Source organism: Lepisma saccharinum, chromosome 21, assembly GCF_977018435.1.
Source record: "Lepisma saccharinum chromosome 21, izLepSacc3.1, whole genome shotgun sequence".
Lineage (NCBI taxonomy): Eukaryota > Metazoa > Arthropoda > Insecta > Zygentoma > Lepismatidae > Lepisma > Lepisma saccharinum.
The window spans coordinates 46,439,687-46,558,257 of NC_139249.1; the positions used below are offsets into that span (position 1 = coordinate 46,439,687).

The 118,571-nt window shown below is 36.3% G+C and overlaps 1 protein-coding gene across 3 annotated transcripts; it reads left to right on the forward strand.

Moving 5' to 3' along the window:
• Positions 1-2,691: 2,691 nt before the first annotated feature.
• On the forward strand, positions 2,692-113,437 carry Esyt2 (extended synaptotagmin-like protein 2). 3 transcript variants are annotated; one of them, XM_083142537.1, is made up of 20 exons: positions 2,692-3,133; positions 3,385-3,426; positions 8,124-8,264; positions 11,494-11,570; positions 12,877-12,943; positions 15,162-15,307; positions 18,093-18,213; positions 24,973-25,143; positions 33,759-33,847; positions 52,783-52,831; positions 55,860-55,949; positions 58,385-58,471; positions 72,239-72,397; positions 74,700-74,852; positions 76,714-76,843; positions 80,668-80,833; positions 82,529-82,621; positions 91,123-91,219; positions 91,704-91,847; positions 108,438-113,437. In XM_083142537.1, the coding sequence occupies exons 1-20, from the start codon at positions 2,852-2,854 to the stop codon at positions 108,522-108,524; spliced, it is 2,391 nt and encodes a 796-aa protein (XP_082998663.1). In that variant the 5' UTR covers positions 2,692-2,851; the 3' UTR covers positions 108,525-113,437. The 3 variants fall into 3 exon arrangements, with proteins under 3 accessions (XP_082998663.1, XP_082998662.1, XP_082998664.1); XM_083142536.1 differs by lacking the exon at positions 33,759-33,847 and adding an exon at positions 38,579-38,676; XM_083142538.1 differs by lacking the exon at positions 33,759-33,847 and adding an exon at positions 45,289-45,368.
• The last annotated feature ends 5,134 nt before the right edge of the window (positions 113,438-118,571 follow it).

Genomic DNA, 118,571 nt, shown 5'->3' on the forward strand with positions numbered 1-118,571 from the left:
TGTAAATGTGGTAAAATATACGTAGAAGTGATTACTGAAAAAGGAGACACAATCGCCTTTACGATCCCTCCAAAGGTTATTTTACACACTGCGCACACTGACACCTGTCGGCCGACACGAAAAGGATCGAGGAACCCTTCCCACAGCAGTTAGAATGCAGGTCAGCAGTTCAGCTCGTCTTGCCGACCTTGAGGAGCGCCCGTTTCTTCAAGTGAAGTCTCTTCACTTGTTTCCAAAGAGAATAGGCTTGTTTCTTGCCTTGCTGCCATTGCGATTAAAGAGGAACAGTTTCCCATCCTGACATAAGAGAAAAAAACAAGTCGGCCACGCGCCAGATAGGAACAGTGGCGACCCCCCCCCCCCAGAAAACAAGATAAATTAGATAAAGAAACGTTCTTGTAGCGAAAATATGTAATTTTGTATGCAATTTAGGCGTACACTAGATGTGACTTTCCCCTCAAGAAAATATTCCCTCTCTCTCTCTGTCTCCCTACTTATTTCTCTGGTGTCGTCAATGACGCAAGTATTTGGAAATCTGAATCAATTTAAATTTTGAGTTCCATACACTTTTCGATCTTTCTCTATGGATGGTCTAAAATAAATTTGGCGTGCTTTTCTTGATTATTCAGGATTTCAAGAATCCTGTACCGAAATATCCATGGCCTACAGCAACCTTCTAGATTGAGATATGACTCGACCTTGAATCGTAATTACACATCAAGTTTCAAAGAAAAGGAATTCCTTCTTTATCTGCTTGGCCGACCTCCGTGGCGGAGTGATTAGCGCAGCGCGTCAAGGGTGCCGGATTCGAATCCCGGACTGGGCATGGGTGTTCTTTATAAGTGTCACTTCATTAATTTCATCATATCATAACATCCTCATCTCGCGATTAGCAAAGAGTGGCAGAAAAGCGGAGTAAAACAAACCATAACAATCAATAAATTATTTATCTGTGTAATTGAACATTTCTTTTTTGCGAGCTGTTCATTAAAGTAGCATTGTAAATATATGAAGTATCAAAATAACCTACATCGATACTTTCATGCATGCAAAGTCTGGGCCTTCCCCACAGACAATCTAGAGTTTCAGTTCCGATTCCCTATTCGGTGAGACAAAAATCCGGGCTTAGCTTAACTGTGCATAAATTTATGAAACGATCAACCAAATCGATAAAGGAAACGGGGAAAAATAAAAAAAATGTCTAATCTGTCAGTGTCGCATGTGTGAATCAACACAGCAATGAAAACGCACCTTGGCAACATCGGAAGGCCGAATTGTAGATGACGTAATTCGGGGTTGCCTGATATGTACTTGTTATTGTGCGGGAGCTGCCATCTGGTGGTACTTTCACTACTAGCAGTCAATGATGCCAACTCAAGTGTTATTACCTGAAAATGGTGTCTGATGATAAATGATAATATTCGCTTACCGAAGAGGAGGTGTTGTGAGGGGTCACATACACCCATTTGCAATTTATACTTTATTTTCTTGATGAAAAAGATGAGACCTTCCTTTGATTCTGTTTTCTAAGAGGCCTGTGAATCGAACCAGCAACGGCTTCAGAAGGAGGGCCCAGGGCGTAGTTCCCCGGTCAACTTGTCCGTTCTCAGCAAACATGACATTATGTAAATAAGTGGCCGCGGTGGCTCAGTCGGTAACGCGTCTGACTACCATGCTAAAGGTCCCGTGTTCGATCCCAAGCCGGTTCAAATCCGGGAACTTTTCTAACGTTGGAAGCGGCCCCGGAGCTCACCCAGCGTCGAATAACATGGGTACCTGGAGGGTAAAGGCGGTCAGGGGCGTGATGCTGATCACATCGCCCCCACTCACGACCGGATCAAGAAAGTGTGGAGCGTTACCCCCACACCCCCTATACGCCTTCATGGCGTGGTGCTAAGCACAGGGGAACACTTTACCTTTTTTTAAAAAGTTTTTTTGATATTTATGTTTACGTTAAATGTTACTGCCCACAGAAGGGTCCCGGGTTCGAATCCCGGTCGGGCTTGGTTGTTTGTGAATGTCCATTCATCAATTTCATCATTTCATCACTCATCCCCATTTTCGCAAATTAGCCAAGAGGCACAAAACGCGAAAACTAAAATCAATCAATCAATCAATGACTGCCCACAGAAATTTTCCCGAGCCTTGTGCCTCCGTAATCATATTTTCTGGCGAGGTAATGTTACTGAATCGAACACCGTGTCATCTAGAATTCGGCCTTGGAGTTTTTGTATTTCGTTTTTAACCACGTTTTAAGTGCTTAGGCACCTTAGGCTAAACGCGACTATGAGACGAAATGGATGTCACCTCAAAGGCAAAAATAAAATACAGATGTCTTGCACGGATCACGAACCCAGGAACCAGAGGCGATATTGTGAATCGGACATTCAACGCGTTTGACTACTGACGTCAAATATATGTTCTGGGGTCTTTCATTTAGGTTATGCTTACTTTATTTTTGTTTCGCTTTCGAATATTGTTTACGGTGGATAATTGTTACAAGTAGCTCTGTAACTTTAATACATACTTTCTCACTCTGCGGAACAATGCGCCCTGGATTCATATCCTATGTTTGTTCTATCACCATTAGTTAATTATTCATTCTTTTGATTTTTGATAAACGCAGAAGAGCTAATTAATAAAACATGTCAGAGTAATTGTAATCTACGAGTTGGCAACATTTGACAAATAGCAGACAAGACAGACCAAGAGAAGTGTGAGTGTGCGAGAAAAGTGTGTGAGTTTGTCGGTGTCTTAATTTGTCTAAGAAGTGAGTGTCAAGTTACTTAGTCGACCAGAGAAAGTTTTGTATGACTAAATAACGATAGATCAACCTCTAGAATAATTCAAAATGAAGGAGGGGAAGGAGCCAGTTATTCAAAGACGGGTCGGTGGGACGAACATTAGCAATGTACTTTATGCATTTGCCAAGAAGGTTGGAACAGTGGTTGTTGTTTACATGTGCGGATACTTTGAATTAAGTGTTGCGTGGTTAATAGGACCAGTTATTTTGTCAGTTATTCGTGACGAGTGGAAGAAAGAAAACGAGTACAGAAGAAATCTCGCCAAGGCAACAGCGACAACCAGCGAAAAGGAAGTTATTCTTGCCCGTGTAGATGATCTGCCTTCTTGGGTAAGATAATTTTGTTGTCCACTTTATGTAAGGCCATGCCATTCAATTCCCACTTAATGGGAGTTTTTCATTTCTTCTGATGCAATATTCTATGCTACGATTGACGCAGAAAACATGTCTTCATTGAAATATCATCTTTGATAAATGTAAATATGAGGAACTACAAAAATTCATTTTGTAGAAAATAGAAATATGGCTATGATAATGAACATATTTTTTATGGTAACTCACAAATGTTTACATTTTTTCAGGTCTTCTTCCCAGATGTTGAAAGGGTGGAATGGCTGAACAAGGTAAATATTCCCCCAATACAAATGTAAAACTTTTAGATAAGGACAACGGGTCCGATTGTTTTATGATATTTTTCAAATTCTCCTAGCAGGAAGACTAATTATCGTAGAATTTTGGCAATCATTGTTACACGAAATTTGAAACTTCCTTAAAGTAATGAGCACTGTTTTGATTTGGAAAAAATGTTATTTATGTTGAAAAAAAGAACTTAAAAAATACCTTATGCAAGCATGCATGCCCCCTATGGACAATATATTTTGAATTGACAAGTAACTGTAAGTATTATAGACTAGTGGGAATTAATGTAGAAGTAAATAGGAACCTTAATAGTAAAATACTTTTAGGGACTTTATTTTAAGGTAAAAATCTGATATTCCCCGGATAACTTCTTCGTTTTGTCAATTTTTGACATTTGTACTTACCTATCTGCTTCGCGGAACATTCTTTAAGGTGTATTCACATTTTTCGTCCCGGAATCGGTGGGAAATTTAAACTAAAAATTTATTTTTGTTTGAAATTTTTGAGTCCAAATTTCCCACCGATCCCAGGCTCCGCCCCTGGGGTAATTGACCTACCGCCCCCAACCGCTAATGTGACCCCGCCTCCGCTCCGGCTCCCCGGCGTTATCTATAGAGTCCCTGTTAAAGGCATGTTAGAATTGGCCGGAGTCACCTGCCCCCAAAAGAGCCCCAAACTTTTAAATTTGAAGAAATCCGTTACATCACACAAAACACCTTCCAGATGTTAGACAATGCTACAGGAACTTATTACCGTAAGTAGTTTCTTCTGTAAAAATGAAGAAATCTGTCCGGGGAATATCAGATTAGTACCTATTTTAATGCTAAGAGAACCAAACTTGGCCTGCCTAACCTAACTACAAAAGCATATATTGAACAAGATCTTAAGTAACCAAAATTGCATTCATAGCATGATGAAATCGCAATAAAACAAAGGAACTTGGGCCTAGATAAGTAGGTAATACAAAAATTCTAAAGAACCAACACACTGACACTTCCATTTTGCATATGTACTGTAGGTAGATAGGTTTAGAATTTAAGTAAACTTATGTCCGAGAGTGCACAGTAATCTATTTACGATGTTGCTACTGGAAGTTCTATGTTAAAATGGTGGAGTGGGCATGAGTGTTCCTTCATCTGGTCGTTATTCCTCTGTCACCAGTGCTCAAACTGTGGGATGTCATCCCAGTGATTTATCCACATACCCCCCCCCCCACCCTAGAATTTTCCACAAAGACCCAATTTATTGTCATTTTGGCTCTAATTTTACCATTACACCCCCACCCTAAATAATGAACTTTCACCCTCCCAGATGGAAATATTTAGATAAACCACTGGGTCATCCCCAAGCTGGGAAAATTCATGCAAGTATCCCCCCTTTCGTTGTCACATAGGAGTATTCCCAAGGCTAAGCAAACATCCTCCTCCCCTGCCTTCAAATGCTGATTGTCATAAGGAAGTTAAAGAACTAGGAAAGCGATGTAAAAATAATACAAATTTTGGTAACGATTGTATAAGTCTGAGATGGATTTCTTCAAATTTACAGGAGAAAAGATGAGAAAGTACTTACGGAATTGCATTCTTGAGGACTTTCTGAAGCTGGGGAAATTGTTTTTTCGAATCGTACAACTTATTTGGCCTGTAAGTAAGGTATTTTTCGTCATTCATGCATCTCCGTTGTACGATAGCTCGTGCCGCCATTACCATCGACTACGTGAATCAAATGTTCCATGGGTTCGATTATGTAACCCCCTGTCAGTGTAGCAACCACGCGGTAGTTTTACAAGATGACGTGTGAGCGTTTTTTTTTCCAATTTAAGGTAAGACTCTAGTTTACGTCCTTTTCCTAAGTAATACGTGTCATATATCGTTGGAAAGCTTATTTTATAAGGAATTCAACAACGTAAATCCCAAGGCGAGGAAAAATTTCCTGAAGGAGTAAATCGAGAAAAACCGATGTTGTCCGGATATGCGTAATTGAACGTACTGAGGAATTTTTTAGATGATGAATCACATATTTAGGGGTGAAATGAGTGCTAATGGAACCTAACCTACCAGGCCTAACCTAACCTCATAGGCATACCTCGACCCCGTGAATCTAGCCTCTAGTAGAGTCTAGCCTCAATTTTCGCTTAAAAACCTTTTGTGAATAGTTTGTGCGGCATTTATCGGTTCATAAGTTTGGAAACACTGCACATCAGCTGACGATACTGCATATCAGCTGACGATAGACAACATGAGTCAAGATTTGCCCGCCGAATTAGCAACGACCAATAAATTATTATAATGCTAAAAATAACACTTTCTTCGTGGAAAAAAAAGTGATCCCCAGCTTGAAAAATGTTCCGGTATGCATATGAGGTAAGTAGAAATGATTTTATTTGAAAATAAACGAGTTTAATGTGTCTCCGGCTTATACAACTGGTACCCAAATTTTAAATTTTTATGTCAGCTCTGAATGTTATAGATTTCATTCTTAAATTTTTGAATTTCAGTTTCTTTTCATTGCAGAATAGACTTGTAATGTTACAGTAATGTAAATAAGTTCTTTATTACATTACAAAATTTGGCCCAAGTTTGGATTGTTAAATTCCTAATATATCATGGTGGACAGACATTTTCTAATTATGTCTGTTAACACATGCTCCAGTGTCTTAGTGATTACTTACTGCGAGTTTTCTGGAGAACAATTTTCCCTTCAGTATACTGCTGTATGATTCTTTGTTTGCAAACAACCATTCGTTTACTGTCATCTTGGATACGGACTGCTACTACCATCTACTTTATTTTGTCACTAATGCTTTCATTCTTAGGTTCAGTGGGTCAGGTTTAGGAGTCTTAACATTAATAAAATATCCCTAAATCCTTTCGTCATTAGGTGAGTCAGGTTTAGGGTTTATGACATTAAAATAACGCCCTTAAATGCTTCAAATACCTCATCACGTAATTTCTGGTCTCGAGTACAAAACCCCGGTAACAGTTTCATACATTGGAGACACATTTCTTCAATTTTACACAAGAAACTACTTACGGAAATGAGTTTCTCCAAGGTTTACAACATTTCGTCGAGGTATTTTCTTTCATCATGGAATATATTTGACCGGGAAATCATTTATTTTTCAAGAGAAATATCTCACCGACGCACAATTGCCATTACTTTCATTTGCTTGCCCTATGACAACCAGATGCTGCGTACATTTGATGACGCAAGCCCCTGTCAGTGTTTCAACCCCCCTTTTTTTTACTATCTTTGCCTAACGTAACGAAACCTAACCTAACCTAACCTTATCAGAAATGGTTTGTGGGGCTATCCGTGAATGGTTCGTGTGTCTATCGGTCAGCTACCGTGCATAATGGTTTGTGGGGCTATCCGTCAGCTACCCGTGCATAATGTATAATTTCCACCGGTGACTAACACGATAGTAGGTATTTTTCGGTGAAGAATGTTGAAACACTGCATACTCACAACATGAGTCAAGATGTGCCCGCCATATTGTGTGTTCCGGAAGCGAAAAAAGGAATAAAAAAAACCACTCAGAATGTGAAAAATTGCATTTGTTTTCTTGTAAAAATACACAATTGGTAAGTATGAACCATTGAAACACAAAATATGCTATTTTAATGTGTCTCCGATCTATGAAACTGGTACCCAAAACCCCTTCAAGCCTCGCATGAAAATCTGCAAATACTTGTGTCCTGAGTTCACTAGAATCCAATAACGCCTGCTCGTGCAAGCCACATTTCAAATCATAATTTCTCTGGTAACTAATACTTAGTGAAGCTTTTAACTGTGCTAATTATTTTCTTCGAGCTTTGAACTTATTCCCACAATCGTTACCTCGTATTCTAAATCACTTCCTAATACTCCTGCAAAGCTTTTGAAAAATCATTAAACATTCGGAACTGTTACCTAAAATTTTTGTTAATGTGTTTATGATATACTTATTATATAGGCCTCTGGTGTTAAACGAATTTTATATTAGAGATAGTTTAGAATGTGCATGTACATGTGCAGGGTGGTTTTTGAAGGAAGGATTCTCTGGTTGCTGAGAGAAGTTACTAAGATGATTATCCCCATTGGAAATTTTTCAGATGCCACTCTGCACATAATTATGAATGATTAACACTAGTATGTCGAAGGATATGATACCCCTAGACCAGTGGAAAAGGGTCATTTTGACCCCTCATTAAGAAATGCATTTAGAAATTCTAATTATTTTAGAATGGGAACATATTTTTAATTTATATTATTTTATTTGCTTTATGTGTTATAATCAAAGTGTTTAGGTTGTTTCTGATACCTAATGCTGATATTGCAACATGCATGAATTAAACTTTACAGGGGTCAAGTTGACCCCTCCCACTGTTCTAGGGGTACAACATGAAATTTCACAGAAAGAAATTATATTTTGTAGATACCAATATATCATCTTTAAGGACAAAAAATTATGAAAAGTCACAAAATTTGAAGAAAAGAAAAACTGGATTGTTATTAAAGAAATGGTAAAGGTAGGGGCCATTTTGACCCCTCCCGCTGTTCTAGTGTTAAGTTAGATGTTTACCTTGATTTTTTTAACCTGTTGAATAACTTCAGTGTATGTTCCTGGATTTATGCCCATATATAATTTGTGCCATTTAAAAGAAAATTATTTTGTCATTATGATATTTCTAATCTCTTTCAGATTATAAAACAAGTCTGGCCTAATGTAAATCATTATGCTCGAGGCATTCTGAAAGACTCTATAGAACCCAGCATAAGAGATAGTTTGGCAGCATACAAATTCAGTGGTTTCAAGTTTGAAAAAATGAACCTTGGAAGCATAGTAAGTAAATTCTGTTTTCTTTCAATCATAATTCTCTGGGCAAATTATTACAAATCAAGGTATAGTGCTGAAATATTGCATAGTTGTTAGTTTTAGTTTTGAAAACCAATTAAGCTCTATTTTTATAATCGCACAATTGGTGGTTTGTGCCACACAGTGCTCGAATTGGGGGATGGCATCCCCCCCAACTAAAATAAAGTACTAAATACATCCCTAATTCACTTTCTGTTGTCCCTGTATGCTTTATATGTAACATTCTTCAAATAAAATTTTGAGAGTGCATTTCTCTCTTGCAAACACCTCATAGTAAATTTGTAAGTGTGGGAGAATGCTCACCCACTGTAGAATTGGTACAACTAACAAGTGTAGAACTGCGTGCCTCTTTTTTTTTCTTTAACAAGTTAGAATTAATATCATAGAGGCATTTAAGAAGATTCCAACAATAGATCCCTCTGTCATATCATTAGCATCCACAACAACCAAATTGGGCCTCCCCGATGGTTCAGAGGTAGTGTCATTGCCTTGTAATCAAGGGGTCCCGGTTTTGATGCTCGGTGGAGGCACACAATGGTTTGGATCCCACTTTAAACCCATCGTTCTTTTGCAGGGGTAGTTTTCCACGACAGCGCTGCTACCGACAGTGTGTTTTTCACACACACCGACACAATCGGGGTTCTCACCATGGTCTTTAAGGGAAGGTACGAAAGCCTGATGGCTCCTGCCCTGTGTTACCAACCTCCCGATTAGAAAAAGCTGTTTAATCTGTGAAATTATGCTAAATGCTGATGAATTGTGCTAGGATCTAAATAATAATAACAATGAATGATTATTATTGATAATTAGTAACAGTAATTTATTATTATGATTATTTTTAGTATTAATGTAGTTTTAAGTTATGCATCTATTTTTCGAGATGAGTTCAACATTGAACCTGGAGAAAGTTTAAGATGATTCATTCGTCTACTACAAATTTTAACATTTGTTTTATTTGTGCCCCACAACTGTCTGACAAATCTTTCTTAAGATGTTCCTCGCGAGGTAAACGAGAGAATGAAGAAAAGATGAAGAGGAGAGGATGGGGTTGGAACGGCATGTACCTACTCCGGAAATAAGATCTATTTGTCATTTAATTTTTAATTTCTCAAAATATCGTTCTTTGAAGCTAATTTCTCCCTCCCAGAGAAGCAAGTTTTATTTATTTACTTAAATTTGGGAGACCAACAGGCATTTAGCTGCCCAATTATATTTAAAAGTTTCAGCTACAAATGTACATGTCACACACATACAAGTAAATTTGTGGTTGAATACATTATCAGAATTTGACATGTTAATCTAGAATATACTTAGTCGAAAAAATCACATTATATAAAAGTAGAGCAGAGAATTATTGGTATGTACAAAGAAAAGGAAAGAAACAGAAGTTTACAAATTATGTTAGATTTTCCCATTATGCAATCACAGACTGCTAGGTTTAGCATCATTATGCTAGGGTTGGCATCGCTGCTTCAATACAACTTCCAGCTAAATTTAAGGCTTGGGTTGGTGTCCTCTTTTTCAATGCCCGAGGCGAAGGGGGCTGGGTCCGACTCTCCATGTGTCGAGGGGAGCTCCGGATGCAGACCCACCATTGGAAGGTCCTTCCAGGAAATTTGTCGTGCAGGTCTACGTGTGCGCCTGTCCTATTTACACCTATTGTTTCTTGATGCACACGATATCCGCCCTGTGGCCGAGTGGTTAGCACATCGCGCTGCGACGCCAAGGGTCCCGGGTTCGAATCCCGGTCGGGCTTGGTTGTTTGTGAATGTCCATTCATCAATTTCATCACTCATCCCCATCTTCGCAAATTAGCCAAGAGGCACAAAACGCGAAGTAAAATAAACTAAATCAATCAATCAAATCAATAAATCAATCAACGATATCGAGGTAGGGGTTGCAGCCGATGTTATCAGGGTGTGTGTGTGCAAACGTGCTAAGAGTGTGTAGTGCCTTTCAGTCGAGAAGGGGAGATTTGGATTCCGACTGCGGAACGACATGGGTTCCAGTCTCTGGGTTTTCGGCCTGTGTATAGGACTGGTGGCATCATGAGTAAATTCGGGAACTACGAGTGAGTAGCATAACCCAGTGATAAAAATCTCCTATAACGGCTGGGGGTTCGACGTAATATATAATTATTATGTCCATGCACTTACCTTTTTAGTATTTTCTGTACATTTTTTGATGGATGTACTCATTTATTACTAATTTTTAATTGACAGTGATGTTGTGCAAACAGATTGTTGTGTTGTTTTACACAATTAACATCCAATTGGATAATTAGAATACAGAGGTGGCCAGCAAAATGTGTGGAAATGTTGCTGGCTACCTCTCCCCCCTCACTCACATGCAGGCAAGACAAGCAATAGTGTGTGTGTGAAGGGACAGGGGTGATCATGTTATAATAACCTAAGTTTTCGGGAAAAAATATTACCTACATGAAGGGACTAAAGCATAGGATTATTACACTGAAATGAAAGTCATACCCTACCCAACCCATTTACAAAAGAGCTTGATGCTGAACTGTGATCATGAATCCCTTACCATGGTCCAGCATTCCAAAAAGTTGAGAATTTAGCAACTCACCCCTCAGTTGGGTGCCACTGGACCTAAAAACACCCCACACGAAGTTTGGGACCCGAGCGATATTTTCCAGCAGTGTCCCGTAAGTTTTTACTTTTCCCATAAGGGTAACGCATAGAATGTAGACATCCCCACCAAACATGCTCTACGACTCTCAAAGAATCTGATTGTGTTAAAAATAAAAACAAAAAAAAAGTGTTTACAGAAATGTCTTAAAACAAGTAAATGTCACAACTCAAAATGTACAAAAGAAACTAAGGCAAAAAGTACATAAATAAATATTACCCTACCATATTTATATTTTGGGGCTGGTGTCATGTTTGAGTGTGGTTCGTAATCATAAATGCGTGGGTGTGAATAGTAATTACATGGACAATATAAATGTAATCTGGGAACCTCAAAAGGTGTCCACATGCATGGGGAACAATGTGTAGTAGACTACATATTTACATGTAATTCATAAATCTAAATTTTTATTTTAAAATTAAATTAATATTTTGTTATCACTCAGAACAATACAGTATTCTTGTTGGCCCTGATGAACTTTTATGTTTTCTACAAGTAAGGAAATTATTCATTTTAAGTGACTCGTGCGTTTTTCATTTTTTCTTAGCCTCCAAGAATAGGAGGGATTAAAGTGTACGACAAGAATGTGTCACGAAGTGAAATTATATTGGACATGGATATTTTGTAAGTATTTCATTTTAAATTTATTTTATCACATTACAAAATGATTTACACAAATTTTCAATTGCATGCAGTGAAGAATAAAGATTTATTAGTGTTTATGTTGGTTGGTTGAAGGAAGTCCTCACAATCTTTATTTTGTCAGCTTTGCTCTAAAATAACCATTACAGTGTAATGGGAAGTATAAAATCAAACTAGTGGTCATAATATAATGAAATTTGCTACAGACATACCTTGATGTATGAGAAGCATGGTGACAGCATTGGAGATGGCGCCACAGCGTGTCTAGTCCTTGGGTGGACATGCACTTGTATCTGTCATTAAATGCCAATCGTACGGATATGTGCTTTCAGTCTTAAGTTCTTGGCCCTGCTGTTGTAAGTTCTTGGCCCTGCTGTTGTGACTCACCTGATAGTGACCCATGTTTGTTTGGGTTCAGTTGAAAGTTCATGCTTACAATCAGTGGTTCGTGATTACAGTACAGTTTGAGCCGGTACAAGCTTGTCTGTATGATACACACGTACTGGAAAATGGAGTCCATAAAAGTATGCCACAGACAATTTATTTCACAGTTTAGGGTCCAGAAACTACCTGCAGTTCTTTCAGTCAGAAACTCGAAACTAAGGGAAAATTGTTGGATATGCATGAAGGAGGGTGTCCAAAACTTCCAGAAGCCGAACCCAAACAAACAGGAACCACTTATCAAATGCATCACAACAGCAGGGCCAAGAACTCAGACTGAAAGCACATGTCCATATGATTTGCATTTAACGGCAGATTTGCCCAGATGCAGGTGCATGCCCACGCAAGGACGAGAGAGACTACTGTGGTGTCATCTCCAATGACGTCACAATGCTTCTCATACACTAAGGAGTTATGTCCGTAGCAAATTTCATTACATTATGACCAATAGTTTGATTTTTGTAAGCGAAAATCAGGAGCCAAGAGTGAATGAAACACCATGTACAGCCACATACACTGCTGGGTTGTAATGATACCATTGAAAGTGTATGGGTTTGTTACAACACAGAAGTGTCCGTGACTGTACAATTTGCACTAGAAAAGAGGAATTAGTCTGTTGGAACTTTCCTCTAATTAAGCAAAAATTATTTTTGGACTGGCAGTACATGATTCTGTGATGCTTTATATTCTGCACATTAAAGGATATACTGGATGTTGACATTTATCTGCCATATAATATCAAAATAGGAAAGCAATGCATTCCAATTTTAGCCGTGAAATTGAGAAATTTCACCTTGAAAACCTGAACACTTGATCTTAGATATTAACATTGCACATTTTCTTTCAGTTATGCTGGCGACTGTGATATTTCATTTACGATTGGTGGCATAAAAGGCGGCATTAAAGATTTTCAGGTTTGTATATCTTGCCTGTTGTGTTGAATGTCAGTGAATTCAATGGTATTTTAAATATGGTTATATTGTGTATTCTTCCTTCATTTAATCACCGTGTGTGGTTACCTTTATAATTTTGACCAGATTGTATTTTTTTAAACTGCTGTGGTAAACAACCTGATGTATTTATAAAATGGCACTGCACATGGACTGCAGAGCGAGCAGTGATACTGTAGCATTGTAAAAGGGATGCAAAGGAGAAAGTGAGAGAAGCAGGAAGCTTCGTCAGCCACAGTCGTGCATTGAAATTGACTTCAAATTTTAGGTGAACAGAAAAAGAGAATATCAAAATTACAGGAAATTTTGAAGATATTTTATCCATATTTAGATTCAAGCTGTTTGAAGTGTAAAATATTTTATTTTATTGGCTAACATATTCACTACAAATACATCATATTTAATTGTTTCGACTCGTCTCAGGAATAATCTATAGTTTATAGGATTCTTGATAAGAAACCTGATGGTAAGAGACCAGGGGGAAGGCCAAGACGAAGATGGAGGGATGACATTGAGATGGACCTAAAGGAAATCGGTAAGGATTGAAATGATTGGATTGACCTTTCTCAGGATAGGGACAGATGGAAGGCCTGTGTTGCTGTAGCCATAAACCTTCAGGTTTAAGAATGCTAGTGAATGAGTGACTGGATTACGCTTCACATCATCAACAGACAATTGTATTTGGGTTTAAGGAAATTAGATAGTTTCCATTATCTACCTGTTAAAGTTATTGCAATAACACAGCTAATGTTATCTGTTGTGGAATTTTTCACATTTCGTATTGCTTTTGTGAAGTGTACAATTTGATATCATTATTTTTTTGTTATTCCTGCCCTGATTTCTCTTGTGCAGTCAGTCCTCACTTTTTTTTTGTAAATTTATTTTTTCAGTGGGGACATTGGAAGTTCAATAATAATTTATGAGTTTTTTAGCATGTTTTCTATTTTACTGAAGTGAACGGGAATATTTTATCTACTTAGGAAATGGAAATTGTTCTCGCTGGTTGTGGCAACACTGTGGGGAACTCATCATATTCATGGGTAAACAGTGCAGAGATGCAATGTATGTGCATGCACAGAGCACTCACTGGCCCTTTCTGAAGCCTGTTTTAAAATATTTTTTCTCGTATGTACGCGTTGTTTGCATTGTAGAATTATTTCTCTTGTAGTCTACGGTTATTACAAGCATAAAAACACAGTTTTTCGTTGTGACGTTTCAGAACACACGCTCCCTTCATGAGACATTTATTTTTAGTTTGATTAAATATACAGTTATAACAATTAAAAAATTTAACTGTTAAAAAATTTTAACCATTGTTTGATGGGGCATCTTTAATCAAATTAAAAATAAATGTCTGATGAAGGGAGCGTGTGTTCTGAAACATCACAACGAAAAACTGTGTTTTTATGCTTGTAATAACCGTAGACTACAACTGTTTTAAAATATTGTCTCCTTTATATTATCATGATCTGTGACCTACATGAAGTTTTGACAATACCAGTGATGTGTATTTATGTGTACACAACAATGGTCTGTGTTCTATGTGTAGAGAATCAGTGGCATGCCAGGGTGTTTTGGTGAGGATTATATCCCTCCTTTTGGTCCAGTATTATTAAAAAAAAAAAAAGTAATGACCAAGGAGAGGCAGGAAAAGATAGGAAAAAAACTGACTACACAAAAAAAGGGAAACATAAACGTCCTTCCCCTCAGGTCTTTCAAAAATCCTGGGCAGGCTGCTGTAGAAATGTATATCTAACACATGTAGATAATTCAATTTATATAAACAAGAAGAAGACCAATGTACATGGTGATGCACCACCCTTTTAATTTGAAAATGACTTGACGGAGGGCGATGAAATTTCGGATATGGGTAATTGGGGTGAGGGCACACCAGATGGGGCTAGTGTGTATCATGGTGGCCATTTTGAAAGCTGCCATCTTGGAATTACATCCAGATTTTCAAATGGAGAGGAGGGAGGAGCATATCATTTTATATGTGCATTTTCTCAGAAATAACAATATGCAGTTATTTTTCCCCTTGAAAATTGAAATTCAATCCATATCAGTCCATCCGTAATGATAATATGACATAATTTTCCTTAAATTATAAATGTGTAAGTAGATACAAGCAACACATTTTGTTAAGAATGGTCCCAATGTTAATGCTGTTCTCTTTCAACAGATCCATGGCATGATGCGGGTCGTAATGAAACCCCTGATCAACCAGATACCCCTTGTCGGTGGCTTGCAAGTTTTCTTCCTCAACAACCCAAGGATTGACTTCAACCTTGTAGGAGTCGCAGATCTTCTCGATATGCCGGGCCTCAGGTACAAGACTTGTTTCTCTTACAAAAACAAAATCTATAAGGAGTGAGATCAAGAAAAGTTAAGTCAGGCTATGGTTTCAACCAAACCATGAATATAGTTTCTTTGTATGCTAGAAGGTATGGTTTGTTAGGTTGTCCTCATGTGTTTTAGCACATAAACAATTTAAATAGCAATAATTTTGGAAATCGTAATGAATTACAACTACAGTAGACTCGCGATTAACCGAGGCTCCAGGATAACCGAGGGAGTGGTTGGAAAACATAGCACGTCATAATGCACCCCCCTGTGTGTTTATGGAGTCAAGTCACCGTCCGCACTGCAAGTGTTCGTTACATTGTCGGTGTATCCGATTGTTACCGATGGTGTTTAAGTCTGTGTAGGCCTATTCTAAGCGGAAAAAGTAATCTTATCATTTATGTTGTACTAGTAATAAATAATTACTATACAGTTTTAAGTGTTGTTTCGTCATTTATGACCTATTAGCACATAATCTCCGTATTATCAGAGTTTTTCCGTATCCGAGGTAATCTCGGTCCCAATTAGCTCGGATAATCGCAAGTCTACTGTATAAGATCAGGCAGTCATGTAGTTCACTGCAACTTATAGTAGGAATTGCATTTCACATATTCTCACCCCATTGGTAGTCAGGATATGAACAAGTTTCTTGATATGTCGGTTTCTTATAATGAAATTATATAATTTCTGTTGTAAGGCTTAATACCACATTTTATTGTGGTTTATGATGTTTTGGGGGTTGATCATGTTGAGTTGTTGACTATCAATCTCAATACCGAGGATTGTAGGATAAAGTCGTAATTTGGGCATGCATGCTCCATTTTCAGTGCCCCTTCTTCAGTTTTATGTAAATACAATTTCATCCTTGTCATGGTTAGCCAAATATGAAACAAGGGTAGGGTTGCTATACGTCCTGGATTTTCTGGAACAGTTCCAGAATGTTACCATTAGTCCCGGTGTCCCAAAAAGTTGGAATCAGGTTGGAAAGCAGAAATTAAGATTATACTTTCATGAACATTATATCTATTTAAATGTGTGGATGTAATTTTAAAAGCGTTATTTTATAAAGCAATATAATAGTATATCGATCCCTCTCAATAATGCAAGAGTTGTTGAGTTACAAGAATGTGCTGCAATCATCTTTGACATGCTCAATACTGCTAGTTTTGTTTCCTTCTGTAAGTAGTAAGAATTGGAGTTGAATCTCTCCCATTGCATAGTAAGCTGCCTACTGTAAGTGTTCACTGCTCGGGTGCCTATCTGTTCAGTCGGCAGTTTATTCATATACAGTTTCGACATTGTGAGATAGCAGGTTAGTTAATTTATGAAGTGCAAGTTTGATAAAATTCAAAGTGAATTTCTGTTTATTAAGAAGTGTATAAATAATACGATGATGGGACTGTCCATAATAATTATAGTGTAAATACATATTATTTGGTACGGTCAATAAATAACTGGATTAATGCCGTGAAAATGCTAAATAAAGTGACAGAGGGATGAAACTTACGGGATATGTAGGCCAGGCTGGGGTATGCCACATTTCTGCGAGACTAGTTCCAGACTGCATCGCTAGGTAGCAGCACTGTCAGTGAAGGGAGGTTGTGTATGTGCAATGTGCCTCCAAGGCGCCAGTCAGTCATTCAGTGAGGTGAGTCATGGCATTCACAGTGTCAGGTGCCACAACGGAGGCTCAGCGATCCGGTTTTCTTCTGCCGGAGGATGCAACCGAGAAGTGGACCACAATGATCAAAGAAAAACATGAACATCACCTTGCAAACAAAGTCGACTTGTCTGCCTTACTTGGGTCGCGGGGATGAAGGGTGTTTCCACTCCTTGCTGTTGTGTTTACTCTGGTGTATACTGACTGAGCAAGATCTTGTCCATTGCACCAAGGCATTCCAGAAAACTCTCACCCTCTGTCAAGTACCGCAGGAGATGCGTGAGACTCTTCCCCATCTGTGCAGCCTTTTGCTCCTCTGTGAGTGTCTTTGGCACCCAGGCTGCACACACCTTCCGGTATTGAAGGTGTTCATGAACAATAGTGTATGCTGTACCATGTGTCACCTGACACTGTGAACGCCATGACTCACCTCACTGAATGACTGACTGGCACATTGCACATACACAACCTCCCTTCCCTGCCAGTGCTGCCACCTGGTGACGCAGTCTGGAACTCGTCTCGCAGACATGTGGCGTACCCCAGCCTGGCCTACATATCCCGTACGTTTCATCCCTCTGTCACTTTATTTCACTTTTTCACTGCATTAATCTGGTTATTTATTAACCGTACCAAATACTTTGTTGGGTGCAGCATGGGCATCAGTGTCAGTTCAAAGTTCTGGTTCAGTGGATGTGCACATAAATGGTTGACTTTCAGACTCCACCTATGTTCCTGGGTGTTATTTTGTGAGTGTCCCTCATCAACTTCATCTAGTCATCATTGTCGTGATAGCCAAAATGGTAGAAGCAGAATGCTAAATAATACAAATGCAAATTGGTACAATTCAGTCCTATTTTATACATAAAATCTCATTTGTTTGAAAGAGTCTCTGAGAGTCTTCAGACCCTTCTTGTTACTCACCTGAAAAGATTGAAACAGTTAAACAAGAAAACAAATGTAATGTATTGGAAAATGCCAATAAAATGTAGGAAGTTTTGATATAATTATTATTTTAAAATAAAAGTTAGTATTTATTTATTGTACTGGAAACTTATGCAAATTATGTGTAATATTATAAATTACCTTAGTTTTATGCCATTTTTATAATAGTGACATGCTTCGTCGCATCATAGTGGAGATAATTGCAGGCATGATGGTCCTTCCAAACAAATTCCCTATTCAGCTGAGTGAAGATGTTCCTGCACAGATATTGAAGACTCCTGAACCAGAGGTAGTGTATTGTTGAACTCCATATAAATCTTGTAAATAGAGATTATGATTTTAGCTGCACATAAATATAGAGAATGTATATCATCCCTGTTGTTGAGGTAATGTATCATTTGTTGCAACACAGAAAAGCACTTTATGTTAACACACTTTTAAAATTATGTTAAGAGAGAAATACACTGTGCGGTCCATAAGTTCCCGGACTAAGGCAATAACGAAGTATGAGGTTTGACTGTTTAGTTACTCAAAATAGGATCCATTTGATGCGATACATTGTTCAGCATGAGTTTTGAATTTCTTCATGGCCTCAGAAAAGTCTTCTTCCGGAAGTGTCTTGAGTTTGTCTGTCACAGCCTTCTGGATCTCCTCAATTGAGTCGAATCTTGAACCCTTCAGCTGCATTTTCAGTTTTGTGAAGAGGAAATAGTCTGGAGGTGACAAATCTTGTGAATAAGTTGGGTGGTGCAACGTGGAGACTTGCTTTTCAGTTAGAAATTGGCGATTTATTGCTGCCGAATGTGCCGGGGTGTTGTCGTGCAGCAGGAAAATATCACGAGAGGTGAAGAGGTCCAGGCGAACTCATTGGATTCGAGCTAGCAAGCATTTTAACACTTCCTGATAGAATTCCTTATTTACTCTGGTTTATTTGGACTTTTAACCACTGTTATTTAAAAGAGATATGATTTACCAACGTTTCGGAGGCTGCATCTGCCTCCGTCTTCAGGGTAGCGTGTCTAAATGGTTGCCTTGGAGGATTAATCTAGGTGGCCTAGGCTCCACCGCGTCCGTCGGTTTACTGTTCTACCTGGAGGCACGAATTCTTTGTGAACGATGCCACTGCTATCGAAAAACACTATGAACATCATCTTCACCCTTGATTTTTGGAAACGCAGTTTTATCGCTCTTGGGGATGTTTTACTGACCCATTTGGAACTCTGACACCTTGTTTCAGGATTGTAGGCAATGCACCAAGTCTCGTTACCAGTAATAATCTTGTCTAAAAAGTTCTCGTCATGGTCAATCATGGATAATAAGTCTTGATAAGACTCAACTCGATCGTCCATTTGCTCCCGTGTCAGAGCATGTGGGACAAACCTTAAACACAGCTTTCGCTTGTTCAAATCTTCATGCAAAATTCGCAAAACCACCGGTTTGGGGATGTTTAGTGTTTCTTCTATCATCCGAGATGTCACTTTCCGATCCTCTTTAATCAAGTTAGCGACAGCTGCAATGTTCTCGTTGGTCCGAGTTGTTGTCTGCCGACCACTGCGTCCGTCGTCCTTCACTGTCTCCTGGCCCTCACGTAAACGTTTGTGCCACTCAAAAATGGTTGTCCGACTCAGTACTGACTCACCGTACGCCTTCTGAATCAGTTCCAATGTCTTTGTCGCTGAAAATTCCGCTTTGCAGCAAAATTTAATTGCTAGCTGCTCTTCCTTTTTCTCGTCCATCTCCCGAGTCTGACACACACACAACACCAGATTATATCAGACGTCTGCACTCTTCAACAACATCGGCTAAACTGATGCCTCTCAGCATACTGTTCGGAAGGGTTCAAACTACAGTCAACTCTCGATTCAACGACCTTTCACAGTTCCCGGGAAAAGGGTCTGTATTTCGAAGGGGTCGTTATTGGAATTTGCACCAATTTTCAGCTTAAAGGGAGCTCAAACGGACACAAAGATGCCTAGGAGATGATAACACCATTTATCCTGGTAGTTATACAACCTGTTATGCACAGGATGCGTGTTGTGAGAAGGAAAATAGAACATGAAAAAGTTTTCACAAACGAGAATTTAAAACAATGTTACCTTGTTTCAATTGTGCACAGTCGTTGCTTTTCCAGGAAATTCTTACGATTCTAGTTCATGAGAAACCCGTTTGCACTGAGACCAATGGAAAGGAAAACAATCTCTCGCTTATTGCAAGCGAAACTTGAAGAATCTTGACACCAGTCAGACTGGTGCCAGCAAAAGTCGGGAGATAATCGGGAAGAATGAATGTTTGATTTTATACAGGTTTACTGGAGCATTTTCTGTTACAAGATTAACTGGTAAGATTAGATCTCTCGGGAGAAACAACACAACCTCTCTAGGTACCAGACAAAAGAAATAAAGGCAGGGCTGTAATTTTCGTTCTGGTTCGGCTGTGTAAAATACATCGTAAAAAAAAGTCACTTTTCTTTGCTTCAACCAACTTCATTCACCCTCCTTCCCCATTCAAGGGAGCAGTCCAAACTCCTTCCATGACTTGCATTGTAATCCAGCGTGAAAAAGGAAACGTGCAACTTGCAATCTGTTTTCACCCAATGCGTATTCTAGGACAGGTCATTAAACAGCATGGCAGTCGATAATCATTCGGGTTTGGAATTGAATTTCACTTTAAACTGTATATTTAGTCCCGATTAGCCCATCAGCATAAAATGAACTGAAAACAAGCTTTATGAAACTGCGCATTTTCACATATCAAAATGGTAGATCATTATTTACTCTCACGTTAATCGACGATTTAATGTTGGATTTAGGAGTATTCTCGATGTCAAACACCCACCCCTCCAAACGTTTTCCCCAGCTGCATCGTAAAAACAAGGAGACCGGCTGGAAGTTCGAGCAACAGGTGGCGGAAAAGAAAAATCCCAGTATTTTAAAGGTAACGCAACTGTCGAAGATTGAACTTTTAACAGCAGTGTAAAGAAAGAAATGACCCTTGCTTTACGTTTTACCATGCAACAGACAATAATACAGGCAATATTTCCTATGCAGTCAACAGCATTAAAAAAAAACAACAAAAAAACTGAATTCTGCAATTATCTACATTGCCATGCACACCAGTGGCGGAGAATGAGCTGGGGAAAGGGAGTTGTCACTTTTTTTTTTTACTTGTTCTATGGTTTTTGTTCGTTTCAAGAATATATCCAGAACTTGTTGCCCCATTTTAGACGTCAAAGGAAAGGAAGAGGGGTGGGTCCTTTTCCACCCTCGCCTGTAATCAGCCCGCATCAGCAAGAAAATCGTGGCTGAAACAATCTGCATCGCACCCCCCCCCCCCCCCCCTATGTTTGCTGACAGGAAAAGAGGGAGAAGTCAGTCAGCCAACGGAACACTTTTTTGGCAGATATTACGACATCGACACAATTAGGAAAACGTATGAAGTGGGAAACGGGAGTTATGATGCACATAAGATCGAAGTAAACTTTTGTGGAAACCTGGATGATAACGCATTAAGCGGGTTGACGATCTTTAGTTCACCTATGTGGTTTTGATTATCTCTAAAAGTTTCGCTTTTTTATGAAGTGTTGCAGGGAACAAAGAACACGTTTTGAATGAAAGCGGTTACCGGAAGTTGTCGTCTACAAGGCCGAGAGTTGTTCACTCACGGGAACCTGCTGAACTCTAGGTCAGAGCTGGACAGATGGGCCAGACTTCCAGACGCCACTCATCTGTATTTTCCAACATTCCTGCGATCTTATCTCTCAAGGTGGTGTATTTATCGATGAAAGAGCTTGACCTGCCATATACATTGGCAAAGACTGCAAGTCCAGCAGTCATTTTGGGCTGCTCCCCCCCTCCCCTGCGAGTTTTCAGCAGCTCTTAGGACAAGGAAACAAGTCAAGTCGAATTAAAATAACATCCAAGCACATTCGATCTTCTTTTCTCGCGTATCCAAGAGCAAGCGTGGCAAAACAAGCCTGGCGCGTTGGGAAGCGACCGTCGGGTGGGGGGTAACATTGGTGCGCTTGAGGGAGGGGAGAGCAGAGGTCAAGTGCTATTGGATATCACTCAAGCATGGTGTGGTGGTGTCTATATTTAGTTCAGACCCAATTGTGAGCAGTAGAGTGCTCGTAAAGGGAATGAGTGAAGGAAAAAAACAACGCATTTTTCGGCCGATTTCCTTCAATTTTTCAACTTTTTTTTCCAAATTTTTCTAATTTTTTCTAAATTTTTCACGGTTCCCGGGAAAAGGGTCGTTACTTCGAGAGGGTCGTTATACCCGGGGTCGTAGAATCGAGAGTTAACTGTATGTAGTTCAACAGTCGACCGCTAGATGGGGTTAATGGGAAGGCTGCAAAAAAATCAATACGGGAACTTATGGACCATACTGTGTACATGTTTTTATTCAAGATGGTTTTGAGTTTAGATTTTCCTGTGTTATTTATGATCATTACAGACCGAATTTTAAAGAAAATTCCTATTTTATTTTTCAATAATAATTAACAACAGTGTTGATAATTATCTTCCACCAAGATTACATGATTTTGACTTCAATTTTTTTCCTTTTTCAGCCCACATTCCCTTTTTTCCCCTTTTTAAAAAACATTTTCTTTTCTGGTCCCTTTATTGACTAGTTTTTCAAATGTTTTGTATGACTGTATTTTCCATAAACAAAACATTCAAATATTGTCTATTTGGTACATCTTAGAGAGAAATAAAGAACAAGCACCATTCCCTCCATGAGTTGGGAGTGTTTTGCAACAATGTGATCTGGGCTTAAGCAGTAACAAACACATTGTAAGCGGCACACCTGTTGAGTTGAAAGCAGGGTGAATAAATATCATGATTTTTATTAAAAAAATCAACAAAAATTACATTGTTATTTTTTTAAAAAATTAATCCTTAATATTGCTTGCATGGTTTTTGGCACCATGCACATAGATATATATATTTTATAGGGAGGCTTTTCTTGTAAATGGCCCTGTAAGTATTTGAACAGTTTGATTAAAGCAAATAAAAAATATATACTGTTTCTAATATTGTAACTACTATGGAAATGTTTGTCGAGTTTGTTAATGAAACTAATAATAATTTCAGTAACTTTTTTTCCAGTGAAACTAAAACAGTCTGGATATACTCTATAATTGTAACTTAAAATATTAACTTAACCTTTAGGAGCCCAAGGCCATTTTCACCTTGCTGCACGAGCCGATTTGGAGCAAAATGCAGAGTTTCAATTAAATGAGAGTAGATCGGAGGCTAATTGCCCTAGAGAGATGAATGATATACCGTTGTACGCGGAATGAACCGGAGATTCAGACTACATAAAATTTATGCAAATTCGGCATATATGTGCTGGGCGGGGGAGAGGAGAACCCCCAAAATTTCAGAAAAAAGGGGGATTTTCCCCCCTCGCCCAAGGAAAAAGTACATGACAGTGTTGACATGCACATGGAAATTATCGCTGGCATGTAAGGAACACAAAAATATTTGCATTATTATCGTATGACCAATGTAACGCGAGTTGTACCCCCAAAAGGAATGGTCAGCACACCTCTGATTCAAGCTTCAAAATGCAGCATTACCTTGAAATGACTGTAATTCAGAGGCTAATTGGCCTAGAGAGATGAATGATATACCTTTGTACGCGGAATGAATCACAGATTCAGAGGATATAAAATTTATGCACGTTCGGCATATATATGGAGGGGGGAGGGGGAATCCCCCCCAAATATTTTTTTTTAAAAAAATTGTGGTTTCATTTCTGTTAAATACATGTGTTAACAACAATATGGAAAAAGAAAGTCTGAATTCTAGCCAAAATTAGCGAAGTTATAACGTAAAAAGTACGACCTTGGCATAGCGTCTCGATCGAGACGATTGGGCACCCAAGGGTTACGTAAGAGCATCTCGATCGAGACGATCGGGCACCTAAAGTTTAAATATAGTCTTTGTACCTGAATTTTGGAGATTTTTTTAATGATGTTTCGAAAAATATCAGCTGCCATGTTTATTTACAGTTTAATGATATTGACACTATTTATGGTTTAACACGATTAGTATTTTGTATATTTTTATACATATATACATAAAATAAAATTATTGAATTTTAAATCAAGAGAAATCGTGTGTTTACATTTCCTTTCGTATGATATTCACACCATCAGTACATTTTATTTCCTTTATTTTCCTACCTTAGAACGTAATAATGACCAATGTACTTTCACCAAAATATGTTTCTGATATCTACAAAATCCTTATGTACATTATTCTATAAATTATTTATTCATTGATTTAAATTGATGATGATGTAAAAAAAATCTCCTGATTTAAATCAAGTGTACTTATCTGCTAGATTTAGACTTTTATTGTGAAGTTTTTTAGAAAAGTTTTAACTTTACTGTGTGACAGTGATGACAGTATTTAGTGTCAGTGAAATCGCAAAGCCAGGTACAAGTGGCAGCAAGTCATAGAATGCGGTAAGCTGTTTCAAGGAAGATTTCATTGAAATGGATGGTAAGATTATTCGCTGTACTTTACCTTCAAGAAAGGAAACTGGAAAAGGACACTCCACTAAAAATATTACTTTAAATGAAAGCACAATATATACCATTCACATATAAAAAAGGATACATTAAATTTCCTGCATTTACTTCGTACAAAATTTAATGAATCCCTTTTTATATATGAATGGTATATATTGTGCTTTCATTTGTAATAATATTTTAATGGAGTGCAAAAATAAACTATAGTTTTCATTTCCTTTTTTGGCAATAATTTTTCCTTTTTTTTTGTTCTTTTCAGAGTAAAATTGTTCCTTTTAGAATTCGGTCTCTAATGATCATCCTTGTTTCCGTAGAACAAAATGCAATTATTTCCTGAATTTTTCATTCTCCCCATTAATTTTAAGCTATTTAGATGCAGATCCCTTAATAATATATAACCATGGCACCACTGTACTGTTTTGAGGGTATTAAAACTTTTTATATAAACTAATGATTTTTTAAAAATATTTTTGTTTTTTTAAATTGTATCATTTGTTTCTTTGTCAGGGTGTACTTCGTGTTCATGTTGTTGAGGCAAAGGATTTAATGAGGAAAGATATTGGAGTTCTCGGAAAGGGTAAATCGGATCCTTATGCAGTTATTAATGTTGGAGCACAAGAATTCAGAACGTCGATCATAGACAACACAGTTAATCCAAAGTGGGACTTTTGGTGTGAGGTAAGGTTCTCATATATTTTGAGTTAGTTTGTAAATAAATTATGTTTCCTTCAATATTGCAGGTTCAAGTTTTTGATTTACACTCTTGGTTCTATGTTTCCATAAGTTGTATATTTTTAGATTTTTCAAATGATTAGCATAAAGTTTTTTTGTTTTTTTAAATTTTTAAATAAAACACTTTCAGAAATTGTGTAATATATATGTGCAGATTGAATGTATTTCAAAATCTACATATACCACATGCGAATACTATTAATTTCATTCCATAAATACAAGAAGTTTCTTTTCTGGAAAGGGTTAGAAACTGACAGCGGTTCTTCTCTTTATGACTCTTACAAGGTAGAGACAGTGAAATGTAGACTGGGTTATATTTTCAGCTTTGTAGTACTTTTTTGGCCAAATCACAAGTCATTTGTGAATTTACAAGAGTTGGCAACATTGGTGACAACTTACTTTACAGGAGCTGCCGTTTTCATTTTAAATAAATTTTGGAAATAATTTTCACTTGTACTGTGTGATGCATAAATACTACCATGCAAATTGTCCATTACCATTTTCATTCATTTTTCTCTTATGTTATATGTGCTTTTAAAGAATCAAATTGTACTGATGCTGGTGTAAAGGTTGTCAACTCATATTTTCTTTGAATTCATAAATTTTGAATTGGCTAAAACAAAGTGAATAAATCATTATGGACAATTTGCTTGCTAACACTACTTTCTGTTTGTGTTAGTAGTGAGCTTTTAGGAGAAATTAAACATTGTAAGTTGGTACGTAGATGTACGTTCCTGGTTGTAGCTTCATTTATTTGTAAATCCCCAATTTCTGTCTTCCAAGACAGGAACTTTGCATTTATGAAAATACAAATAATTGCGAGATCATGCATTCAAAAGTTTTTTTTTTCCCATGACAAAATAAGTTAGGGAATGCCACTGTGTATGGTTCAATTTGGGTCCAGCAGTATCATGAAGTTTTCTGGAGTTAACATTTGCTATTTTTTGAGGCATGGTATAAAAATATTGTTGGTATTCATTATCTGCCTTTTAAGGGAGAATAAATGAATTTTGAGACCATGGATCACCAAACCATTGTTCAGCAACTACTGGTAGCTCATGGGGATGTTTTCAGGTGCTGGCAGTGATCTTGATGGAAAATTTTGCAACTTTACTGCTTCATGCTACATAGGAGGTGGACAGCCTGGTCAATATTTTGAGAAGCAATAATTCTCCAATACATTAGATCCATTCTTAGCCTCATGCATACTAAACTTTGACATTGACTATCACTCACATATTAATAAAAATGATGAATTTTAGTGTACTAATTAGTAAAGTTAAAATTAAAAGAACCCTCATGTGCCATTCTTGTGCTTCTGTATCTCGGTATCTACCAGAGCTTTAGAGATCAATTTTGGTTGACTAATGTAACTACCAAATATGAGGTGTCTGGAAAGTAAAAATGTAGGTCAAAGGGAAATTTTTTTATGCATATGTGGCTACACTGACTTTGACCTCGTTATGCTTTCTCCTCATGAATTGACAAAATGTGATGAAGTGGTGCCTTGAATTCTCGCGAGGAAGAAAGGGGTGGTTGACCATATTTCATCTCTGACAACCTGCTTCAAAAAATTAAAGAAGAAATTTGATGATAAAGAGAATTGCATGCCCTCATCATAAAAGTTGCTGAGTACTTTGTCTTTGATGATGATTTTGTACAGAAAATTGGGCATTTACTGGATGCCCAAAATGTTAACAGACAAATGCAAACTGAACTAGGGGTCCCATGTTCGAATTCTGGCCTGGGCATGTTTGTTCTTTGTGAATGTTCTTTCATCATTTCATCACTCATCCTCATCTTTACGATTAGCCACAAGTTGCGGAGTGTAGTAAAATAAACTAAATTAATCAAGCAAGCAAACCAAACTTTCTCATGTACTATGCAGAGGAAGGGGAACAGTTTCTGGACTCTATTGTACCTGGAGATGAAATGTGGGTTTGGAACAGGAGCAATTACTATATTATTAACAGATCAAAATTTAAATACATCCTTCTTTGACACCGTTTGGCACTATACACATTCCCCCAAAACCAAAACATTCAAAACTTCAGTTTCAGCCAAAAAAAATCATGGCTTCAATTTTCTGAGACAGACATACATGTATTCTCTTGGCACTTCAATTAATACCACTGCATATAGTGTGACCCTGGAATAGTGTCAATGGGCCATTCAGAACAAATTAGAGGAATATTGACATTTGGAATCTGCCTGCTTCACATTATTTGGGTCCACACATGCTACCATTGTGTTTCTAGGAAAATTCAAGTTTTTTTTTTTTTTTGACCATCCACTGTATAGTTTGGACCTTGCACCCAGTGACGTTCACTTGTTTCTCCACCTAGAAACTGGTTCCCAGGCTTATTGAGTGTTTGAATAAGGGTGGCAGCTATGTTGAAAAGTAAATTCTGCACAGGTAAATCATTGGCAGTGGAAGTTTTCTAATATAAAAATTATTTGAATGCATATTGGTCTTGTATCATACTTTCTGGACACACCTCGTAGTAGCTCAAGGTAACATAAATGAAGTCAATCGCTCTGTCTGCCCATGAGATACAATAATCAATGTAAAGTTATTTGATATCTCAGAGAAAGTATATCTAAAATTTTCGTGCAAATGAAAGATTAACACGACATGATTTTTCCTCTGCTTGTCTATTAGAAATAGTAATTTCACTACATCTTGAAGTTTTACAAGAAATTATCATAAGAATATGAATTAACCCTTGGAGCTCGCCATCTAGTTTCAAATGTGGAAAGATTGCTAATTTTTGTAATTTTGTTATAATTTATTTGAAAATTTATTAAAAATTTAGTTTGGTGCTCCATAGCTTGGGGAGTTTGGCAATCTTCGATTTAGACTGACGACAGTTTTCAGCCCACGATTGGAACCCAAAACACGAAAAAAAACAAAAAAAAACAACACTTCACTTTTTGGCACTGATGGTTCAAAAATACATTTTGAGAAAATTTAAGGAGTTGCTTCTGCTTAATATGAAATGAGAATCCAATTTGGAAAATAAAGTTGCTCTTTCATGACATAAAGGAAACTGTATTTTTTGTCAAAATAGTAAAATAGTGCGAGATTACAGAGAAGATAGGAATAAAATACTTCAAAGTTTTTCTAGATTTTTACACTTTTTTTCTGTTTTAGGCCCCTCTAGCTGTGATTGTATTTGTGAGTGTCTGTGTGTGTGTGAATATATTTAGTGGGTAGATCTAAAGGAAACAAATTATAAATTTATAATTTCCTTTCTTGTCTCAACAGCCACTTTTATTAGCATATTGGATCAAGTGTATTATTTATTTGGATGCATGTAGTAATGTATGTATATAACTCTCTAAATCTCAGTTCATTTTACTAACCCCTTAATAATTTAGGTCTGAGGTTCATGTACATTTAGAATGTGCATTCAGTATACAAATGGAACTGTGCAACTGCCATCTTTGAAAACATGTGCAGGTCATTTTTATTGCTTTCTATCCGTTCCTTATTTCCAAAATTGTTATAAACACATATTGGTAAGAGCAATGTATTTAATCTTACATGTATGCTTGATTCGATTCAATTCATACATATCAAATCAGACTGCAAACAAGTCAATTCCTCTGCACTTCTTTAGCGTGTATATAACAACAGTAATGATTTTTCATTATTTTATCATGAAGTGTTAACATTTTTACATTGATGCATAACGTTATATACCAACCTCCAAACTAGAGTTCGTAATAATAAAGAAAAATCAGTCAGATCTGTTGTGTATCAAATGAGAAGTACAAACAGATTTCCAGCATTGAGTTATTCCATTATGATGCAATTCTTTCATCAAGATTAACAAGTTATATTCATATTACATATTTGAGTAAACATTGAATTCTACATACTTAAATATAATCTTAAAAGTGTCATACATCAGTTCTGCTTTTTGTCTGACTATTGAATGCACCATAAGAGAGCCTAATTGGTTTAGAAAAATCCTTGGGTGTAATATTCCTCTCCACTTATAACTGATCTTTTTGCATTCCATGCAATGCTCTGGTCCTCTAACTACCTTATTGTTGAAGTCAAGCTCTTATGGTCCAGTACAGCTATTGATCTGCGTCTATATATTTTCCGTCATTTCCTTACAGAGCCATTTGGAATAAGATGAAACATGCTTTTACTGATTATTAAAATAACTGACAGTCTTGATGGATAGTCTACATAGTCAACCATAATAGAGGTTATCAAAACTAATTGTAACTGAAATTTTTAACTGTGCAACATTTCAATACAATTCACATGTGTTTTTCTCAGAAGTGCAGTTACAGTATATTAATAAACAGTAACAATTTATTAAACTATTAGTCAAAGTTTGTTTTAAGTCCACTTTATGCACAGATAGGCTAATCGGGACTGGACCTAAAGTTCAAAGTGGTATCTGAATCACTATGTGCCTCCACCAGAGAACAAACCTGGAACCCTATGTTTTCTAGGTAATGCCATTACCATTACAACCCTATAATAAGTGGACTGATAGTCCACAAATGTTTCGCAAAGACACTAATTCATGTAACCAGTGACTACAAAAAGTTTTGCCTTAGAAAATGATTGTGTATTTAAAAATGTACTTCACAACACCGTAGCATGTGAAGTCTTACCTTTGTATTCATAACAACAACAAAATAGCAGAATTTTACACAAAGTTAGAAATATCAGATTGATAATCACCTGATATCAATAGAGTACTGATTAGGCCATCCCATCCATACTCAAACAACCCTTAACAGTCCCTACATTTTTTCCAACACCATTCTAAAATGTTTTCACAAATGTCCAATTTTTGAGCATTTTGGCACTGAATTTACATTTACATCCTCTCCCCCTAAAAGTGACCTTTCATCCTCAAGGTGGAAAAATCTGGGTAATCCTTTGCCTCTAAGCATCTGTATATTACTCTTTGAACCCAGTGGTAGGAATAGGCAATATTCATTAGGGAATTGACTATGGTTTAAGAACCAAACAATTTCCAAATATCCGAGACCACTTGCTCTGGTAACTCCAAACTGTATAAACGGCAGTATTATCAAATTTAGTGAAGTGCATGTCCAAGGCTTCAGCAGTCCAGAAGTACTTGTCTAATCTGTTCAATGTTCAATACTCAACTGCCAGATCTCAAACGTTTTTGCATGAATAAGATTCATTCATTGTTCTCGGTCCAGTGAGCAGCTTTTTCACTGTAACCTCCAGGCTTTGCGATCTTATTCTTCATGTCCACTCAATCCAATATCATCTATCCGCTGATATTGTATTCTTCTTCGGAGCCTTTCCCTGCTAACCAATTCTTCCAGTGCATCTTTTAGCAGGCACTTCCTTTTTACCCAGTGTCCGTCATTTTTTTAAATTTTAATTTCTTTGTCACTTCTCGCATTGCTCTTTTCACCAAAATATTACAACATTGTAGGTTCTAATCAAACTTCATAGTGACATTATATATTGGCATTGACTTAATTGCACCACACAATTATTTGAAAGGTACTTTTAGTGGATTAATAGAAGTGTTAAGGTTTTTTTTTTATTTATTTCAACAGTCATAGTACATTGCCTGTTGCTTCATGTGGCCTACTGTCCGTGACAAAAATATTGAGCCCTCTGTTTACGTGCTTGTATAATTGTATTCCGTAGGTGGAAAAAAGTCAAATATGCCTCATTGGAAAGCTGCAAGTGTCTATTTTTTAGTAAGCGTCATCTGAAAATTATTCTTCATTGCATTTTCTTTTTATAATGAAAATTTTACTAAAAAGTGTAGTTTTTTCTTCCATTTTGCAAGAACGGGGAACTTAACAGCATACAGTTCAATATCAACTATTGATATAAAATTGAGATTTTTTGTACTTAAAGACGGATTATTTTGGCACCTCTGTGAAAAAAGTCAAATGAAGATCTTCACTGGATTCTTCAAAAATTGAAATTTTAGGCAAACGTGCAATCTGGAAATGCATAATTGCAAATTCAATGAAAGTGTAAAAAGCCATTCATATGACATATGTGATCCAAATCCAGAAGTTTAACGTGTGTATCTCAAGTATGACCACAGATATAAATTATTATCGACTACTCCTAATATGGAAAACGCGCGGATGACATATGGCAAGATGCGGCCAATCTCAGACTCTGTGGGCTGCAGGTGAATTGCACAGCGTTGCCGCCTCGCTACACTGCCTGCGGGAATATTGGAAGTGCATTCCGTTCGTCCGATCCAAAGCATTGTAGCATTGTTAAATAATTAATAAACAATTTGTCATATTATGAATGAAAGACACTTTCTTTGTATACTTTAGTTTTTGTTACATTTTGTAGCTTTTTTCCAATCTTTATATGAACGTCATTTTTTTCCGTATCTGTATCATTTTATGTTGCTCATTTCAACAGAGTAAGTGCAAAGAAGAGCACGATTTGATGAAGGCGATAAAAGATCTTAACAAATATTCGAACCCGTGACTTCTGGCTTGGCAGTTTCCTCTGTATAAAAAAAAATGAAAAATAACGTGCCAGCTATGTATAGCAACTTCATAACAAAGGAAAACAGTAAAGAAAAAGTGCATGTAAAGGATGTTATGTATGTGTGCGAGTTCAGGCAATAATTAATGGTTAGAACACAAGAGTGATAAAAGAAAATTTGCATTTGTCAATTTCAGTATCTGAACAATGCTTCCCTGTGCACAACAATTCGCTTTGTAACCAAAACTTTCGGCTTACTTTCCGTGTCAAATCTGTTGGCTGAACCCAGAGTTTAAAGGGCTGCTGGCGGCGTGTGGCAAGAAAGTGCACTTTGTCGTAGCAACGAGAAGGAAAACGCGCGAGCCGGTTGCCAAGAAAAACAATTCTGTCTTGTTGTTTTCAGTTCGCAGCATATGAAAAGATGAGGCATGGAAATTTGATTTTTATTCCATGCTCATCATTTGGATATGCTTTGCATCGCCATTGGGCTAACCGTTACCGAGATTGTAACACTGTTATTAAACATTAATTGTGGCTGTTCCACAAATGATAGCAACATTATATATGACTGAGATATTTTCACGTACACAAGCTTCAATCACAAGGAATGTCATATTTTTACGACTGGTTTACAAGAAGCTACACACAATTGAATTCGACTTACATAAAAAAAACACGAAAAAAACTACACTTTTATGAACATTTTTGTTTGAATAGAGAACAGACAGAGCTAAAATCAATTTTTCTTTCTTTTGTCTAAAAGTACACACTTCTATCTTTCCAATGAGGTATATTTGACTTTATTCCTCTCACGGAGTGCAATTTTACAAGAACGTAAACAGAGGGCTCAATATTTTTGTCACGGATGATAGTCCCATAACTCCTTTGGTCATTATTCTTCCTTCTAATGATAAATAAAAAAAGAACATCACTTATCAAATAGAGCATTTATTTTAATTGCAAGAATATCTGTAAGTTTTTAGACTATCTGTAAGATAACTAACTAAAATTGTAGCCTGACCAGGATTTAAACCTGGCACTGTGGCAGATATTAACTTGTAATAGTTATTTTGGTTTGTGGCTTAGTTTTCTCACTAGTGTTCACATGTCTACTGATAGCCAATGACAACAGGAAGATATTCATGGTTTGAATATTATATGTGCAAAGTATCAAAACAACTGGAATTGTGATAATTAGAGGCATGCATATTTCGTTTTTGAAGAAAACGCGAAATGTGAAATTACACATGGTAATGTTAATTTTTCATGTTTCTGAAAGGTGTGAGGTGCATTTTCCCACCCTGTTTTGTCACAAAATAGCGTGTTCGAAATGCAAAGTAGACTCTAACACACGAAATTAAGTGTTTATTTACAAACGCGACACTTTCTGAAGTTTGAATTATCCTGTGAGTTATGCAATTCACGGAAAATTGATTAATTTTTGCTGTAAATATTTGAGAAGCAAAAATGGACCCTTTTACACAGGGATAAACTTAATACTCTGGTAGCTACATAAATGTGCTATTAGAAGGTATATGTTTATTTTGTGCCATAAGTGAAGTTTTTAAATCAAATTTATCAATAGTCGCAATTTTAAAACAAAATTGTCATTTTATACACTGCTTTTGATCTGATTTATTCACCGCTATAACACCGAAATTTCATTTTATTTACTGTTGACTGTTTTTGTACCGAAATATTGCTTTTTTACTTACCAAAAATATGTACCTCTAGTGATAATGTAAGAGTCTGGTTTGGTAAATCAGTTGGTTAGAGTAGTCACACAGAAACCAAAGGTTCCAGGTTCAATCCTGGTCAAGCTACAATTCTCCATAAACGTGTCATTTTTTTTATTTTTTTTCAAATCTTGGTGTGCCTTCTTTCTAATACGTGAGTTTGTTTTATCCGTAAGATTTTGGTACATGTTGTTCATGCATTTTTGTACATAATTATTTTAATTTATTTTAATGTCCATTAGGAATGAGAAACAACATAGCATGCACCATACTAAATTGATATTAATTAAGCTGTTGTGTGTCCCAACAATTTGTTGTACTGTTATTTTTTTAATTTCCTCAAGACAATTGTGAATGCATCTCACGGACAAACTTTGGATGTAGTGATGTTTGATGCAGACGATGCATACAAGAACGATGATACTCTTGGAAGGTGAGGGAAAACAAAGGACCGGTACTCATCTTCAAAGATATAATATTGATACAGCACCTAACACTTGTCTTGTAACAGCTTGTATAGTGGGTGTATAACATATCTTATTTGTTGTAACTATGGTGTCGGGTCTTCTAACAACAGGAGCATGCAAGTTGCTCCAGCATTGCCATGGTGTGCTTGAAGCATGCTTAGGTGTAAACTTTCTTTCAGAATGAAGTGATCTCCTTGTATTTTCCTTAAGCTTGTAATATATGCACATGTGGAATGATTAAGTTTCTATTTAGGTGCTCTACAGTTGATAATTTCTTTTTTTGGTGTTCTATTTAATTTGTGTGTCCCAGAAGTGTGTTTACAATGGTGTCGTAGGGATTTAAAGTAATATTTATAGTAAAGAGTGTGCAGACTATGCACTGATAATGCATCATATAAGTCTAGAGATGGATCATATAGGAAATTAGTTATCGCGATATATCGTCACAGACAATAAGATATGATATTTTTTCCATATGATATCGGCAATATATCGTGGCCACAATAAGTATCGTTCCGGTGATATGTATCATCCCCTTTTCCCATGCTGTATTTTCCCGTCACAAACAGAAGAGTATTTCATGTAATAACAACCAAGTTCGGTACGTCACATTCAGATGGTAACAAAAACATGTACTTCGTACATACCTTATCGAAGCGAGCAAAGTTTGACAAGAATTTGACAAAAATGTTCTTTCCATTGTCACAATATTATTTGATATAAAGTTTGTAAAATGTGTTGATTAGTGGCCTGCGTGGAAAATCTGAAATTTGTCGTTCTGCGTAACTATGTACAATAGACATATGCACTAAAACTGCAAACGCAAAAAGTGAGTTATGGTGACTTGCACGGAAAATCAGCTATTCGTCATTTTGGCTGGCTATGTACGAGAGGCAGAAATAAATGTTCCACATTATGCTTTTCCCTTGCCTGAACTATGGCTTTGACTGGCACTCAAGTCAAACTATATATTTCGTCGACATGATATATATCCTGGAGATGATACACATCAGCAATACAATATATATCGCCAAAATATCATGATAATTATCGTCAAAACATTGTGATGATATATAGTCAGTCTCTTTGATATTGCCTGTACGATATTTTTTCCAATATCGCGGTATATTATGTAGACTGTATATCATCCAACACCAATAAGCACTGAGCATTTAGTCATCTTTCAACTTTTTAGAACATGTATGTCATTATGTATGAATAAAATACATATAGTAGAAAAACAACATAAAATAACCATAATAGGAATGTAAACAAATCATGCAAGGAAGGACTTTACTCATATGAAAATAGAGCACATACCCACTTGTTGAAGACCTAAGCTATCATCAGGGCACATACTCATGACCAACTGCTCATTTTTATTAATGCTTCCCATGTGAACCAGTAAAAAGTTATATGGCATGCCCTGGCCTTCAAAGGGCTGTTGCACTACTGAGTTAGTTTACAGCTTACATTAATCTCTCAAAATATTCAAGCTACTTCTTATTATTATTCTTGTTCTATCTTCGACGTATTGCAAACTTTCCTACAATGAGCATCGTTAAAGAATTACTCATCGCTTGTGCCTCTCATGGTTTGTAACAGAAGCTTATAATGTTATCCAAAGGCTTGAATCCTACCATGCTGTTGTAAATGTACTTTTGGGTCATCCTGTATTCCAAGTATTGGTGTTGTTTTGGCAGTGTTCATGGCAGGGTGAAGCAGAGTGGCCAGTGTTTATGCATCTTAGTTACTTTATTTATATTAAGAGAAAGATTTGAACTCCTCAACACAGGACAGTAACGACATACATAGTTGTGTCGCAAGATTTTTCTGTAGTGTTTCATAACCTTGCATATCATCCATGCAGTGTGGGTGTGTGAGACTGTGATAGTAGTTATACAAATTATTATTTATGAGGTTTGTAATGTTAGGTAAATGTTTAAACTAATTCCCTGATAACCAGACCTGAGTTGTTGACATGGCGGTGTAAACATTTGCATTCCAGAAAAAAAGTGAAGCATCAATCCAAATTTAAAATAATTGTGTAAAAAATGCCTTTCAGTAAACAAGTAATACAACGATGGTTTTTATTTTCTTGATCTTTTCATCCCAGGCAAATTTTACTTTTGAGGAATCTTTTCTTTCTCCAGTTCACTTGAAAATTCATTCAGTGCAGGTTGTCAGAAACATTCAATTGTTATTGGATCGCAAGCCAGTCCCTGAAGTTCCCTCAGCCATGAACACAGCTTTAGATTTTAATAGCAAACAATTGGTGTAGTTAAAGTCTGCACTGTTTGGGTGGTATTACCGACAGTAACTGGTGTTGTGGTGTAATTGTAATGCTGTGGTGTGGTGGGAATTATTATTTTTTGAGAAACTGGTATTTATTTTGACATTTCTATAATGTCTCAATTTTTTAAGAACTTGTGCTCTACAGCGTCCATGAAGAAAACTTGGTAAGTCTCTCAATACTTTGAACAGCCCTGTAAGTTACATTAGGTCCTGTTCTTGTGTATATATATATATATTGGGAAGTAATTGTGTATACTTGTGTATGAATAATATGGTTCTTAATACAATTTTCTCAACAGATGATGTGTGTTCTGCAATTGACGGACTTGTTATTTGTAGTTCAGGATAGTTAATTTCTTATTTAAATTATTTACAATGTGCTTGTAAGGTGCAGAATCTTTCCTTAAACTTATCATTCACCAGTATATGATATATCCTGCTGGACATTTGAAGTAATTTTGGTCCACCTGTAACAGAACTTGATTGAAATCGATGTACAAGAATATCTTTCTTGCAAAGCATTGCAATACCTTTTTCTTTCATGCATATGAGTTATTAGTAATAACACCTGTCTGACTTGGACATGAGTAAAACATTTACCATTGTCGTTACTTCTTATTATATTAATATTATTCTTTAATAAGAGGGTTCCTGCTTGCTTCCACATTTGTTCAAGTGATCGCAGGTTTGGTTCCTGATGGTAACCCCCAAAATTTCGGTGAGTGTCCATTGTGTAAGGAATGAAGAAGTTGGGTGCTTGTTCTGTGATTTGTTTCATCAATTTCCCATTCATCTGCATCATTGAGTTTTACCTTTTTTTATAAGGGCAATGTAAAATAACAAAAAATACAAAGTTTCAGTATTGGATACTTCTCTGTATGTTAGTGACAATGTCTCTTCAGTAGCATTCAGTGTTAATTGACATTATCCACTGTTTAGTGCTTTCAATTTTTTTCATTGTAGCACTGCTTTCTTCGAATGTATCTTAAGTGAAAACAAAAGTGCCAGATTATGGATAATGTCAATTAACAGTTCATCCTATTTGAGTATTTATCAACATTGTGAGAGTGAGTGGGAAACTACTTTGAAAGAAGTAGTAGTGAGCTCTGATAAAAAGTGCATTGCACAGACCATGTGTCGTGCAGTGAAAAGCACTCTTGTAGGCTTTAATTTTGCCAATTATTACAGGAAGGATGTACAGTCAATGCATATTGCCGTCATTATGGAATCGTCAAAACAGCCTAAAATCCCTATAATTTATATTTCTTTTTTTTTGGCGGACTAGGTAATTGTAAAAATCAAGATGCACTATACAGTGCAAGGTCGTTTTTCAGGATAGGGTGTACGTTGTAGGAATTTCAGCATGTTTTCCAATATGTCTGACAATGGCAAATTTCTCCTGACTGTTAAAAAGTAAATGTTTTCTCTTTTACTATTAAATTAACGTTCCGAAAGTCGCACAAGTTCATAGCATGAAGATTGTGAAGTTCATTATAATGTTTTTCAGTCGATTTTCATGTGATGTGCGAGTTTTGTTCTCAATCAAACACACTCACCGGGACCTTGGTTTGTTCAGTTATCTGCCATTTGCAGACAATGCATGTGCGCGATGGCTTCATTACACTGTTTTGGAAAATATTATATAATTTGAACAGTGTGTGATATGAAGCAACATACACAAGGCAAGTGTGGATTAATGTGTATTAAAAATGACTGAAATGAACACACATGTCTTTAATAGAGCTTATTTCTCCCAGAATGCCATTTCTTCCTCTGGATGTGGAAAACTTCTACAAGAAAACACTGCAACTGGTGCATTTTACCTAGTGCATTCATATAATCGGTAAAATAATTGGTTTTCTCAGGTTCAATAAACCAGTTATTTTCGTTCAATTTGTGTGTTTTGTTACAACTCCAGGAACAAGCCCTATATTGCAGTGAAACTAAACTGAATGGCCCAACAGTCCTACGAGGGCCAGGGCCTGCTGGGCCCAATGTCTGTTCTGTGGGTCATGCGTGACCAGTGCATTGAGTCCCATCTCCAATTGTCTTCTTTCCAATTGTCCTCACAACCTGAGTTAACTCCAGAATTTTGGGGGCATCTACTGGGAATCGAACCCAGGACCACTTTCACCAAAGGCGAGAGCACTAACTATTTTTTTGTGCAGGGCTCCTTTTGTAATGAACCTCAATGTAAAAAGAAAATGTCTAGTTAGTAAAGGATGTAAATCTTAAATAACGAAGCATCTGATAAAAAAAAGTACAGAACCAACTTTCAGGGTGGATGTCCTAGCTTAGAGGTACATAATGGCAGTAGGTATGTGGTAATAATTAGTGCTTATAAACCTGTTAGCAGGAAGTGTACTGTTTTCTTCAGCATGTTCTGTTTATCTCTATTCAAGGTAGAAATATTCTCTCGTAAAGGCCAAGAACTCCTCATAGAGGTTTGGGATTATGACCCTGGGTTTCCAGGTGTTCAGAATGACGATTACCTAGGAAGGTAGTTGTAGAATCGATTGAGAAATTCTATCCCCACTCCTGCATGAAGCAGACTACTAAAAGTGCCCTAATTTCCTTGTTTTCCTCCTGCATGGTCGGTGAAATTTGTTGTTAGATACCCAGTTTAGTTCCAGTAATAGTGCACAAACATTAAAAGATTGTGTGTATTTTAGTTTGAAGTCCAGGAATAGTTTGTTTTTTTATTGTTGCATATTATTGTGTTGATTTGCGTTGATTTTTACTTAGATAATTAGGTGAGTGTTGTGTAAATAGTGTAAATAGATGAGTGTTGTGTAAATAACTTATACCTGCATGGACATTGATAGAATTTTGGAACTTTCATTGTAAATTTTAACATATTTTAGTCTCCATAACATGTAGGGCTGAGTTGAACTCTACACTGATATGATAACTGAGTGGTTCTTAACCTATGGTCTCTAGCCCTTCTAACTCTCAGGCCCTTTTTGCAAAGGCTTGAAGAAATGTTGCAAGCTTTTTATACTTGGCGTGGAGGTTCATGTCAATAGTTAAATGAACCAATTTAGAATGCAAATAAGTTTGTCGTCTTTCTAGAGGTATTTTGATTTTTATTAACGTTAGAGATTGTTTATAATGCAAAAATGTTGCAATATAAAATCCACCATTTTAAAATAAAGGGTAATTTTACTGATAAAACAATTCACTGAGGTGCCTACATTGGCTAATACCAATAGTCTTGTCACATCCTTAAAAGTAAGTATAACATTATAAAAAATAAATTTTGACTTGCAAAACATGTTGAATCCCTGAAAAGTAAAATATTGCACTATCCACACTTGTGCTCAATGTTAGTCGTCAGCAATCTATATAACTCTGAACTCCTCTTCCCTCTTATCAAAATTATGTTACCTAAACCTCAGGATTAAATTACTGTTGTTGTGGAATCATTGGAACAGTCCCTAAAATCCGTATCATTTATATTCCTTTTTTTTTTTTTTGTTTTGAAATGTAGGTAATGGTAAAAATTACGATGCATGGTTGTCTTTCAACAAGCCAAGGAAGTAACAAAAGTATGACATGCATGTAGTGTGTTGGGTTCTGTCCCATGTTAAAATTGTGATATACATAGTATGCATTATGGAGGTGAAGAAGAAGGGGAAAGTCTGAGTTTTATTCTGAGTTCACCTCCCTATTTCATTATTTGTAATAGGTAATAAGTAACCATGTCCCCATGAGAAACAGCATTGGAGTTTCCACAGAGTTGACTGGAGAAGAGGGAATTTTTATGCAAAATCATTCAAGAACCTGGAAATACCGGGGAAATGTTCTTTTCTTGCTAGAACTGGAAACTGAAAACTTTTTCCTCTCAACTCTTTCTAGGAAATGTTTCATCTAAAGTGTTTTTATTATTTGCTATTTATTTTCAGGACTGTTGAATAAACAGTGTTGAATATAATTGAATTAACATGTGTTTAAATAAATAAAAATAAATTATCTTCACATGTTAATAAATTAATTATCATGTGAAGTTGAGTAAATAACTTTTATTTTTAGTATGTTAATTCATTAGAGAGAGGCTTGAAAAGCTATGTTAAAGTATCTGGAAAGCCAGGGAAAGTCAGGGAATTCAGTTTTGTGAAATGAGTGAAAATCCAGATCATAAGTTAACCTCTCAAGATAAAGACATTGTCTATTGTGAAGTGGTGGATGTTAGTATGTATGGAAATGTTTCTTTCCACAAGAAAAGTGAAAAAAGGGGTCAGTGATTGCTATAATGAAAGGGATTGGTTGGGAAGGGCTTCTGGCATTTTTTGCTTTAATATAGAGCCAAGCCTAACATGGTAATATGCTAACCTAACTGTCATTGCCTTCATAATGGCTTAAGAATGGAAGAATTAACAAAGGACTGTTCAATTAGGAAAAGTTTGTTGATCATTGAGTTGTATCCCCTGTTTAACCTTAACGTTAATATATATCCTGATTGATAACTCAAGTATAAATATCAATTTTAGCTAAAGAATAATACAAGGCACATGCCAAAAAAAAAAGGGCCGATAATTTTTTACTTGGAACTGGCAACACTGACGAAGCTGCACGTGCGTGGAAGCATGCTTTAGTATTCTGTGCCTGCAACAGAGGTGCAAGTAGCATAAAGTTGAAATGGCTGCTGTAATAGAAAATCCCGCGAAATGTGAGGTGAGGTCGGTGATCAGATTTCTCAATGCATTACTGATCTAGGCAAGGAGTTTCCTGAAGTGTCTGATAAAACATTGCATCGAATTGTAATGGACAATCTGGGTTATCGCAAACTGTGTGCTAGGTGTGTGCCAAAAATGTTGACAAACACTCACAAAGATGAAAGAATGAAATCAACACGTGATTTTTTGACCCACTGGGAGAAGGATGGGGATTACTTGTTTTCTCACATAGTGATTGGAGACGAAACCTTGATATCGTACGTCACTGGTAAGTCGAAGCAGCAATCCATGCAATGGTGTAAGTCTGGTTCACCGAAACCGAAGAAATTCAAGAAAACACCATCACATCACAAAATCATGGCAACCGTGTTTTGGGACCAAAAAGGTGTAATCCTCGTGGAATTCCTGGAACCGGGACGAACCATCACAGCAGATGTGTATTGCCAAACACTGTCTAATCTGTGACATGCCATCCAAAACTGGCGAAAAGGAATGTTACGGTCTGGAATTCTGCTTATTCATGACAATGCTCGCCTACACACAGTTGACCATACCGTTGCAGCAATTCAAAAATTCCGATGAGAACATTTTAATCACCCACCATACAGTCCCGATCTTGCCCCAAGTGATTACTTTCTGTTCCTTCACCTCAAAAAGCGGCTTGCTTCGCAATGTTTCGATGATAGTGAAGTTGTCAATACATCAGTTCTTGACTGGCTGAGATTCCAGGTGGCAGATTTCTATGCAGAGGATCTACGCAAACTTGTTCCATGGTACCACAAATGCTTGGAGCTTCATGGTGACTATGTAAAAAAAAATATATTTTCATTTTCATATATCGCTATGTAACTACATAAACTAAATTTGAACATGGAGATTATGACTATGTTCACTTAAGTTTCAATTTCACTGCATCTTTCACTCCACTATCCATATTTGAGGGCCCACTATCACAGACATATTACTGTTATATGTGAACTCCTGGGTTTTGGGCATATACGATTGTTGTTCCTGTTAAAGCGAAGAAGCTGTCAGTGCTGTACGCTAGTGTCATCCGTGTGAACTGTTAGATGCTTGAGCAAGAAACCCTCAATGCCGCACTCTATAGGCTAATGCATACATATGTTCGCAAGACAAAAATATGTAAGCAAATAGGAACAGAGCTGTGTAGTATAATGGAAAAGCAGAAAATGTTACGTGTTTGATATATGAAAATTTACATTAACATTTTTTGATACACTCTTCTAGTCTATTCTATGTAGATTTTTTTTCCATGCTTGATGGTATCAGGAATCTAGTGGTAGTGACATTTTTGTCTCTTCTAGTTATGCTGCTTTGAACGTTTGAACTACTTCCTTCTTTCTTGATATTTTCAAATACGTCCTGGCTACTAAAAATATAAACCAAAATTGAAATATAATTCTGTTCCATTACTTTGGCAGTTCATAAAATGTCAGTGTACATATGTACATTATACTTACATTCTATTTTGTTAAATGCTGCTGTATTTTTTTTTTTTTTTTAGAATTGTATCTGGAAGTAGTGAACTGCTTTCTTGTTTAATATACAATATATTTATTAGGGCTGCCACTGATACTTTTCCCAATTCTCTCACTGATACCAATATCAATTGAAAATAGTAAAAGTTAAAATCTTCAAAATATTGATTAATATTGAAATCTGAGTATTCCACTGCAGAAATATGCATTAATTTACCAATTTTTTTCTTCAGAATATTGAAGAATTATATTGGGATATTAAAATGACTGTAATTTAATCACAAGATCCATTTTTTCATGTAACACTGATGCAAAATAAATGAAAACATAAAATTTTGCATAATTTTCAGGATACTCTGACTTCGTGAAAGTGTTGTACAGATGGTATTTTGTGTACTCGTGAAAATACTATAATTTCAGAAAAGTATCTGTGAATAAAGTCAAACCAATATATTCTGATAACGATACCATTGGTATCGGCTGATACTTATATATATTGGCACCAGTATTGGCGCAGCCCTAAAATTAATATAATTTTTAAGCAAATTAAATCTTTCCCTGGCAGCCAGATTTATATCAACATTACGGCTATTCGCATAGCATGTTTTTTTGTCAGTTCAGAAAGATGTTAATTTTGCACATATACAATACAAGAAGTTGACCACATTCTTTATTTTAGAGTTTAAACTACACTGAACATAATCTCATGAGATTGGAAGTTGAGGGAAATCTCACAGTACATTTGGAACTTAATACATTTGCTTTCATATGTATTGCTTAAATTGTTTAAATGATAACATTGCTGAAATTTGGCATTTAAGAAAAGGGCACATGCTGCATATAAAATGCAATGTACTTGTGCCTTCGAAAACAACACTTCATTATTTATTTTCTTTTGTTTACTGTAAAGTGTACAATTTTGTGATCTTTCAACCCATAGTTTCATAGTTTATAGTATTCTAAAGGTTTTTTTGACATTATCACAATTGTAAAAATGTTCACCTAATGTAAGAATTAAATACAATAGGCAGAGAGATTCCGTGCAATCACAAAGTTACTAAACATATGCTTTATCTTTAAATAGATTGAACAGGGATAGAATTAATAAGTGCAAGCTTTCAAGTGTGTAGCTTCTATTCATATTTAACAATGATTTTTCTTAGCTGTTAACTAACAATAGCTTGTTAATTTATAATTTAACAATATCACTAGTCACTACAATTATTATGCAGAAGTAATAATACAGCATGCTAGTGTTAGCATATAACAATGTACAGAACTATATTAGAAAACTGTTTAGACTGGTAAAAGCTTGTTGAGTGAAGCCGAAATGTTACTACAAAAAACTTGTATTCTTGTTTATTTGTATTGAAATAGAAATAAAAGAGAAGCTGGCCTGAGGTGATAAAACTTTCACTGACATTTGATACTAATACTTGGAAATTGAAACCATTTTAAAGTAGTTGAGAATATAAATTTTAAAATATTCATAATTTCACATAAAATTATTTAATCACAAACTCCATTTCTCCTCACAATACTGTTGCCAAAATAATTTCCAGGATATACAGTGACCCATGGAACGGCAGGTAGCACACCGGCTAATGAGAGCATGTTTGTCGGCAAACTGGATGCAACATGAACTGCTAGCTATGTAAATTAACTCGTACAATTACATTGACAGTTAAAATGAGCAAGTACCTTGTTACAAGAGGTGTTGGAAATGTCCTCCTTCATGTACACATTCATGAACACATATCAGTTCCTCTTCTGAAAAGGTTTCAATTTCTCTCCTGATGTTTTCTTTCAATTCTTCTAATGCATGGCTTCAGATTTAAAAGCTTGGTAGCTTACCATGCGGATGTCATGGAATTGTCTGTTTCTTGTGCAATGCACCGGAAGGGGTTTTTGAGGAGTGTGTTCCAATTGTGCTCCAACATCATCTACTTTCTCTTCACCCTTCGCTTCTTATGAAGAACAAATCCTGTTTTCGAACACTGTTTCTGTGTGAAACAGGAACATCTAGGAATTCTGCTGCAAATCGTATTTCTATAAAATGCCTACAATAATTCGTAATGATGTGAGAGTCGTACTTAAAAATTCATTGTTTTAAATTGTACTTATAGCGTGGCATTATTAGACTACAGAAAAGCACCAGTAGTACGTAAAGTAAAACAAAACAATCTAAAATTCTTGTTAACACCATAACATGTCACAAAGATGTGCAAACTGGACACCACCTACCTGGATACTGATGCACCCAGCGCCAAGGTCAGCATACACATATGGGTATAATAAATGCCAACAGATGTGCTCTCACTGCCCAGCAAGCTAGCTGCCGCTTCACGGGCGACTTGACTGTGAAAAACACTGTACATGAACTCCATGAAAGCATTTTTTGCAAACTGCGAAATTCCTTTATACTGGAAAAGTATTTCAGTATCCAAAATGATGAATATGATTAACTTCCAGGTGATGCTTAGTAACAAGCAGTGCACTCTAGACAGAGCAGTAGTGTAGAGATATACCATGAAAGGTACGTCTTTTTCAGATATCTTGTTTTGTGTCTGTAATCTCTTATAATTAAAAAGTCGCCCATTTAGTAGAATGTACTGAATGAAAGAGCCAAAATAACATTCTGTATATTGAGCGAAATAAATAAAATACTATAACAAATAAGATTACTAATGTACCGTACATGCGTGGACTTGCCTATTATTTGCAATTTTGAAAAAGAAATGCCAGCAAATATGTTCAATTAAAATAAGACTGTAAGTTGCTTCTACTAGGTAATTGTAGTGACACTACCATTTTTCCTTAGTAATTATTTTTTCCTGCACAGCTCTTTCTTGTAGTCGGCAGGCTGCTGTGTAAATTGCTAATGAGAGACGTAATGCTTTAAGCTTATGGCTACTAACTTTTGCGTATTCTTCTCAGTTTGTAATTGAGGAAAAGGGCCAAGAGTTGAATGCGACATTGTTTGACAAAGATCCTGGAGACGATGACTTCCTGGGCAGGTACAGATATGAAGTAGAATAAACATAAGGTTTCCATTTTACATTTTTGTTGGCTTCTTTTGTACCCTTTTGGTGACAGAACGTTTGCTTTTTGGCCCCTTATCAAAAGCTAGCTTTAGAAATGGGAACATTTTGAGATTAGTAAAGAGAAGCATGACATGGTAACTGTATGCATTGATTTTTCATTTATTTTGAAAGCATTATTCGATGGAGCTTTGTGTTCTTCCTCTTTGTCTTAAATGTTCTCTATTTTTCTTTCAAGAGTAAATTTGTTAAGATGTCTTCGTTACTATTGTTGTTACGCTAAAATATGTTACCTACAGGCCATGAACTGATTTAACACCTCAAAAGTTCTGGATTGAAGTCCCAGCCAAGCCTTGGGTGTCCCATTGTGTATTCTTTAATCTATTTTTAATTTATTCACACTTCTTTCTTACTAGTGGTAAATAACTACAAAGTAAGATTAATAGAAAAATACAAAGTGGAAAATATGAACTTATTTATAAAAGAAAGAAGAAAAAATTCATGTCAAGCAATGGGCTGCACTGTTAGGTGTGCAATTGTTTGTTGAAATGACGTTTCACAGAGTGACATCTGTTGTTCGAAAGGTGAACTTTGAAGAGATCAGATAACCACTTTTGCATATAATTCACGGGGTATGATTTCTCACAGATTAAAATAAATGATTTTCTTAGGAAATTCCATCAACATGTTTAAGTAAAAGAAAATCTGTCGTCATATTTATATTCAAATGATTAATGGTTCCCATTTTTAATCATTAGTTTATTTTAGGCTATCCAGTTCCTCTCACTCCCCTGTTATTAGTATTAGTGTTTGTTTTCACGTACTTCAATAATTTTAGTTGCACATATCAAAGGATTTGAGTTAAGTACCATTTGGACATTTCAGTTCTTTCAGTGACACTAAATCTAATTTTTAATTTTATTTCTAACAAAACTAGTTGCAGTTATTTGACAAGTAGTGTAGAAAAACTGAAGTTATTGATACTTGTATCAAAAATGTATTCCCAGTTTCTTTTCAGTGAATCCAAGAGTTACATGGAAGGAATATTTTGCATAAAATCATATTTTGTCTAGAATAACTCAAGTTCTGTGTGGTGAGATTTTATATTTAGTATATAAAAAGTATTGTGAAACACATGTGCAGTGCTTTGTTTGTTCTTAACAGTGTGCTTTCAGAACAATTTTGTTTTCCTTTTGAATTTTGGCCTTGTGGCAAGGAAAGAAAGGTTGTTTATGCTTTGCAAATTATTCGATATTTTGCAAACGGGAAGTTATTTTGTATTCTTTCCTGAAGCTAAAAAACCTTAAATATTATTGTACAGAAAGAGGCAAGGGCTGATTGAACGCACAGGATTAATAAGTACTTAACAAAATTATGATCTTTGAGCTTTTGTTCATGGATAAACTTGCCTCCTTATTAAGAATTTTCAACTTTAGAGTACGAAATAAGATAGAATAAATTTCCTTCTGTTAGTTTCAATGTATTTTTGCTCATAGGCATTCTTTACCTTTGAAATATTTTTTCATGGATTATGGAAGGATGCGTCTCTCCCTATTTCAATGCCTGTGCTTTTGGATTGTTGCATGATGGGATTGGATTAAAATAATTTATTCATTTGAAAAAAAATCTTGAAACCAAAAACTTCCATCTCTTCAGATTTGTGTTGATTCGCCAATAATACAACTTTGCATCTTCAAGATATTAGTTTTGTTAAAAACTTCAATAAAAATGGGTCTTTCGTATTTGGTTCACCAGGTACTTGCAACCATTGTTCGAAATTACCAATTTCAAGCAGCATGTTGAAATAAGAAATGCAAGTGCTTTGAATTCTCTTGAATGCAGGAAGAAGCATTTAGTGTTTTTATCCATCAGTTAACTTAGAGTGTATTTTGAATATTGCAATTGGTCCTGCATGTCATTTCTGAGATCGATCTTTTGCATAACACAAAGTATTTGATCAGTATAAGAGTGAATTTTGCAATATATTTGAACCTGTTTGTTTCTGAATGTTCAATAAAGATCTTTATTTTTTTTAGTAAGAATGATTAGATTAAGAAATTAATTCATATATAATAATCAGTAATATTAAAGCAAGGGATGCTATTCTAATGATATTTGTAAGTACATAATGGAGCTGACAGATTTCAACATGCTAGCCAATTGTCTGCTTTACTGAGCTACCACACCTATTAAAAAGTTGCACACTCCCATGGCATTGTAAGCATTGAGAATGGGGAAGGGGGAGCTATTGGGCTTGAACAACCATTTCTGCTCCTGAATTGTCTTGACTGAAAAAGATATTGTTTGTTGACCAAATAATTTTATAAAACTTGTGAATTGTTCACATAAGCTCATTATAAAAAAGTAGTTGTGCTTCCATGGTGTTTATGGAACTTCTTTGTAATATAATTGTGCCCAGTATATGAATATGCAAGTGAGTTCATCCATATTCATTCATACATTCAAGAATTTCTACTTAGCTTACCAGTTGCAGTCTATAATAATAATTTTGTAGGAAATATTTGTACATCTGTGTTTTGTAAACTGATACTTTTTAACAATCTGTTGTGAACAATATAGGCACATGATTGTGCAGAATACAATGGTGAAATATAGGTCTGACTCATACAGTCGTGATGATTAGTGTTTGTTTTTCAAGCTTTACATCCATGTAGTCTGCGTCCAACACATTATCAGCTCTACTACCACATTAGCATGTGATATTTACCTGAAAAAATATCATAGAAAAAAATGTAGTTAGTGTAGATTAATGGCACAAGTACTGCTCTACCAAGAAGATAAGACTGTCTGGCACTGTCATCTAATTTTCAACCCTAAGTGAGCAATGCAATCAGCTGCTTACCATTTAATTATACTCCTCTATTACCACCAGTATTCTTCTACACATCTTTGTCATCTTTATTCAGTGCCAAGTGAAAGGAAAACCATACCCAGTGAAAGCAGATGTACCAGGTGATCCATTTGGGATGTCATAAAAGTAAAGTGTTATACACCAGAAACCATTCAAATTTATTGCCTGTTAATGGTACGTACATGTGTAGGAGAGCCACAGTTTTTGTATCCCAGCACATTAACACTCAACAGGTCCGCCATTGCGGACATGGCACAGTCTATACTGCGCAGACATGCACCACATATTGTGCATCATTTCTGGAGTGATCTGTTGAAAAGCTGCTCTCATCTGCAAACACAGGTCGGTTTCAGTCTGTGTTTTTGTGCATACACCAGTGACTTAACTTACTCCCACACACAAAAAAATCTGAAAAAAATCTGCAGGCGTTAAGTCCAGGCTATTCGCAGGCCATGGGATGGGTCCACCATGGCCACACCAGCGATCGTTGAATATCCCATTAAGATGATCCCGCACTATGAGAGCCCAATGTGGCAGAGCACCATCTTGTTGAAAGATAGTAGTGTCCAGTATCCCAATTTTGTATACCATACGATGCACTGAGTACGCTGTTGTGGCGTGACCACCATCTTGTGTCTCATGCACGCATGCTAGCACGGTCACGTGGTTGAAGTCTGCAAACTTCGCTCACTCGAAACTTACGACCTTACTGCTTAGAGTACGGGAAACTGTTCAGACATATGTACATTAACCTTGTGTGTATAATACTTTACTTTTATGAGATCCCAGACGGATCACCCGGTATTTTTTGACAACAAAGCAACGAAGGCAAGTTGTAAATTTGGCAACACAGGGGCACTTGGGCACAAGTGAAAGGAAACATTTCCATCATCAGTGACCTCAAGAGATGTAAACGAATGGCAGTCCACTTTAGTTTGCGAGGTGGCCATATTCGTTCTCTTCTTGGTATGACAGTATAACACATCCATGAAAATTGTTTGAATAGTGCACAAGTAGGAAGGCTTGACTTCTGTATTAAATATCAATGATTAATACACTTTATTTTTGCATACGGATATAAGTCGCGAACTGTGTACTATTGTTTGTGGCCAACAGTACTTGAAAATGTATTTTTGTTTTGTCAGTTTACTTCAAGTTTACTATACTCAATCTTCATTCATCGTTGGCCTTGTTAACAAAAATCCCTGTTCATTAAAGTGGTGGTTTGAATTCAGTTTTGTTCAGCTGTCATAGTTACCTTAATTGCCTCATTCGGAAATAAGTGACTTTATTGTTCAAATGCCCTTGGATAATCATTCGCAAACTTTTCTCACTTAAAACCTGTGTAAAGCCACGTGTTGACCTGTTGAGTAATGGCATCCAATCACAAAATTCAAAAGTCACAGTATTTCCATTTTTTTTTTAGTTAATGTTCCTATTTTTCTTGGTAATATGGATTTTCCCCTTAACTGTCTAAATTTATTATTCTGTACTATTTCTCAAATTTTTAAATATGTCCAATTGAAAAATGGATTTTCTTCAATGTCTTTACTTTTCTCCAGTACAATCATCTGTTTCATACCACTTCCTAGTGCTAGTTTCGTGTACTGCTATCTTTTGTGGCAATACATAATTGTAATCCACTACAAGTCCACATACAATCTGTATAGAATATACAGTGTGTCCGAAAAGTCACGCAACCCGGTGTTTACGACCGTATAACGGAATAGCGAAACGGAATGAGAAGAAACGCTTTCTGCCAAGAGAATGCCCTGTATATTGGGAAAATTTAGAGAGACAAACATATGTAAGAACATGCATGTTTTAATAGTAAATAAGCAAAGTGTTGCCAAAGGCGGAAAAAAAATATTTGCAAATCGTGTGTATTGATGCACAGAACTTACTGAGGTAAATTATTGCAACATTTCACAATACCAACGAACAATTTGGATGGCCATCTATTGAATTTGACAGAAAGAGAACTTTGACAAAGTTTCAAAAACATTGCACAAGGGAATAAATGGGCTGTTCCAAAAATCGATGTTTTCACAATATTACGAGGGACACTGGCAACACTGTTGGTGTCACATGTCACTAACAGACGTGTTTCACCTCAGGCTATCACACTAAGGCACTTTTAACGACAAAGGAGAAAGTTGGCACATTTCAGGGTTGCAAGGTGTATGTAATTTATTGCATATGTTCGAGAATAACCAACACGTCTGTTAGTGACACGTGACACCAACAGTGTTGCCAGTGTCCCTCGTAATATTGTGAAAACATCGATTTTTGGAACAGCCCATTTATTCCCTTGTGCAATGTTTTTGAAACTTCGTCAAAGTTCTTTTTCTGTCAAATTCAATAGATGGCCATCCAAATTGTTCGTTGGTATTGTGAAATGTTGCAATAATTTACCTCAGTAAGTTCTGTGCATCAATACACACGATTTGCAAATATTTTTTTTCCGCCTTTGGCAACACTTTGCTTATTTACTATTAAAACATGCATGTTCTTACATATGTTTGTCTCTCTAAATTTTCCCAATATACAGGGCATTCTCTTGGCAGAAAGCGTTTCTTCTCATTCCGTTTCGCTATTCCGTTATACGGTCGTAAACACCGGGTTGCGTGACTTTCCGGACACTCTGTATTATTGTAGACAATTGTGACGTATTAATACCTAGAGAATAACAACATGCATCACTATTTAGTTTAACAAGTTTAATAGTGTTTTGAATATATCAGTAAGAGTAAAGATTTTTTTTTATTTTTGAGTATTTTAGTAAAACATAAACATTGCAGAGTCGTGTTGAAATTACCTGGAAAGCCTGGGAAAAACACAAATAATAATTCAATACTCACAATATTCAAGTTCACTGTAACGTAGTAAGTAATACCACCTTACACATTTGCTGAAGTTTGTATTCCATTATATGCTATGCAACTGAATAAAATATATAGGAGTGTCTTTGTGTATGCGTGTGTGTGCATGTATCACATGTGTTTGTCCTCTCTTCAGCATTCTTTTGCTTCCAACAAGCATATTGTTAAAAGTGCATTTTTCATGTTGAAAATAATTAAATAATTTTAAAATAATGATGTTTTTTTGGTATTAAATAATTTTATAATAAAAATATGTTATTTTTTGGTATTGGGACAGATTTTTTTTTTAGTAATGTTTGTGTTTATATCTCTTCTGCTCCGTGGTGGAGTGGATAGCACAGCATGCAACAACAGCAGAGGTCCTGGGTTTGAATCCCAGCATGGGTATGGGTGCTCTTTTTGAGTGTCCCTTCATCAGTTTCATCATATCATCACTCATCCTCATTGTCATGATTAGCCAAAAGTGACAGAAAAACAACACTCCCAGTTGGAAATGTTTATTGGTTTGAATTGGTTTCTACTGGAATAAATTGGATTCAATTGGTATCTGTGCTGAATCCAGTTGGAAATACAGGACAATTTCCAGTTGGTGAATTGTGTCCAATTTAAGTTTGATTGTATTGGAATCAATTATTTTCAATTGCAAAATCAGTTTAAAATTCCATTACTGTTTACAATGTGCAACTATCAACCATCTTCTGCTGTGAACTGAAATGTACTGGAACCTAATTGTAGGCCTACTGCAGAGTTACTGTACTCCAACAGCAGGGCCACTGTATGGAAAAATAATGTTTGCTACAATATAGTAACAAAAAAAGTCAATATCTCTCTTCTGTTAGACAAGGACAGAAAATCTATGTTTTCTAACTCTGTTTGATTATTTGGCAAGGACAGAAAACGAAGATAAACAGTTTTTTGTGCCTAAGAAAAACATAATTAAGTAGAAGAATAATCATCTCACATGATATTCACATTTCATTGATACCCTTGCTTTAAAAAAAGTTTGTATATTATTTGACATAAAGCATGATCCTGAAAGCTGGACTGAAATTAATGAGAACTATAAAAACTGATTTTGTAAGCCTAGATTATCATGTTTTATTACAGAATATAAAATTTGTAGCAATCGTTTTAGTTAATAAGTTTAATTATATATTATTTTTTAATAATAATATGTGCTAATTTGTCATATTTCTATAAATGTCAATTGTGATGCTGAATTGCATGCCATTTCTAAGATGGTGTTGGTGTGGTGCTAGTCATTGAGAGGAATGTTAAATGTTGATGTATGCTTTTGAAATATATGTGGTGCATGATACTATTCCTTGCATGTGTGGCACATGCATTGATGTTCACTCTTGCTATGTATTCTGTCATGCGCATGCTATGTATTACTCGTAAATGGTACAAATAAAGAAAGATATTGTTCTATACATTGTGCATATTTTTATGTGTAGACTTGCTCTTTTCTTGATAAAGTATCAATTTAAAGGATTTAAAGATAAAGTGTCATATTTTGTTATACGTGTTTACAAACAGAATTGTCGCTTTTATTTGTAGTATAAAATATTTGCTGTGGTATTGTTTGTTTCCGAGTTGGAATTATAGAAATTAATATTTTTTTCTGTGATTACAGAGCTACAGTTGATATTCACAGTGTTACAAAGAAAGGACAAGTTGATATGGTAAGTGAGAAAAATAATAAGTTTTGTACTGCTTTCCAGATATCAAATTTATTTTTCTACCGTACTCATGTTTTGGGGACATAAAATACATGGTAGCAAATTAATACACTTATAGGAACTGCTCAACTTGTACTATTGCTTTGTGAGCTTTTGTTGTGTGTAGTTTTGTGGACCACCACTAGGTTCGCTGCTGTCACCTGCTTGTTGGTGCCATCTGCTGCACTCTAGGGATCCAGTGTGGTGTGACTGACTGCTATTGGTGTTTAATTCATGCAGGAAGTGCATAATGACATGCGTGTTTCTTGGATTTTTGTGTCTCTTAAGAGTGTGTTTGTTTGATTTATTGTTTTAAGTCCACTTTATGCACAGAGAGGCTAATCGGGACTGGGCCTACAGTTTAAACTGGAATTCGAATCACAAACCCAGGTAACAAACCCATGACCCCTTGATTACAAGACAGCAACATTACCACTATGCCATTGGGGAGGCCCAGTCTTGAGAGAGTGAGTTGTTTGTCTGGAACATACTTTTCTAATTTTGTAGTTATTATATTTTGATGTGTTTGGTAAATAAAGTGGTGGGATGGGTTTTATTTGCATCTGCTAAGTGCTGCTCTGTTCTGTTACTTACAGATCTGATGGATCTGCTGACGTAATGTACCTTGCACTCACACTGTACATTGTATACACCTCCTCCCCCCTCCTCTTGATGATTCGGGTGTTATTGCCAAGCCATAGCACAAGTGCCACCAAAATGAATAGAAAACACACACACACACAAACAAACAAACCAATGTTGGGCAGATTAGTACTTCTTTTTAGAGTATTAATATTGTACAATCATTTATTTCTAGAATTAGTTGCATTTCAATACACTCATGTTATTTTCATCAAACAAAGTATCTCAAATTTTCTACAAGTAGTGATTTTTGTTTCAACTATTGTTACTAAGATGTATTATTAGCTTGTGTAAAAGATAAACATTATGACTATAATATGAGATATATGGCTTAATAAAAATACTTTGAATATATTGAAATATTGGCAATTTAAGAAACATAAGCTTGTTTATGTAACATGTATGATTTTGGCAGTAAAAAACTTCTTACGTCACGTGCTGGCAACATATTTGTTAAAAACAATCAGCATGATAAAAAACATTTTAGGAGTTCTTTCAGGTTTTTGATTCCATCACGGAATCCTCATCAGGGTTGGTCAAGAGATGACAAAATGGACACGGTTGAAGTTCCACTGGCGCTACTCGCTGTGTCTACGAGAAGATGTCGTTGCAGTCGTGCAGTGTTGGTAAGTTCTTGTATGTTCGGATTGTTGGCTGGAGGAAATGGATTTTTAAGTTTTAATGTGTTGTACCATGATAAAGATTTCCACACAATCATTAAGATTATTTGTGTTTTTGGTCATGTGTACACATTCCTTAACACCCCAATCTATTTTTCCTTTCATCTGAGACAGGAAGGAAACACAATCCTGCGGTAACTGGTTGTTGGTTTCTATGATATGTTTGGCCAAACCGGAAGAACTTTCTTATCTGCATATATTTCCAGTACTAAAATGAAATCAGGTCAAAGCACTCCTTCCTCCACATCATTGCACACAAATACGTAGATGACTTCCTCATTATATATAGGGGCAAAGAAATGTTCGAAGAATACATCAATAGTTGGAACCTTGTATGTGACTCCATTCAAGTTACCACAGAGAAAGAAAAGAACGGTATCTTCAATTTCCTCAGCATCACCATATTCAGAGAAAATAAAAGATTTGCGATCAAAATTTACCGTAAACCCACTGCAGGATCCCGTTTCATACATAAACATTCCAACCACCCACCAGGGCAAAAAGACAACATCTGGAACAACTTTGTCAGAAGAGCCTTGCACTTACATTCCAACAACAAAGTGCTACAAGAAGAACTGGATATTCTAAGACAACAGGCCTCCCTCAATGGCTACAAGACCAGCGTCATAGACCAGAACCTGCAAAAAAGTGAATGAAAATTTAAAAAACAGAAGCAACTATCCCACAAACAAAGAAGAGGACTCACTACTATGGCTAGGCATTCCATTTGTACCTGGTCTATCCACCAAACTCAGACACATCCTATAAAAACTGAATTAAAAATAGCATACAAACCTGGGAAATCCATAGGCCAAATCTTAGCAGGCTTCATAACTTACGACAAAAATTCGTTAACAAATTCCGCCAAATGGGAATCAAATGGGAATGCAACAGAAAATGTAGGCCAATGCAAGAGACCCATCAAAGGCAGATTTACAGACCACATAGGATACATGTGCAGGAAAGAAAGTTCTTCCGGTGTGGCCAAACATATCATAGAAACCAACAACCAGTTACCACAGGATTGTGTTTCCTTCCTGGCACAGGCAAAATGAAAAATAGAACGGAATGTGTACACATGATCAAAAACACAAATAATCTTAATGATTGTGTGGAAATCTTTATTTATCAAGGAAAAAATCCATCTCCCCCTGCCAACAATCCAAACATACAAGAACTTTCCAACACTGCAGGACTGCAACAACATCTTCCGACAGACACAGTGAGTAGCACCAGTGGAACTTAACCGCGTCCCTTTCGTCGTCTCTCGACCAGCTCTGTTGATGATTCCGAGATGGAATCGAAAGCTTGAAAGAACTCCTAAAGTGTTTTTTTATTGTGCTGTTTGTGTTTTTTTGATTGTTTTAATAAATGTATGGTGTAATCTAATTTTCTGCTGATTCCAAAATGTGCAACTTGTATCATTAATTTTTGAACTTGGATTGTTATGAATTTGTCAGTGTTTCCAATACATCTCTTGAAAAAGTTGCATGTTAGAACATTGAAAGCTCAGGATATAAATTGTACCTCACATAAACCAAATCTCAGAAAATGAGTTCTCTGGCAACGACGACAATAGCAAAGAAAGTATGCCATCAAATTTTGTGCATAAGAGCTAAAATTGTGATTGATGCCTTAAAAAATTAAACAAATTCATTTTCTTCTTCTAGTGGGTTACCCTTGAAGATGCAAAGCATGGCATGGTTCATCTTAGGATGACTTGGCTGTCATTGAGCAGTGATCAAAGTGCCTTAAAAGCGGTGAGTGGATTTTTACAAAGTTTTTAACACTTGACATTCTCTTTTTTATTCACTAGTATGAACTTTAGTAAAATTGTGAGTGGAATGAATTTCTCGATTTTGAAGTATAATCAAATTTATATTTAAATCTGTCACACATGGGCATGGGGAGGGGGGGGGGGTGTCGGATGGGTCGGTGGAACCCCCTGGAAATTGACGTCGTTCATTTAAAGATACAAGAAAGCCGAATGTTTGTTACTCTTATTGTTAAGAACAGAAAGAAAGTGTTTTTAGTTAATATTTGAACAGAATAATCAAAATTAAAATGCATTGAATCGAAAACGTTGAGTGAAAAGTACAGGATCAAGGTTATATTCTACCATTTCATCCAAAGAACAAATCGTTCCACAGTTTTCAAAATTCTAATGATTACAGTTGTAGGTGAGAGGTCACACACCAAACTTTATGAAAAAGAATCCCTCTTATCATTTAAAGCCTTTTCTTGAACAAGATGTTCAAAAGTTAATATCAAAATGCATTTCAGATACTAACTGCATAAAATGCAAAAGAAATAATGGAAAATAGTTGAGCTGGTATTCACTTGTTTGGTGGATTGAGTCTCCACATTTATATAATTATTATTATTATTTGAAATAAAATTTATTTTTGTTAACTTATAATATATTATTGTATAATGACAATTATTTTTTTGTATAATTCAACTTTCATCATTTGCCCAACCCCCCTTGCAAATATTTATGGGGACGTCCATGGTGTCACATCTTATCACCATTTCTAGCAAGCAGTTTATGTGGGAGTTGCTAAAATAAAACAACTTTGTAATCCGGTCAAATATATATGAAGTGAACATTCAGCTATGAACTTAAATCACTAGTCTGATTTGGACAAATTTCATTTGTAGTTAACACATTCAGCATGGGTTGTAATGAACCTAAAGGATGAAAAATTATCAGTGTTCGCATCAATAGCACAGCACAATACTTCGGAACAAACTTTGTTGAATTATAACGATGTGCCTTTTTAATTTTCTCAATAAACCACAATATTCTATCAGTTTTTGTTGATTGTACATTATATTTTCTCCTGTAGGGAAAACCAAAGAATTATGGGTTTTTGAGGTGTGTTTCCTTGTAATACTTTCAAATCTATTGCACTTTATTGCTGTCTCCCATTATGAATAACTGCTTATGTAGGAGTGTAAATATAAGATAGTTTTCATAGTAATGTTGAAAATTCAATTGGATTTCTGTTGAAAAGTCATGTTGAATCAGATCAAAAAATTATCAGTGAGTACATCGAAATTGGTAAATTTTTAATTTTACAGGTTTTCATCACAGTGCAGGTTTCGTGCTTGTTATTTGACGGAATAAATTAGATCAAACCCAATAGAACACACATGTTCTGGCCAGGATTTGAACTCCGTAACTCCAGAGTTGAGATTGAGTCACTCGGTGCTCTCAACCACTTTTTAGTACATATTCACTGATCCCATTTCAACTCTTTTTTAAAATTTGGTTTTCATAGAATTCGTAATTTTCTATACAGAGCAATGTCTTTCTTCCATAGAAGCTTTAGCAATACATTTTATTAGAACTTAACTGGCATGACCCTGTTTTGTGATCATTTACATGTCATTGCTATGTAAAAACCTGCAGCGCTGGTGGTCTAGTGTGTGTCGACTATCATGCAGGAGACTTGGGTTCGATTCCCAGGTTGGGTGATCTGTATGGAAATTTTTCCTACCTTGTCACTTCATAAAGCAGCTCTAGGGTTCACCCACTCTCTACAAAAGGGTATTGCAATCCTCGTTGGTAAGGAGTGATAATTGGAGTGTGGTGCTGATCACATCACCTCAATAGTCAAAATTGTCAATTTGTGAGACACTACCTCCACACCCATCCTTATGTGCCATTATTGGATGGTGCAGTGAGCACTGGATAAGTGTATATTTTAATGTTTAGCTACATGAAAGAAGAATCGCTGCTGTTGACCCAAAATCCATTCACAGTACAGTAAAACCTCGTTAATCCTGACTAATGGCGGAGATAAGTTGACCGGTTTAACGAAAGTCCGGATTAACTGAAATAAACTGAAAGAACAGTAGAAAGTGCATTAAAACTTTGTTTATAGCAACAAAACAAGTTTATTATGGTGTATTTAAAGGGCATAGGCCTAAATACACTATACAGTACAGTAAAATGTAAAGCAATACTGTGGATACGATGCAGTATGTACGACGAATACGATTGTTGACTTCTGGCCACATTTAAAACTTTGCATTCTGCCTTTTTTTTTTTTTTGGTTGCCTGTCTGGATTAAGTTAATTTCGGCTTATTGGAGTCCGGATTAACGAGGTTTGACTGTATTTAGCATTTACAGTGTACTTTTAGAAAAAAAATATTAGCAATTTCATTTCATATCTCACATTTTTCCAGGCTTTAGCCGAAACCCAGCTACTGCGTTTAACTACCCTGAGCACCTCATTGTTGATCTTATTCATAGATAGTGCAAAAAATCTTCCGGTAAGTCAGTTTTAGAATATAGATAGTTTTTAAACTTGCAGAGAAATTAACAGTACTTAATGAACAGTGCTTTTTCTACTTCTTCTTTTCAAATGTGTTTCTTGTACTTTACCAAGTTTGCTATTATTTTTTGCTTCATATGGTTGTGTTTGCAAAAGCAATTCAAGAGTTCATTTTTTTTATTCTATTATTTTTAGTTTCTTTCTTCTTTCTCTTTTTAGTCTCACAGTAGCTTTGTTATGAGTTTGTGACAAGTGGAAAAGCAGTAGCAAGAAACTCAGATGCTTTAGTTATGAAAATTATATACATATACATGTATATCTATACATAAAGTCCCCATTAACTACTTAGTATACACCCACGCTTTGTATGTGTTTTCATAAAAATAAATTTTGTATTTTTTCAGTTTACTTCTTTGCATAGACACACATTCAATTTTTGACATAAGTATGAATAATTTTGGGATTATTTCAGTACCAACAATTTTCACTCAATATGAGTTAATAATTTATGTAATTAACAGTGTCATGTAATTTTTGCCATTACAGAATAGTTAATGGGTGTACACTACAAATATATATGGATATACAAATTCAGTTTTCACAATATTGGCCAATGAAAGAAATGACTCTTTCAAGCCGCATTGTGAAGACAGTATTGAGTGTAATGATAATTGGCTTGCTTTTTGAAACTTTGATAATAGAGAGATTTAGTTTTAACATTTTTCAAAAGGTGGCTTAGTGTTTTGGCTGTATTAACGTAAATGCAAATTCCAGTAACTGTGTTAGCCCATGAGTAAGTCTGTGTGAAAGGAATGAAGCAACACCATGAGGAAAATTTTTGTGATATTGAGATGGTAACACTGGCCTTAGCTCTTCTTTAACAATCATTTTCAATTCCAATGACAATCCTGCCAATATCAATACTTGGAACATTAAACTGGTTCCAAGTTTCTTTCGATCCAAGTAATGTCTATTTGCCTAGACACACTGGAATGAAAGTGTGATGCGAAGGATGTTAACATTTTCAAATACGTACCGAGACGAACTGCCAGTGGAGGGGTCTACCCAACATTCCACTGTGTCAAGGAACCTCAACTTAAACTTCCCCTTTCCCATATACTTCCAACAAATTACCAAAACTTTCCAAATGATTCCCTGTCGTTTCGCCAGTAGCGCTGGTAGCAATGACTGGAAGGCCACTGCTGACAATCCGATAAAAAGAAACTAAATAGTGTTACCTTAGTCAGATTGGCTGAAGGGAGCTAAGTTCCAATTTGAGCCAAATGTATATATGTACCTGTCTTAAATAAACAGATGAACACTCTATGTGTAATCTTACTTATCCGAGAAGTAACTCTTCTCTGAGTACACCCTGTGTAGTAAAATAAATTAAATGTAGCCAAGCCCCCATTCTTGGTATTGTCCGAATATTACAAAATGATATTTTTATCCAAGAACAGTTAATCCATGATAAAAGGGCCACCTGGGATTCAAATCACTACTATTGAGCATGAGATGTCACATTGAGAACTTTACTTTGTACTACATCCACTCCCCAGAATTTTCCCAAATAAAACTTGCCCTAAAGGTACTGAAGAGTAAGTTTGTATGTTGGCACCCAAGCCCCAAGCCAGAAACTTACACTATGCCATCTTGATCGATTTTTCCCATGAAAATGTTGACCCCCACAATGCCTTCAGTGTCTTGCTAATATGCGCCTTCCAAGGTGAGCAGTGCCAAACAGAATTCTCCCCTCCTAGAAGAGAACTTTGACATTATTACATAATAGCCAACTAACTACACACCAAGAAAAGCCTTGGGTCAAACTATAACACAATAGTGCAATTACATGTACTTTTATTAAGCAACAATTAAATAAATGAAATTTAACCCTTATTAAAACATACATTACAAATTTAACTTCATCTCCTTCAATGTGAGGGGAAAAACATGGCCATGTGCATTTCTGTCACAACCCGGGATTTGTATTTGAAGCACTATACAAAGCAAAGTTCTTAAAATAAATCATGGGCTTGCATTTTATTCACTGATTAAAAAACAGAAACTGGTTGCATTATCATTAATTAACAATAGTATGGCATTTACTTTGCTGACACACAATTACTTGCTGTATATTGCAATGTAAGGAGAACAAAATAAAAATTGGACGGATTTCAAATTTGAATGATTGGAATGAAAATAGCATCAAGCCGCTAAGTAATGACCTAAGAGCTGAAATTAGCTTGGAGGTACACCTAAAAACTTGAAATAGTATACATTTTGATATGATTACATCAAGTGACCTTGACCCACAATACTATTTTTCGCCCTATAATAACATCATATGGAGAACAGTTTATTTCCAGTCAATGGTTTAGTCACCTGCTTAGTACTTTACACGAATATTTATTTCAGATAAACAATTTCTTTCAAAGATGACGATGCATCGTGTCTTGATCACAACCACGTTTTACTCCAGAAACAATTCACGGATTATGGCCATAATTGCTACACATGCATGCTAGCATTCGACAAAGGGTACATTTACGCCGTATTTCAAAATTCTTATATAACCCACTGGTTTTTACTTACTTTTTGAAGAAAATGCGTACTTACGTCCTCACCTCAACGCACTGCAACGCAAAATAACAGTCCAGTCCGGCCGGGAACAAAACTCACTTTTTCATGTTCAACTTGTCTTCAGAGTCAATATTCTTACATAAATGTCATCTCCCATCTTTTGTGCATGAATCGTGCTATAGATATCCTTTCGTACTGCCTTGACAAAACAGATGTCGTACAATTTCTGGCCCTCGTCCTGTTAAACAACCATATTGCATACTTTCTTCCTATGCCAGTCCTCGCCACGTTAAAAAAATCGAGCTTCTGCACTTCCGCTTCAGGAATGTGAGATTTTATGTACACTCACCAACATGGAATTTATACATGTAAAAACAAGTTAGTTATACATAACACATAAGTTGGTCTATTATTGACATGGTAATTGTTTTGCGGATTTTCATTTAAAATCCCTAATAACTTAAAATTTGATACAAAATGTGCTCTTTTAACTGTAAATACCCCTTCTTTCACATAACGTGTAAGCCCAGGACCTCTTTTGAGCAAAATTAATACTATTTACGGCAGTCCTGTAACTACTGCCATCATGCAAGTAAACGTCGTACTAGATGAAGTGCCACGTATATTGAACAAACAATGATCGGCAATTATATTTTAACTCTTCAAAATCAAATTAAATGATTATAAAATTACGTTTCACAATTAAATAGTGCTTATGACAATATTTATTATAGTACTGACAATTCAGGACAGATAATACAGTTATTTTTAGTGGTTTTTAATTTTCCTGTAACGTTTCATCCTAGTTTCCCAGAACTTTTTCAAGCTTACACCAAGATAAACACACACAACCTTACCTGGCTAGTCACTCTACACTACTAAGGAATGTCTAATTTTTGTCCTTGTTTCCTCCTATGAAAACTGGTTTCTCATCCTTCCTGTACCTCCCCAGGTGTCATGACTGGCTGTTTCTTCCCTTCCCCTCCATCCTGTGACCTACTCTCCTTGTCTTTCCTCCTCTCCCCCTCCTGATGGCACTAACCTTCCATTTCTGGCTAGTTAAAATCTTCCACTTTTGTGTTGAAATTTGAAGGTGGCTCTGGAAACTTAACAAATTTACTTTCCACATGCTTTTTTATTAGTTCCATCCATTATGTTTATGTATTATAGAGTACGTTCGAAAAGTCCCTGCACTCCAAGTTTGAGAATTTTTTGCTCATAATTTATTGAACTTGTCAAAGTAATGAAAACATACATTTGTTAACTATACCTTGAAATACATAAAAATAATAATTTGTAAACTAAATGTGAGTAATACTGCAATCTCTGAGGTCGATAACCACTTTCCGTGCGTTGATATGATTTGATTTTCTTTACTTCACTTTTGTGTCACTTTTGGCTAATTTGTGAAGATGGAGATGAGTGATGATATGATTATATTGATGAATGGAGATGAGTGATGATATGATTATATTGATGAATGGACACTCATAAACATCCATGCCCAGGCCAGGATTCGAACCCAATATCCCTGGCATTGTAGTATGATGTGCTAACCTCTTGGTCATGGGGACCGGCTTTCCGAATGTTGAAATGCACAGAAAGAGTACTGAAACTAAATTTGAAACGGTCATCCATTGCAGTTTTAGCTGTTGACGGATTAGCGGGAAATAGACTTCTCCATTTCTCCACATAGCTTTCCTATGAGATACTCAAAATATGCTTCCAACATATCGATTCCCTATGTGCACGTAAAGATTAACGCCCCCCTAGATGCAGAGCAACGTGGCAACTGAATGCAAATGACTCATTTCCAGCGTCTCAGTTGGCAATAACCTGTAAGATAACCTGCAGACTTCTGGCATGGAAATTCCATGCTTCAGTTCCGCATGTTTCCCTGTAGTGGGCGCTACACCATTTGATTTCGATAGAAGCAGACAACAGAAGTTATGTAGCCGCATTTCTCCGTGTTTCTCCACGTCTCGGTGGACTATGTGCTTAAAAGGTATTGTTGACAAAACTGTGATTGTAAGTCTCACACCAATGACTGTAATAGCGTCACTGCTCCAAATATAACATAAACTCGTTCTTGAAGGTCAAACCAATCCATACGGGCAATCTTGCCAACTCATCCACATGAATGCCATAGTAGCTTCTTTTTAAAGTATGAGTGCAGGGGCTTTTCGAATGCACTGTATTATTTTCTATCTACAAGAAGTGATTATGTGAAGCTTTCATTCATTCATTGTTCCAAGCATTTCACTGCAAAAGGCTGTACTATGTTGCACCTACAGTGCTGAAAAAGAATGTTGCATAATTTCATATTTCCAGAATAGAATCTGGTATAGGTCTTGAAGGAAATGGGACATGTCAGGAAACAAGAGGTAAAAGGTATACAGTAGCACGGTAACAAGGCAAACCAATACAACCAAGGTGCTTAATGAGTGTCAGCAATCCCAATGGCCATTCATGGTGCAGTAGTTCCTGGTCTTCAGGATCCAATGTGCCCTTCCCGAGCATGGATGCACCTCTATCCTGGGGAATACGTTCCAATTCCACAGCCTTGGTGAGCTGTTGGAGGGTCTGGCACTGAGTTGGGACCAATGGTGAAAGCTGTCTTCAGGAATTCCCATGCATTTTTGATGCAGTTGAGGTCAGGTGAATAAGCTGGCCATGGCATGCAATCAGTTTTGTGCCCCTGTTGGGTAGAAGCACAGAATCGTTATCATATGCATCATGTATTCAAAATATGCAACAATTTTTTTTAGAACTATATGCTCTATGTCAGCATAGTATCAACTTAATATCACCTACGCGGTGATATCTTCTTCACACCTGTTAACCTGTTCTGCCAGTGCAGGTAGTTTCTTCTTAGCTGATGTTCCAGTCAATTTCTTTGACTTTTCTTAATCAATTCCAGCATTGCTCGCTGTTCACCAACACTTTCCAGCACAGTTTCACTTCTTTCTTTGTCCATTTCACATTCTCCACTCTTAAGATACAATTTTAATTTAATATACACACATTGCACTTTACAGTTATTGTTATTGACGGACACTGAAACTCCATTATGCATCAGCTGTTTTGAGAACCAATTGGCTTCTAGTTGGATAGCAGAACACCTAGCACCATGTTGGCCATGGACCTTGCCCATCCACATAAAAAAAGTTCACATGTGAATAAGTTGCAGAAAGGTTGCAATTGATTTCCTTAATGTCAGAAGAGCTTCTTATTGAGATGTAGAGATAAAAGTACATTACAGTGACTAAATGATAAAAATGTACCACTTCAGGGGCGTACTGACCCACACTGCTACAGTGAATTTGCCCCCTGGGCTCCACTTTATGATAATATTTTCCCTCCTGTCCTTCTCAATGTATGCTACTATTCAAAATATGCATAAGGGAATACAAAATAAACATATTTAACTACTTGTATTGTGGGGAATTTTAGTAGAAAGTACAGGGTGAGGCAGTCAAAAGGGAAGATTGAAAAAATTCACAAAAAGTATAGAGAGCAAATATTATTTATTATTTGAACATGAGTGGAAATTACTAGTGTACCTGAAAAATGTTCATTTTTTTGAATATGGTGTCAGCAAGATGGCATCCTTGGTGTTGCATTGTCCGAGTCTCGGAGTAAATCCACCCATGACGTTGCATAGCATCTCCAACGGAATGTTGTGGATTTCTTGCCAAATTTGCTCCTCAAATCATCCCTGGTTCTTGGAGGGATGTCCTTGAAGACTTTGGATTTGAGGTAACCTCAAATAAGAAGTCAGGAGCCGCCAAGTTGGGTGAACCTGCAGGCCACAGAATGTCGCCGAATCTTCTGATGAGACGAGGTCACGCCCCCCCACTCTCATAACCCCCAACCATTCCTGAAATCTTCCCATTTGACTGCCTCTCGCAACGTCATGGCCGGATTTACTCTGAGACTCTGACAATGTGCGCAAATCCAAGGACACCATCTTGCTGACACCATATTAAAAAAAAATGAACATTTTTCAGGTACACTAGTAATTTCCACTCATGTTCAGAAAGTAAATAATATATGCTCTCTCTATTTTATGTGATACATTGTACATTGGCCACAAATTCCTAACCAAATACCATATTAGCAAACCATGGTCAAATTAAAAGTTTTTAATAGTATACTAAAGGGAAGAAAATTTGTTGTTTAAAATATGTAATTAAAATTTTCGAAAAATATATATTTTTTTAAATTAAAGTACGTTTTTAAAAGAATGAAAAATAAAGTACAGTATTTGTGGTAGTTCATTGTCGTGGAGTTGATGTTGCATTTAGAGTGAGCACCCACATGCCATTCTTCCTGGATCCAACTAGTTAAGCCAGCTGTACTACTACATATAAAATAGGTTGCAAAATTTGGTGATGATGAAATAATTTGTTACTGGAATTTGGGTTTGCTGATGGCAAATTGAACTTACGCTTTCGCCAAGCTTAATAGAATGCCTTTTTTTTAACTGTACATTTGGATAATTGTACATTTTGAATATGAGAGTTTGTGCATGTGTGTAACAAATTATAAGCAAACAGAACTCAGCCCTCTGCAAAGTAAAAGTAATTCTGTGGCTATTAATTTAGTAATAAGTGCTCCTCTCTACTGGTTACAGAGTGCAGTTCTTAGGTCTTACGGTCAATGGTTTTCTTCTGGCTCCGGCAAGGTATGGGTCTCTCAGACCCCCCTTTTGCAAGTGTAACACAATTTGCAACAGTTGTGTTTAGTTTTGTTGCATTACTTGTCCATTTTTTTCCCTTTTTTTGCACATATGCATGGTACACTGGAATGCATAAGTAACAACTGTGCCTGCTACCTGGCAGTGGCATAACTTCCTACTTTACTGTTAGAACCACAGTAATTTTCACTAGTTATTAATGATAATACCTGATGTTAATTAAATTTTTGTGTTATAAATGGTGTAAACTTTATAATAGCATGTTTATCTGCCAACTAGAATAAATTAAATGTTATGTAAAGGTTTGTAGAATAGTAATGCGATGAAGTGGCTACAGAAACATAATTATTTCAACATAATTTAATGGAAGGTCATTATAAATAGATGTATAAATTGCTTGAAAGGCTGTCACTAGATCCTCCTACATGCATTTAGTAGTATTATTGAGACTTAAAGTGTCAAAAGTTCATAGTCTGTGTCTTTGCCACTTGCTATTTTTGTGCAAATATTCATTTTCTTCTTGTGGATATCGTGATGCCTAATACCCTGCTACCAGTTTCAGCAAAGCATTGTGGGAGTATATAACATTCCACCCTAACCCCTCACTTACATAACCTTTTTTTCTGATTCCATTGGTGAGAAGTTTTTATGTTCTGTTTATGATGTTAAAGGTAAGAATATTGACTGTCACTCTTTAATAACTCACAATTTCATACCATCCTTAAGTAAATAATAATCATTATTTGTAACATATTCATGTGTCTTCTGTTTTTATACAAATGTGTCACCTATTTGTAGTTATCGCTCAATTACTCCTTTCTTATTTGTTGCATCAGTAAGAATATTTTCCAGTATGCTTGTATCAACACAGAGCATGAATCATATGCAAGTTCCAAAACTCTTTTACATTCATGATCTTGAAGTAAACTGGTTTCAACATTTAAGTTAACTAGCCATATGAAATGGTTTATGGCACATAGAGGATGAAAAGTCATGTGTAAATTGCAGCTTGAAGTGAATCAAATCTCAGTTTTTGGTGTTCATTGTCAGTGTTTTACCACTGGGCTACAACCCAACATCTGAACTCTCCACAATTTGATCCTTTCTTGCAGCACAATTTACGCACAACTTTTCAATAAGTTATAACAGTAATTGTTTCAGTAAGTTCAACATATAACATACCAGGCACTATATACAAGAAGTAAGGCACCACCCCAAATGTAGAACTTAAGTGAAAATGAGGAGACAATCATTGACAGTAAATAATATGTAATGTTCTCAAATATTGTGAAATTTATGGTTCAAATATAAATGAATTATTGAGTACACTTTTTTCTAATAACTGTACTGTGTCTGTTTGCAAGTGTGCTTTTTCCAAGCAGCCATTTTTCTCCTTTCAGAATTTCAGTTTTGGTCAAAATATCATTATAAGATATTTATCATCTTAGAAATTGTATGAAACTACTATCGGATTAAAAATTATGGATACTCGAGTTGGATTCCAATTGAAAATTAACCAGTAGACCTACATAAAAACAAATAAGATCAAAATTTAGCATATTCTATTCTGCATTAACCTATAGTAACAATTTTTTTTTCTCAAGTATGCCTTTGATTTTTTGTCATCGTGAGAACAAAAAAATGTTTCCAAACAACTGCTCTCTTTGAAATCCTACAAATAAAGAACTTGTGGTCCAATCGTGATGAAATTTAAATGCAGTGCAGGTAGAAAGTTTTTAAATACAATTTTTAATTTTCAGATATTTTAAATTGCCCAAAAAGAAAACGTTCTTGCGAATTTTGTGAAACAGCTTTTTCTTAGTAATTTTCAGTGAAAAATGCAGGCTCGACCAGGACTCGAACCCAGGTCTCTAGTATACCGTGCCATTGCTCTAACCACTGAGCTACCGAGCCAGCCTGGCCTCGCCTGATTCTTCGCTGTCTCTGTTTTAGCTGCGTGGAATCATCTCTGCCAGTGCTACCTCAACGTACTGCTAATGTGTGCCTAATCTTCAATAACTTTTTCTTAGTATTGGATAGTCCTACATATGTGATCATGATCTTGTTTTGAAGTTCTTTGCAGCTGTTTTTAAAATCCATTATCATTGTCAATGCACATTGTGAAACCGATTTTATACAGATTTTTATTCAATGGAGTAAAGGTGTTTGTTGAACATGGCAACACTGCATGTGCTGTCATACAGTGATTTCCATTGAACCGTGCAAACTGAAGGCTATCACTGTGAGCAGTGTTTCCAAATTCAACATACATATTTACTCCATTCAATAAACATCTGTATAAAATCTGTTTTGCGATGTGAATTGACAATCATAATGTGTTTTCAAAACAGCTGCAAAGAGCTTCACAATTAGACAAAGTTCATATTTGTAGGACTATCCAATACTAAGAAATAGTTGTTTCACTATATTCAGAAGAACATTTTTTGGCCAATTTAAAATATCTGAAAATTATTCTATTTAAAAAATGTTTCTACCTGTACTGTATACAGGGTAAGTCAAAAAGAATGAAACAACTCTATACAGTTATTATGACATAACTATTTACGATAGAAAATCAAACAAGGCATCAATAGAAAGAAAAACTGTGGAAGTTTTATTCCCACTTGGCGCTCTTATGCTGCTCTGCCATTCCTCTGCCAGGATCGCTAGTGTGGCAAAATGGCAAGCGACCAGCAGAAGGCGTATTGTGTGTTCGAGTTAACGGTCACAATGGTGGAAAGACATTTCTGCATGCGTTTTGATAGTAAACCACCGTTTTGGACGAACCATCAGTACAAACGATTTGAAGAGACTATAGTCTGTGTGTAAAGGGAAGAGCATTGGATGGGTGCATGTACCCCATGAGTCAGCGAACAGAATTAAGGAACTTTTCGCAAGAAGGCCACGAAAATTCACTCACAGTGCAAGTCGTGAGCTGCAGCTGCCCCAGAGAGCCACATGTTGTTCTGATGTGGTGGATTACCATTGAAAGATATGCGGATATGTCTTTGCACCATTGAGATCGACTCAGACTTTGCTTACTCCAGCAAACAATAATCCTTCTTCTGGTTACTCGCGATTTTGCCACATTAGCGATCTTGGCAGGGGAATGGCAAAGCAGCATAAGATCGCCAAGTGGGAATAAAACTTCCACAGTTTTTCTTTCTATTGATGCCTCGTTTGATTTTCTATCGTAAATAGTTACATCATAATAGCTGTATAATTTTGTTTCATTCTCTTTGACTTACCCTGTAGTTCATCACGATCGGATCATAGTTTTTTTTTTTTTATTTATAGAATTCAGATAGCTGTCATTTGGAAAACACCAAAAAAATGGCACTTTTTTGTTCTCATAATGATAAAAAATTGAAGGAAGGCATACTCGAAAAGAAATTGGTTACCATAGCTTAATGCAGAATTGAATGTGTTAAATTTTGATGGAACTCGTTTTTATGTAGGTCTACTTGTTAATTTTCAATTAGAGTCCAACCTCGAGTATCCATAATTTTTAATCTGATAGTAAAGCAAGCCTTGTACATAATCAATGAGAATATTATTTCTCTTATCAATCCATTGTGCTGACGTCAGTAGAAAAATACATGTGTTCAATATAAACAATTTCCATGTATTTTTTTTCTTTCTCCAACTAAAATACTTTTTCTTGAGGTAAATTATGTAATGCTCAAAATTAATGGCTTTTCCCAGATATAAGACTAAAAGTCAGACACATTCAGGAAGAAAAGGATATCTGGTAGCCCTAAATGCAGTAAATTGTTTACGGCAAGTGAGCAGGAGATCTCTTTTTTGATGAAAGTAAGATCACATGAGGCAGTCATAGAAAGGACACTTTTGTGCATGATGCTTAAATTGTCTTGTACTCCGATTGCAGTGTGCTTGCTGAATGTGCTGTCAATAATGGACAATTTTTGTGGAATAAGGCTGATTTAAAGTTTGTGTGTTTCATGAAATGACGTTTGGGCCATCTAATGAAATTCACTGGTTTTTCAGTAAGAGTTTTGGAACATGCCTCACATTTGCCTATTCATAAGCATGATCCATATTCACACTTTGTTCTTTCATTGTTTTTCTTTCTTTCATTTTAGCAACTCCAAATTCTGTGACAATCAATACTACTTTTTTTCATTTGCAATAGTAGATTCTGCCTATTTCTGTATCTTATTTTGACTAAATCAAAAGCCATTGTTAGCTCTAATAGATTCATATGGAAATAGATGACCAAGTGTCTTATTGAGCAAGAGCTAAAATTACTACCCTTACTAGGAAAGGGATAGAGAATTCGTCCTTAAGAATTTTTAAAAGAAATCATCTACGAAGCATGTCTGGAAACTAAGATACAAAGTCCAATATGCATTCACACAAATTTTATTTTACAAAACTTCCAATACAAATGATGATATGTCGTTCAGGCGATATCAACTAGATGATATATCGTCATTATATTTTGGCAATATGTATCGTGTCAGTGATATATCATAACAATATTTGGCGATGTACAAGTATATCATGTTGGCGATATATCGTCACAATATTTTAGCAATATATATCGTGTCAGTGATATATCATCACAATATATGGCAATATATATCATGGAGACAATATATCGCCGATATCACGATACGGAAAAAATATCGCATCGTATCGTCTGTGATGATATTTTCTTGATGATATATTGCGATAACAAATTTCCGATATTGTCCACCCCTACTTATCCCTACCCTTTTTAACAGTACATACTTTACTTTTCAACATAGTTGCCACCATTTCCAAACACTTGTTAAATCTGGGAACCATATTTTGTATTCTAGAGTCATAGATGTCTTCTGGCTGCCTATCATGACTTCTTTCACCTTGTCATCATCATTGAACCGTTTCTTTAGGTGATGTTTATTTAGGTGAAGAGACAAGTGAAGCCACACTTTCTTTCGTTAAGAAACCGTATGATGGGAACACACCTCACATTTGGTGGGATTTTGGATCAGCGATGCCATTTCAAATATGTGTTACTCAATCAAAACTCGGTGTAGCACTGCTGAATGATTGCAAGCAAGCAAGGAGCAAGCATACAGATCAAGGTCAAAGCCACTATGTGAATAAGAACATTTCCCTTCAGCCTGCCTGTTGTGAATCTTTACTTTCCAGACATGCCTCATAGATATTTGTAATAGAAATTAGACATACAGAAGCACAAAACTATTACAGATGCCTAGAGAACAACATATGCAATCCCCCTGACTATCTCAGTATAAATATCAACATTATTTGTTTAAATGGGAGTCTTTTTATTGGGACGGACACCAACTCCAATGTGACATACTGTGGTTCTCCCCTTTGAGTTGACACCAAAGCAATCAGTTGTTTGCCACTAATAGCCAGGAGGCAGTAACAGTGGGAATAATTGTGCAATGGACATGAGAGAATGGCAGATTTATATTTATTTGTTTTGGGTGCCTTTTACTGTAATTTATCTGCAGTTTGTACTGTATACAGGGTAAGTCAAAAATTATATAATAGGGCTGAGTCGATACCATAATACCAGTACAGCTGCCAATACTCGTACTCAGGGGTAGAAAAATACAGGGCACACAATCGCCATGGTGCCTGAATTTTTTTTTTTAAAAAAAAAATAGTTTGCCTAGAGAAATTTGCATTAATTTTTTTTAAAATGAGTAAAGTATGAGATTTTATTTTTTTAAATGTTTGTGTGTTTTCTGTATCATGTGCATCATTGAATCGGGACAGTAAACATCATTATAAATTTTTGCACTGTTTGTAGCCAAATTTTGATAACTGCAGCGATATGGTAGAGACTGTTATATATTAGAATGTATTGCATAGTTATTCATGCTGTTCCCAGTTGAGCCCTCTTTAGGAAGGCCACTCCTTGGCAAGAATTACCTTTAATACAATCTTGTATTAATTATTAAATTAAATGTTTTAAGATCACATTTCATAGCTTGTCTTAGTTGCAGTCATGGCTTTCTTAGCTTGTATTTGCAAAAAAAGAAAGAATAAAAGCTCGCTTCTGAGAAACTGAGACTGGCACCTGAATTTTTTTTTAGTTTTGTCTACTCCTGCTCGTACTGATTTCCACCAATACCAATACCAATTCTTGAAAATTGTAACCATTCAAATTTGTACAGAACATCTATAAATTTATAAGTTTTCCATTGGAAATGTATCATAGTTTCACAATTTCACATGAGATATTCAGTTAATCACAAAATACATTTCTACCCACATTGTGATTTCCAAAAAAAAAAAATGCATAATTTGCAGGAGATTTACACTATTTGAAAATGTCGTGTGGCATTTTTGTGGATTCCATGAGACACTCAGACTCCGTAAAAATATCAATGGATATCAGTAATTAAATTTCAAACTCTTTTAACTTTCCAATACCAATACAACGGCTCAGTCCTATTAGGTACCTTACAAATACTATTGTTATATTTTCTTTCTATTCAGAGTGCACGGACATCGAGCAGGCCTGATCCTTACGCACAGATCAGTATTGGAAAGAAGCAGGAGATCACCTCGGTCCAGTATCGAACGGGAGACCCTGTTTGGGAACAGGGATTCACTTTCCTGGTGAACAACCCAGAGGCCGACACTTTGCACATTAAAGTAGGTATATCAGGTTGATTAATTCTGTATTATGTTTTTTTATGGCACTTAATTACAAGGGTGAATGACTGTAATCAAGAAGGAAGAATGAAAGGAACCACCAGTAAACCAACTTTTTCATATATATTGAAATTGCGAGGAAATTTGAAGTTGTCAGATTTGTGTTTTGGTTTTTCTTTTCCTGCATTGGTGTTTTATTTCTATTATATCTAATTGATATACAGGGTGTGACAACTAAATCTGGCAGTTTTTAATTACAAATAAAAGCAAAACTCTTTATGCAATGAAGTCAATTTAATACATGTTTGTACTACATCTCAAAACATTTTACGAAAATAACATGAGAGGCAGTTTCATGCAGTTTTTTGACTAGGACAATTCATTTTTTGAATGACTCCTCCAAACAGAGACCCAAACTCATTCGATGTTCTCGGGATTTTGAACCTTGCGATGTCCACTGGTGTTCTTTTCATTGCTGATGCCATCTCCTTGAAGTTCCTTACCCACAGGAAAATGGTATTCCAACTGGGAACATACAGATTAGGGTGAATGTCGTTACATCGACCAACTTCTGTTCAGTGTTAATTTAAATACCGTCAGATTCAGTTGCTGCACCTCACAGGTGTGCTATTCAAAAAATGAACTGTCCTTTTCAAGAAATTTGCTGAAACTCCCACTCATACTATTTTCCTAAAATGCTTTGAGATGTAGTACAACATGTATTAAATTGACTTCATTACATGAAAGAGTTTTGTTTCTATTTGTACTTAAAAACTGCCAGGTTTAGTTGCCGGACTACAATAAATAAGAATTGTTGCTGTAAACCAGGTCAATTTTTCAGAATATGCTAATGCCTTTATATCATAAAACTAGTAACAAAATAACAGAATTTTAAACTAAATTACAGACTATTTATAGATACATCACATTGGTTAAGTTTTCAGTAATTTTACTGATAAACTGATACACAATGTATCTACATTGCTCAATACCTAAGAGTACCCGTTTCATTTTTCCATCCCTGATAAAAATATCATTTTGGATGTACAAGCTCTCGGTTTACTCATTTTTTGTAGTGCCAAAGCACTGTGTATACATCCCCCATGTTATGTATTCCTGGGTTTGACCCAATGGATCATATTCTCAGTAGTTTGGATCCTCACTTTGCAGTCCTGATTATCTCGTATATGCATAAGTTAAACTTAAAATTAATATTCATCAAGGGGTCCCGGGTTTGATACCCAGTGGAGGCACAAGTGGTTTGAATCCCACTTTAAACTGTAGGTCCAGTCCCGATTAGCCTTAATGTGCATAAAGTGGACTTAAAACAACAAATCAATCAATATTCATCAAGAAACCATGCTGCCCTCACACTCTTATTTTATTTCTCTAGTAGTTTTTCTTTCATTCAATAACTTTCGGAAGGCACGTAGCAGGTGTGAAAGTAGAGATGCATGCATTTTCAATCTCAATCATAGTGGAGACGAGCTGCACTTCACTCAGTGTGGCTGCCTTACCCCCTTCTACACACACAGGATCACCCTCAAGTATGTATTGAAAAGGTTGTGTAAGAAAAAGTAAAAGTTAAGTTAATCAGAAGTCACCTCTGGGTCACGAGTGCAGCTTTAATGGCTGCTGCGCAAGATGTAAACAATGTATCACTTCACATTTTTAAAAACCGAGAGGAATAATGTTTCATATAAAACAATATTAGGTACAATATAATGGCATTCCGTAAATATATACTTTTCAACATTTACTGTGCACGTATGGAAGACTACTTTAGTTGTTTCAATTGTAAACACCCAGCACTCAGCATAGATGGTGTAACTCGATGTGTCTTTCGTGCTGTATATATTATACATTGTAATCACAGAAGCTAACCGAAATTTTACATGAAATGCTTCCGTGTAAAGTACCATCTGTTATATGATATTTGAAAGCATTTACATAGCATTTACGCTAACAAAAATGTTCAAGGAAATGCTTTCGTCTAAAGCAGGTCTAACTCTAATGTGCTTAACATTGGCAGATAAAATCCCTTCCCTCCACAGGAGTTGAACCCAGGATCTCCAGATGCCCTACCAACTGCATCACCATAGCTTGAAGTTCTAATTCTAGCTAAGATATCATTTTTAAGTGATTGAAAAATAGTGGTTGTTTCTTCCGGCTCTTACATGTTTGGATATACTATTCTGAATTTTGCTGCTGCCCCTTTCTTTCAAAAATTTCCCTGTGAAGCTTAAATTAATACGTTCTATCTTCAATCTGATAAGTATGTTTTTTTGGTTTATATATGTAGGTAATGGATCAGAAGACTGGTCAGGAAATTGGCCGCCTCACATACAATTTGACCACTCTTTTGGAAAAGCACCTGATGGAAATAGACCACCAGCCGTTCGCTCTGAAGCAGTCTGGACCCGAGAGCAAGATAGTCCTCTCGCTTCAACTTAAGGTATGTATTGTGAGGAATATCACAATTTAAAGTTGATACTTGGAGAAGTACATTTCATTACATGAGAACCAGAGGAACAAAACTGCAAAACCTCGGTTTTCAGTTTTGCTTAAATAAACTTCTCTGAAGAGCTCTATTTGGAAAAACACTAAGTTGCTGACCAAGGCAGTAGTTTATTAAGATATAAAAACTTTGTCTGAGGAAGACCCTGATACAGGGTTGAAACGTTACGTGTTAAGTGTTTTTATATCTTAAGAAACTGCCTTGGTCAGCAACTTAGTGTTTTTTAATATGGAAACAAGGCTTAATTATATTACTCTCTTTGGAGTAAGATTGACATATCTCCACTTTTAATTCTTAGCAGTAATGTGGAGTCACGTATGTATATCCAATTGACTGAGTCAGCCACATTTGTAATAATACTGTATTTACTCATGTATAATGTGTACTTTTTTCCCCAAATTTTTGACCCCAAAAACTGTGGTGCGCATTATGCACAGAATTATTTGGACAGCCAACATTAAAACGACACATGTTTTCACTATGTCACTGAGTAACATGTATATATCAACCAGTGCAAATACAAATTACCAAGTTGCATTTCTTTAATAATAATAATTAAAAAAAAAAAAGACTATAAAAGTGAAATGGTCATTTCCGATGATTTTTCACTTTGTAACGGAGCATTTTGCGACACCGAGAAAAGCAGCACCATTCTGTTCTGGCAGAATTTGGGCATGCATCTCCCATCACATGGAGTATCAGCAGCATTCATTGGACGAGAAGCTGTAGTGAATAACTTTCCCGAGTGCTGCAAATACATAACACAATTTTGATCTTGCTTTCTTCTACTACAGAATAAACAAGGTGGGTTACAGACGTGAGAGCTTTGAGATGTTATACACAGTGGAGGGAGAGGGGGAGGTGGCGTGGGTTCGTGACTAATTGTTTACACCACAAGACAATATTCTCCTCTTGGTCCACATAGCAACAGGTAACTCATTGAATAGGTACAGGGTGTCTATCAGTCAAGAAATCGACAGGTAGGTCAAGAAAGTCAAGAGAAGGTCAAGAAATTATGCTTGTAGTCAAGATTTTTTGCTATTTTTTTTTTCGCAGTATAGTGAATTTACATTCTTATATACCTGCATTGCGATTTGATTGTACTGAGTTGAGGTTACGATTTGTTCAATTTGTTTCTTGAGAATTACATTCTTGTATGTGTGAAGTTTTGTAAATATATTAAATAAAGTTATGTGGCCGTTCAAGATGAAGTCTGAAGAATTATTTTTTACATGCATTAAAATAATTAAAGCAAGACTAAATCTCTTGGTAAAGTACAACTTCAGTTTTCATCTTAACTGGCCTTGAGGTAGGGGTTTTTCATAGAATAAAAATATATATTTTCTTAATTTTGCAACTTTATCCAAGTAAGGGGCAATTAAGTAAATGTTAAGAAAAAGGGAAAAAAGGCCAAGAAAAAGTCAAGAATTTCAGATTTGTTATTTTGATAGACACCCTGAACTATGACGTCATTCGCTCTTGATCCTGAACCTGGATTATACTGCGCATTATATACGAGATATAGTTGTTTGTTGCTTTCTCCCATCAAAAACCAGGGTGTGCATTATACATGCTTAAATACAGTATATTATTTCCACTCTCCTGTAAATTTTATGAATTGGAGTTACGTCCCTCTGGTTCTCGCATGTCGATTTATACTTTTGGCCTGAGCAATAACATACTATTGGATTGTACTATGAATGTTGGATTTTTACGATAACATTTCATATGTTATATTACTGTGAAAGTTGATCATATATGTTGTGTTTCATGTGACTAACGTTTTGTTATTATTAAGGTGCTAAAATATGAAGAACCTAAAGTATTTGATAGTGATGATGATGATGAGGATGAAGATATCACAAACGAAAAGAAACCATTGGTACGACCTGAAACACCAAAGAAATCGGAACCTGTGAATATACCAGGTGAGTGTTGTAGATTTGAATAATTTTTAAAAATGTGTAAAGAAAGTAACGAAATCCCTTTAATTGAAAAGTTGTATCACATAAGAAATGCAGAGAAATCTATGCAAATAGCACTCTGCCAAACCTTACATTAGTGCACAAAGCTGCACATGAATAATGGGGAAAATAAACCATTTTTCCTTGTGGGGGAATTATAGAGTTGTCAGTTAGCAGGAAGGAGGATGTAATTTTAGCCTTTTATCGATGAAGATACGGACAATGAACACATGCCCAGCCCAGGGCTCAAAGCTAGGAACTCCAGCAATGAGATCCAAAGTTGAATGCTTAATGTGGTCGGCCATTGCACATGAGCAGGATTTATTGAGAATGTATTTGGCGCAACAGAAGTCTTTCACTTACATGTTGCAATTATACATTGAGCAAGTTCCCATACAGCTTTGTTGGCCAGCATCGATACCTTTGTTAGTGGATTCAGATCCAACTTCAGTTTTAACCTCAAAATTTTAGTGTCGACTGAGCATTATGAGGACAATTGGGAAGCTCCTTGAAAATAAATATTAACAAAATCCAGTCTAAAATTCTGCAGTCAGACTTGATTTTTGACAATGTGCAATGCAATGAAAAACTGCTTGGCAGGCATTGATTTTCTCGTATGTACAAATAAGAAAGATGAATACTAGGTGTAATGAAACAGCAGTGTGTTAAAAAGAGAGTTTCTACATTAGTAAGTAGTATTTAGAAATTTATTCAAAGATTTGCTGTCAATAATAATAATAATCATGATGTCAGTGATTATAGTGATCACCAGCACAATAATATCTCCCAGTGTATCTAAAATAAGTAAGGGAAAGGGGTGAATATCCACATAATGGATATAGTATGTAATTGGCCTTAATTAACTACAGGGTGATCCAATTATCCTGCACATCTGCAGAAATGATCTTGTATATTTTGCCAAGGCCATTCTTGTTACACAACCTGCCAATAGATGGCATACCAGCAGCTCTCGAAACAAGTGGCATGATCAGCAACATGGGGTGTAAGGAGTGACCTTCCACATAGTACACCCAATTGTTAACTTCACGTCCATGTAGTACACCCTGGACTGCTTTTTGCAGACTAACGAGGCTCTGGCGACTGGTCATATGGCCAGTATAATTCTGTGTGTTGTCTTTATATGTGCTGAGTACCATGAGAGTAACAGCCTTGCCTTTTAACAAAGGTAAGAATAATTTAATCCTCAGGAACGTGTTTTATTATAGTTTTGGTAAGGGGCTGGACCCCGTATAATGTGACGGGTCCAAAATAGCCTAAGCGCTGACACACCCAAAATTTTAATTTCAATCAATCAATGATCAGCAACATGTATGAACCATGTAGTGAAGTATCAACCTGTCTTTTTCCCAAAACCTGAAAGGCAGCATTATGAAAATCATTATCAGAATGTGTGGACAGCTTTTGCGTAACATGATGAAACATACACACCCACCTGCTGGACATTTCCAATATTAGAATGCAATGTTAATTGGACATTATCCATTGTCCAATGCTTTAAGCTATACTTATTCTAACACTACAGTTCGAGAGAGCACCTCTTCTCCAGTCTTCAGGTGAAATTTCTTTCGTCATTGGTGGGTATCGAACCTACAACAGACCTGTGAATTTTACTACAAATTAGCAAAGGGCCAATATGAAATTTTGGCCGATACCGATAAAGTACTGATATAAAATATTCCGATACCAATAACCGATATTCTACTAATCCAATATAAAATTCCATATCTTCCTTGAAGACCTGAATGGTTCATTGACCTAAATAAATGTGTTTCCAGCTGACTGCAGTGCAAAAGAAGTTGCATATTTCGACATTTACAATGTTAAAGTGTATGGCATAAAAATTATAACAAAATGGTATAATTTTGCACAAAACTACAAGATATTTATAGATTTATTGGATCAGTAAAATAATCGGTAATTTTACTGATACACTGATATGCCTACATTGGCCAATACTGATAGAGTACTGATTAATCCGTCCCATCCCTACCGTCTAAAGCCCTTGTGAAATAAGGACACACGAACATTTAACTTAACACTTTACTTAACTGAAGAGGCGGGGTGAAGAAAGACATAGGAGATGTTCGTTACCTGTAGCCCTGTTGGAAGATCTTGTCCTTGGTGGTCCTCTCTTCAAAGGGGTCCTAACCTGTAATAAAACGGAACTAGGGATGTATCTTTAACTAGTAAAAAGTTATGACTGAATTCTTGTACCAATTAGCTCCTTTTCGAGGTGTTAGAAAAATGCCTTAAAATTTGTTTAGCGCATCGGTAACGCATCGCGATCAAAGTAACGTCTAGGGAGAGAAGTTCACATGTCATTGCACAAGATTTTAATCCGATACATCCATGAAGAGCTGCGCATTATGAATGGTTATCACGAACAATTACAGTGTGACGCTTCCATTAAATGAAAAGTCCTTCACAGTGACAAGGCTAATGTTTATGTTCATAAGGAAGTTCATAAACAGATTATTCGATAGTTTTTCTTGTATGTACACATTGCTTGCATTATAGAATTATTTTCCTGTAGTTTACGGTTATTACAAGCATAAGAAAACAGTTTTTCTTTGTGACGTTTCAGGAGAACATACGCTCCTTTCATCAGACATTTATTTTCATTTTGACTAAAGATACAGTTATAATCTGTATAAGATCTGTTGAAAAGAAATTTGTGTGCATTCCATTCCACAAGGGATTCTCACATAAAATTGCAAATTTTTTTAGAAGTTTTAATTTCAAAATTGTTTTTAGATCACCAAGAAGTTTGGAATGTACATTTAATGAATTCAAAATGAGAAACTCTCTACCAGATGTGGAAACCACAGGAATATATAATATAAGTTGTTCATGTTCAAAGGATTATGTGGGAAAAACAGCAAGGAAAATGGCAATAAGATGGCACGAACACGATTTGGACATTATAAATCTAAACCCAAGAACAGGTTTGTCAACTCATATCATCGAAGAGAAGCATTTGATTAAAAAGAGAAGGGTTTTCAAAAGATTAACGAAAAACACAAGAGTTGAATGTCTGGGAAGCTTCGTTCATTGCAGAAGAACACTGGAATAAGTTAAATAATGAAAATGGTAACATAGATCCAGTATGGAGTTTTCTTTTTCACAAATGGAGTAAGCCACCATCTTTAAAATTTAATGTAACAGAAAACATCAAGAGACTTTGTGAAAACAATGATGAATTTGAATTACCTGATGATATTTGGGATTCATAATTTTAAAAAAATCTGAAATAAAAATAAAATAGACTGCTTTTTTCACAGTTAAGTTGCTATATTACAACAATGTAACATTGACAACATCCATTATATAACGGATTCTTTTTGTTTAAAAAATTACTAACCATTGTTATAACTGTATCTTTAGTCAAAATGAAAATAAATGTCTGATGAAAGGAGCATGTGTTCTCCTGAAACGTCACAAAGAAAAACTGTTTTCTTATGCTTGTAATAACCGTAAACTACAGGAAAATAAGATTATTTGATGCTTTTTATCTGTGTTAAGTGACTTTTTGAACCACCCTGTAGAACCATTGTCACTAATATTCAGAATACTATTTCCAGTATTCTCATAGGAAGTTTCCATGTCAAAATCAAACATATGTACATAGGAAAGTTGAGGTTAGGTGCTAAGTTGTGTTGTCACATAAGTACATTAAATATCAGTTCCTTATTCTATACAAGTGAGTTTGATATGAATCTTAATTGAATTGGATTACCTGTTACACTTCATCTGTTTCCTATCGACAGGAAGCTCCATTGTGAAGCAACCCTCCAAGGAGTCCCTGCAGAGCAGTGGCTCTCCCGCAAAGTCCAGCCCCAACACGAGGCACCCCGTGGAGGAGCTCATCTCCACGGCTACGACTTCCATGGTGGAAGGAGCAGACATTCGCCAGCGAGTTCTCTCCAATTCATCGTAAGTGAATTTTTCTTTGCTTGTTTGTTTTTAGTCCACTTTATGCACAGAAAGGCTAATTGGGACTGGACCTACAGTTTAAAGTGCAATCAGAATCACTTTGTGTGAACTCTTATTTGCAAATTACGGTTACAGTGAGAACTCAAATGGGACGTTCACTTCCTTGTGTGACCACCATTGGTTTAATGTCACAAGGATAGACTGCATTTTTTAGTACTAGAATTAATATCCACATTGTACGAAAAATATCTCAGTTTTTTCTACTGTTCCACCGGTGGCGTGGCGTGACTTTTTCAAAAGTATTACCGGCCATCAGACGTTATCATCTCCACCCTACCCCCCCCCCCAAAAAAAAAAGATGACTTTGATCTAAGATTTTTATTCATTTCACTTTCCCCCCAATTCGCTCAATTATTTAGCCACAATCACTCTAGAAAGAAAGAGCTACCACTCATGAGAGAGTTACCATGAAAATCCAGTGAATTGTGGTCGAGCCTTGTCAACCATCTCTTGTTTCTTTACAAAGAGATGGAAAGGGGAAGAAGAACCACACATTTCTCGGGTCAGTTTGACGTTTGTGCATTGAACAGTTGACAGAATTCCCCTCCTCCAGCGGTGGAAGGGAAGTCCAGATGTACGTACTACTGTTGCCAACTTAGTTTTTTGGAGCAAGGTTTGTCCAAATCACGAATCGCATCAAGTAATTATCTTTTCGTCTTTTACGTAAACGGTCTCAGTTGTAGTTAAATCCAGCTTTGGCTTTTCAGTCTAGCTCTTGTTGCTTCAGAGAAATAGGTGGGAGTTAGCTCTTTTCTGGAAATCCATTGTGACAACACTTGCTGATCCGGTAGGCTGGACCGGCAAGTGGGCCCCTAAACAGGCAAATGAATAACCCCCTAGCACACTTGCCTCTAAGTCTTGCCCCGCTGTTCCCTTGCATTGGCACCCTTTCCTCTTGAGGATAGTGGAACGGCCTGCCTCTTTGCTTTTGTCAGCTGCAGAAAAAAATGTCCTCTGCAATATACACTTGACTGTAATGCTGTTGATTAACGTATTTGATAATGTTGTTATTTTAATGAAAAACTTTCTAATTTCTTTACATTTTGCTGTTACCTGCGGTAACACTGTGCCTCTGTGTTCCACCATTTGTTGATGAATAGGAAAATATATTTTACATACTTGAAAATTAATGCACAGAGCAATGAATTCCCATGTGCTTCATAACTGTTCTGAAGTAATAATCAGTATTTATATAAGAAAAATCATCAGAAACATGCATTGAAAAATTGATGAAATTCATGAGCATTTTGTATGTTTTTTAACACATCATAAAATCCCAGGTTCGAATCCCACTCAGGCATGGTTGTTTGTGAATGTTCATTCATCAATTTCATCATTTCATCACTCATCCCCATCTTTGCAAATTAGCCAAGAGTCACAAAACACGAAGTAAAATAAAATATATCAATCAATCAACATATCATAAAATAGTCACAAATTTAAAATATTCTTGAGCAACCAGTTGAATAGTTTATTGAACCATTCGTTAGTAAAATTTTTAGCAAGTGTGATGACCATTATTACAAAATTATCCAAGGAAATAAATAGAACTTGCATTGTGGAATTTTTCAATTTCTACTTAATCATTATGCCATTTTCAGCTGATATAACAGTCATTTATTTCTTCTTGTACAGGTCATCAGGTGAACATGGACTGGGCAGGATTCAGTTTACCCTCCGGTACAGTGTCCCACGCCAGAGATTGGTGATTGTTGTTCACAAAATAGTGTGAGTATGCATTGTAGATACATTTAGATTAAAATAGTTACAATCAAAATATATTTTACCCAGTGTCACCATGAAATTTTATTATTTTAATTACCATAAACACTACTTCTTGAATTCTGTTATTCAAGGTAAGTCAAAAAGAATTAAACAAATTTACACAGTTATTATGATGTAGGGATGGGACCGATTAATCAGTACTCTTATCAGTATCGGTCGATATAGGTATATCAATGTATCGGTTTATCAGTAAAATTATCGATCGTTTTACTGATCCGACATATCGATAAACATCTGATAATTTAGTGCAAAATTCTGCCATTTTGTTGTAATTTTTATGGATCATCGCCATGCCCTACTTTCTAAAAAAGTAGATGTTAGGGATGTGACGAAGCTGAAAATTTACCGATGCCGATGTACTCACCGATAATTTTTGGAACCGATACCGATGCCGATATTTAACTGATTCCGATACATACTGTAAGATTATTAAACAGAAATGGGATGTTATTTTCAGCATGACAAAAATAAATTTGCTATGTACATTTGTATTGCATATCATATATACCGCGTGAGGCACCTAAAAGTACCACCTGAAATAGCGAAGAAACCAGAAACAGTAGCGATGTGAGGTTTGCAGGAAACAATAATATGAAATGGGGCTCGTAAATCGGAGGTATGGGGTGGGTCGAAAAATATCGACAAATGGGGCATCTGGAGCAAAGCCATATATTTTTTAAATGGAACGATATACAATAACATGCATAATATAAAAGAGCACACGCAGAGAAACACAACGCCGTTGGTCTCATGCATCTACTGCACATAGGAACGAAGATATGGCCATGTGAAAATATGTAAACAAACTAACAAGTGGCCCACTTGACCGTCAGTACCACGGCATGTAAGACTTCTCAGGTGCCTGACAGAACTGCCTTTACGCAGAGCAAGTTTTGATAGCAGGTCCACGAGATCGTGTTAGTTCATAGCAAGCAGTCGTAGTGGTAAGAGCGAAGATTATGGTGTTCACAAACATAGAAAAAGCAGACATGATCCTGATTTATGGGGAATGCCGAAAGAATGCCTCAGAAGCCTACCGTGTGTACGCAGAGAGATATCCGGACAGACGACAGCCATCTCGACGTCTGTTTGGTAAGTTATTTATTAAATTAAGAGACACCGGAAGTGTAACACCACGAGCACGTGTGCGGAACAAGCCAACTACAGGTGAGGCTGGTGCAACAAATGTTCTCGCCGCTGTTGCTGTGAATCCGCACGTTAGCTCCCGTGAAATTGCCAGGGATGCTGGGATGAGTCAGCGAAGTGTATTGCGCATTCTGCACACACACAAGTTTCACCCATATCATATCTCCCTCCATCAGGAACTTCACGGGAATGATTTTGTGGACCGTGTTCGGTTTTGCACATGGTTGTTACGACACGACACACCCGATTTGTCACGTATCCTCTTCACTGACGATGCAACTTTTACCAATCATGGAAATGTCAACCTAAGGAACATGCACTATTGGTCGGTGACAAATCCACATTGGCTTCGCCAAGTGGAACGCCAGCGCCCATGGAGTATGAACGTGTGGTGTGGTATAGTGGGTGAACATATCATTGGCCCTTTTTTTATACAAGGGACACTGAATGCTGACCGATACATACAGTTTTTACAACATGAACTGCCTGTACTATTGGAGGACATACCACTTCAGACGGGTGCCCAGCTCACAGTGCAAGACGTGCTACAGCATGTGTGGAAAATACATTTCCAAATCGTTGGATTGGACGTGGAGGGCCTGTCAAATGGCTGGCTCGTTCCCCAGATTTGACACCGTTAGACTTTTTACCTGTGGGGTAAGCTGAAGGACATTGTCTACCGGGATGTGCCAACAACTCCAGAGGATATGCAACACCGCATTACTGCAGCCTGTAGGGACATTCCCTACGAGATGCTACATTCTGTGCAACGATCTTTGCGTGGGCGCCTCGTTGCCTGTATCGCAGCTGACGGCCACCACTTTGAACACACACTTTGACAGGTTTTCGCTTCTTACGCAGTGGTACTTCGACATACTGTCATGGTCATTTTCATTATGCTGTAACACTGTCAAATACATGATGCTGACGATGTCTACTGTATTTTTTCTTCCTTTAACACGTTCTGTCTTCATCTTGTCCAATGGCTTCCGACATCACATACTTGTACATGCCGTGGTACTGACGGTCAAGTGGGCCACTTGTTAGTTTGTTTACATATTTTCACATGGCCATATCTTCGTTCCTATGTGCAGTAGATGCATGAGACCAACGGCATTGTGTTTCTCTGTGTGTGCTCTTTTATATTATGCATGTTATTGTATATCGTTCCATTTAAAAAAATATGACTTTGCTCCAGATACCCCATTTGTTGATATTTTTCGACCCACCCCATACCTCCGATTTACGAGCCCCATTTGATATTATTGTTTCCCGCAAACCTCACATCTCTACTGTTTCTGGTTTCTTCGCTATTTCAGGTGGTACCTTTAGGTGCCTCACGCGGTATATACATATATATTCTCAAGAGATGCGAATGTACATTTGCATCTACAAAGGGTGGTTATGTGAACCTTTAAGAAGAACATGGATTCTCAAGAGATTTTACGTTAGTACACAAGCAGTTCTTTGAAATGCAAAATTAATTCCTGTTCTTAATGTTGAAAATTTACTGCTGCCAGATTCAACCTCAGAAACAGAGTTTTGGAAGCTTTTCAGGAAGTAACCTACTTCTTCTCTTATCACAAATCTGTTCAGCAACACTGAACACTCAATACTGATGCAGCAGGTATGCCCAAGTATTTTCTCAGCACTTGCTTCAGGTTTGAATACTCATTTTTTAATTTCCAATACAACAGCAGATCCTGGTTCAGCAATGTACTGTTTTATTTCCGATTTTGAGTTAGGTTGATCGTCTGATTGAGAGTTTGCAATAATTTATTACAAAAACTCTACAGTGATGAAGAATCATAACCTAATTTTCAATAAATCTTACAAAACTAAAATATAAAACTTATTAGAAGGTAAAACTCTAGTATAATCTGTACCGGTTTAAATATCGGATTTTTGGCAAGGCCGATACCGATGCCAATGTGTCAATTTCTGCCGATTTTTATACATCTGTAATCGGCTTCGGCACATCCTTAGTAAATGTCTAAATATGCAATTTCTTTTGCACTGCAGTTACCTTGAAACACACATTTATTAAGGACGTCAATGAACCTTCGAGGTTCTTCAAGGACCATTTCTAATTTTATATCGGATTGGTAGAATATCGGTATCGGTAAATTTTATATCAGTACTTTATCAGTATCAGCCAACATTTCATATTGGCCCATCCCTATTATGATGTATCTCTTTGTGATAGAAAATCAAACAAGGCGTCAATATAAACAAAAAAACACTGGAACTTTTACTCACATGACTCACATTAAAAAGATTCAATATTGGAACCACGTATCATGTAGTAAACTTCTGAACGCTAATCAAACAGATGTCATCGTCTATAGTTTCGAAGGCACTAACAAGTCATCATTGTAACTCTGGCAGATCTTTTGGAAGGAGTGGAGCATACACAGAATCCTTCACATCCCCAAAGAAAAGTATTCATTAATTCCAACCCAATACACCTTCTACTGGTTATTTGCCATTTTGCTACCCTGCTACCTTGCTGCCCTGACAGAGCAGAGGCAAAGCAGCATAAGCACACCAAATGGGAATAAAACTTCCAGAGTCTTGTTTAATATCTAAGAAACTAAAAGTTAAAATATACAAAACAGTAATTTTGCCTGTAGTATTAAATGGATGTGAAACTTGGTCCCTTACATTGAAAGAGGAACATAAATTGAGAGTATTTGAAAATAAGATCCTTAGGAAAATCTTTGGACCTAAAAGGGATGAGGAGACAGGTGAGTGGAGAAGGGTACATAATTTAGAACTACATAATTTATATTCATGTCCAGATATTATTAGAATAATTAAATCAAGAAGACAGGTGGGCAGGCCATGTGGCACGAATGGGAGAGGAAAGAGGAGTTTACAGGATTCTTGTTGGGAAACCTGATGGTAAGAGACCTGTAGGAAGGCCAAGACGAAGATGGAGGGACAACGTTGAGATGGACCTAAAGGAAATCGGTAGGGATGGAAAAGAGTATATAGAACTTGCTCAGGATAGGGAAAGATGGAAGGCCTGTGTTGCTGCTTAAACCTTCGGGTTTAAGAAGGCTAGGGAGTTAGTTAGTTAGTTAGTTAGTTAGAGTCTTCTTTCTTCATATTGATGCCTTGTTTGATTTTTCATCGTAAATAGGTGTGTCATAATAACTGTGTAAAGTTGTTCCATTCTTTTTGACTTACCTTGTATGTAAGTGTAACTTTGAGAAATATTTTTTTGGGGAAAGTATCACATGCTCTCCACTTACAGGATGCACACATTCTCTATTATATTGGTAAGAGGCAGATATGGAATTATGTGTAATATTCTTGAGAAATTTTATAATTTATATTCTGAATTGATACATATAACCATGTATCAATATTGGACTGAAATTTAATCACCGATAATGACCGGTACTTTTCCAGTGTGTGTCATGTGAAATTAGGAATATTTAAAGTAAAATACTGGTGTATTTCTGTGATATAATTCCAACGAAACATGTATATATTACAATTTGTAAATATTCAGAACTACTTTGAATTGTTGCAATTTTCAAGTAACAGTATTTTTGTAAATCAGTAAGAGAATCAGTATTGGTATGTGCGTCAGCTTAACCGTATTTATATCCACATGAAAATCCTATACAGGGTGTTTCTGTGACCTAGTATCAAACGAGCAGGATGGATGGAGACAGACCCAAGTACCAATGTACAAGGTGTACAACTTTGCTTCCGCCATTTTCCGACAGGTGGCAACAACAGGAAGTAGCGGTCGAAAGAAGCAGATCGCAGACGTCATGCAGTTAGCTTGGACCTCTGTCAAGATAACCCCATTCAAACATTAGTCGAGTGGTGTGTGCATCATGAAGTTGTTCGCGATTGAAAATGTCAGTGTACGAGCCAAATTCTCGCCATTTGCGGGAGGTTCTACTTTTTTGTTTCAATATGAAGAAAACTGCGGCTGAGGCTCATCGAATGCTCTCCACTACGTATGGTGAGGACGCTATAAGTGAGAGAACCTGTCGTGAGTGGTTTCAACGCTTCAAGAACGGTGACTTTAACGTCGAAGACCGGCATAGTGGTGGACGACAGAAAGTTTTCGAAGATGCAGAATTGGAGACATTGCTGAGTGAAGACTCGCGTCAAACTCAAGAAGAATTGGCACGATCATTGGGAGTGACACAGCAAGCCATTTCAAAACGTCTGAAAGCCATTGGTATGATTCAGAAAGAAGGAACTTGGGTCCCGTATGAACTGAAACCAAGCGACGTTGAACGGCGTTTGTGTGTTGGTGAACAGTTGCTTCAGAGGCAAAAACGGAAGGGATTTCTGCATCGGATTGTGACCGGGGATGGAAAATGGGTTCATTACAATAACCCAAAACGCAAAAAATCATGGGGATATCCCGGCCATGCTTCCACGTCGACGGCCAAACCGAATATTCATGGCTCCAAGATCATGCTCTGCATTTGGTGGGACCAGCTTGGCATCGTGTACTATGAGCTGTTAAAACCAAGTGAAACAATCATGAGCTGTTAAAACCAAGTGAAACAATCACAGGTGCTCGTTATCGAACACAATTAATGCGTTTGAGCCGAGCATTGAAGGACAAACGGCCGCAATACAGCGAGAGGCACGACAAAGTGATTTTGCAGCATGACAACGCACGACCCCACGTTGACAAAGTGGTGAAAACGTACTTGGAAACATTAAGATGGGACATCCTACCCCACCCGCCTTATTCTCCAGACATCGCTCCCTCTGATTATCACCTGTTTAGATCAATGGCTCATGAACTGGCTGACCAACACTTCCGATCTTATGAAGAAGTCAAAAAGTGGATCGATTCGTGGATCGCCTCCAAAGATGAACAATTTTTTAGACGCGGCATTCGTACGCTGCCCGAAAGATGGGAGAAAGTAGTGGCCAGCGATGGACAATACTTTGAATAATGCCTGTGTAAGCAATGTTTTTCATTACAGCGTCATATTTTTGGGGAAACACGGCGGAAGCAAAGTTGTACACCTTGTAAGATAAGGAACCCTGGCCCTTTTACCATTAAAAAGTTATAAGCCAAAACTAATTTGATTGATTTTTTTTTTTTACTTTCTCTTCCTGCCACTTTTGGCTAATCACAAAGATAAGGATGAGTGGTGATATTATTAAATTGATGAAGGGACACTCATCCATATTGGGATTCAAACCCGGAATCCCTTGCATCGTAGCGCACTATCCTAACCACTCTGCCACAAAGGCTGGAACCAAAACTAGTTGAGGCTGCCTACAGTGGAATAAGACAACTGAAAGATGCTGCTTGTAGATTTAATACGGACATTACCATAGTGCATTGTAACACTGCGATGAAAACTTTACAGTAGCTGTTCAGATGGCAGGCCCTCTCATAGATGCAGAAGAAGCTCCGCCATCCCTGGAGTCATTTTAACGATAACAGAGACCAAGGATTCATGCCAGGACGGGATGCAAACGATGTCCCTCAGCTCAGCACCCAATCGTCAGCCATTACTGCCAGGCAGTGCACCCTGAATGTCCGTATTACATATACAAGCTACATCTTTCAGTTGTCTTATTCTACTATCATAGAATTCATAACTTATGGTTGTGCGAATTACTCACTTTTTCAGATTAATACGCATTCTCAAAAATATTTTAGAAAATAATTATAAAACTTCTTGTACTTACGTATAGGTGGTATCTATTTTTTCCGAACGACATTTCAGGAAACTACTGTTCCCTTCTTCAGGTTTATTTTTTAGGCTATCTGAAATACTTCATAGCCACGTCAAATCTCTTCAAAAGCCAGGAAAAAGGATACGGTATGACTTTGGTGAAGGAAGAAATTGGAAAATTTGCTAAACCTATTAAAATTCCCAAAAATTATCTTTTTAATTTGAAATGGTTCTTTTAGACTGAGAAAGTTTTTTATTGTTGTGGTTTTAAACAGTCATGGGATGGGAGTTTTATTTGTCTATTATATTATTACTAATATTCGGTTTTAACCAGCTTTCTGTAATGGCTATCAGGTGAAAGTTTAAATCCGATATTATTTGTTTAAATTCGTCCATAGAGTTGAGTAAACCTTGAATATTTAGATGTCATAATTTAAAGCCATTTTCAGATCTATTTATTTCAGCTTCGAGCTGTTCCTTTATATTGTAATTGCTGTGGTGGATATTAATGTGTGACTCTTCAAAGTAACTGGAGTCAATTCTGATTGGGAGTGGCGTTTCTGCACCATTGACTACATTGGTGGGGTCATTTAGATTTATTGTTTCCCGAGTGCGAATTGCATATGGCAATAACAATGAAAATGTGCATACGTATAACACTTAATTCAAGAAAACAGGTGCTAGTTATCATAGTGACTTTTTACTACAATCAATTTTTTTTTAAAAATGTAAAAAATAAATCAAAAATTTAAGAATAAAAAAGTAAAAATTAGTATAAAAATGTGAATACTGACACAAAAGAAAAAAATGAAAATATTTGTTGATTAACTAAAAATAGGAGAAATATAGATTTTTGAGCTTGCCGATATATTCTGGCGTGAGTTAGAATACTAGCTGAGGGTTGTTTACATTTAACAGCCTATTATGTGACAGGCTGTTGCCCTCCTCTTGCGACCATTGAGGAATGCAGAGAAGCTTGCATGCTATACGTAAGTACAAGAAGTGTATTTTTAAATTTCTTTTTAAATTTTTTTGAGAATACGTATTAACCCACTATCATAGGCAGCCAGAACTAGTTTTGGCTTACAACCTTTTCAACAATGTGTTTCCAGACCGGGGTTCCTTATTTCATATCGGTACTTGGGTCAGTCTCCATCCATCCTGTCGTTCCAGCTTCGATACCTGGTGGAGGCATATAGTGGTTCGGATCCCACTTTAAACTGTATGTCCTAGTTTAGAAAGTTTAGTCTTTATGTGTGTAAAGTGGACTTTAAAAAACAAACCCCAAACTCCACCCACTCTGCCAGTTTGATTCAAGATCACGGAAACACTTTGTATATTTGAATTGATTGATTTGATTTATTTTACTTGGCTTTTCTGCCACTTTTGGCTAATCGTGAAGATGAAAAGGAGTGATGATATGAAATTGATGAAGGGACAATCACAAAGAACACCCATGCCCAGACTGGGATTCGAACCTGGAACCTCTGGCATCAAAGTGTGCTGAGACAACCACTCCGCTTGTATATCTTAACTGACTAGAGACGAGAAATCTAAATATTATGCAAATGGTTCTGTACTTTACTGAAGATGCATAACTTAAATTTTTGTACATTGCAGAAATCTTCCACTGAATGATCCCTCCAACATACCTGATCCTTATGTGAAGCTGTACTTACTGCCCGAGAGGTCCAAGGACTCCAAGAGGAAGACTGAAGTAAGTATATACAAGAGAAGTATTGATATTTCTATGCGTTTCGTAAAATACATTTAGTAGGGCTGAACTGATTAACTCTTTTGACTGGTTATTTACAAATTCCTGCCGATGCCAGTACTGGTACTCTTGAATGGATATTTTAAAGACATTCCTTCTTATACTTATTAACTTCCTGGTAAGTTCTAATGTTTTGAAAACTACTCATTCTCTTCTTCAAGAATGGGAAAGTAAGTAACATAGCCATTAAAAAGATTGGTTAAAAATGCATAAAAGTTCGATTTCAAAGTTAGTTTTTTAAAGTAACAGGTGTTGTTTAATTTCTTCATATTTAATGTGACAAATAATAGGATTTACAACCCTGTTTAAATTTCAATGTCAAATCAGAGGTTTAGCATGAGCATTGAAATGATAAATGGTTGGGTAAACCGAACTGAGTGTTATAGTTAGAAACTTGCGACTACATAAAAATCTTGTGTATGTGCAGACAATGAAGGACAACTGCAACCCAGTATACGACGAGACCTTTGAGTACGTGATCTCCCAAGGGGAGCTGAATTCTCGCCAGCTGGAAGTCTCTGTGGTCACCAAGAAGGGATGGTTTTCATCGGCCAGCCCAGTCATGGGGCAGGTAAGTGTTGAACAAGGCTGAACAAAATATAGGATCACATGCTTTTTTTTTCTTTTGTCTGTATTTAGTCCTCTTCTAACTGCTGATGCTGTAGTTGTGAAGTAAGATTCATCTCAAGTCCATTTCTGTAGCCTTCCTGATTGTTTACTGGTACCTAATCTACATACCCAATCCAAAGTGATTTTTTTTGCTGTGACTGAATGAATAAATGGGACAACACCACTGAGCACTTCCCATGCTCTCATTCAACATCTGCTTGTATCCTGCAATTAGAGGTAGTTAACATGTTTAAATGCCTGTGTCCTCCTTGCATCTTGAAACAAGATATTACATCGGGTAGCTTGCTCGTTCTTTCCTCTTCGACATTGCACTTCTAGAATTTTGTGAAAATGTCACAGACCAACCCCGATTTTGATAAAATTTGGTATAATTTGGTATACTTATACAACTTTTGATGCTGATTACAAAAATGATAATTTTTTTGAGATTGGTCAAAGGGTTCAGAAATTACACGCTTTTTAAAATCGCTGTGTGCGCCACTTCCATCTCCACTTTGAATGACACACATTAGGTTATAAATGATTGTATCTTCCCTTAGGTTTGACGTAGAACCTTCAAGTTTGTTTTCTTTTGTTCAGAATAGTGTAAGCTTTCATTTAAATAAGGTTTCAGATGAGTGTATCAATAACCATGTATTTTTATGTATAGTTTTATGTATTTTTTTAGAAAAACAAATGACTAACTTTAACACCAAATTTCATGCAATTCCCCCCCTTCTCCTTCAATTTCCCCCAAATTTTACATATAGGTAGCTCAGAGTGTGTACTAATGCCTGATGAAAAAATCAGGATGGGCGGTTCAGAGACAGGATGGTAAAAAAATAATTTGCATCAATTTAATCTTATTAAAAATGCTTATGTATTTAGCACAATGCGTGAAGTACAATATGTTTCAAGGTATAATATTCAATATTTCTTTTCACTGTGTGAATGTAAGCATAGGTGTGACCTGGCGGGGGCAAAGGGATGTGCTTGCTCCAACAAAATATACATGTTAAAATTACAAGTAATAATTATCTAAGTTAGTTTCAACTGTCTTCAATTTTTTAAAAATTATAATCATCGATATTAACATTCCCAAGTTTAGCAAATTTATCTGGGAGATCATTCTTTTGTGCATGATATCTCAGTATGGATGTTCTTTTTTAGGCTACTCTTCATGGGGATATATAATATGAACGTAGAATTAATACATATTTGTGCTGATTGAAGCTTTTCCAAATGGAGCTTTTTTTGCCACATACCACAGAAAATCTCCTTGGGAGGTGGTGGTTGGAACAGTTAAAGAACCTGTGTAGGCTTCTACAGTTACAGTGGCGTGCGGTGACCATTTAGTTAGCCGAAGCACTGAATATATAATTTTTAAGTAATAGCAAATCAAGGGGCAAGCTTGCCTTGATAAAAATCACATCTGCTAATAGTTCATTTAATTTTTAAGCTGGTCATCAATCGCAGTTTCTATTCTGTTTTCCCCAAAAACAGCTGTAGCCACAGACGATCGTAGATGGTTAACAGACAGTGCGTGCTCGTCTATTGACTTCATTAAATTTTCCAAATGCATGTACCCAGTTTTGGTCCAAGAAGTATTTCTATCCTTTCCAAACAACAGACAATACCAGCAAAACACCGCATTTAGCTCATCGCAAGCTGGCTATCCAGTCACATTTGGTATACATATTACACTGGAAATGTCTAGTGAATTTACTGGTCTTTTGAACCAAGTTCGGTAGTTCTGGTGTTGGTCGTCCATTTTTAATTATCTCATTTTTATGTGAGAAAGAACGGGCAGAAAACTGCTTGGACAAAGGCTCTTTTATAGTACGTATTACTAGGTACTAACTGGTACCTTCACATATTTTCATATACATTCGGCAAACCAAACCCGTAAACTGAGAAAAACTGAAAACAATAAGAGTTGAAACACTCCGATACACACTCAAACTCCCTGTCCGATGCTAACTTTGGTTGCAGAAGAAATACACGCTCTCGGCCTGTGACTTGAGGAGCGCATGCGACTGTCTGCCACTGCTTAACCGATGCGAGTGGAAGATTGCTTCGGCTCAACCTCAGTGCAGTCCTGCAGGGACTGGTATTTGTTCTATTTGTAGCGGAGAAATGTGACGGTTTTATCTAGATATTATTGAATGATCGTGTGATTATAATGACATAATATATTGCTACGTTATTGCATATTGTATTCCGAAGCAATGCTTCGGTGGCTTACCTTGCATGCATGCCACTGTAGAGTAACAAATAACAAGGTATAAGTTTCTTACTAATCACATACAGTGAAATGACAAATACCCACAGTAAAATGTTTCAGTGATCGCAAAGTGCTACAACAGTACCAGGAAGATTAAATATACACTATTTTAAACTTACAGGTTCTTTACAGTGTTCGGTAAGTTACTTTTTAAAATTAACTGAGTTACAGTTACTCATTTAAAAAGTAACTCAGTTACAGTTACTTTTACAGATTCTCTAAAAGTATCTTACAGTTAATGAACATTGATTTGTGTAATAAATTACACACCATCAATGATCATGAAGACTTTCTTGTTTTACTTAAGTTTCTGATACATAATATGTCTTCATAGATTTATATTATTACATCAAATAAATGATAGAACACGGAGTCAGTTTCGCTTGAACAAATTTAATTAAGAAATCATTTGAATGTTGTGTCATTGATTCCACTAGCACCTATTTATTTTTCCTCCATTCCAAGTTCAACAAGATCCACTCCCTCGACCTCGACAATGACTTTTTTCCTAGCTTGACTTCCACATTCCACCAAAAACACTGAAGTTTTCACACACAATTAGAAATGAATTGCAATAAAGTGTGGATGTTCTAAATTTAGCATGCAACGAAGCATAGCATCCTTGCCAGGCCATTCCAAGAAAATCCTTTAACCTAGCTTCCAGAGAAGGCACATAGGTGTATTTTTTTAATTGGGAACAGAGTTGTCAAATTTAGCTCTTCCAGGATTGCAAAAAGGTAACTCTGTTACTGTTGAAAACATTACATTTATTTACTTTTAAAAGTAGCTAGTTACAACTAGAATTCCTAAATAAAAAGTAACTGTTACTTGAAACTACTACTGGCTGATGAAATACGTTTTGTATAACTGTATGGTTTGATAGTTGTGAAGAAGTGGCATTCTGAATTCCAACTCGAAACATTTATGTAATAGCATGTGTGTGAGATTCAAACTTATTTATAGGATTGCTTCAGAAGTCCACGTGAGAAAAGAAGATGTAGCAATTTAATTCCTGCATCTACTTGGTCCATCACCTTCTTACTACTGGCCACAAATTGTTTTGTGTCCAGTGGACATTAACAACACAAATGGAAGGACATTTGTACTTAGTGATAAGTTAAATACTTTAGTGTGTTTGAAATAGTCAAAATATTCTTCTAAAATGTGAACGGCACAATTTATAGTACATGGAATTTTGGCAATGCATATAGTACAATAGAGTAAGTATTATTAGGTACTACCTTCATGGGCGTAACATGGGAACTATCATTGGGGTGAGAGAATAAAAAAGTTTTCCATCCCATAAAAATAGTGTCCAGGATTACTTGCTAAATTCATTTACAAAAACACAATTATTACTCTTTATTTGTTTGCTTCTCAAGTGCCAGGAGGTGAACAAAATATACTTTACTTATAAATTTTAATTAACCAATATATTTTGGGGGTACGTGCTTCCCTTTGCCCCCACCAGGTTACACCTATGCTTACAGTGAAAAGAAATATTGAATATTATACTTTGAAACATATTGTAAGCATATACATAAGCATTCTTAATAAGATTAATATTTAATGTCATTTGCCTACCTGTATGTAAAATTTGGGGGAAATAGATGGGGGGGGGGGAGCATTGCATGAAATTTGGTGTTGAAGTTAGTCATTTGTTTTCCTAAAAAAATACATAAAACTATAAAAATACATGGTTATTGATACACTCATCTGAAACCTTATTTAAATGAAAGCTTACACTATTCTGAACAAAAGAAAACAAACTTGAGGGTTCTACGTCAAACGTAAGGGAAGATACAATCATTTATAACCTAATGCGTGTCATTCAAAGTGGAGCCGGAAGTGGCGCACACAGAGATTTTAAAAAGCACGTAATTTTTGAACCCTTTGACCAATCTAAAAAAAATTATCATTTTTGTAATCAGCATCAAAAGTTGTATAAGTATACCAAATTATATCAAAATCAGGGTTGGTGGGTGACATGGCCTGGATGAATTGACGTGGAATGACCCCTAGACGTATCTCTGCATGGGACCTTGATTTCTCACTGCTCCTCTTCCCTGTTGATAATGCAGCAACAAAACTGCAGACAAGTTGCATAAGTTCCATGCCCCTCATGTGTGTGACACTACTCGGGCAATGGTGACGATAAGTTGTTGCACATCAATCCCAACTGTATCTTAACTGATGACAGTTGCTGGGGTGAACACACTGTGTGTGTGTGTGTCTCTCTCTCTCTCCCTCCATCTCTACGTGAAGCCAACATTCTTCTACTGGCAAACCATAAGAAGCAATTGAAGTGGGTAGACATCGGGAGACCCAGTGTTCCCCAATAACTTGTTAACTGTTGGACTCTCAGTTGGGAATTGCTGGCAAGAAAGCAAGCATAGACATCAAAAGCTGTGGTAGATCTCTTGCAGTGACGTGCCCATGATTTTAAAAAAAGGGGTTACGTTATCTTTTTAAGTGGTCAGCCCTCATTTTAACATCTTTTCCTGCCTTTGACATTCTATGTTTTAGATATACTGGGACCAAAGGGGGGAGGTTATAGCCCCCAACCAACCCCCCTTGGGCATGCCACCGGTCTCTAGTATAAGCCCAATGACATGCTGGAAGGAATACACTGCACCACCCAGTTGGAGTCGGGCAGAAACATCAAGGCTCTAAAATTGTGGAAAAGTATTACCATAAATAAAGTTTCGTGATTCACATCACAGCATGACAATGCCTGTCCTTGTGGCCCTTGTGTGGCAAACCATACTTCAGGTGTGCTAAACAGGCTCACTATGAAATGCTTGAAATTCTATTCTTTAGAGTTCACGTGCATTATACACGCGTAAATATGGTAATACATTTTTTCCTGAATCTGAGTTTTCTTGGTGAGTGTAAATTGTGCCGAATTAACATCAGTGGGAGTTCCATTAAATGGAATTGAATATATACGTAGTGTGGATGCTTCTTATAATTCATAAAAAAGTTTATACCATGTCTGAGGTGGCCTCAGAGTAGGTTTGGAACATCTTGTTTGTCTCTGCAAAGGAGTATTGTTAAATTGTTTTATTGTGACACCAGGGACAGCTTGATTAATTAGTCCCTGCCCCTCGGTAGTCAGTCTATTCTGGTACTGGCCCTCGATGTCCAGTATCCTACACCAGCTGTAATAATATTAGAGATTGCTATGAGTAATTATTTGGAAAAAACGTAAGCAATGTTTTCATGCTGTACTTTTATTATCGTATGGGAAAGGGTTCTGTGTTTCTTTCACTGATTAATTTTTAATTCCACTGCCTTCATTATTGTAGGTTATTACTAGGGCTCGGCAGTTGATGAACTAACTAACTAACTAACTAACTATCTGCCTTCTTGAACCCGAAGGTTCATGGCGGCAGCAACACAGGCCTTCCATTTGTCCCTATCCTGAGCAAGATCTGTATACTCTTTTCCATCCCTGCCAATTTCATTTAGGTCCATCTCAACGTTATCCCTCCATCTTCGTCTTGGTCTTTCTACTGGTCTCTTACCATCAGGTTTCCCAACAAGAATCCTGTAAACTCTTCTTTCCTCTCCCATTCGTGCCACATGGCCTGCCCACCTAAGTCTTCTTGATTTAATAATATCTGGACATGAATACAAATTATGCACTTCTAAATTATGAAACCTTCTCCAATCACGTGTCTCCTCATCCCTTTTAGGTCCAAATATTTTCCTAAGGATCTTATTTTCAAATACTCTTAATTTATGTTCCTTTTTCAATCTAAGGAACCAAGTTTCGCATCCATATAATATTGCAGGCAAAATTACTGTTTTGTATATTTTAACTTTTAGTTTCTTAGATATTAAATGAGAAGACAAAAGTTTATGAAGAGAAAAGTAACATGCATTTCCTGAATTAAGCCTGCTTTTTATTTCCTCTTTAATATCATTTTCATTTATTAGTATTACTCCTAAGTACTTGAATTTGGAAACTGGTTCAAACGAGTTGTTATCAATAATTAGGTTTTGATTATTACCTAACACTTGGTTTCGGCCTGAAAGCATATATTTAGTTTTCTCTTTGCTAACTTTCAAACCTATCTCTTTAGCTGCTTTAAAAAATATTTTAGCATTATTCTTAATTGTATTTACATCATCATCACCCCCCAGTAAGTCTACATCATCTGCATATGCTAACAGCTGAGTCACACCGTTTAATTTTAGTCCTTCGTTAGGTTATTTCATCTTCCTAACCGTATTCTAAGGCAAAATTAAAGAGCAATGGAGATAATGCATCTCCTTGTTTTAACACATTATGAATTGTAAATTTGTCAGACACATTAATATCGACACAAATTTTACTTTCTGTTTCACTGGTGCATACTTTTATCATATTAACAAGCTTCTTAAGGTATTCCAAACTCGACTAATATATTATATAATTTATGTCTCTAGACTGAATCATCAGAAGTTAATGAAAAGTCATCCTTTTTCTGAATTGTGAAAACAATGCTAAACCCGATATCAGTCCTTTTCCCTTCAGTTAGAACCAGAAAACATTGTTTCCATTTTTTTTTTTTCATTTTTCAGCCTCTTTTTGTCTTTTAGGTCATCACTTTAATCTGTGGTATTAAAGTAAAATTAGTCACAACATAAAGAAAAATTATAATCTGATGCACACGAAACACCACTGCATTTTCAGATACAGTGGTTAGCACATCCTGCTACGCCAGGGGTCCCGGGTTTGAATTCCAGCCTGGGCATGGATGTGTGTGAGTGTCCATTCATCAATTTCATCATATCATCACTCATTCCCATCTTCGCAAATTAGCCAAAGGTGTATGACGACGGGAAGTAATAACAATCAGTTTCCTTGACTTACTATTTATTCAATACAATGACTTACTATTTATTCAATACAGACACGTAATTGCAGGTATTACACCCCATACAAACGTCAAGCCACTGCTCGATTCCCAGTCCGACGTCAAGCGATCTGCCGTTTCAACTGCTAGCACCGCCCCCTTTCCACCTCGCTCGAGCCGCGAGGCATGAGGAGCTCTGAGGTCATTCACCACGTCACAGCGACGTTCCTACCTCTATACACTCTAGTACAAAATTATTCACATGATACAACTGTCATAACTCCCCTCTCTTGGGAGAAAAATTTCCTTCAAGTGAAATTTTTACAAAATAAAATACCCATTTATAATTTACACATTGTTATCATATCTACACTCATACTTTGTGTAGTTACAGTTAAACCGGTATACATCATGGTCAAATACACTGGGTATAATCAATACAACAACATTTATGTTAAAGAAAATATAAAAATAGCAAATAAATATAAATAATTTTAAACAAAATCTAAATCTTTCTTTGATCTACCCAAAACAAATGTTTGTACAATTTTGGATTTAGTTTTTCCAATTGGCTTAAATAACAACTTCTTTTTTCAATGGAACAATTCGAGATTTTTAGATTATCACTGTGATGGTTACCACTGATATTGCCAGTTTTCAAATCTATTACAATGTATACATTAGTTGCTTGTTTGTCAATTACCATATACGGACCTTCATAGACCTCACAGTACTTTTTAGTGCGATTTTCTAGAAGGCTGCTAAGATAATGGGTTTTTATAAATACCAGGTCTTTTATTTTAACTTCAGGTCTATTTTCTTGTTGCAAGTTGTACCTGTCATTTCTTTTCTTCCTTGCTTGGAAACCCTTTATAAAAGCCATGTATAGCTTATCTTTCCACAGAGAAATTTCATTAGGCGGTAAATTAAAATGATTCAAAATACATGAGTTAAGATCTCTATTTAGTTGTAACTCTGAGGGAGCAAATCCTAGCTGTGTGTGTACACTATCATTTAATAAGCTTACAACTACATCTATATATTTCAACCAATCTTTGTGGTTGTTTTTACAAAACACACGCATGAGCCGGTTGAGTTCAGAATGAATTCTCTCAACCAAATTAGAACTAGGGTGATATATTGGGGTATACGCCAATTTTATACCTAAGCTTGTTAAAGTGTCCACATATTTGTTAGAATGAAACACCGTGGCCTTATCACTGACCAACCTATGTGGAATGCCAAAATGCCTTCTAGCAAGGCTTTTACAATACTGTTGGCTGTACCTGACCTCATTGGATAAGCGAACAGATATTTAGTGTTAGCATCTTTTAAGTTTAGAAGAAACCATTCTCCTTGCGAGCCTTTAATTAATGGTCCTTGTATATCTAAAAACAAAATAGTTTCACCCTGGTTACAATGTTGTTGGAATATGCCCTTGGACGGATGTCTGCTCGGCTTCGTTCTCATACATAGTTCACAATCTTTGATATAACTCAGAATACCTTTTCTCATACCAGGCCAAAAGTACAGTTTCCTAACTCTTCTGAGTACTTTTTCACAACCAAAGTGGCCCATATTGTCATGATAATTCCTCAGTATTACAGAAACTAAAGATTGAGGTATACATATTTTCCAGATGTTCTCAAAGTGAAAATCTTTTATCATCAAAATTCCATTGCATACTTTATAAAACTTTTTCCAATTTCTACACCTTTGAGGTAAACTTACACTTACACTTTCACAATTGTTCAAATAATCAATAATAGGTTGAAATAGCTTATCATTGTACTGTTCTTGGACTAACAACTCTACAGGTATATCTAATACTTCATTTTTAAACCTTACATTATTGTTGATGTCCATCAAAATCGGCTCTGATTCTGAAAATTGTCTGGACAATAAGTCCGCTAGGCCATTGTCAGATCCTTTGCAGTATTCTACAATGAACTGGTATTTTTGAAGTTGAAGGGACCAACGCAATAAGCGAGGGTTCCAATTCTTCGAATGGTTCAGCCAAGTGAGACACTTATGATCACAAACTAAAGTAAATTCTTTACCCAAAAGATATTGATTACATTTCTCAATACAAAATAAAAGACTTAAACATTCTAGCTCGGTTATGGTGTATTGTTTCTCATAACCTTTCAGTGTACGACTTACATAACTTATTATTCTTTTCTCACCATCAATTATTTGATACAAATATCCTCCAATGCCAAGTAAGGAAGCATCTCCCTGGACATAAAACCTTCGATTAAGATCAGGATGAAATAGTTTAGCATCATTAGAAATTTCTTGCTTGAGCAAATCAAAACTCTCTTGTTCCTTCTTAGTCCATATCCATTTCTTACCTTTCCTTAACAATTCATATAAATGTGCACATATGGTAGCAAAGTTTGGAATGAATCTTCTCATCCAAGAGAAACAACCTATTATTTTTTGAAGTGTCTTTACATCCTTCGGAGTAGGAAGATTGAGAATAGCCTCTACTCTTTCTGGATTTACTCTTATACCTGTTTTGTCAATGATGTGACCCAAGTACAATAACTTTTCTTTACAGAGGAATGTCTTCTTGAGACGTACAGTCATACCAGACTCTCTTAATTTAGAAAATACACTTCTTAAATGTTCTTTGTGACTTTCTAAAGATTCACTTCTAATGCATAAATCATCAACATAAATGATAACATTCTCTGACAGAATGTCGCCTAATACCTTGGTCATTGCCATCGTAAATGCTTGCACTCCATTCCATGTACCAAATACTAAACGTTTGTATTGGTATTGTCTACCTTCAAACAAAAATGCAGTATACTTTTTAGATGACTCTGACAACAAAATCTGGTGAAATCCAGAGGACATATCGACCAGTGGTACATATGGTCTACCAACAAATCCTTGTAATGCCTCTTCAATATTAATTGGTCTAATTTGACTAACTTTTTTGTGTTGATTAATATTCCTGAAGTCAGTACATACCCTTACACTTCTATCAGACTTAGGAACTATTACTAGTGGATTTAAATAAGGTGAATCAGAAAGTTCTATAATGTCCCACTCAAGTAATTTTTGAATATGATCTCTAACATTTTGTCTGTAATGATAAGGTATTCGATATGGCTTAGAAACTAAAGGTTCTGTTGTATCTAATTCAATATGATGTTCATATTTAGTACATAAACCAGGTTTTTCATCAAACAGCATCCTAAATTCAAGTAACAAATCAAACAGTTGCTTCTTTTCATCTTCATCGAGTATTTCAGCTTGCATAGCTTTTAATTTAAGATCTTCTACACTAGCAACAGTTATTTCCTCCTTTGACTTTTGTTTTACATTAAGACAACTACTCTCTGCCTCTTCACTCACATCAAAAGTTGGACAAGATATAGGTAATAATTTAACTAACCTTTCACCTTGTTTGGTGTGTAACAATAAAGAATTTTCCTTGAAGTTTACAAGAGCCTCTACATTATACAAAAAATCTAAACCTAAAAGAATTTCTACTGTCAAATCTTTGACGACAACAAACTGAACAAAAAACAAAATATCTTCAATTTCTATATCCACACAAAATTTTCCAAGTACTTTCTGTTTTCTTTTTCCAGAATAGTCAACCAAAATAATATCTTCTATTGGCTCTAAGTTAGGTCTGGTGACTTCGCTAGTAATACTTTTCCATTTGTTCTCCGACATCAAACAAATGTCACTACCACTATCTACTAAGCATTTACTCTCTATCCCATTAATATTTGCAAAGATAGAAGTTGTATTCTTGACTTTGTTCCTGAGGTTTACAGGTAACTTAACTTATTAGAACTATATTTCGCTTCATCTTCTAACAAGTCTTCATAAAAATTAATATCTACCTACCCTACATACATTTTTAAGGCATGGTTCACAGTTTGCTTTATTAGAATTTTCATTACAAAGTTTGTTTCTTAAATCTTCAGTATTAAAATTGACTACTGACACAATATTCTCATCTTCGTCTATGCTATTCTGTGTCACAATAACAATAGACTCACTATCTAGTTTAAAGGTTGTTCAGGCACAAACCAGGGCACATTCACCCTAAGTGAAGACCCACCATTACCATTTTCTATTTCTTCCCTAGTACTAGATCTAGGCTCACTTCGTTGAGGATTGTTTTGAACATCATCGTGTGGTACAGTGTTTGTACTAGTATTTCTATACCTAGGCCTACTATTATCTGCATTTATACGATTTTGGTTACTATAATTGTACAGGGTGCGGCAGAACCAACTAAGCAGTTTTAAGGAGCAATAAAAAGTAAATCTGGATATATAGAGAAAAAAATGTATTTTCTAAATTAGTACAATATACCATTTTACATTCATTTAGTTTTTAAAATAATGTCCTCAAGATGGCGGCCGTCAGCATCAATACATTGTTGTAGACAATCCCTGAAGTTTCGAGCAGCTCTTGCACACATATCGCGGGGTATGACATTCACTTCGTCAATAATCCGCTCTTTTAACTCTGGTAGGGTGTGAGGGCGACTTTTGAAAACCTTTTCCTTCAGATATCTCCAAAGAAAGTAGTCACAAATGCTCAAATCTGGTGACCGCGCAGGCCACCGGACATCACCCCTCAAAGAGACGAGGCGTCCCGGAAACATTTCTCTCAAAACATCAAGTGAAATTCGAGTTGTGTGAGCAGTAGCTCCATCCTGTTGGAACCACAAGTCCCCCAGTCCATGTTCTTCAACAATCTCGTCCATTCTGGGTTGCAGACAATTTTGCAACATTGAAACATAACGTGTGGAATTCACTGTCACTCCTTCCTCCTCAAAAAAGTACGGGCCTACCACGCCAAATTGTGATATGGCACACCACATTGTCACTTTAGGAGAATGTTGCGGTCTTTCATGAATAATGCGGGGGTTATGTTCAGCCCAGTAGCGAAAGTTTTGCTTATTCACGCACCCACAGAGATGAAAATGTGCCTCGTCACTACTGAAGAAAGCTGCATTCGGAGGGATCTGAGCAAGCATTTGCTCACACAGATTTTTACGGTTGGCGTAGTCTGCTGGGCGTAATTCTTGAGCAATCATTATTTTGAAAGGATGGAACTTCAAATCGCAGTACAGAATCCTTCTCAAACTGCGGTCTGAAATCCCCAATGCAACAGAATGTCGTCGAGCAGAACGTTGCGGCGATTGTTGAACTGCTGTTCTCACCCGCTGCACATTTTCGGGCATTCTGATGGATCTGCGTCGGCCATGTGTATCTCTTCTTAGTGTACTACCAGTTTCCTCCAACTGCCGAACCCACGACCGAATTGTGTTTGCATTTGGAACGGCATTGTTGCGTGGAATGTTGAACTGGCGCCGAAAAGCTCGTTGTGTAGTGATCACAGATCTGTTGTTTTCATAATACGTGCGAACGGCAAAACCACGATGTGCACCGGTCCAGACCATCTTAGCTACTGAAATGGGGTCAAAGCCTGAACAAAGGCAGACCACGTGCAACTGCCTACCCCCACCACAGCTCCCGCGGTAATCGATAGAAACTGCTTAGTCGGTTCTGCCGCACCCTGTATCTACCTTGAAAGTTCCTATTTCTATAGTTATTACCACAATATGGAAAATGGTTTACTCTCCAAGACCTTTGATCAGATCTACTATCATTACTAATATTATTATCAGAGGCATATCTCCTGAAATTACCAGAATTCCTTACATTAGTCTCATGGCTTGTATTAGAATTTTGCATATTGCTTACTCTAGATTGATTATTTCTTTTAGTTTCATTAACAACTTGTACTTGTCTAATACCAACAGACCTTCCATCTCTCCTACTTTCACCTTCAGCACTTGCATACAAAGCTTCATGACGCGCAACCAATTCTGCAGCGGTACCAAGACTAATATTAGGTTGATTTAAGATTGCTTCTCTAACTCTATTTGGTAACTGTTGAGCTACTAAAATAGTTTTTTGTTGCTCTGGCATGTCTGGCTGAATGGAATTCAGTAAATTAATTTGTGACCAGAAATAATTTAACAGAGTTTGTCTACTTTCTTTGCTGTATCTCTTGCACAAGACATTTGCAAGACATGTTGATTTCCACGATGCACTTTCAAAGACATTAAGGAAAAGAACCTTAAAAGAACTATAATCTACAATGTGTAGTCTCTCTTGAGAGAACCCATTTTTAGCAACACCTTTCAAAAGCATTGGTACATACTTCATGTAATCTTTTTTTGGAACATTTAACAAATCCAAGCGATCCTCAACCTCTTGAAGAAATTGTGACGCCAAATAATCCATCCTAGTTGCAGTAAATTTAGGTAACCTATCTAGATCAGAGTACTTAAGTGTACTGGGTACAAACTTCCTTCTGTAACTACTACTTTTGTGATCAACTTGATCACTTTCCGAACTACTATCATGAAATTTATCTCTTGACATGTTTTTCGCAACTGTACCTCTCTTATAGCTACCTGCAGATTAACGTTTAAGCCCCCTTAGCTGAACTTTAGTTTCAGAGCTAGAAGATTTTACATCTGAATCAGATTCTCCTTTACGTAATGGTCTTCGCTTTCTAAACGTGATATATTCAGTTTTTTCAATGGGTAAAGAAGCTTTCGTTGCTTCCCTTTGCAGTTCAGACAATCTAGAAACATCTGGACTAACTAAGCCTTGTACTCTAGTTTCTAATCCTAAAGAAGATTTTACCGGTTCAGCACTTACTCTTAACATGAAAAAATCATTCGTTAAATCTCTAACTTGATACCGAATATTCTCCAACTTATCATCTAGAACCTCATATTTGTTAGTAATCTCTGTAAGTTGTTGTAAGCAACCCTTAACAGTAATGTCATTACTAGATATTTTCTGTTGAACGGTTTGAACGCTCAAGTTTAGATCTTGAATAGTTTGTCCAGACTTAACACTAATTTCGTTAAATTAACTATTCAACTCATCAATAGCAACTTCATGTCCACTAATGTTATTAAACAACTCCTTCATACTACTTTCATTTCCATGTACAAGGTTGACTAAACTTTCAAACTTCTCTTGATTCATTTCGAGTGTTTTCTTAATTTCTACGCATTCATTTTCTACCTGTTTTACATGAGAATCGAAAACCTCTCTCAATTTTTTATGTTGATTTACACATGTAACAGAAACCTCATTTATCATCTCTTCCAATTTCGTGCTCAAGTTGACCACTTGTTCCTTTAGTTCCTGGGTGCATTCCTTTGTTTCTACCAAATTATCAGACACTTTAATTTCGACTCGTGTTTCCAATAATTCGAAGTCTTGCCTTAAGAGACCTATACTGGTGCCTACATTACTTACACTGGCCTCAACACTATTAATATCCGCTTTGACGTTACTTTCAACACTGTTAATATCAGCTTTGACATTAGCCTCAACACTACTGACTTGTTCCGTGAGTCTAGCTTCAAATTGTTTAAAGAGAAACTCCAATTCCTTTTTTGTAGCCATTTTCAATTTCAGTTACTGCTAGCTAAGAATTTTAGTCGCAGTATTCAGTACAACTATTTTATAATTTCGGTGCTACAATCACAGCATGATAAAGTTATTCGTCACTCTTCTTTTCCACATAGAAAAAGTTCAGTACTTACGTTCCAACATCACAGACGGAAAAGTCGAATTCTTCCATCTAACAGCTACTACCAGATTCTAACGAAGTAGACGGTCGAGTCCTCCTGTTCGTGCGCCATACTTATGACGACGGGAAGTAATAAGAATCAGTTTCCTTGACTTACTATTTATTCAATACAAACACGTAATTGCAGGTATTACACCCCGTACAAACGTCAAGCCACTGCTCGATACCCAGTCCGACGTCAAGCGATCTGCCGTTTCAACTGCTAGCACCGCCCCCTTTCCACCTCGCTCGAGCCGCGAGGCATGAGGAGCTCTGAGGTCATTCACCACGTCACAGCGACGTTCCTACCTCTATACACTCTAGTACAAAATTATTCACGATACAACTGTCATAGGTGGCACAAAAAGCGAAGTAAAATCAAATAAATCAATCAATCGGTCAGATACTGTATCATGCAAGGCCCACTCTGAAAGGAGGTAAATGACTTTCGCTGTGTGTTTTATGTAACCTTAAAATAAAAATAAGGAAAACTACATTAGCACTTGATTGCTTTCCCCACTTCGCTTTAGTAGTTTAAAGCCACCAAATATCAGGTATTATCGAATTATTTAACTGCTCTCTTGTAATTTGTGGAAAAATCAAGCTTTCATTTTAAGAGCCAAAATTTTTACTTTAGGCCATCAACTTCCGAGCCTTGGTTATGACACCTGGGATGACGGTGGTATCTTATCACTGCATCAGTGAATTATTGTTTCTTTCCTTTCTTCTTTCTTTGTAGGCAGTTTATTGTTGACAGTGAAATCTGAAAGTCAAATAAATTGATAGGGCTTGAACTGATGCTGATTCTCTTACTGATTGCCACTGACCATGCTGGCTAACTTGGGGCTTAATTTCGGGGAGGCGGAATCAAAAAGTTTTCCATCCCATCAAAATAGTGTCCAAAATTATTTGCAAAATAACTGTTACAGTTGCGAAATCACAAATATGACTCTCTATTACTTTGCTCTTCAGGTTCCGGGAGGTTAAGAAAAGTACCCCATAACTTGCAAATTTTTATAAACTTGAAAATTGGGGTGAGGGCAAGTGCCCCCCTTTCACCCACCGTTGACACTGATACTTAAAAATGGCAACAATTCAAAATGTTTCAGCCGACCTCCATGGAAATAGTGATTAGCATAGTGTACTACAATGCCAGGCGTCCCGAATTTGAATCCCGCCTGGACATGGGTGTTCCTTGTGAATTTCCCTTCATCATATCATCACTCATCCTCATCCTTGCAATTAGCTGCAAGTGGCAGAAAAGTGAAGTAATACAAACCAAATCAATCAATCAAAATAGTACAGAATGTTTACAAATTTTAATACGTAAATTTTCCACTGGAGCTATATCATAGCTTTAAAACATTCATAATTTCACATGAAATAATCATTTAACTATGAGATCAGGTTTTCTGTACAATGTTGGTGCATAATTTCTAGGATAGTTAGACTCTGTAAAACTGTTGTGTTTTTTTACACACTCCATGAGGTACTTAAACTCCAGAAAAGTATTGGCCAGTAGCAGTGATTAAATTCCAATCAGCTATTTCCAATACCAATGCCACTGATCAGCATTGACTCAGCCCTGAAAAAAATATGCATTATGATTTCTGTTGTACCTAGCAAATGACTCCTATTTTGCATTCTGTTGATGTCCCATAACGTTGTAGCACATAATCTTGAAAGAGAGTGTGATTTCAGAAATGTTGTAAAACATTTTGCAATATTTCTTTACCCTAAGTATGCAGCTTTATGCTCACAATTTTGCACTTTGTTTCAGGCTATTGTCAACCTGAGTGATTACGACCTATCAAAAGCTGTTACACTGTGGTTTGATCTTCAACCAGAAGCGTCAACAGAAGCCTAATATCAAAAATTGACAATGAAGATTTTTTTCACAAGAATTTTGTTACTGGGAATACATTTAATTTTAAAGAAATGTTCGTTAAATGAAATAGTACCGCTAAGATTTTGATCATTTTTTGTAGAGTTCATTTAGTTTGTTGTATTTTCTCCCCATACGTATTATTTTCTGTGTGTTTGTGTCTTAGACAATAACACATTGCTCTCTGAATAGTCTATAACAATTGTTAACTTGGTTGTGGGTTTATTTGTTGCTTAATTGTTAGTTGAAATCATTTGTTGAATAAGACTGTGAGATCATTGTGTTGAGTCAACAATACTGAAATGATGACTAATCATGTTTCTCCCAAATCAATTGATCCTTTGGAATTCTGTCTTTGAGATGTTATTCTAACAGAAGTTCTGCTATGGCAAGAAGTTAAAAATTTGTAAAAGTTACTATTATTTATTGTGATTTTAAATCAAAAATTTTAAAAGTTTTATTTATACATAATATAATTTTTCTATCTATTTTCATGAAAATATTTGAAATAATGTTTCATTTTTAAGGATACCAGTGATTTATGATGTATTTTTAATCATTCATTTAAAATATTTTATTTATAATTTTGGGTTTATATAATAACCACTGATTTCATTTTATACTATTAAAATAATATATTTTACCATATATATTAATATAAAGACTTGTGTATTTTTGTTTTGATTATCTGTGTAAGGAAAATGGATATTTGAAATACAAATGCCTTAGAAAGTTTCTGTATCCATTGTGCCTCTATTCATGTATGTATCTCTTTCATAAACAGTAGAGTCATGTTACTTTCGTAGCAAAGCATTAATCTATGTGATAGTTGTCATTAATATGAACTTATGTTTGCTTGTGCTTAATTTTGTCGATAAGCAGATTTGTACATATATACACACGTCTGCATCAGCTTGTACACTTGTTCATTGATGCCGTAAGTTTTGTATAAAGCAATAGGAGGGAATACTGTATGATGATTTATTGAGAAGTGCAATCAAATTTGCAGTTTACTTTTTCTTAACATATGTTTCTTACTGTTCATGATATTATCACTATTTGATTAATTTAGTGTATGGTGCATATTAGTTTGAAGAGAAGTGCACATATTTCTTTTTGTATTGATTTAAGCAAAATGTAGCAGAATGGTGTGTGTTGACTTGAAGATTTATTGTGACTTGAACACAAGCTTTTCATCTATCTAGACCTTGGTAAAATCAATCCAATCTTTACGATTGCCAATTTTCTTCCACATATATACTGTATATATGTCTTACAGTCAGATTTCCCAACAAGGATCTGTTCTGTGTCTCCCAGTGCTTGGAAAGCCTTCCCAACACCCAGGGCATAGATGTCGCAAGACCACAGGCCATTTCTCCAAAACCGCTTTTGACATTTCATTCAATTGTTTTATAGATACATACCATGGTATTAAAAATCAATACAAGTATTGTATGCTTATTAAAAAGCTGTTTTCATCCCCTTAATAATTGAATTTTAAAGTTTGGGCTTTTGAAATATGCAGATATGTACCATGAGAAATCATAATGGGAGAATTATTTGTTGTAGAGAGTTACAGATACTGATCCAGTATGGAATAGAAAATGTTCCATGAGGAACCTAAATATACCTCCTTAATGTATGATTCAAGGGTCTAAAGTTCAATATCCGGTGAATGCACTTCATAACCTGTGGCTCAACAGCACATTGAGGACCCGGGTCTACCTACCTACCGACTGCCAGCCTCTCACTCCCACTTCATCCTACTCACTCTGTCACTCGCGGTGTGAGATCATCCAACCAGTTATGGGGTGACGTGTGGTCAGCACGATGAACTCCCAGTTGTTGTAGGTTTCTGTGACAGGGCTACACTACTCATTCCTAGCTCTCCAATTTCCTCACGATGGTGAGTAGCCACCGATCCCATGCACAGGCTGAAATCGCAGGAAAAGCTGTTATACTTTCCTCAGGAGACTCGAACCTGCATGCATTCCATAGCCGGAGCCCAAAGCATGACATCGTTCCAATCCCACTTTAAACTCTGTGGACTTAAAACTCAACATTGCCAGATAACTTTACATTCATTTAAATAATAACGAAATGGCACAATTTCACACTAAATTGCAGTCTATGTACAGAAGAAATACTCATGTGATAAAATTAACATCAAATTTACTGTAAAGCTGATATTAGCTGATGATCGATGAGAGAACTCGTACTCTTGGGTCATCCCTACTTTCTCATATTGTAAAATGCCGGACATTAAATGATAAATTAAGGATGCAAATATACTGCTAATCATCATATGGCATCCCTTCCATACATGCTTGAATGTAGTTACCAATGCATTATAATTTTCATTGTGGGGAAAGGGGGTGCTCTTTTACATTTTACAAAATTGATTTTTCTGGCATATGTAATAAACTGTTTTTGGTTTACAAAGGCCCTGTATTGTTCTGATTTTTGTTATTTGTAAGCTGTAATGAAACAATAATTTAATTCATACATACTAATGTATTAAAATTGTATTGATTTCATGATAAGTTGCAGTGTAACGTGATTAAAATTCAAACAGACCTGAATGTAATGAAAAGAGCAGAGATCTGAAATTAAGTGTCCAAGCGGAAAGAAAGGTAAATGTTCTGCCTTTGTGTGTTGGACTGTAATTTGTTCTGGTAAAACAGCTTTTCACAGACACATTTTACAAAATCTTAATCATGAAGATGCATTGCATATTATGGCATTCTATTTCCATAATATTTCCCCTGCATTGCACAGAAGAGTTTTTCAGATGCCTTATATGCGAGGACATAATCTAGATACGTATCTGCCATGGTGTCTATCCACATGGTTTTCAAGTACAGATAAAAAAATATTCCACAGAAACAATGTACCAATTTCCATATTTTAACTGTGACACTCTACCATTTTTCAGAAGAGAATATTCACAGACCACAATTATTTCAGTGCTCCACAAATTAAGGAATGATAAGCTGATATGAAACAATGTATGCAACTTATTTTCTACAATATAGAGTTAATAGTAATACTACACTCTAAAATTCATTTTGCCAGTATTTACTACCACACTAAATATGCATGCTATTTCGTAACAAATTTTCGTAGCAGATTTCAAAACTTGCTTGATGGAACAGTAGAGGTGACGACAATGAGTGCATATCAGGGAAACTTTTTCTCAGGAATATTAATTCAGCAAAATTTTCAGGAATTTTAGAAATTTTTCAGTGATCTACGCATATTATTCTGATGAATTTTTATGGAACAATATATGTACTTTTCAAGTAACTTCATTGTTAAGATGTAACAATTGCACTTTGAGCAATGGTTGTAATTCAATATGTGCACTACTTTTGCAAACTTTTGGTGCATTATGCAGATTTTGGCATTCTCTTGCACGCTCTTCAGGCCTGTTTTTTGTAAATATATTTCTCAGAAAAAATTCATATTATGTTCACTCCTTTTATAACACATATATTTAAATTTTGTTAGTTGTAGCAATAGTCGTACTTATTATTTTGTACTTCATAGGAGCTTTATATTAATTTTGTTTCTATTGAACATTCACTGAATCAAGCACTGCTATAAAAATTCCAAATTTGGACACAGGATTCTTTTCTTGACAGCAAACTGTATAATGAAATCTGTGAGTATATGAAAGAATCTTATGTGTAACAAATTTTAACAGTTCGAGACATACAGCTGGGAAGCTTGCATACTAGGACATTCATATTTACAACTGGTGGATATAACTTTATGATCATTTACCACCTGTTCTAACGCCACTACAGTTAATTGAAAATATTGCCATAGAAATCTGATAGCATGGCAATTTATTGTAGTTCTTCATCGTAAAATCCCATGTGTGTTACATACTTGGTTGTTGCATGCATCCACTGAAATGACATGATTCTTACCGAAAAAAAAGTAAAGTGCTCCCCTGTGCTATGCACTGAAGGTGCAGGTGATGTGATCAGCACCAAGCCCCTGGCTGCCTTTACGCCCCAGAGTTTCTTCCAGGGTAAATGACATTCATATGTTCAAAGATATATGGAATGGTAGCTGTAATGTTTGTTTTGCATGAATTTAAGAGTCCAGTTTCTGTTGGGATATATTTTCATGTTTATGTATTATTGACAAATAGAAATAATACTTAATTTATGCCATGTATGGTGGTATTAAATCTGTTAGGGAGATTTCACACCGAAGCAACAAGTGTGACTTGAAGACTGACCAATCAGATATGAGCTTATGAAGTGTGTGATGTCGCTGCAGCTAAAGATGTCAAATGGCATGTTTTGCTTGTTGCTTTGGTGTAATAAACTTCATTAATAATTTTAGGAAGGTAGGACAAGAAATGTTGAATAGATACAAACCAACAGGGAAAAGGTATGAGCCTTGTTATATTGCAAAATCAAGGTAGTTTATTACCATACACTGCTCTTAGAATCGATATCACATGGTAGCTCTCAACACATGAGAAGCAAGCTTCACTTGTTACACAGTGTGATAAAGTAGGTGCTGTATGTTACGGAAATGCTTGTTGAAAGATTTAAAGTTGTTGCATAGTGTTGTTACTGAAAAGATTACAGGATTTCAAAGGCAGCAAAAGAATTGTTGCTCTAATGCTGATTTAATTTTTTCTTCATTGTTATAATAATTTGATGTGATGAACAATACTTGGTATTCAGTATCATACTAGAGAGGAACGTGTTCTAATCAAAACTAGCTATTAATTTTTATTTTAATCTTTTATCCAGTAATTCGTGTTTCATGTATGTAAAAGTTAACTTCCTTTTACTCTTGATTCCTAATGTGCAAGTATTATAATGTATTTTGAATTTGTAAATTAACAATACATGTTGTGATAAATAAATATGGCCTTTTTTTTAGTTTAGAGGAACTGGATCCATAATTTGGTCCAACATTTTTTCCTTTAGAGTCACTGAAGAATAGAGAATATTATAATAATAAAAATGGTTTTGGCGTTGTGTTCTTTTGGCGGTGCTAATTAGGATGGTCATTCAACAAGGACTGTCCTAATTAACATCGTACAGAAATTACTTTTTAAGTAAAATTGCCTCAACTATTTCTGTGCTGTGGCAGACAAGGAAACAGTGCAAATTCCTACATTGTATTGTGGAGGATGTTTACTAATCTTTGTGGATAAGTATGGAGCTGCTTTATGCAAATTGTTCTACTTAGAAGGTAGGGTTGGGTGGGGGGGGGGGGGTCATCTTGTTCTCCTCCACTTCTAGTCCTGCATGTAAAATAGTAAATATATAGCACTAAAAGCAAAATTTGCCAAAAGAAAATTAAAAAATATATTTTATACAGGGTGTCCAAAAAGTCATGCAACCGAGGTTTTCAATGTACGTAATTTTTATACAAAAAGCGATTAAACTTACACTGGGTATTAACTTTGTCTATGTGGATATTTTTGAAACATTAACTAAGAAAATCATGCTCTACATGAACATTCAGTATGTGGAAAAAGTTTTTGTAAAAAAAGTAAAATGGCAGAATTACTGTTACTGGTGTATACGTGCAGAAGTGTACCGCTTTGAGGGCAATGGTGTCCATTAGGCCCAAGGTGAATTTTGACGAGATGGTAGCATCAGATCTGAAAAGTTTGGCTACCATCGTGTATATTCTTGTTGTCATAGAATATCTGGCATTTTTGTAGTCTGACTTCCATGTAATGTGAGGGCTTGTTCAGTCTAGCAGCAATACCAGTTGGTTTCTGCTGCAAAGGACAATGATCACCAATAAGCAATCACAGGAAGGATTACATTAGATCAAACCAGCTTACAGGGAACATAGTTTGAATATCTGATGATAGACATGCAGACATCAGAAAGAATGGCAATACATTTCACCAAGTGCACTTACGGGTTTGATAGCAAAGCTAATATTCTAATTAAACTACCCCACATAGTGGTTCGGATGCAACTTTAAGCTGTAAGTCCAGTCCCGATTAGCCTGTCTGTGCTATGTATACTACTACTACTAAAAAAAAAAAAAAAAAAAACAAGAATAAATTCATGTAATGAAAATACAAATTTTTATTTGAGCACTAATGCATAATTTTTTTTATAGGTCTGTCTGTTTAACAAGCCATAATATATATTGGTCTAGGAATTAATTCGTGCGCCTGGACAAGAGATGGCATAACGAGCGTATCGTCCCACAGTTCCGTGTATCCACACATGCGTTGAAAACTCCTGTCAGCGCGCATCGTTCGTAGTATAGGGCAGTTGATTGATGCGTCAACAACAGCATTTTGTAGACAACTGAACATGGTGCAGTTCGTGCCAGATAAAGTGTTTTTGCGGGGTGTTCTGCTTCATTACTTTAACATGCAGAAAAGTGCTACCGAAAGTCATCGTATTTTGGTGGAAGTGTATGGTGACCATTCGCTAGCTGAGCGAACGTGTCAGAAGTGGTTTGCACGGTTTAGAAGTGGTGATTTTGGCCTGGAAGACCAAGAGCGACCTGGACAGCCAAAAAAATTTGAAGACGAAGAATTGAGAGCATTGCTCGATCAGGATTCGTGTCAAACGCAGGAAGAACTTGCAGAAGCATTAGGCGTTGATCAAACAACAGTTTCCAAATGCCTCAAAGCCATGAGAATGATCCAAAAGATGTCACATTGGGTTCCACATGAATTGAAAGACAGAGACGTTGAAAGACGAAAAACCATTTGCGAATTGCTGCTTCAAAGACAGAAAATAAAGGGGTTTTTGCATCGCATTGATACTGGCGATGAGAAGTGGATCCATTACGAGAACCTGAAACGAAAAAAGGCCTGGCTGAAGCCAGGTGAACCAGGTCCATCACAACCGAAACAAGATATTCACTGTGCAAAGGTTATGCTGTGCATATGGTGGGATATGAAAGGTGTGGTGTACTATGAGCTGCTGCCACCGGGTGAAACTATTAATGGAGAACGTTATCGATGACAATTAATGTGTTTGAAGCAAGCTCTGGCCAGGAAACTACCAGAATGGGAGAACAGACATGATAAACTTATTTTTCAACATGATAACGCTCGCCCACATGTCGCAAAACCAGTCAAAACCTATTTAGAAAATGTCGGATGGGAAGTTTTACCCCACCCGCCGTATTCACCAGATGTTGCTCCTTCGGACTACTACTTGTTCGATTGCATGAATAACGATTTGATTGGACAGCGGTTCACTTCTTCAGAAGATATCGAAAAATGGGTCTCTGACTGGATCGCTTCAAAGGATGAGGACTTCTTTCGCCACGGAATCCGTAACTTGCCTGACAGATGGACGAAAGTGGTGGCTCACGATGGACAATATTTTTCTTAAGGTATTTATGTATTTTGTGTTTGAACTACAGCTTCAATGTGTGCGTAACAACCGCACGAATTAATTCCTATACCAAATAGTATGTGTAGAATATAGTTTCAAAATCCAGCAATGAACCTTTCTCACTCGTGGGATACTTTATAAACATGTTAGTTCACATGGGAGAAACATGTTTCCAGTGCCTACTATAAAAGGGATCTATAATACTACAGGGTGGCTCAATAAGTCACTTAACACCCTCAGTACAAGGCCACTGCGGCATGGAATTTGAAATTTGGCGATGACCAATCGTTATCTGGCCAAGGGGGAACTACATTGACGCCACCCACACGGTTGGCGGCCATCTTGATGTCCGCCATCTTGAATTCAACTTCAGAATTTTAAATAGGAAGGGGGTCGTGCGAAGTATCAAAATGGGCTAGAATTTCACGAGAAATGCAATGGTGAAGGTTTTTTTGACGTATCTTTAACCAGTAAAAAGTTATGACTGAATTCTTGTACCAATTTGCTCCTTTTCGAGGTGTTAGAAAAATGCCTTAAAATTTGTTTAGCGCTTCGGTAATGCATCGAGATCAAAGTGACGTCTATGGAGAGACGTTCGCATGCCATTGCACATTATTTTAATCAGATACATCCATGAAGAGCAGTGCATTATGAATGGTTGTCGCGAACAATTTACAGTGTGACGCTTCCATTGAATTAAAAGTCCTTCACAGTGACAAGGCTAATGTTTATGTTCATAAGGAAGTTCATAAACAGAATATTCGATGATTTTTATCTGATAACCCATTTTCGACAGATCAAAGCTGAATGGTTAGTGTTGGTAAGTTAATGGTGTGGCGTGCTATGTGGAACACGATTGGTTAGTCAATTTTCCATCAACGGAACCTTAAATGCTTAGGGCTACTTGGATTTGTTAAATAAACAGTTTTTTTCATCCTTGCTTATGGAAGAAGGTACTTTTTACAGAGTTTTTTCAATAGGGAAGAACACCAGAACAGTTATGGGAACGTTATGAACCAGTTTTTGTCCAAAGTTAGTTATCAGATGACAAGGGTCACATATTCTGTTTATGAACTTCCTTATGAACATAAACATTAGCCTTGTCACTGTGAAGGACTTTTAATTCAATGGAAGCGTCACACTGTAAATTGTTCGCGACAACCATTCATAATGCACTGCTCTTCATGGATGTATCCGATTAAAATAGTGTGCAATGGCATGCGAACGTCTCTCCATAGACGTCACTTTGATCTTGATGCATTACCGAAGCGCTAAACAAATTTTAAGGCATTTTTCTAACACCTCGAAAAGGAGCAAATTGGTACAAGAATTCAGTCATAACTTTTTACTGGTTAAAGATACGTCAAAAAAACCTTCACCATTGCATTTCTTGTGAAATTCTAGCCCATTTTGATATGTCGCACGACCCTCTTCCCATTTAAAATTCTGAAGTTGAATTCAAGATGGCGGACATCAAGATGGCCGCCAACCGTGTGGGTGGATTCAATGTGGTTCCCCCTTGGCCTGATAACGATTGGTGATCACCATTTCCATGTTGCGTGCTGCAGTGGCCTTGTACTGAGGGTGTTAAGTGACTTATTGAGCCACCCTGTATAAAGACATACTGGACAACATCCTTTTGAATATGACACTTGTGATGGTTGCTTTTGGGCACTTCTCTGAAAAGTGGAACCAGGATATCTAATAACAAAGTTGCAATGTTAATTTTTTATTCGTAATATTTAGTGCAATCCAAACCATCATGAAAAACAACAAAAACAGGTGAATACTAAGAAAACATTTTTAAAAAAATCTATAAAGTTAATGCCATTTTACAAGTGAAAAACTCTGAAATTTTACCTCTGGTGCAGATAAATTTTTATAGATATATATATTTATCATATTTGAATTATTTATATTTCTCAAATATAGGGTGATTTAACTGCATATTAAATATGGAAATAAAGGAATTAGTGTTTTTATAAACTGCAAAACTGTTATTTTTTAAGTACCCCGCGGCATTGTCCTGTGCATCACGCAAAAAAAATAATTTCATCTTAAGGAGCAAGAATTTTTTATAGGAAAACATTTCCAATCTAAAATATACTTTCAATATATATAGTATAAAGTTCTGGATATGTAATTTTTTCAATTTCATACAAGCCACTGGAACACCAGTGCAAATAGTTTGCGTGTTCCATGCATCACACTTAAATCTTAACATCTTGAAACTTGAACTGTCCTCTGGAATTAACTAGGAGAGGAGGCCTAATTTTTTTTACAAGTTGCCTGGTTGGGTACAATAAATTAGATTGTTCTACAAAAAACAACAACACTTTTTTTCATTTTTCTGGAGGAAAAACTTGAGATTCCTATTGCAAATTTTGCGCAAATTTCAAATCTGTATTTAGATTTTCTCTGTCAGGGATAGTTTACGAGTAATCGTGATTTTAATTTTATATAAAATTCTTGCAATTTTAAGGCGAATACTGAGTGAACTCATGGAATTATTTAATCATCCTTTCTCGAAACGTAGTATATTATGTGTAAAAGGTATAAATGTGATATGTGACACAATATTCGCACACAGAATTGTTGTATAATACGTATTTTCAAAAAATATAATTTTTTTTACAATTTATATTGCATATAACATTATATCCATGCTCTT

Coding starts and splice junctions, on each gene's coding strand:
- Esyt2 (XM_083142536.1), top strand. CDS start 2,852: ATGAAGGAGGGGAAGGAGCCAGTTATTCAAAGACGGGTCGGTGGGACG. Junction 3,427..8,123: donor GGGTGGAATGGCTGAACAAG/GTAAATATTCCC, acceptor AATCTCTTTCAG/ATTATAAAACAAGTCTGGCC. Junction 11,571..12,876: donor ATATTGGACATGGATATTTT/GTAAGTATTTCA, acceptor ATTTTCTTTCAG/TTATGCTGGCGACTGTGATA.